The sequence below is a fragment of the Enhydra lutris genome, unplaced genomic scaffold (genome assembly GCF_002288905.1).
Source record: "Enhydra lutris kenyoni isolate GAN:26980312 unplaced genomic scaffold, ASM228890v2 scaffoldscaffold16, whole genome shotgun sequence".
Lineage (NCBI taxonomy): Eukaryota > Metazoa > Chordata > Mammalia > Carnivora > Mustelidae > Enhydra > Enhydra lutris.
In genome coordinates, this window is record NW_019154100.1 from 7,156,435 (window position 1) to 7,278,539 (window position 122,105).

The window sequence follows — 122,105 nt, forward strand, 5'->3', positions numbered from 1 at the left end:
GGTTTATATTTTTGAAAAACTTTTTTGGAAGTCCTTCCCTACCCTTGGGTCATAAAGATACTCTCCTACGTTATCTTCTATTAACTCCAAAGATTATAGACCCTTGTTTGGTAGTTACCCAGTGATGGGACATAGTTTTATTTCCTTCCATAGAGTGAATCCATTCTCCCAATGTCATCTCCTAAGCAAACATCCCTTGCCTATTTATCTGATATTAATTCCCCAAAGAGAAATATCGCTGAGATCTCTATTCTCTTCCATTGATCTACCTGTTTGTTTATTTTTCCTTTCACAAATACCAAACCATTTTTATTGTTAGGCCTACTTCTGCCCTTCATTTTTATTTTTTGAAGTCAACTTAGGTCTTCCATATGCATGAAAAATCTATTGTGAGATATATTATATGTGCCTGAGATCTATGATATATAACAATTATATCATAAATACATATTTATAAATATACATATTTATAAATAAGTACTATAAATATATTTATAATATATTTATATTTTATATATAATATATATGTATATATTTATGATATATATATTTATACAGAGTTATGGAATGATTATTAAAGAAATAATCAATTTATTTATTATTTAAAGAAATAATAAATCAAGAAATGTAATATTGTCAGTACCCCAGAAGATTCACCATGTGTCATTCCCTGACCACAATCCCCACCTTCCCTAGAGGCAGCCACTATCCTAACCTCTGTGATAACTATCACCTCTGTGTTCTAACTTAATCACTTATGTATGCGTCCTCAAACAACATTGTTTAATTTTTCTTCTTTTGGAATTTTCCACAGATAAAAGCATACTACATGTATTCATTTTGTTGCTGTTGTTGTTAGCTCAATATTTGTGTTATTTGTGGAATTCATCCATGTCCTTCCATATGGCTCTAATTGTGGTATACATGGCTAGATAGTATTTCACTGTCTGGATTTACCATGATTTATTTATCCATTTCAACTTTATCAATGCTTGGTTGTCTCTAGTTTTTAGTTTCTGTTAATGTGATGATTTTTTTATTACTAACTAATTTCCAGAATGAGTATGGAATTATGATTTCCAAAATTTCTTTGAGTTCACTTAAGGTACTATGGTAAAGGGCACTAGCTACCTACCCAAACCCCTACTTTCTGGGCAGAAAGCTACCCAGCGAAACTAGATTTTCCAGTCTGGCTTTCAGTTAGCTATAGCTGTATGACTATGCCCTTATTCACAGAAGGTCAGTGGAAGCAGCTGGTGCCAATTCCGGGTTGGGCCTGCAGACACTTGGTGCACCTCCTTATACTCTCTCCCATTTCCATGGGATGGAATCTAGTATGATGACTGACCATGACAGAACAAAAATGCCAGCTGTGAGAAAACTGCTAGGCCCCTGAAGTACCACAAGGATTTGAATTTTCACACTGATCTGTCTCAGGCACACTTATCTGCGATTTTTTTACGTGAAAGAGATTAGAAATGTATTTTTTAAATTATTTTTTAAATTAGCAAGCACTTATATAACCTTAGCATGTAACAAGAACTGGTGAGTTTTACATAGATTACCTCTTTTAATCCTCTTACCAACTCTAGGTGGTAGTTACTATTGTCACCTCAATTTTATCTATCTATTTATTTATTTATTTATTTGAGAGAGAGAGTGAGAGCGAGAGAGAGAGCAGGGGGAGGGGCTCTGGGAGAGGAAGAGAATCTCAAGCAGACTCCATGCCAAGCACAGAGCTCAACACAGGGCTCGATCCCACGACCCCACGATCATGACTGAACTGAAACCAAGAGTCAGATGCCCAACCAAGCAACCTAGGCCACCTAGGCACCCCATTACCTCAGTTTTAAAGATAACAAAACTGAGATTCAGACAAGACCAGAGTTGCACAGTTAGTAAGCAACTGAACTGGGATTCAAATCCAGAGAATTGGATTCCCCGATCTGTGCTCTCACCCACTATGCTGGACTACCTGTTAGCAATGTCTATGTTCTTTAAGCCACAATATTTGGGGTCACTTTGTTACAATAGCTTAGCATGACCTTAGAAATATAGAAATTTGAACCTAAAAATGGGTTTCTAAGAATAATCTTAAATATGTGGTTAGACTAGAGTTGAGGAAACAGATACCACAGGCTGCAAAATTGGAAACCCTTGTAATGTCATCACAAAAATGTATAATAAAACTGTTTCCCGCAGTCATCTGAAAGGCTGGCCACTTAACCAGAGTCACAAGACTGTTAATGCGTGTTGGTTGTTCTTTGATGTTTGTAATAGAGGACAGTAAGGAAACGATGTGCTCAGGTAGAAACTAGTGGACCAAAGCAGAAGACTACTGAGAAGGTCTAGAAATTTGGTTCTGTACCCCAGCAACAGGAGGTAGGATTGCTATGACTCGTGGCTTTTCCCAAATGCCTCCCAATTAGGAAAACTAAAGGATCTAGCACTGTGCAAGTTTATATTGATGGTTTGGCCTCATTTTACCTGTTAGTCAGATAGCCTCGAAGGAGACAGCATTTCAATGAGAGCAATGGATAGACATGGAAACAAGGAAGTAAAGTGGGCTTGAAAGCATTGTTCCAAAAAGAAATCTGAGCGTGTTGTTGTTGGCACATGGCACTGAATGAAAACAGACACAGAAGCCTATCGGGTTTCTCAGATACTTCTATTTCCACAGCAACCAAAAGCCTGCCCTGAAAATGTCCTCAGACTCCAAACCGATACCTCTAGGAAGGGGGCTACTAAAATTTCAGTCTTCAGGATCCAGGATCCAATATCCTGGGGGCCAGGATCCGCTTCAGACACGGCCTTAAAGCGTGAAGCACTAGGAAACATTCCCGAGAGGAAAAATTTGGACTCACAGAGAACATGAGAAAGGACATGACTGCCAAGACAAGGAATCTTCTCAACTCCTCTCTGGTGTAATAATCTCTTTGTTCCAGAGCCGAGTGTGTTCCATTCCTCCTCTCTTTTACTAGGAGTGTTTTAGTTCACACGCAATCATTGTAATTGGATGTGTGTATGGGGCAATAGTTTTATTTTCTAGGCTGCCACATGCAGCCATATATGGACGTGATGCAGAGGTCAGAACATCACCCAGAGGTCCTGTGCTTTGAGCTGGATACAGAAATTGGGTAGAAATTTAGTTTATGTTCCTTGGCAAGGGAGAAGGGTGCAGAAGGATATTTAGTGGCTGAGGGGCGGACTGTGACACAAATTAGTAATTGCTCACTAAAATTCATTCTTTCTTTCTCCTGAAACATATGCCTCTCCAGTCATATACCATCAGTCAATTTTCCTTATAGTGAGTCAGGTGTGGCCATGTGATTGGTTCTTACCATTAGTAAGGGAGAAGAAGTAATGACTACCATTTCTAGTCCTGGGTCTTAAGACACTGGGTATTTCTCCTTGACATCCTCTCTCCTCTTTCTCCTTCCCATTTGATGGACACAGACGTGGCTGTGACCTAGCTTTCACCATGAAGATAACTACAATCCCCTGGACGATGGTGCAGTAACATGTTGCTCAAGGTTGACTCTCTATGCAACTCCCTACTGCTCTGCATCCTGGAGGCTTTATGGGCTCCATTAATAGCTCCCTTGTCTTCCGGCTTCTAGCTGGGAGGGTGAAGGGGAGTTAAGTCAAGATATTTATTTCCTTTGCTTTCTCTCTGCTGAGTTGTCACAGGGTGGCTCCCTCCTTCTACCAATGACCACAGCATCTTTTGCAATGGTCTCTACTTTATCTATTCTCTTCTGATTTTAGTAGCTGCTTCCATAACTTGTTCCTTCAAACCTACAGTTAGAAAGAGTTCTTTGCCTCCCCCGCTTCCACTCCCCATCTCTCCCTCTCCATTGCTAGCACTGAGGTGTTATATTGTACCTTGTTAGTTTCCCTTAATCTTCCTACTCTTGTGTCAAGAGTCCCCTTAAAGAGCTTCCTTCAATAGCCTTGTTTGAGTGTGCCTTCTCTTTCCTGTAAAATCCTGACCAGCAATGTCTCTGAATGGCCCCATCAAGGGAAGTTGTCCCATCAGTCACTCTCCTGAACTGGAAAATGAAAGACAAAGACACATTTTTTAAAAAAGACATTGTATTTTTGCTCTGTATAATAGTTTAGTCTTACCCTAGTTAATAGAGTATTATATTCCTTTTAGAAGTTTGTTCTTTTCATAAAAATTTCAAATTTGTTGGCATAAAGTAGTTCATCAACTCCTCTTTTTATCTCTCTAATGTCTATAGAATCTGCATGTCTTATTTTTCATTTTTGACACTGGATAATTGAGCCATTCTTTTTCTTGATAAGTCTTACCAAATGTGTATTAGTCTTTATTAATCTTTTTAAAGAATGAACTTTTTGGCTTTTGTTGAATCTCTACATTATACATGGTTTCCTGTTTTATTAGTTGACTAATTATTATAACAAAGTACTTCCCAAGCTTGGCATTTTAAAACAGTCAGAAATTTATATGATGATGCACAATTTTCATGAGCAAGGTCAAAACTGTAATGTTTTTATATAACCTAGCCTTGACAGTCACATATCATCATTTCTAGAATATCCTGGGGGCCATCTTGGCTCTGGCTACCATATAGGTTTTTGATCTTATTGTCACTACTTTCCTTCCCGAGCTGAACTACCCCTAATCACCACCTATATCCCCAGGCACATCTCTGACAATAAAGAGAGAGACAAGGGAAGGGATCACAATGAGTCATCAAAATGCAGCATTTATTAGGAGGGGAAATACCCCTGCTTCCCACACCAAGAGAATATCACCTCAAGATTGGGAGCACCTACATGAAGGAGAACCCCAGAGCCTTGTGACTTTCTTAAGCCCTCTTTGTGAAAGGACACACTGGTCTTTCAATAATCAAATCCCCCAAATGTCTGTAGGAGTTTTATCATCCAGCCTTTCCTCAATTGGCCTGGGGAGAAGACAGGGCAGGGCCAATTCTCAGGATCCCACCGACATAGCAATGCCCTTAGTCATCCCGTCTCTGGCTTTCCATGTTGCCTCTAGTCTGATAAACTTTGTACAATCTATTAGGTATAAAGATTAGGAACGGAGAATAAGACTTTATTTTTAATTGACTATATCTTAGTTATTGCTCATAGTTATTTTTTTTTTTTTCTGTGTCTCTCTGATTATTAGGCTTTTGAAACTTAAAATCCAAGAACTAACTAAAACATTCTGCTGGGTCATTCCTCCCCTGAATCAATCGGAACTACAGTCTTACTGTCTAAATCAGAAAGGGCTGCATGGGCTACATAGTAGAATTTTACCCCGATATGACACTTGTCAGCAAAACTTAGATCTAATTGAGCAAAAATCTTTAGGAAATAAAGAAGCCTCCTCAATTCTCCATCCCCAGAAGAGAGGGGGAAAAAAATCAACTAATTACTCCCCAGCAGAAGTCGCAAAAGGAGAAGAGGGTGGGGTGCATGGGCAGACTGACTCCCATTAGCTATTTGCTAAAGGCTGTCCTGGTTTTTGAACAGAAAAAGAACATTTTTATTCATTCTCATCAAACTAAGGTTGAGTTGGTCCTTAAGACAGGACTTTTTTTTTTTTTTTAAGATTCTATTTATTTATTTGACAGGGAGAGATCACAAGTTGGCAGAGAGGCAGGCAGAGAGAGCCGGGGAAGCAGGCTCCCCACTGAGCAGAGAACCCAATGCGGGCCTCGATCCCAGGACCCTGAGATCATGACCTGAGCTGAAGGCAGAAGCTTAACCCACTGAGCCACCCAGGCGCCCCCATATTATTTATTTGTGACTCCTCAGGTTGAAGTCTGTGGGATGTTTGCTTAATAGGGTGTGTATTGAATTAACCAGAGGGCAAGTTTAAAGCAGTTGAAGGTCACAGCTCTAAGGCCCCATTCCATGGTTAAAGAGTAAGCTGATTAGAGTACTTCAGACCCGAATAGCCCTACACAAAAAGGCGTGTTAAAAAGGAACAGATTAATGGAAAGAACCTAGATGTCCATCAACAGATGAATGGATAAAGAAGATGTGGTACATATACACAATGGAATACTATGCAGCCATCAAAAGAAATGAAATCTTGCCATTTGCGACGACGTGGATGGAACTAGAGGGTATCATGCTTAGCGAAATAAGTCAATCGGAGAAAGACAACTATCATATGATCTCCCTGATATGAGGGAGAGGAGATGCAACATGGGGGGTTAAGGGGGTAGGAGAAGAATAAATGAAACAAGATGGGATTGGGAGGGAGACAAACCATAATTGACTCTTAATCTCACTAAACAAACTGAGGGTTAATGGGGGGCGGGGGGTTGGGGGGGTGGGATTATGGACATTGGGGAGGGTATGTGCTATGGTGAGTGCTGTGAAGTGTGTAAACCTGGCAATTCACAGACCTGTACCCCTGGGGATAAAAAGATATTATATGTTTAAAAAAAAATAAAATTTAAAAACTCAAAAAAAAAAAAAAACAAAAAACCTCATCCAAGATGGAAAAAAAAAAAAAAAAGGAACAGATTAGCCCTGTTCCGCCCTAAGGTACCCAGGGAGGCGGGGTCTCTGTCAGAGTTTCCAGAACCCGGTTTCTGGTGTCTATACCAGAAAGGCTACAAGAGGGCTCTGGCAGTTTCCTGGTGCCAGTCTTTGCTTTTATCCATGGCCTAGGTGCCTGACTGGCAGTTTGTACCTAGAACAAACACAAGAAGAGAAGGGGATTTGTCAGTATTTGAGCATCAGCTTTGCTCCAGATCTGGACCACAGGAGGCTGAAAACGTCAGGTGTAGGAGGTAGTTTTGCTTCCCGGTTAGCAAGGGGCCCTGGGTCAGCTGGAATGCTCACTCACCAGAGCATGCACATCTTACTGTAGAAAGAATATTGGGGATACTGGATGAAAAGCATTGACTTTTTGAGAAGTCTGGCTTCTTATTGGACTGTCACTCACTTGACTTAGGACGTGGTGGGCATTATGTAATCGCTAGGCTTCTTTGCATAAGAAAAGCTGGGCACGCTATTATTGGTTTTGTCATTTCTGTACAGTTTCACTTATCATATGAGTGAGGGTTTTTTGTTTTGTTTTGTTTTGTTTTTAGATTTTATTTATTTGAGAGAGAGAGAGCACAAGCTGGGGAAGAGGTAGAGAGAGAGGGGAAGCAGACTCCTGGCTGAGCAGGGAACTCTACGTGGGGCTCGATCCCAGGATCCTGGGATCATGACCCAGGCCAAAGGCAGGCACTAAACTGACTGAGCCACCTAGGTGCCCATAACTTTTTTTTATTTTTACTAAACATGAAGATTGACAACGGAGACAATAAAATCGAGTAAACCTTTACTAAGAGAGTTATTTAAAAGGGAGCCGGGAGGACACCGAGGAGGTGGGGCTTATGCACTTGTTCTGGATCAAATTCTCGGAATTTTCGCTAAGCTCAGCTCAAGTCCCGGGCATCTACTAGGTGTTAAGATGGACATGAATGGACTTTCTGCCTCGCCCTAGCAACCAACCACACACAGCTTAGCGTCACTGTAAGTATACCAACACCAAGCCCTTTTCTTCAAACAACTTAGGTAAATCTCTTCTTTCCTCTTTAAAAACTCTAACCTCTTTGTCTCTCTGCAGCACGCTTTCAATTCGAGTCGAATCTGTGTCTCCCATGTTTGCAATTCCTAAGACCCCAAATAAACACATTTATCTTGCTGCTTGTCATTTTGTGTTTTCTTGGTTGACAAGACTTGGGGATGTCTGGAGTTTAGAGCAAACAGTACAGAGCTTTGTGGAATATCGTGCCTATGAGAAGTTTTCTGTGCTTCACAGAAGCCACGGTGCTTCCCTGAAGCACAGAGCCATTATTGGCGTACTCGGTGCTGATTTTAGGCTTCTCAGATAAAACATTCTGGATGCGAAGTACCTGTCAAGAAAAAGATTATTCGTCAGTATGCTACATGAGCAAACAGCTGCTAGTGACATTTTCCTTCTCCAATACTCCAGGACTAATATATCTCCCAGAAATCGATACACTGAAATTTGTGTACAATTATTTTTTGGGGGGTATTCTGATGAAAGTATTAATGTTCTAATTATGTCTGTGCAGTCAAGTGGACTGGTTATCTGACATTCACCAAATTCACAGCAATTTCGATAGTTCGGGCATCTCCTATAGAAGAAGGAGGTGAGGGGGTGCCTGGATGGCTCAGTGGGTTAAAGCCTCTGCCTTTGGCTCAGGTCATGATCCCAGGGTCTTGGGATCAAGCCCCACGTCGGGCTCTCTGCTCAGCGGGGAGCCTGCTTCCCCCTCTCTCTCTGCCTGCCTCTCTGCCTGCTTGTGATCTCTATCTGTCAAATAAATAAATTTAAAGGAAAAGAAAAAAAAGAAGGAGGTAAGAACCAGTGGGCGCTCTTATCTAATTCTTGAGTGAATAGTGTTCGTCTGGGGGAAGGGTCTTGCCTTTGACTAGGCCTACTGTGTGGGGAGGGAAACACAGGACAGAGAGGATGAAGGGACATTCTGTTAGCAAGCCAACCTAATCTCGTAACCAGTAGGGTGATACTTGTCCCAGCTGGAACCCCACTCGTATCCATGACGTGGCTCAGAAGCATAAAGAATGCACACTTTGGAAGTCAATCTGACACATCCCACCTACTACTGTTATTCATTCTCAAGATCAACACACTTAAGTTTGTTCATCAGTAAACATATAAGAGCTCAGTTTTCTGAATAGCCTGGAGGAAGTTCACTGAAACAGCACATGATAGGAATTAAAGAAAACCAATTAGAAATTCACGAGTCATGAGTATGTATCGACACTTGTTAGGAACAGAGTTGAGTTGAGTTTTGTTTTTTCATCTTAAGGAAGATCCTGTAACTTCATCTCGGGTTTGTTACATGAAAATACTCAAACTTGGAACTCACGTAGATAGAAAAGTGAAGCCTCAACCACAAGGGAAGGGTGTCATTGATTGTGAAGGAAGAAGCCTTATCTACAATAAACATTATGATGAACTTGAAAACAGAGACATGAGAAAGATCCTGAACAATATTCCAGACATGTTCTAGATCATATTTTCATTCTCTTACAGCAGACATTATTGGGCGTTTGTAAAAAGTAATATGGCTCACTTTTGGGGGGCGTGTGTCTGAAGCCCAGGTAGATTGCTAGCCTGGGGTAACAGTTCTTTAGGCTCTAGATTCAGACTGAACTTTTGTTTCTCTTCGTATTTTTGGGTGTTTCTGCTTGCTTGTTTGTCTGTTTTTAAGATGCTGTGATTAATATGTTAATAAATTAGAGAAACAGATTTTTCTTCTTTTTAACTGAGGAAGAGCAATATTGGAAGCAGAAATCAGGGTATGTTACCAGGACCAGTTACCAGGCTGGGATTTAAATCTCAATTTCCCAACTCCCCAAACCTAGATTCAAACATTATATCTTTCTCCAAACCTTACCTTCTCAATAAGCCTACGCTGATTCCTGTATTTAATAATAGGACTGCCCATCCCCCTTTTCACAGAAATCCTGATCCCCTCTACCCTGTTATACTTCTTTTCCCATAGAACTTACCACCTTCAAGTTTGCTATATAATTCACTAACTTCTTACACTTATTGTGTTCATTGTCAATTCCCCCTCCAGAAGAGCGGAAATCTTTGTATATTTTGTTTTCTGACATATTCCAGGCCTTGGAAAAAAGTTTGGCCCACTATAAGCACTCAATAAATTTTTGTGAATTAATCTCTCAGAATTTGTGTGCCAAGAATTTATATCTATATTGAATTTACTAGAGATTTGTTATTCTTAAACTCAAAGCTATAGAAAAATTCTCCTCCTGTTTTTAATGCCATATAAAATTCAATGGTATACGCTATTGTTTTAGAAGATTTTTTTTTCTTTTTCCTTTTTACATAGGTTCCATGCCCATCCTGGGGCCCAACATAGGGTTTGAACTCACAACCCTGAGATAGAGACCCGAGCTGAGATGGAGAGTCAGATGCTTAACCAACTGAGCCACCCAGGCACAGCTATTTTAGAAGAGATTTAAATAACACAAATAGCATCTTTAAACTGAGACATTCTTCAACACTATCATATACATTAGAACCTGCTGGCAAAACTAGTTTTGTTTTGAGACTACAATCATTTAAATCCTTTCTTTTGAGCTTCATAGTAATGTGAAAGCAGATGGTCCCATATAGGACTTTCCCTTTGCCTAACTTCAGGCCCTTCTCAGAGCCTACATCCTGATTGGAAATATGATATGGCAAGCTAGGTCAGTGTGAATAATGAAGCTCCTACTTATCTATTCTTCCCAATAACAAGCACAGCCCTAGCAAGGATGGGACATGTTGTCTAGCACTGGTGTTAAATTGGCATCAGGAGACCTGAAAAGGTTAATGGGCTGTAACTCTCCATCCTGCTAAAGTCTCTGCTTTTTCCATATGCAGAACTTGTTCAGTTCTGGAACACCGCATGTGACCCACTAAATTCTCCCAAGTCACCTCAACAAATTGTTCTTGCAGCTTTGCCTGTGAGCTCAGAGAAATACAGGCACTTACTTCGGACCCTGGAGGATCCTCAGGGTTATAGGCCAGCAGCTTCATGCCGTTAGGATGGCATCCGGCCCAAATATCTCCCGTGTCTGGATCCACCATCAAATTATCCACTAAGGTGCCCAGATGTATCACCTTCCAACAAATAGGAAATACAAAGACGTTGTTTCAACTTTCTTCTCGACCCTTCCTCCCTCCCACCAGCTCCTTCTGGCTCCTGAAATGGGTCTTTTTAAGGGCCTTACTATTGAATTTTAGAAGTTCAAGCACAATCTCACCGATATTCTTCTAAAATGGTCATGTTTCCTGCATTCAAGGAGCACATTCCTAGGTCAGGCGTGGGAACCGATCTAAGAGGCCACATGGTGGGGGGACAAGGCAAGCCAGGAGAGTTTTACCTTCACTGGAGTTAAATCCCAGTTCTCATGTTTTTTCAAGACATGAATGTTCTGAGCAGTTGTATCAGCTGTGTAGATAAACCTTTGAAGAAAATAGCATTTAGATGTAAGCAAGTAGTAATCAGAGATGACATTAACTTTTACTTTGGAGGAGAGGTCTAACAATTCACAAGGGTTCCAAGTGCCCCTGCAATGTCTTTCTAAAGCTCGGTACAAGAAGATAACAGAAACTTATTTTTAGTATTCTTCAAGAACTTGAAGTAAGCATTAAATATGAGATGTGACTATAAAGTAATGACCTTGGTGTTTCTAGGTGACATATAAGCTCAGTCTCATTACTTCGGAGCCACAACGTATTCCTTAAATTGTGTGGAGTTAAGCAGACCTCTTTATTATAAGTCAAAAGAGTCTATACTTCCACAAGAAACTAGTGCTTACAAAGAAGTATCAGATGACCATGAAAGTCAATCATAATCATTTTTTAAAAAGAGGTGGAACTTAGAGGGGCGCCTGGGTGGCTCAGTGGGTTAAAGCCTCTGCCTTCGGCTCGGGTCATGATCCCAGGGTCCTGGGATCGAGCCCCGCATCGGGCTCTCTGCACAGCAGGGAGCCTGTTTCCCTTCCTCTCCCTCTGCCTGCCTCTCTGCCTACTTGTGATCTCTGTCAAATAAATAAATAAAATCTTTAAAAAAAAAAAAAAAAAAAAAAGAGGTGGAACTTAGAGATGTTTTCTACAGGGATCATCTCTATTATCTCAAATGCACATAGTAATATTCATTGGGTACATTTCTTTTTCAAAAAACCTTCCAATCTAAAACACTTTAAAAGAGCTTCTCATAGAATTTCATGCTGCATAAAATCGTATTTAGAAAAGTCTGCTGTTGTATATCAGTAAATATGAAAATCACAATGCCCAATCTAAGTCAGGTCTCCTTTTCTAAAAATAACTTTTGGATAACTCAACTTAGTGTAAGTAGTTAAACACCTTTTAGCCTCATAAAGGCAGAGATATTGGGCATTTATTCTCCTTTTCAGTGTGTTGGGTAACTGTTTCTAGAGTCACATGGTAAATTGGACCAAGGACCTCACATCCTTGAATCCACATCCTTCATTTCATTGTGGGGGGGGTGTGGGGAGGCCAACATGCAAGATGGCAAATGGTGTGTTTATGATCACACACAGAGTGTGAACCCTGGCCACACCTGACCTGTCCACCTATCCAGTGATGACTTAAGCTTAAGGAGGTAACCACCTCCCAAAGGAAGGAATCCACTAAAATGTCAAGAGCAAAGTATTGGAAAATTATAAAAGCTTACTTTTTGTCTAGTGAGACTGTGATCCCATTGGCAAAACTGAATCCTTTGGCTACCACTTTGACCTCTCTTGGACTGTAGAAAACAACATGACTCCAACGAAGATCCAAGATCATCTCCAACAGCACCAAGAAGAAGTTGGTAAAATAGTGGTCTCTTGTAGCATAAAACTGTTCTGGTCCAAGAACCACAATGTCATTCAGGCTACAGTGAAAAAAGAAAGAGAGAGAGAGCAAAACCCATGGTGTATTTAAATATCTAGACTGTTGTCAAAAACACTGAATCTCAAAGACCCTTATGTTCATCAGTTTGAAAAAGTACACATGAAGCAGTATGAATGAAGAAATTCCGCAAAAAGGACATGATTTTTCATTGCACCTGACGGGTTTTCTTTTAGCCGTTTATTATTTTCTCAATCTTCCCTTCCACAGAAGTGAGCAAAAACACATAAATACACACAAAAAAAAACCCTCAACTCCAAATCGTTGACTTGCAAATGTCAATCATGGTTATGTGCGATGGTCACAGTGCAACAATGGTTATTATCGGTGGTCACCAATAGTTCTGGTTCACTCTCTTCTAGGATTAGATTTCTCCATGCCCTGGATGTTTGGCCCAGCCATACGACTTGCTTTTGGCCAGTGAGATGAAGTGATGTGTGTGTCTTCCGAAAGGAAGATGGGCCAGTATGAGATCCACCATGCGTCCCTTACTCTTCGGCAGTAACCAGCAACTTTTCTGATGACTGAAAGTGTGGCCCGTGGTGAGGGCTCTATAGGAGGACAATATAAAATTGAATCCTTGAATCACTTACATTGGACATATAGCATGAGTAAGAAAATAAAACAGAATTTATGGTTTTGAGCCACTAAAAACCTTACAGTTTTTCTTTTCTGTTATTGTAACATAACCCAGTCCATCCCAACTTTTATAATTGGGATTGTGAGTGCTATTCTTTCTTGCTTATAGTCTTCGGTATTATGAAAATTTTTAAATGAAACAAGTCATACTCCTATAAGAGTAAAGAGCAATAAAGTCATTTACATTTTGGAAAAGGAAAAAAGAGACGGTGACTTGAAAAAAATGTAAAAAAGAAAAAAGTAAAAAAAAAGAGAGAAAAAGTGTAAAAAATGTAAAAAAGTGTAAAAAATGAAATACTTTTAGATTGAATTTAGAAAAATTTTGAATGAATCAGGAAATACTTTGAGGTTTTGATTTACAATGACTTTTCCAAGGTCATTAGGCCACTCATCTTTTGGGTCTCAGCTTAAGCATTCATTCTTCCAAAAAGTATTGGCAGACACCACAGGTTAAGTTCGATCCCAGAGCACTTTGTTCTACTGCTTGAAATGCTTGGTTAAGATTGAGTACCAAGGCACCTCTCAAAAGTACTCTTTAGGTCCTCCAAACTTCACCCACTCTGTTCCAGATGGCACTCCTCTAACCAGCTCTGCCTGGTTCTGACAGAACCTTACCTCATTTTTATTACTGGCCTCAGGCTCCTACTTCCAGGCTTCTGTGTTGAGGCCAAAGCACGGGATAATCACCAGACTTGACTTGCACATGCACAATCAGGAATTTTCAGGAGTTAATACTCTTTGGGGGCAAACTTCGGCTCTCAGGAGATGGGACTGGTGAATAAACTCTTCTCCCTTTCTTATGGCAGCCAGATTGTCCAAAAATGAGGCTCACGTTGCCTACAGGAGGACAACCCTATGATTTCAAGCAGCTGCACTCGGCAGTGGCAGGCTTCATTAACACTCAACATAGCCTCTCCTCTGCATGAGATTCCTAGCGCTGCCATGACAGAGTGCCACAAACTGGGGAGTGGAAGACGATAGAAATTTGCTGTCTCGCAGGAGGTGAGACCTCTGAAGTGAAGGTGCTTACAGAGCCATGCTCCTTCTGAGGGTTCGATGGGAGAATCCGTCCTTGCCTCTTCTAGCTGCTAGTCACTCTGGACATTCTTTACCTTGTAGATGCTTCACTCCAATCTCACTCTCCATCTCCACAGGCATTCTCCCTGTCTGTCTTTCTTCTTATTAGGACATAAGTCATATTGGATTAAGGATCCGCCCCCACTTTTAATATAACTTCATTTAACTAAGTAAATCTGCAGTAATCCGATTTCTAAACAAGGTTATATTCTGAGATGTTGCGGTGGAGGGATGGCTGGTTAGAATTTCAGCGTATCTTTTTGAGAGGACGTAGTTCAATCCATCACACCCGCCTCTCCCTGCCTCAGGCTGATCCCTCGCTTCTGGGTCCTGGGATGGTAACTCTCCAATAAAGTAGTTGCCTATTGGGCGCCTGGGTGGCTCAGTGGGTTAAAGCCTCTGCCTTCAGCTCAGGTCATGATCCCAGAGTCCTGGGATCGGTCCTGGGATCGGTCCTGGGATCGAGCCCCGCATCGGGCTCTCTGCTCCGCAGGGAGCCTGCTTCCTCCTCTCTCTCTGCCTGCCTCTCTGCCTACTTGTGATCTCTGTCTGTCAAATAAATAAATTAAAAAAAAAAAATAAAGTGGTTGCCTATTAAGTTTTCCCTTATGCTATGTTTTCACTGAAAGGAATTCGTTCAGTGAGGTCATAGTAACCATCACCAGTTGGGTAAGTCAAGCCAGTGACAGAACCCCCATTTTGCTAAGGATACTGAAACATAGGTTGAGAGATTTGTCCACAGTTTCTCAGTCACCCCGTGGCGGTCCTGGTTCCTGCTGTGCCTCAGAACCCAGTGCAACCCATCATGGGAAGAGTTCAGTGACCCCCACTTCTTTTCTTCTGCCCTCTGCTTTTGTCATCCCTAATTCTACAGGGAGAAATTCATACATGATTTTGAGAAAGACAGCGAAGGAAAGACAGTGAACTTCCTTCCTTTTCTTTTCCTGATCCTCTATCGCAGCAAAGATTAACCTCTACTGTCTTTCAGCATTGAGTCCATTTTATAAAAGACAAGTTCCTCCTTGTTTGTTACAGCCTTAGAACAAGCAAACTACGCACTAAAAGACTAAACTATTTTTCTCAACACAGTAAAAAGGATGTTGATCACTATGACCGAGAGTCCAGCTTTTAATTCAGACCAATTGAGGCTTACACCCTGGTTCTGGCACTTACAAATTATGTAATTTGGGTAACTTAACCCCAAATTTCTTAGGTCCCAGTTTACTCATGCCTATTACTAAAGGCTGTTGGGAGAATTAAATGAACTATTTTGACACAGGGCCTGGCACACAGTCAATGTTTAGTAAATGTGAATTTTTATATGAGCTGATAGCCTTTTTTCAAATCCTGTCCTAAAGCTTTTATCAAACAAAGGAATGGCCCAGGGGCACCTGGGTGGCTCAGTGGGTTAAGCCTCTGCCTTCGGCTCAGGTCATGATCTCAGGGTCCTGGGATCGAGCCCCGCATGGGGCTCTCTGCTCAGCAGGGAGCCTGCTTCCCCCCTCTCTCTCTGCCTGCCTCTCTGCCTACTTGTGATCTCTCTCTCTCTCTCTCTGTCAAATAAATAAATAAAATATTAAAAAAAAAAAAAAAAAGAAAGAAAGACAAAGGAATGGCCCATCTGGAAGCTGGTTGTAATACCCAGCCGGTAGGGCTCTCAGAACACAACCTACTGGGACAACTAGAAAAAGGTGTAGGTGTTTGAAGAGAGCCCAATAGTGAGTATTGCATTGTTGTGGTACAGAGGATGGAATTAGAACTGGGAATCTAATTGAGCACCTTTATAGGATTAAAATGCTTTCAGAGAGTTGGAGAATATAAAGATATTCAATACTGAATACAGCAATTTCTAGTGAGGTGCTGGGCAGTGTCACCATGGGAACCTCTTGAAAGCTTTAGGAAAAAAAATGCTGCAAAACAAAAGTTTAAGCCTGCTGAACCAAAGAAAACAAAGCACACAGCAGAGATGCAAAATAAATAGAAGTGCAAAATACTTTAATTCCATACCTCTTGAGAAGTTCATGTTTTATAGTTTTCAAGTGTACAAGAGAATGTTGTTGTTCCTCAAATTTAAATTTCTCCACCGTGGACTTCATGTGGGGATGATTCACAACATAAAGATACACAGTTTGGTCTAAGGTGGAAAAAAGGCATAATTTACAAGTATTATTATATTCCTAGACTTGGTGTACAACTTGGTCATGTTCCAGCACTTTTCTTATATACCTTGCATTTGATCCCCCAGTACACCTGCTAGGATCCCCATTTTTTTAAAAAGATTTTATTTATTTATTTGAGAAAGAGAGACAGAGACAGAGTGAGAGAGCATGAGAGGGTCAGAGGGAGAAACAGACCCCCCATGGAGCTGGGAGCCTGATGTGGGACTCGATCCCAGGACTCCAGCGTCATGACCTGAGCCAAAGGCAGTTGCTTACCAACTGAGCCACGCAGGCACCCTAGGATCCCCATCTTATTGAGACAATTGAGACTCAGAAGGTGAGTCACTCATCAGCAATTTCACCACCACCAAGTGGCAGAACCAAGCCCAGATGTTTCTCAATGGTCTCCTGATCCTCACCTACATAACCTCTGCAACAGGAAGGTACAGAACTACAATGGTACATGGCCACATGTGGTTTCCCAAGGTGGCCCTTCAACAAAAAAAAGTGGGTGCATGCAAACGAGCAGGTGCTGAGAATTCCTTTCTTTGAGATGCCAACATTGCAACACACGTTCAAGAAAGGTCAGGGCTATGTAAATATCTTAAAAGAAGGAACATGTCCCAGCTAGAGAAGAAAGTTCTGACACAAGTCCACCATCTAAGGCTGCAATAACAATATTTAATGATCCCAATGGACACAGAAGTAAGTATGAAGCCAAGAGAAAGAAGACTAGTCAATTCTGGGTACTGCCAACCTCGAGAATGTTCCCCTCTGTTCATATTAAAATGTGAACTGCTGGGGACAGCATGGAGAGTAGTAATACATTTTCTCAAAATACTGTTTTCTGACTTGACAGAAGCTCTAGCTCAGAAGAGCTCTGGAGTTTGAAAGAGCCTGGCCCCATCCTCCCACTGCAGGGCCTGGTCTGTATTTATGTTCCCTATTCCATTTTTGACAAGTTCCCGATCACATAGACTAAGCACCAGCCCTGAGATGCAGGGGTTATACTCAGAGCCCCTGAAACACACAGGTACCTTAACCCTACTTAAAGAAAGGCACTCCCTCACAGGTGACACTTTTAGTCTGACCCAGCTCAGTTCCAGGGCCTGAGGCTTGGCAAGCAAAGCCTGAGTTGGATTTCAGCCCCCACGTGGCCCTTCAGCCAGACACTGTTGCCAGACACAGCGTGAGCATTATATGTGCGGTGCCGGTTGTACCCCTTCTTTAGGTTTCTACCGGACCCTTCCTTCCATATAACAGATGCTCAGTAAGAAAATTTTTGGTTTTTGTCTTCTCATTCCATTTCGATTTATGGGTAATGTTTTGCCCTTATTAAATGCATAATTAAGGGAAGTGACTAGTAACTAAAATAAGATTGCAACCATAATATATTCAGCTTCTGAAAGTCTGATTAAATGCTTGAGGGTTAATCTGTAAACTGGCTCCATCTCAAAAAACGAAAACAAAACGAAAGAAAAAAACAAGCACCTACTCCCCATGCCTCAATAATAATAATAATAATTCACCCTTAACATTATCCCATGCAGTAAAATAGCTCCAGGTTAATCTGGTCACTCATTATACTTTCTCCAATGAAGGTGTTGGGGGGGGGTCAGACAAAAAAAATGGTGACTCAAATAATTTAAACAGAACTTGGAGCCCTAATTTCACCCAAGTAAGGGATATAGGATTAGAAAGAAGACCACTGGGTTCTACTTCTGGAATTGCCTTTTATTAATGACAGATGTGAAGTCACATGTCGCTGCATTTCTTCAAACTCCATTTCTCCATCTATAAAACTGAGTGTTAATATCTGCCCTGTCCCATGGGGCTCACTAATTTACTCATTCAACACATGTTCATAGAGCACCTACTATGCAACAGACACCGTTCTAGACTATGGGAATCCAGCAATAAACAAGCCACACATGATTTTATGGTGATTATATTCCAGAGAAGAGAACACAGAGGAAATAGTAAATACAAGAATACTGGAGAGAGGAGATGTCTTCTTCATAGAGTGGCACCCACTTAAAGATTCTTTCCTCAGCTCTTGGATCTAAAGATGTGAAGGAGCTCACTACAGGGCAACAGTAGGAGAAGGAAAGAAGGTTGGTAACATTTAATATTAATAAAGAACTTTAATTGTCATTTTGATGAGTGCTAAAAGAAGGACTATACTGAGAAGAAATAAAATAAGGTTCACACCTGGAAACAAGATAGTGGAAAGGCTCCCTGAGAAGGTGACATTTAAGCTGAAGCCTGAATGATGAGGAAGAATAAGTCAGAAGTGGTGGAAAGACATTCCATTCAGCGGGAACTGCAAATGCAAAGGGCCTGAGGCATGGAGCATTTTTTTTTTTAAGATTTTATTTATTTATTTGACAGACAGAGATCACAAGTAGGCAGAGAGGCAGACAGAGAGGGAGGAAGGGAAGCAGGCTCCCTGCCGAGCAGAGAGCCAGATGCGGGGTTCGATCCCAGGACCCTGGGATCATGACCTGAGCTGAAGGCAGAGGCTTTAACCCACTGAGCCACCCAGGCGCCCCGGCATGGAGCATTTTATAGGTCTAAAGGAAATCTAGTGTGGCTGGTCGAGGGGAAGGTGGTATCTGGTGAGGTTGGAGAAAACACCCACATGCCAGAATACACACAGGTAGTTCCTACCCACTCTGGAGAACTGAGATTCTCTGGAGTTATGGAAACAATATGACGAATTTTAAGAAGGGAGGGACATGATGAGATTTGCATAAAAAATAACTCTTGCTTATGAAAATGCATGGAGGTGGTATATAAGAGGGAAGGTCTAGTCAGGGCGCCATTATAGAATCCAGGGAAGACATGCTGGGGGCTTGGGATGGGATGGAGGCATCGAGGACAGAGAGAGGTAGACAGCTTAGAGACATATTTGAAGGGTAAATTGGACAGAACTTTGGAACTAGGTGACTGAATGGGGCAGGAAGAGGAGAAGTATCAAGGTTGGGCCCAGTGTTTTATTTTGAGGAATAAGTAAATTATATGAAAATTTTAAAAGGAACCCACTTATTAAAAATCAACAAGCCGGGGCACCTGGGTGGCTCAGTGGGTTAAAGCCTCTGCCTTTGGCTCAGGTCATGATCTCAGGATCCTGGGATGGAGCCCCGTATTGGGCTCTCTGCTCGGCAGGGAGCCTGCTTCCCTCTCTCTCTCTCTTCCTGTCTCTCTGCCTACTTGTGATCTCTGTCTGTCAAATAAATAAATAAAATCTAAAAAAACAAAAACAAAACCAACAAGTCTATTGGTGCAGACCAAAGGAATTAAACAAAGATCTGTTGGATGAGTAGATTAATAATTATTGATCAGGGGCACCTGGGTGGCTCAGTGGGTTAAGCCTCTGCCATTGGCTCAGGTCATGATCCCAGGGTCCTGGGATCGAGCCCCGCATCGGGCTCTCTGCCCCTCAGGGAGCCTGCCTCCACCTCTCTCTCTCTGCCTGCCTCTCTGCCTACTTGTGATCTCTCTGTCAAATAAATAAATGGAATCTTAAGAAAAAAAAATTATTAATCATTCATTTTTTTATTCAATAAAATAACTTCAACAAATGTATTCTTAACAATACATTGTAACTCTTGTATGTATTTGAAAGAATTAACACACAATTTCTTTAAAAATTCCAAACTGCCACACTTCCATTTGACCTTCCCTTCACATAGCTACTATGAGTAAGGTCTCACTGTTTTTATTTTCCATGTGCCCTATAGACTCGCAAATATCTAAAAATTAAATTAGTCAGGAATGATGAACTGTGAACAAGTAGCAAATCACACCAGAAACTGTTGTGTTAAAGTAAGTACAATGTATTAATATCCTAGATTTTTGCAACAGTTTTTGTGTGATATAATCCATTGTTGTTAAGCTCAAGCTTTTAAAATGTACAATTTAGTGGTTTTTGGTATATTCACAGAGTTATACAACCATAACCACTCTCTAGCTCCAGACCATTTTTATCACCCAAAAAAGAAAGCCCAAACCCATTAGATATCATTCCCCATTTCCCCCAGCCCCTGCAAACAGCTAAGCTACTTCCTGTTTCTATGAATTTGCCAATTCTGCACACTTGATATAAATGTAATCATACACTATGTGGCCTTTAGTGATTGAATTCTTTCACTTAGGATAATGTTTGCAGAGTTAATCCATGTTGTAGTATATGTCAGAACATTATCACTTTTTATTGCCAAATAATATCCCATTGTATATACATTCATCACTTGGTGAGAATTTGGGTTATTTTCGCCTTTGGGGTATTAGGAATAATGCTGCCATGAACGTTTGTGTATAAGTTTTTGTGTGGACCTATGTTTTCAGTTCTCTTGGGGACATACCAAGGGGTGGAGTTCGGGGATCGTATGGTAGCTCTGTGTTCATTTTGAAGAATGGCCAAAATGCTTTCAAAATTGGCCACACCAACAAAGTGTGAGCGTTCCAATTTCCCCATATCCTTGCCAACATTTGTCATTGTCTGCTTTTTTTAATTATTATTATTATAACCATCCTAGTGGGAATGGAGTGCCATCTCATTATGGTTTTGATTTGCATTTCCCTAATGACCAAGGATATTAAATATCTTTTCATGTGTTTATTGGCCATTTGCATATCTGTTTGGAGATGTCTACTAAGATCCTTTGTCCATTTTTTAATTGGGCTGTCTTTTTGTTATTGAGTTGTAAGAATGATTTATATATTCTGGATACAAGCCTCTTATCAGATATATGATTTGCAAATATTTTCTTCCATTCTTTGGGTTATTTCTTCACTTTCTTCATGGTGTCTTTTGAAGCAGAAAGTTTTTAATTTCGATGAAGTCTAGTTTATCTGGTTTTCTTTCATGTAATGTTTTCTAATGTCACACACAATTATTTTCAAAGGACTTTGAGTTTATATGTTAGATTTCTGAGAACCATCTCCAAACTGGTTTTGAAGGCCAAATGGAAAGAGAAGGAGATAAGAGGAAGAAGGAATGACTACCTTCTAGTTTTCCTTCTTTAATGTGGGGTTTACAAATATTTGGTACACATTTTATTATCTTACAAATATACCTTCCTCTGGTAAAGTAGAATTTTCCTTCCTTTCACATACACAATGAGTCATGGAGGTTGAGTGTCTTTTATTTCCCTCACTTACCCCTTATTTTTAAACATTCAGGCTTTACCTTCGTCGATGAAAGTACTGATTCCATGTGGGTTAAATGATGCTTTGTCAAAATCACCACTGATGTTTAGTGCCTGGGCTCTTGGGTTTTGCTCATTCAGATCCATCAAGAAAATTTGTCCTGGCTCATCAGGTGCAAAGCTTGGCATGCCTGGATATTTTAATTCCTGTAAAAAATATAAAATAAGTAGCGCATATATCCACTTCACAATATTTCATATGGGAGCTCAAATCTCAAAGCCTAACAAAAATATTCAAAACTCTGCATTTCTTTTAGATTTCTGGGATTTTTCACGCTGTTAGCTGATGCCATTATCTGATCTGAGGGATTACCAATGACACTTGGGCCATTGGGAATGGGAATGGGAAGGTGGGAAGAACCCATATTCAATTACTCACATAGAGAGAAGGGATGAAGCCAAAAAGTGTAATGCAAGACACGAGGCTGGGTTACTTTGTGTGAGTCCCTCAGCCTGCCTATGCCTCTGGTTCCTCATTTATAAAATGAGAAAAAGTATAGGATTGCTAAGCCCTGAGAGTCTGTCCTTTATAGTCCTGATAGTCAGCAACTAACCCTCCTTAAAGCAGAGAGAAGAGGTACATGCTTTCATTGTATTGCTCCCACCCCTGTATCCGTTGTATTAGATAGTCACAAAGAGTGGAAGCAGCCAAGAATTCACATAGGGAAACGAGTAACATAAAGCTGACTATTTCTTTCTTTCTTTTTTTTTTTTTTAAGATTTTATTTATTTATTTGATGGAGAGAGAGAGATCACAAGTAGGCAGAGAGGCAGGCAGTGTGGGGGACTCCCTGCCGAGCAGAGAGCCCGATGCGGGGCTCAATTCCAGGACCCTGGGATCATGACCTGAGCTGAAGGCAGACACTTAACGACTGAGCCACCCAGGCGCCCCTAAAGTTGACTATTTCTGACCTATGTTGTCCCTATAGTTATGTCTGAAAATTTGGACATGAATCCTTTTCTTCAAATATTGCAAAAAGTTTATGTCAGTAACTTGGACAGTGGCTCTTTCTCCTGGAAGGACCAATTATGTGGTCTTTTAACCAATAATAGGCAATGGGCCTTTGCTGCATCCCAGGTCATTGTGTGGAAACTGGGAGTTGGTTTGTGCTACACCAGTGACAAAACCTCTTCCTCCCTGACACCCTCCGCCATCACTCTGATATATATTAACATCAACAATGTTATATCTTTTCTTGTACCCTCATTTCCATTTATAGTCAATTTAAATGATGTCCTTCTTACTCTATCTTCTGTCTTCCTTTCCCCTCCCTTTTTTATAAACACTCATACACATCTCCGCACACTTACTTACAATAATAGCCCTTCCATTGCCCTTCACCCCACCCCTGGGGGAGTCAATCTTCAGTTGCAAACAACCTCACACATATCTTTGAGGATTTTTTTTTTTTTTTAAAGAACAGTTCTTCTTTCCCTAAATATTACCCCAAACCTGGCTTTCCCCCAGACAACAATGACATTGCAGAAGCCCATCCAAGGACACACTATTTTGGCTTCATTTTTTTCTTAGGTCAGCCTCACCTGGAGGAGAGATTCCTACCAACTCCCCTTTCCCTGGTCTAGCTCGTAGATAGGGCCAGTCTGAAATCAGGTAGAAAACTTCCTCTGCAAAGTTATCATCCCAACTTCAATCAGACCTTCAATACCATTTGTCAATCTTTTGTTCATTCCAATAGTAATCTATTGCACTTCCCCAGGTATCCACCTTGATTTATTTTATTATCTTCCAGAGCACCCACCTTCTTCCTCTTTATTCTCAACGGATGACCTTATCTCCTATTTCTCCAAAGATAAAACCATGCCACTCAACACGAATTTCCTCTGATTCCCTCCTTTCTATCTTGGTAATTCTTCAATTTCATCAATTTTCTTCCTTTCCTCCTCTTCTCTTAAGGATAGAGTTTCCCTCTTCTGTTTTTAAGTTAATTACTTTCCCCACCTGTTTACGTGGTTGCCTGTTCTCGGGGACCGGTCTTTAGAACTTAAAGTCTTTCTCCTGCTTTACTCCCCATTTCTCACCAGTGCCCCCTTCTTTTGCCTGAAGAATTGCTCATTTCTCCTTCCTTGAGACAAATCTTCTAATTTTACTACTCCTTCAAACGCACATTTACTTGCCTTCAGCTCTCACTGTCTGCTTTCTTAGAAACATCACCTGGTCTTGTCGCCTGCCTTGAAAGGTTCCAAATCTTACCAATTTGTAGAAGCACCTCTATCTAGGTCATATCAGTGCTCTCCAGAATATCTCATTTGATAAACCCTCCCCCTTTCCTTATCTGTGTCTCCATGGAATCTGACACTCTGATGTACCCCTTTATTCCTTGTCAAGAAGTCAAAAGCAGACTTTCCAGATAGAAGTCCTTCTTTTCTTTCTGCCCCTTCCTCCTTCTATCCTCATCAATCCCTCTTTTCTTCTTGCTCTGTACTCTTCCCTTGCAGATCTTATTCATAAGGCTTCAGATATTTCTTCTATACCAATTATCTTCAGGTCTGCCCATTTACCTGGAACCTATCTCTGGAGCTCTAGCCTGCATTTCCAACTTCCTCCTCACAGCAGTTCCAAATCAAATTGACAGAACCAAAATCAGCATTCTCTCCCTGAATCCTGCCTCTCATTTGTGTCTATTATTCTCAGTTAAGGGCATCACTGTTCTCCCCAGTGCTCTCAGGCCATGAAATTCAGTCTTTGAGTCTACCCTTCCCTCAGAGTCAGGCTGTCACCAAGCCCAGCAACTTAGGTCATGGTGATAATGGACAAAAAATATCAGAGACATCCAACTCTTCTCTTTCAACCAAGGAAAATTAAGCCCAGAGAAGTGAATTGCCTAAGTCACTCACATCGTTAATTGAACACTCTTTCTGCCACATCATAAAGAAAGGTTTGACAGTGGAGAACACTACTCAGGAAGACAGCTCAAAGAAGACCGCTTTAGCAAGTATTTTGGTAGTCTGGGTGCGAACAAAGGCACAGCCAGCTAGTTCAGAGACTGCGTGTTCTCAAAACAGAAATGATATATTAGGTAAATAAGGGTAAGACATTGCAAACAAACCTGACCTATTTTAAGTGTCATAATGAATGAAACACTTCCAAGTAATGGCTTCATAGGCACCCGGTTTTCTGTGTAAGGCAGTTGGGTAGGAATTTGTAGCAAGTGAGTGCAAGCAATTCTTTGGATATCATTTGCCACTGAAAATGGTGAAAATCCCCTAGAGGGGCAGCATCTCATTTTCCCCCATAGGTGACCTGTGTGCGTGTGTCGGTGCTGAACTTCTCTACTGCCCTCATTCACCAGCACACACATTCAGTAAAAAGTCAAGCACCCTGAGCCTGTCAGATAGCACGTCCAGTGCTGAGCATGGCCACGGACGCTCCACAAAGCTCTGGCCACAAGGAGCTTGAAACCTGGGGAGGCAGCGCTAAGCGAGCACGTCTGATATGATGTGGTAGGGAAGAGCCTAGGCCCAGAGAACGTGAGGGACCACAGCAGAAGCACATCGCCCAGAAGGAGCGCTGGGGGAAGACTTGCCTATGGAACTCAAGTGTGGCCACAGAAAGCCTGACAGAGAATGAGGGGCGGGCTCTGTCATGTGTGAAGAAGGCAGGCAAAGAGAAGCGTGCCAAGTCCCACAGTGAGGAAGCAAATAGCCCGCTAGGCACCTCTCTATAGACTGACTACCAATGTCGCGCAGAATTTCTCACGGAAGCAGCAGCTTGCAAACATGTTCTGTGAGGCAAGGAAGGGAGAGAGGAAAAACCAAGAACAAGGACTTGAATCCACTGCAGTGCAAAGAGATTGAAAATAAGCAAAAAACGTCTTCCTTAGCCTAGGAGTCGTTTTGTTAGTTTGCAAAGAGGGGCTCTATGATTGAAAGCCCCCTGTTATGTTTCTCCGTTAAAATCTCTAGTTTCTGTACGGCGACCATTCAGTACTTTTAGATCCGGCGAAAATAGAAAAGAAGCATACAGCTGAACCTACAAATATTTCCTCCTAAAAGCAGAGAAATCTCCCAGCTACAGAATAGTCATTTTTAAAAGTCTATGTGGCATAATACTGAACATCTAAATTGACAATAGAAAATTTAAGACAACAAAGGAAAAGCTTTTCTAGACAGCTTTTGCTTTAGTTTTGGTTTTGCAGGAAAACTAAGGAAATAAAATCCCTCCCACCCCCCCACCCCAACACATCTCAGCACCAACAGCAATTTAAAATCCAAAGGAAACCTTACTATACTGTGCGTACTTGAGAATTTATAGACACTCAGGCCTTTAAGTGTTATTATATATGTCCCCTTTTAGCCAAAAAGATATAGATTTTCAAATTCATGTTATTTGGTAGTATTCTATTGGTTAAAATGGAATATTTAGGACACGCAATCCCAGGAATCTGAGTTCACACTAAAAATGGAGTCGTTTTGCTTGTTCAGAATCTTGGCCGCATTCCAACCTTCAACTGTTCAATAAATACATGGCAATTTCCATTATCTTCACACCATATATGTTTCAACTTATTGTATTTAATTTATTTATATTTATTTGTCAGTCCTTCACATAGCTTCCTGACCATCCCAAGCCCGTGAAGGTGGTATTGGAAATAAAATGCAGGCCCTTCTCTACTAGTCTTTGAAAGTTGGAAGGAATGGCAGGGAACCCAAGATGGCAAATGAGCAGGCTTTTGAACTGAGTAACAGGGTCAACATATGATTCACAAATATTGCCCGAATCCCAAACACGGGCAGGCATTGAGATAATACCAGTTAGTGAGGACATGACAACCGGAAACTCAGGTCCAGCAAAATAGGGCAATGATGGGGACGGACACCAACAGGACAAACCTGAAGATTCGTCTAGGAATCAAATGGAAAGGAGTCGACATTTACTGAGACCCTACTGAATTTGTAACCCCATAGGGAGCTACCTACATGGGGGGCAAGCAAACCTGGCATTCCTGTGGTAATCCGATTAGCCCTCTGGAATCCTGTTTTGGCTTTTTTAGTTGACTGCTTTAACCACAGTTGGGATGAGGGTGGAGGGGTCCATCAGGCAGCCCTAGTCTGCAACGTTAATATATCTATTTGTCTATTGAGCTGAGTGTCTGAGGGGCGTGGAAAATACTCACACTGGAGATAAAAGCCAGCCCACTAGGAAGTATATCAATGTCTTCAGAGCCATTTTCTGCAAAAGAAAAGTGGAGGATCAGGAAGATGCATGAACGAAGGCTTAAAAAGTAATCCTCCCAGATGAAACTTTAGACTTCTTTTGGAAAATACATTAATTTTTTCAACTATTTACTTGGGAAACTACATTAACTTCCAGGAATCCCATAAGCATGCTACTCTACTGTAAAACCGGGGTCAGATTCCCTAAATATTAAATTCTTTCTTTAGAATTCAATTTTCAGGAGAAAAAAGCAAATAATGATAAAATAAAGTCATAGCCTAGATTTATTCTTCAAATAACAACTTCTAGGGTATGCCCTGGGAGATTCAACTTTATTCCCCATAGAAGACTGCCATGCAGATGGGTTTATAACATTTGGAAAGTCATCTTTGTGAGGGTGTCTTAAAGTCCTCTCAGCCAAACATTTCTCTCTTCCAACTTGTTGAGGTCTAAAAATATACCATTATTCGATCATATTGGGAAATTCTGGTAATTGTTATCCATTATAAAAGCAATAGGTCTTAGGAAAGACTACCAAATATAGGTAAATTTGAATAATTTAGTCAGCTCTCTTTCACACTAAGAGATGGTCCTAAACATTTTTCTCTGGAAAGAAATGGATAAGAAGTAAGTTATGACCACGAACAGGATGCAAAGGGGGCTCACAAGGCTCCTAATAGAGAGACAGACCCACAGAGGATGGGGTCCCAAACAGGCCGGACTGAGGGTAAAGGTAGTGGTTATCTAGTGTGGCAAACTGTATTTTACAAATATGGGAGAACCAACATGGATCATAGCCACATGCCCTTCTTAAAATGTGATGGTCTTGTTCTTCCATCAGGAGGCAGGGTCTCTCCCCTTGAGTCTGGGTGGATTAATGGAAACTGCTTTGACAAACTAAATGAGGTACAAGTAATGCCATATGGCATACAAGGTAAAGCCATAACCACAGTTGCTGCTGGCTCACTCTCAATCTCTTTCTATCTCTTTCTCTCTCTCTCACTCTCTTCTCCCTTCCCTTCCACATTTCCCTTCTCTTCTCTTCTTCTCTCTGTCTCTGTCTCTCTCTCTGTCTCTGTCAGCTTGGGCCTTGGGAACTCTAAACTTAAATGTAGGAAGCCTGGGTACTTTGAAGCTATAGAGGAGTGACTATACAGGGACTACAGAAGGTAGAGAAGACACTGGAGGTGTCACAGATCACTTCATTTCTCAACCGTTGAGTCACCCTAGCTGATGCAAATGGGAACAGCAATGAGCCCACTGAATGAACCACTGAGCCGTGTTAAAATTGCAAATTCATGAGCAAAATAAACATCGTTTACATCAGTCACTCGGATTTAAGGTGGTTTGTTACACAGTTACAGTGACTGGTACATGTGGGGAAAAAGGTTGCTTGGGGTAATGCGTGACTAGTGTGTCAAAAGGCAGTTGAGCAAAGAGAGGGAGGGAGGAAAAGAAAAGTGGGACAAAGCCAAATAAAATGCAAATTTGAATCAACAGAGTAATGAGCAATGGGCACTGAAAGTTAGAGAACAGAGGGAGATTTAATTATATATTCACTTACTGAAACTAATCCCCAACTAGTAGCTTGAAAATTAATCAGAGTGTCCATTTTCTAAACATTCCAGGTAATCAGGATTTATCTATCTATGGTATCTTAAGGGCTTGAAAGACTTAGTGCTCTTTCCATCTGGAGTAAAACAGACATGGGGAGAACCCAGCAAATTGAATAAAGCAATTTAAAAAATCACATTGAATATGGGTTGGTTAATTTTTGAGCCAACTTTTTTTTCTTCTTCTTACTTTTTTTCTCTTGAACACTGCTTTTCAGTTGCTTTTTGCCGTATTTTCCTGCCCAATTTTATTCTGGACATGGTTATTCTCGAGGCCCTGTCTTTGGCTGTTTCTTATACCACAGCATCCCTTCTACCTGTGCAATCTACTCCAGTCCCCTGGCTTCACTTCTACCCATATGCTATTGACTCTCTAATTTCCAAATCAAGCCCAAATCGTTCTGTCAATTTCCAGACTTTTTTATTCACCTGTACAGTGGGCATTCCTACCTAGCTGTTTCATTTCTCATATTTAACATGTCCTGAACTGATCTGGATGTTTCCCCCTTGAATCTGCTCCATTTCTTATATTTTGATTTCAGTGGATGGCACTTCTATCCTCCAAGTACCCACCCCCTGAAGTACCTGAAGTGATCTTCAATGCTTTCTTTTTCCTTACTCCCTGAATCCAACGGATCACTGTCATTCGAGCTCTAGAACTGCCCCTTAGATTTGCACAGTAGCTTCCTAACAGGTCAGTTCTGTTCCCCTGCTACCACTCTCTGCACCTGCTGAGAGTCAGCATTCTAAATTGCAGAGTTGATCTTGTCATTCTCCTGCTTAAAACCCTGCAGACGTGTCCCAGAGTTAGCCATAGAAATCTGAAACTTCTTGGTCTGGATTCCCAATTCTCCACATGCCAGCTCCCGTCTTGGTCTGTTGGCCCCCACCCTCTGCCACATGTGCCACAGTTCTTGCCTTTCTAGTTGCTGAAATGTGTCAGCCTCGTTCACCTGCCTGAGCATGTGCTGCTTCTTCTTCTTGACAATCCACGCCGCTCTCACGCCACTTTCGCCTCCCCTTGCCTGAGTATCACAGGCTCTAGAGAAGAGCTTGGGGGCCACCTCCTCAGCCTTTGCAGCCTCTCCCAGTTCCCTTTAGTTCTCACAGCCATGTTATATACATATAGGGTCACTTGAGACCACCTCTGCCAAGATATTTCATTCACACCTGGGCGGCACCCTTCTGCTGACGTGTTGATTTCCTACCAAACAGTCAGCCTCTTGGGAACAAGGACCAGTTTTCATTCAGCACTCCAGCTTTGCACCCAACGTCATTCCTGCCTTTTCACTACAGAAACTCTCGGTAAAAGCTGGTCGACTGACTAAATAAGATAAACCATGTTAGTTTCTTGATCTCTGTCTTATCTTTGAGTTAAACAAGTGGGTGTTAATTTCTGAGCATAAGGTGTCCTGAGTTGTGTGCTCTTTAGTCTGGTCCTTTTATCTTCTAAACACCGTTTAACACATGCTCTGACAGCATTAAACCACCTCAGTAATTCAGCTACAACAGGAGTGGGTGTGTTCTTGGGGTGTTGGATTTGTCTTTATTTACTGACTTAATCCAGAGCACAGGGATGCAAGTACTTTCTGTTCAGATGTGGAAACGAGTCACCGGCTGATTGCACGGTATTCCCACCCCTCTTTCCCCACCTCCCCTACCTGCGCTGCACCTGGCATGATAACACAGTGCCTCTTGGCAACAGTGGCACCTGTGGGAGTAAGAGCTCCCAGGACACCCTCCCCTGGGTGCTCCCCGTATACTTGTTAGCCTGTGCACAGCTATCATTAAAACCCCACCCAAGGGGTGCCTGGGTGGCTCAGTGGGTTAAAGCCTCTGTCTTCGGCTCAGGTCATGATCCCAGGGTCCTGGGATCGAGCCCCGCATTAGGCTCTCTGCTCAGCGGAGAGCCTGCTTCCCCCCATATCTCTCTCTCTCTCTCTCTCTGCCTACTTGTGATCTCTATCTGTCAAATAAATAAATAAAATCCTTAAAAAAAAAGAAAAAACCGCCCAACCCGAATGTTTATAGGAGCAATGTCCACAATAGCCAAACTATGGAAAGAACCTAGATGTCCATCAACAGATGAATGGATAAAGAAGATGTGGTATATATATATATATATATATATATATATATACACACACACACACACACAATGGAATACCATGCAGCCATCAAAAGAAATGAAATCTTGCCATTTGCAACGACTTGGATGGAACTAGAGGGTATTATGCTTAGTGAAATAAGTCAATCGGAGAAAGACAACTATCATATGATCTCCCTGATATGAGGAAGTGGAGATGCAACATGGGTGGTTTGGGGGGTAGGAAAAGAATAAATGAAACAAGATGGGATTGGGAGGGAAACAAACCACAAGAGACTCTTAATGTCACAAAACAAACTGAGGGTGGCCGGGGGGAGGGGGCTAGGAGGAGGGTGGTGGGGTCATGGACATTGGGGAGGGTATGTGCTATGGTGAGTGCTGTGAAGTATGTAAAGCTGGCGATTCACAGACCTGTACCTCTGGGGCTAATAATACATTATATGTTTATTAAAAAATAAAAAATATATAATTAAAAAAACCCACCCATAAGTCTAAAACCAGTCTCATGAATAGATGTCTACTACTTTTTAAACTGTCAGCCCTCTATGCAGCATAGTTTTGTCTCCTTGACTATTGATCATTTTCTACAGGCACCCTGAGAATATGTCACACTGAAACATTACGATCAATTAATATTATCACGATTTCCCATCTTGGAAAGAAGATTCTGAGAGCCAACTAAGAAAACAAATGTGACCTACAATGGAGTAGAAACAGATCTTGGAGATAGGGGAAGATGCTGGAGAGGAAAAGGGATGGAGGGGAAGATAGGAAGATACCAAAGACAATGGCTGTTTACTTCCTAATCCTGTCAAGGGCAGAGCCCCAAACTATTCGAATTTCATGTGCAGCTTTGAATAGATGCCAAGGGCAGCCAACTAACTTCTTGGTTAAAACAATCCTTGACCCGCAAAGCCTTGGAAAAAGAGAAACTCAATACAAAAAGATCTATGAGATATCATTTCTGGAGGTTAGAATTTTTTCACTTTTCACATTTTCTTCCCAGAAAGAATAATGGGAAGGAAAACAAAAAGAGGAAAGTTTCTTCCATCAATAAAATTAACCACAGAAGCCCAGATCTTTTTTTTTTTTTAAGATTTTATTTATTTATTTGACCGAGATCACAAGTAGGCAGAGGCAGGCAGAGAGAGAGGAGGAAGCAGGCTCCCTGCTGAGCAGAGAGCCCGATGTGGGACTCGATCCCAGGACCCTGGGATCATGACCTGAGCTGAAGGCGAGGCTTTAACCCACTGAGCCACCCAGGTGCCCCCAGAAGCCCAGATATTGAAGAAAACACAAATCAGAATTCTTCTTCAGCTCTGTTAACTGCCTACCAAGCCCTGCCTAAAATCCTTATTGGCTTTCCATTGCTTCATAGAGCTTTTAACTCATCAAATAGTTGGGTCTCGTGAAGTGTTCTCAGCAGTGATTTTTATTTAAATATCCAGCCTGCTTTGTTTTGGCCAGCTCTGCTTATTAATATTTCACCATTTTGCATCTCAGACTTTCGGTTTTCTGCTGCTGTTGTACTTTCCTGACACTTCCATAACAAAACGTGTTGTCAGTAGATAAGAGAGGCAGAGTCACACGACAAAGATTCCAAGGCATAGGAGAGAACCATCCAGGCTCATAATCTGGGCCCGTCACCCTCTTGTTCTGGGCCACTAGGCAAGTCACTTCATTCTGTTGTGTCTCTGTTTCCTAATCAGCAAGGACAGCAAGCAGTACCCACCTTACAGATCGATTATCAGGATGATGTCAATGTTTGTAAAGAACTCAGCAGAAGGTTTATAGACAAAGGCAATGGCATTATTTTTAGAGATGTATCAATATTGCCCTATTAATCATGATCCCAGGGTCCTGGGATAGAGCCCCGCATTGGGCTTTCTGCTCAGCAGGGAGCCTGCTTCCCTCTCTCTCTGCCTACTTGTGATCTCTATCTGATGAATAAATAAAATCTTTTAAAAAAAATATTTCCCTATTAACAAACGTTTAGTTCTCCAGATATAAGACGGAGATACGCCGATAGACACAAGAGGTAATGCTGTTTTCTTTTGCTCTCAGCCCATTCCCAAAAATTTTAGCCATTCTTTTCAAAATATTTAGATAATCAGAACTTTGATCTGTCTTACAACATTAGCCCCAGTTTTAGTTTCTCAACTCTATTGGAATTTTATGATCTGTGAGTCAGACGAGGCTTTAGCAATAATCTAGTCTAATTTCCCTACTACATTATTTGGCAAGCTCCTAGCTTTTGAGAGAGATATGTAGTAAATATGAATATTACTCCACAAAACAGTAAACACATGAGCAAATGTTACATGTCCTTTTTTTTTTTTTTAAATCAAATGAAATCTCACCCTGTACCCATATTCCGCTAAACTGAAGAGAAATTCAATCTCAGTCACTACTGGGTCTTCTGCCAGGGTTGTGTAAATATCGTAGGTGGCAAGTTTTTAAAAAGCAGAATATTTGGGGAAGTCCATCTGGACTTTATTCTATACTAGTCACCACCGAATTACTCACTGCCAAGCCAGTGTGTTCCCTTTAACATCACAGTTCTGCCACTTCCAGGCCCTGGATGGACACACAATCTGTGCTGGGGCTGGGACACACATAACAAAGGATCCGGCATCCCCAAAGACACCTTGCAGCCATTCTTTCTGGGGTCCTGTCCACCCCCAGAATGCTGCCAGGCATGGGGAAAGGATCCCTGTTACTCAAAATACCTACATATCCTTATGCTTTATTCATCGGCACCTTCTGAAAGAGTTCTGGTTTTTGAGAACAAAAGTCAGGAAGCAGCCTGTCCTCAGTTCCTTCTGTTTCTAGCCAGCCCCACAAACCTCCTCCATGTGCTAGGAAGCCATTGGCCAAGGCTACTTTTTCTTTTCTTTTTTCTTTCTTTCTTTCTTTCTTTCTTTCTTTCTTCTTCTTCTTCTTTTTTTTTTTTTTAGAAACCAAGAGAAGAAAACAAAGATAGAAAACCAAAATAAAAAAGACTCTTATTCTATCCCTGTCTCTCTCTCCCTTTCTCTCCATGTATACATATATGTATATGTAGTCAAAATATATCATATATAAAGAAATATATGTACCAAGAAAAAGAAAACACAAACTCATATCACAATAAACCATACTGTCATCCTGTCACATAATGATAAATAACTCATAGTCCTTGACCCTAGGGAGTTTACAGTCTGGTAGTGAGAGAGAGAGAGAACACTGCTAGCCATAAAATAAAGTGTGTGGTAGGTGTCGTAAGTGAATCAGAGTTTCAGAGCACTGGGGAGTTCAGAGGCAGGAGAGAACTTTGCAGCCTGATCTCAGCAAGCAAAGAGGAAGGAATCAGTGCAGGGGATTTCATGAGCAACCACGAGAAAGTAAAAAAGCACATTCTCCAGATAGTGAGCAGAATTCGCCTGGAGCTGTTTGTCTGTTAGCAGTGCCGTGGAGACAGGGGGCTTGGAACCCAGAGAAGCAAATGCAGCAGTAACAGTAATGGGGTGAGCTCAGCCCTGTGTGGGGCCACAGAAGGTGTTGATACCAACAAGTCTCAAAAGACAATGAGGGACGGGGAAACCATAGGGCTCCTACATATGGAACGGAGGCCCTTTGAGAACAGGCTTATCATACATAGGGGAAGTCTAGAAGAGCCAGTTGTGGGTGAGGGGATGAGGGAGGAAAGGACAGAAATGGCAAGCAGTTTAGACTGGAAAAGGAGGCCTGCAGTTTGAGAGGTTAGGGAGGCAGGCACCTATGGAGTTTTGATTTTTTTTTTTTTTTTTTTAAAGAAATCTGAGTAGGCTATGAGGTTCCTCAGGGTAAAGGCTAGGTCATATTTCTTTTGGTACTTGCAGATAAATTTAGAAGGAAACTGATATTTGAAGCCCGGAATACCATGAAGGAGAAGGAAGAAGAGAGAAAAGAAATAAGGTGGGCCCAGAAGGAGACAGAGGGGAGTGAAGTAGCACAGAAGGGGCATTCAGTAAGGGACAAGATGTCCTTCAAATGATGGAGAGACATCAGTAAAAAAAAAAAAAAAAGACTGGGGGGAAAGCCACAGATTTTGCCACTCCGGAGGGCCCCTGGAGACCTAGCATGAGAGAGCTTCAGAAAGTGGGGCAGAAGCCCCTGGCAGGAGGCTCTAAGGAGTAGCAGGCAATTAATTTAGTGGGCAGCCTCAGTTGGGAGAGTAGTGACCAAGAAATGGCACTGTCACATACGTACCAAGTCCCTCAATAAGGTGGCAGCTCCGGGGCTCTACTGACCTCACTTCTCGAGTTGCATTAGTTCTTTGTCTATAGAAGATAAAAACACGGGAGGTCAGAGCACGATATCCAAAATCGATGTCTAAATATTGTCTTTAATCACCTTCTTTTTTTTTTTTTTAAAGATTTTATTTATTTATTTATTTGACAGATAGAGATCACAAGTAGGCAGAGAAGCAGGCAGAGAGAGGAAGGGAAGCAGGCTCCCTGCTGAGCAGAGAGCCTGATGTGGGGCTCGATCCCAGGACCCTGAGATCATGACCTGAGCCAAAGGCAGAGGCTTTAACCCACTGAGCCACCCAGGCGCTCCTTTAATCACCTTCGTGTTCATTAACTGTGTTTCTCATCATGTATGGATGCTATAACATGTAAGTAAGTACCTCCTTTTATTTACATCTATTTACATAATGTGGACTATAGCAGCTGATCTCACCCAGTTGAAAGCCTAAAATGCCATTATGCATGGACAACACTTTTTGGCCTGATAAATGATACTGTAGAATAATATAAGTAACTGGGCAGTATTATTACTTTAAATGTACAGAGTGGTATTATTTAATCTGTGAAGTATTATCTATTAAAAATCTGCACTTTGGCTCCCTTTTACTCCTGATAGCCTTGTCTTTTGACCCCTCCCCACCGAAATGCTTTCCCCAAATTCAAGTGTCTCCTAATAGCTAAACCCTGTAGCTTTTGCTTTAACTTCATTATTTAAAAAAGTTTTTATACTGACTTATTTTGCAAGTGCATAAAAGTCATCAGACTGACCACAATGTAAACAACTGGCCAAATTATTTTTCAATATAGTGTTCCTGTTTTCACAGCGAACCATTCTTCTAAATACCAGGGATAATTTTAAATTTTTATTAGACTGTATTCGGGAAGATTCTACACTTAGACCTATCTTACTGTCACTTCTGTAACAATACACCTTCGATCTACCTTGTAATTATTATTTTTTATGATTCTCTCACTTGTGTGCACTGGGAACAAATGTAACAATAAACACTCTCAAGTTGAATTAGAAAGTATTCACAAAAGCCATCAGGCTTCTCAGAAGATTCTAATGTGAACTTCTGAGATCAGCTTTTGCTTGGAGAAATAAATAAAAGCAACTTAAAGGCAAGTGAAGGCAAACAGAAGCTTTACATCCACTCAGAAATGCATGCTATACCTAACATTTCTTTCTAGCCCAGTATATTGACTTCTCTTGAGATACTTCTGCCCATCACCACTAGATCTTCCACTTCAAAAGGTCCTAATTTTAACCTGCATAACGCCGGTGATCACCACCTGCAAGTTTCAGCTCATATCCCTGCTGTCTGGCTAGCTCTTTTAATCTAGGATGAGCTCTGTTTCTCAGTACTCATCAGTGTTTCACTGGCCTTAGGTAATGTCTGATTGGCTGTAAACATCCAGTTGGCAGCCTGGTCCCCTCCAGGCCCAGCGCTTCCAATGGAGTTCTTTTTTTTTTTTTTTTTTTTTTTCCCCCAAGAGCAGAATGCCAAGGGCAACCTGGAAAAGGGGGATGGGGGTGGGAGGCATGACTTTCAGAAGATAAATGGGGGCATTTCTGCTCTACCATCTGAAGAAAGGCAAACAGCTCCCTTTTCCACATCAGCGTTTCTCAAGGGATAGCTTGCTGGGTGGAACTGAGGAGTGAGGTTCTAAAAAATGCCCTTTCCTACCCTTCAAGAAGGTGGCACGGGGCAGCCCTTGGAACTTAGAAGAGGAGAGAAAGAACCAAGGACGCCCCCATCAAGATGCCAACTCACCTAATCGCCACTAACCTCTCCCCGATTAGGGCGAGGCCGGCCCCAAGCAAGGTCAGCACCAGCAGCTTCCCCATGGTCTCCGGTGCCCGGGTGCACTGTGGCGAAGTGCAGGTGCCTAGCACTCCCGAGGGCGTGGCGGGCAGGCTCCCGGCTCCGCCCCCTGGATGGCGCCCGCCCCCCCCCCCCCCCCCGGGGCCGGGGGCTGCCCCGGGGCCAAAGCTGGGGGCCCGGTCACCCGCCCCGCCCCGCCCCCCCGCCCAGAGTTCAAGGCCATTTCCACGCACCCGGTCGCGGGACTCCTGTTCAAGGCTCCCCGTACGGAGAGAGAGAGCCCGCGGGACCGCAGCTTTGGCAAGAACACACCCATCCGTCGGTGGGAGGATAGAGGAAGTTTGTTGCTAAAAGCTGCGAAATTCAACCTCAGCTCCTCGAATGAACAGAACCGGAAACCCAAGGGTCAGGAGACGGCGGGGAGCTGAGTTCAGAGCCGAAAACTTCGCGTTTCTGGAAGGCAAGACGAAAGAGGAGCCCCAACATTGATCCCGAGACAGTGGGCGGAGCAATACTGAAAGATAACCGCGGCAAAGAGATTTAACTCACCCTTCTCCAAGATTTGGGGCGCGGGGCCTTATTTCCTGGCCTTTCTGCCCTGTCTCAGAATACTGAATATGGTGCGTGCCCAGTTCCGTTTATTACTGGGTGGATTTGCGAGTGTCCGTGGCCGTCCCCATCATTGATGGGATAAAGAACATCAGGGGGAGTGAAGGAAAAGAAGTAGATAGGTAAGAAGAAGATGAGCGAAGTGGGAAGTTAGCCTTTCAAAAGCCTCCTTGATTCTTCTTTCTTCTGGGTCTTCAGTTCCTACCAACAAAGAATGAATTTTCCCCTCTCATCGTGAGGATTAAGTTGGAAGGAAAAGGGCTGGCTGGAGGTTGGGGAGACTTTAGGAGTTAGGACACAGCAACATAGCATCTTCAAGCGTGATGTTTTTATTTACCAAGAGAAAGAAATAATGGTTCTTTTGAGTTCAACTGAGTAAATACTGTTTAGGGAAAAGAATTTACCAGACCTGGAAATAGTAAGACAAGCAAAGGTGGTCTCTGACTTATGGGACGCATGATTACAGCATGAATACATAATTATGGCATGAATAACAATGCCTACCACCTACACAGCACCTACCATGTGCCTTGCATTGTGCTTAGTACTTTGCCTAGGTTAACTCTCTTCTAATTCTCAGAACCACCTCTGAGGCAGTTAACATTATCCCAGTTTTATAGGTGAGAAAAACTGAGGCACAGAGTGGCTGTGTAACTTCCCCTAGGTCACACAGGTGGTGAGTGGCAGGTCAGGGCGTGGGCTCCAGAGCCTCTGCCCTTCACCATGCTGCTTCTGTGAGGGCTGGGCAGGAAGGAAAGCTGTACTCAAGGAGCGCTGTAACATCTAGAGTTGTACTGATAATTATTTTTAAGATGACTAATTCTAAGAATTCAAACAGAGGAAGAATTGAATGCTGTTTTCATAAGGCTTCCAGAAGAGAGAGATGAAGAAAGGAACCTTGCCAAAGGTGAAGGGTCCATACGTGTGGTGCAGGCTTGCATGCAGGGCCTGGGGCTCAAGCTGCCTGGGTTTGGATCCAGCAAGCCTTAGATGCCCAGCTAACTTGTTTATGCTTCAGATTCCTCTTTGGTAGAAGAATATCTGCCTCATAGGTGGCTTAAAGTCAAATGTCATGTTGAGTGCAAAGTGCCTAACACTATACGTTGTGAGGAGTCAATAAGCATTGACCATCAATTAAATCTGAGCCTCCACGTGAGAGTGTTGGCTCGGATCCCGGTCCCATTGATCACTGGGTCTTCCAGTGCCGGGCACGGAACTGTGTACTTAATAGATGCTCTATAAAATTGATTAGATGGATGAGTGCAAGATGTTGGACTTGGCGTAAGGAAAAATTGGGAACAGAGACACTGAGTGCATGATGAAATAGTAATAATAGGTGCACGTATTTTTGCATGTTTTCTCATATTCCTTCTTGCCATCCTCGCTTTATGAATAAGGAAAGTGAGGCCTAGAGATTGAGTAATAACTTGCTTACATAACTAAGAAGTGTCAGGTACCCCATTTGGACTCACTCAGGTCAAGAGACTCTAGAGTACGCGTTCCTTATCAGTGTGTTCCCTGCCTCATAGCATAGCAGGAAAGCAGGGACAAGGGAAGAGGCAGATTCTTGGGCAATGTATTGCAGGTGTTGTGTCATCTATAACCTGGTTTAACATTCTTCACTTTAGGCAGAGATAAGGATGTGTATGCGTGTGTGTGTGCACATGTACGTACATAATTTTAAACCTTAGAGGTGGTTAGTTATCATTTGAAAACCATAATCAGTAATTCAAATCCCCAACCCTGGTAGTTAGCATTAAAAGATTCCCAACTTTGGAGACCACTGTATCAAGCGTCACCATTTAAATCTGCACCTGGAGAGTTCACTCATTAGCTCAAGATACTAGAGATAATTATTCATGGGGAAGCCACTTAGCAAGACATATTATATAAGCAGCTCCTGCTCTGTGTAGAGTAAGAATGAGAACAAGGTTCTCATACCAGTGGAGTGGGTTTTGGCTGTCTTGGTCCACTTGAGTAGCTGTAACAAAAAAGCATGAGCTAAATGGCTTATAAACAACAGACTTTTTTATTTCTCATAGTTCTGAAGTCCAAGATCAAGGTGCCAGCAGATTCACTGTCAGGTAAGAGCCCACTGCCCAGACACACCTTTGCTGTGTCCTAACCTGGCAGAGGGGGCAAGAGAGTTCTAGGGGGCCTTTCTGTAAGGGCGCCAGTTCCATTCATGAAGGCTGTACCCTCATAACCTAATCACCTCTCAAAGCCCCCACTTCCTAATACCATCTCCTTTGGGGTTAGGCTTTCAACATAGGAAGTTTGGGGAGACACAAAGGTTAAGACCATAGTGGCGACTCTAGAACACTCTTGTGTGCTGTGTCCACCTATTGATGAGGAAGATTCTGCTTTTTGATCCGAGGTGAACTGAATCCTCCTTTCAAAACTTTGTCTCAGACCAAGGCTTTTCGTCACATACCTGTTGAAATAGCTTGTTGAAATACGAAGGACAGAGCTAGATCTTCATTGAGTTTCCAGAACAATAGATCCTAGGATGATCTTCACACCTCCTTGGAAATAGACATTTGTGCGTGACAGATTTGGGTTTAAGCCTTGTGTTCACTGGACCCTCTACATAGCAGTGAGTGGGATTGACTGCATGACCAGAAGTAGGATTTAATCAGGCAGAAGGAGTGTTGGTGAGGCCCAGAGAAAGGCAGCCTGGTTTCTGCACAGTCCTGGGGAATTAAAACCAGAATGAAGTAAGTCCGGTAAGGACAGAGCAGGAGTTCCCAAACCACGTGATAAGAATCACTTGGAAGACTTGTTAAAACACAGACTGCTAAACTTTAACCCCAGAGTTTGTGATTTGTTAGATTTGGGGTAGGTCTTGAGAATTTGCCTTGAATTTGTAATGTTGTTGGTACTGGTCCAGGAACCACACTTTGAGGACCACTGGGCTAGAGCATAAAAGACTATGAGGAAGATGGTGAGAATTGAATCCAGAGAGGTTGGTAGGGCCTTGTAGGCCAAGTGAGGAAAGTTGAATTATATCCCAGGGGTCATGGGAAACCACAGGAGTGACATGACCCAGCAAATGCTTTAGAAACATCACTCTGCAGTAAGAATGGATTAAGGAGGAGCTAGGGAGCTTGCCTCTCCTGGAGATGGGCAGAATGGTTGGTGGCCTTGGGGAACTAATTGGAGAAGCAATGGGGATTAATTAGTTCCTAACATCCTTAGAACTGAATAGCTTTGAGAAATATTTGGGAAGGGGGCTGATAGTATCGGCAAATGGTTGGATGTGGGCAGAGGAACAGCATAGAACAGGGACAAATTAAGGAAGGTGCTTAGGTGTGGAGAATCTGGTGGAGAGGGTTACCTATTCATGGGATCTGAGGACCAGAGGGCAAGGAGAAATAGATAGAAAAGTAGGGGGTCCGTTGAAAGCTCTGATTTCCATTAGGATATTTTTGGAAAAATCTTCATGTTTTCTTCAAAGTAGAACAACAAAAGTCACATTTATCATGATCATCGCTTTCAGGCTCTGAACTGAGTCCACACAATAAATTTGTTATTGGCTTATTGTTAAAATAAATTTGTTTATTGTTACATTAGCTCTTTCTGGAGAAAAATCTGAGTAATGTCTCCTGCAGCTCAATACTGTGAGGGATGGGATAGCTGGCTTCCATGATTTTGGAGCTTGAAAACTGTGTACTGCTTTCTGCTCTAATGAGAAACATCATTTTCTTGTGCTTTCAAACCCTATCAAGAATTGCATAACTGATGACTTACAGTTATGAACTGGAAAAATAATTCCATCCTTTACACATGAAGAGCTCCTAGGAACTGATCTAAAAAAAAAAAAAAAAAGAAGCCAACATCTTCAAAGTTAAAAAAATAAAATAAAATAAAGACAAGGAAGTTCACAGAAAAAATAACCACAAATCTCCTTGAATATCTGAAAGTGTGCTTAAACATGGCTGTACTAACGGAAGGAAAGCTAAAACACATTGGGATATCATGTTTGCAAACAAGTGAGAACTGGACAACAAAACCTGTTGGTGATGCTTTGGGGAATTCCTACACATTGCAAAATGTTACAACTCCTGTAGTGAGTTATGACATATCTGTCAAACATTCAAGTGAAATTACCTTGGACCCAGATTGAACCCCTTTTGATTCACTTCCAGGAATTTATCCCATAGATACACCTGCACACATACAAAACAAGGTATGCACACAACTACTCACTGCAGCACTGTTTGTAACAGCGAGTAATTGGACTGGTTAAATAAACTAGGGCATCCTAGGCAGGTATAAAATAGGATTAGTGAAGATCTCTTTGTAATGATACAAAAACATATCCACACATTATCCTTAGGTAAAGGGAATATATGGAACTCTATGTAGTCTGCTACCTTCTGTGACAAAACGGGAGAAAAGAAGCATATATATTCATATCAGCTTGTTTTTATACACAAATATTGGAAAGAGGGGTGCCTGGCTGGCGCAGTTGGTAGAGTGTGCAACTCTTGATCTCGGGTTGTGAGTTTGAGCCCCACGTGGGATGTAGAGATTACTTAACAATAAAATCTTTAAAAAAGTTCAGAAGATATACACAAGAAACTAACAAACTAGTTTCCTATAAATAGGGCAAATGGAACAGGAGGAGACTTATTATAACAGGAAGAGACCTTATTATATCAGTTTGATCTTTGGAACATGTAAGAAGACATGCCTATGAAAACAATGACTCACATGGCGGATGAAAGTGCCTAAATTCACACACACGATGTGGAGATGCTCTTGCTTCACGCGTCAGTGGGGACACTCGTTTCAAAGAACAACAGACTGCATGTAACACTTACGCTGTGGCAAGATGCCAGATGTGATCACATCCCCTCACTAGACCCTGTGTTCTGGAACAGTGTGCGATGGGGCCGTGGGAAACGGAGGCGAGGGAAGGAACATTCCTTGTTGTTCACATTTAGTCATATCGGATGAGCACGGACAACTGCTTACTTGGCACGGAAGACCCATTGCCAACAAGATACCCTCGCCTTTAAGGAGCTTCCGTTTGGGGTGGGAGGGAGATATAGTTTTAGGAGGGAAAGGAAGGAGGGCAGAAAAGAAGGAGATGAGGAAGGGAAAGAAAGACAGAGTAAACGAATTGTCTGCATTCTTTTATGGAGTGGTCAGTCAGCTGTGGCCACAAGAGAAGACAGAGAGACTCTAGAAGAAACAGCGCCAGGACATGCAACATCCAGGTGGCTAGGGAGAAGAGTGGTGCCAGATGAAGTTGGAGAGGGAAGCAGAGCCCAGATCACACAACGCTTTGCAGGCCTTCTCAAACAGATGGGATGAGCACAAAGGTTTCAAGCGGGACATGATGTGATCTGAGTACTTTGCTACCGAGTAGGAAGTGGCTGAGAGAGGGCAAATCCCGGAAGAGAGGAGCCCGCTAGGAGAACACTTCCGGGTCAGAGGTAATGGAGGGCTCAGCCACAGAGCTGCTGGTGGAGTTGGCATAGAATGGATTTGAAACATCACTTGGAGCTAGAATGAGGTAGAGCCTCTGACGGCTAAGGACAAGGACAGGGTCAAGATGAAGGCAAAGTTCAAGCTGGCAATGTTAATTTCGGGGCAATCAGTGCTCAGGTGGTATGTCAACCGCTGGAATGAATGAGAAGAGATGAATGAGGACCAGCACCTGATTCTGGACCCTATGGAACCACTACACTTCTATTCTGAACGAGGTGCGGGAACCAGCAAAGGAGGCTGTTAAAAAAGAAACAACAGACCCTAAATTGAGTCATTTGTGCTAAGCGCACATGACCAGAGACCTCATACCTAACCTAACTGCCTCTCCCAGGAAAGTAATCTCAATCAGTCAGTCTGGAGTTAACTAGTCAGCACGAGCAGGGTCATCCGCCTGGTAGACAACTGCCTTCCCCCAGAGAAAGGTGACCTTGCCTGAAAAATAGTCTCTTTGCTAGGATAACTTTCTGGTTCCACTGCCTTCTGCCTATCAAAGTCTTTCATTTCGTACAGCTCATGGGATCTGCTTTCTGTTTGCTAGATGGGATGCTGCCCACTTCATGATTCATTGAACAACTAAGTACATCTTTAAAATGTACTTAGTTGAATTTTGTTTTTTTAGCAAGACAAAAAAAAATTATTAGATCCTTAAATTCTTACAGAACGAGTATTATCCTGACTTTAGAGATAAAAGTGAAGACAGAAATCTGTGACAAAGAATAAACAGTATCTCTGTGATCTGTCAGCAAACGATTTCCAGAAAAAAAGAGAGACAATGCAGAAAAGTGCAAGTGGGAGACCAGAGCAGAGAAAGTTTTTAACAGAGTGCAGCCTACCAATATCAGCACTAGAAATGATAGGAAAATCACCACTGTGCAACTCCGATATAATAATCATCCAGGCAAGAATCATTAATGGATGCTTCAACCAAACAGAGGAAATGTTTTAGGGACCAGAATATTCACATGGATTTACACATGGCAGGAAAAGATAACTAGGTGATCTGGTGGTCACCACCGGAATCAGTTATTCATATCCAGCATCACAACCAGTGGAACGACCTGTCCGTATATTCCGATACACTGCAAAATGTGAAAAACACATCACTTGTTAAATATTCTTGTCAAGATTGCTTAAATGAATCTAATCGAGCCTTGAGTAATTTTACAGGAAGCTTCACAGGAAATACAAGTGATATTGACTGAATTAAGCTAAAGACTCCAGGGAGAAACAATCAAATAAATTCAGAATGCAGGGCATTCCAGAGGATCTTGCCCGCCCTGGAAACAAGTGTCAGGCAGGAACAAACAAGTGACAGAGCAACGGTTCCAGATTAAAAGGCAGCCTAGAGATGCAAGAAGCAAATGAGAACCTTGACTGGATCCCAGATTGGGGGTGGGGTTGGGAGGGAAAGTAACTATTAAAGGTATCTGGATTATGTACAGATGAGCAACTATTGAAGGAGATTTGAATTTGGATCAGACAGCAGGTGGCATGACAGATACATCACTAATACTCTTAGGTGTGTGTCCGGATTACACAGTGGTTATGGAGGAGAATGACCTCGCGTTGAAAGGATGCGAGCTAAAACGGGCAGAGGTGAGGGTTTATCGTATCTCCAACCGGCTTTAACAGATTTGGAAAGATAAAGCAAATGTGGCAAAAAGGTGATTTGTGAACAAAAGTGAAGGACATACATTAGGTTACCGAACTACTCTTTCGACTTTTCTCCACTTGTCAAAAGTTGTGTGTGGCAGGGGGAAAGTAGGTTTCTCCAAATTATTCCCTGATCACATTTCTCTGTTGAGTTCCTTCTAATCACTCCATCTATCTCTCTATCACCTAGCTAGCTGGCTAGTTATTTTCTCATTTGCTGAATCTCCCACTAGAATACAGGCATTATGTCTAGTTCATGGTTGTATCATAATGCCTAGCCCAAGGCTGGCCACAGAAAAGTCCTTCGGTGTCCTTAAACTTTTTTTTAAGTGAACTGGAAGTTATTCTCTTTGCAATAATAAAAATTAGATGAGGCTCCCCCCTGCCCTTCTCTGCCTTCTGCTTTATGGAATAAAAATCCTGAAAACCAGGATCAGAAAACTAAGAGAGGGGCGCCTGGGTGGCTCAGTGGGTTAAAGCTGCTGCCTTCGGCTCGGGTCATGATCCCAGGATCCTGGGATCGAGCCCCGCGTCGGGCTCTCTGCTCAGCGGGGAGCCTGCTTCCCTTCCTCTCTCTCTGCCTGCCTCTCTGCCTGCTTGTGATCTCTGTCTGTCAAATAAATAAATAAAATCTTTAAAAAAAAAAAAAAGAAAAAAGAAAACTAAGAGAGCTGTTGGGGTTCTCTCGACCCTGCTCCTTACACACTCAGGAATCCATTTGTGAAAAGGCAAGTGAATAATGAAAATTATGAGTAGCCTAAGAGAAGTGGCTACTTCTCTTAGGTGGTATGGTAGTGGGTGCTGTTTTAAGTCTTCATTGTTTTGCCAGGGAGACACTCACCAGCCTGGTTAAGCCTGAATCCAGGACAGGATTCCAAGTGAGCAGATCGAAATTAGTTTAGAAAAAGGATCAGCCTCAGAGTAGTTATCATTAATAATTAATCCATATACAAAATGAGAAAAAAATATTGTATTACAGCTTATATTTAATTTTCCTTATTCCATGTATTAGGAACTCATGTTCTCATTTAGCTGTTGTAAAAGAACTGAGGTTTTGTGAAGAACCAAAAGTGTATTCAGATAAACCTACCGTCACTGAACAGGAAGTCAGGTTAAAAAGCAAGAAAACACTCACACCCCTGTGGGACCTGTATCCACCTAGTGGTGACATATCCCAATTGCAGTTTTAGTCCTTGAGTGACTTGACTTCCTAATAACCAACAATAAAACTCAATATTTGATCAAAATAAGATCATAATATATAAATGCAGTCCTTATGCTTAGAGAAAACAAAATCCCTGACCCAGTGAGGCCAAAAGTATTTTAAAAATTCTTTTTGTATTTCTAAGATAACTAATACCTGAGCTCATTAAAATTATACTTACTTTTGTTCAAATAAAATTTCTAATAAATGCAATAGAAAACAAGTTTACTTTATACCTTCTGTATTCTGCTACTTTTCATGAATGTACATCTTTAGATAGTCACTATTATCATTCAATATCTAATACGCTTCTTGGATTTGGATCTCTGGTGACTAATATTTAATCTTGCTTTATTCGTCTGTGACATATTTTTTCCTATGGACAAGGAAAACAGCAAAAAACAGTAATTATTTTAGCATGAAAGAGCTCCAATAGACATTAGTCAGAGACTATTTTAAAATGTAAATAAAAACACAGGTCAAGTAGACAGTGGCCAAGGTGAAGAACCATTCTTCAGTTTACATTTAAAAATCATTAAAGGATTCATCGGAAGAAGGAACTCAAATTGATACCTAAGAAAACAGAAGAAACTCTACAATACGTAAACTAGTAAATAAGGAGACCTCATTAACTACACGGCAGTGCCTTCATGGGGGTGAACTTTCAGCCTATGGCATCAGAACTAGGTGGGGAGCCCCACTTGGTGTGTGACCTTGAACATCTGTGAAATGTTAACAGTTTGTACTATCAATACCTACTCCCTCAGGATTGTAATTAGGACTCCATGAGATAATGAATGTGCCATTTTTCATGCATTAACTGGCAAATTTAAGGAACTGGCAAATATTGTCCTGATAATGATGCCGAAAATGGAAAAAAAAATAAGTATAAGAAGTGGAATGCCTTGGTAAGTTACAAGGGAGAGAAACACACGCAAGCCTTTCCTCAGGGCTTAAGATGATTTTACAGGACATTTAATGAGTGGAAAGAACTCTCCTATGGGAGGCAGACACCTTTCACCATGATCCCAGCATTGCTAGGACTAACCCTACTGGACAGCTGACTTCACTTCTCCCGATGAAGTTCATGGTTGTGTTCAATGGGGAGGTGGCACGACCCGCCAGGTCCAACCTTTTATCTCCTCTTGGTAGGCAAGGTGGGCTGCAATTAAGGAAGAGAGCTGAGGGGAACACTCCATACTCACTGAGAATTGGAGTTGCTGTATTTAGCTGATGCTTTGTTCCATTTTATTCAAATGAAGAGCGCATTTACATTCAGCATTCAGTGAAAGAAATTAAGGTTCCCCTGCCTGCCTATCCCAAGGAGAACCCCATGAGGAAGGGGCCTGCTTTACCATTCCCCTCCTGAGGGCACGCCTTGAGAATGAAGCGACAGGCCAAATTTGGATTTTTAGTTAGCCTTTAATAGAACTCCAACGCATTAACAGTAAACAAAGATGTAAGTACAAAACATCCACATGTTACCTATCAGTAGTTCTGAACACTCACAGTGGTCACACTGTTGGAGCTGAGGTCACTCACATTTTCAGGAAATGCAGTCTACCCTGTTTCAGTGGAATGCACGCTCTGGCAGTTGGAAGGCAGAGATGAGGTTCCTTGTGTTCAGTGAATCCGCTTTACTGGAGGCAGCTGTCTTCTCTCTCCTTCACGCCACATATTTTAAAAACTGTCCCTTTGCCTTTTATGTTAAAAGTGCTATCAGAACTGAAGGGGCTTTTCCTTACCGAAATAAAATTAACTACACAGGTCCTACATTCCTGGGCCCATTTTGCCGGTTAAATTCCCACACAATTAGCAATTCATAGAAAAGTAAGTGTTAAAAGAAGTTAGCACACTTGCATCCCAGAAGTACAATTCAGAGTTCACAATACAGGGCTCTGTGATATAGAGTGCCTATGAGCAGCTTCCTGTCATACACTGAGGCTACAGAACTTCCCTGGAGAACAGATCCGTTGTTGGCGTAAACTGTAGTCACAGTCGGCTTCTCAGACAGAATATTCTGGATGCGGAGAACCTATTCAGGGGATACAAAAGATTAACACCGAACCACCATACACCCATGTCACTCAATCACCAATATAATCCCTGTCTTCCACAACGACGCAATGATTCAGAGGACATGCTGTTGAAAACAGCAGTTACCAATCTTTTTAATGTTTAAATGAAAGTACTTTTTTAAGCCTTCAAAGAAAGTACTTTCTTCAACCATCTAGCTACTACTGCATGCCAACCCAGGATTTCGGATTATTATAGTAATTGAGCATTAATGGAAATACTTCCACACTATGCTAGCATGAACAGAAGTCATGTCATGTAGGGAGATGACAATAAGCCAGGTATTTAAAAACATTGCCAGTCTACCACACAAGGAGGGCACATGTCTTTATAGAAAATGCCTTTTGACTAGTTTCCACCGTAATTTAATATATCAAAAGATTATCTTTCTAAAAGTATTTGAATGAGTGAAATTCTGCCAATTATTGGCTTAAAGCACTTACAAAATCACTGCATAAGTTTATCGCATTGTTGGTTTAAAATGACTAAACAAACCATCCCTGTGACAGTTTACTGTGTTATTAGTTCAAAAGGACTTGAACAATTAAAGTTGAAAAATGAAGGCTTAAAAAAAAAAAAAAAAGAAAAACCTCTGATGACGGAGGATTGTTCGGGTCATAAATGAAGAGCTTCTGGCCATTAGGATGACAGCCTACCAAGATGTCCCCCGAGGAAGGATCGATAGACAAATTGTCCACCAGTGTATCCAATTTGAGAACCTTCCAAATGAAAAAATGTCAATATCTAAATGACTTGAGAAACTTGATTAAATAATTTAGGACTAAGCATTCTTGCCTCTCAACACATGGGAAAATTACACACAGCTCCCGGCTTCCACCCTTTTAACACCAATATGGTGTAAACTAAATTTAATAAACTGGGTTAGGGCCACTTTTCATCTTCCCTGAAATTAAGAGAGTTAGGGTGATGATCAATGTCTCTAAAAAATGAACTCCTTTTCCTTTAAAAGATGCACAATGATCAGTTAGCTCAAGGAACTCATTTGAAGCAAAATAGGAAATTCTTAATCAATCTAAAATATGTGTTGTCAAGCAGGAAAAAAATAATAATGGTGTGGAACCCAATTTCTACCTTCATTTATTATTGAAAGAGCTGACAATGTGCATAAATCTTCATTTCAGAATTCATCTATTGGTCTTTTCGATTGTGAAAATTCCTATTGGAATTCATTGGGTACCATCAGTACATCATAGAATGGGCTCTAAATCTGATGCAAATATCACTCCCAGCCCTTTGCTGTATGTCATCAGTCAGTCCTCATGAAGGCTGGGGACAGGAGGCTTAGCCTGTTGCAGAGAGGTGATATTTAAAAACGCAGAATAGCAACCCTGGCATCATATTCTGTTCTAAGGGAGGTACTGTGGTGATACAGTGTAACTACAAAATTACCAAGTTTAATACGTTAAGGTCTACTTGATATAAGAAAATAAGTATTTTACCTTCAACTGAGTTAAATTCATATTAGGGTGTCTTTCCAAAACATGAATTTCATGAGCCAGGATATCAGCAACATAGATGTACCTTCACAGAAAGGACACACTGGTTAGAGCTCCATGCCAATATAAAGCTTCATTAATACCATATGGAAGAATAAGTCTTAATAACCTGCCAAGAAGTTAATCAATGATGGGCCCTCAAGGAATGCTTGATAAAGGTCAATTTTTATTTAAAAAGCAAGCTTTCAAAATCAATTCATTGTTGCTACAAACAATCACGGAATTGTTAAATGATTTCTCAAGAGGTTTGTAAGGGGGAAAGTAATATAGAACATTATTTTGAACATAAAGTCTGTGATATTTGCCACCGAAAGGACAACAAAACAAATGTCTGACTTCCAAAAAAAAGTTTACATATCCCACGATATTTTTGATATTTCTATGTATCATGTTCACACAGAAATACAAAGTAGCGAACAGAACACACTTTATTATTTATTAATAATCATTCATTCTTAATAAAATGTTTATTACCATATTGAGAATTTTCAGAGTAAGAGATAAGAATCTATTTAGAACAATCTGCCTACATCTAAGCAGGGTGAATTAATGGACTACTTTACGGTAATTTTACTCATTGAATTGACCGTTCCATGGCAACAGTTCTATTGAGCAATTATCATGTGTGAAGCCATGAGCTCAGTATTGTGACGGACATAAAGAAGAGACAACCTTCTCCTACAGAGTTTCTGGTGCGTTGGGATGATCAGACTGGTTTGTACACATGAAACAAATAATATAGCATGATTGGTTACACGAGAAAGAGTTCAGGCCTAGAGACCGAAGAAATACCTAACTCCTGAGAACACAGAAGGCTTCACAAAGGAAGGGCATCTGCTGCGGCTATGGATGGAGAGACTGCATTTGAGGAAATGAGGACAAAGCACCTTCTAGGCAGAAAAAAGCTTGTGAGCAAAGGCACAGGGGCAAGAATTGAGAGAGGCATATTTGCAAAATAATGAGTTCTTTGTCTAAAGCAGGGAAAGTATGAAAAGGGTCAAAAAGGGAGGTTGAAGCTCCCCTATTAAAGCAAGTCCAACCCTTTAGCTTTCCCTGATTTGATAAGCAATTGGGTCCCACTGAATTTGCAGAATAACAAAGTGGCATAATAACAAACGGCCAGTTCCATTCAACAAGTCCTGAGCATTTGCTTTTGCACCAGGCAGGGCTCAGCAGGAGGAGTCCAAGAAGAAGCTGGCCGGGCCCCCTCTTTCAGAGAGCCTTAAGGGCTCATGGAATACAGAAAGACAGAACTGGCAACAAGGCAAAAAATGTCAGCAGACTGAAAACAAGTTGGCTACTACCGGCTACTACTCTAGCCAGAGAGGGTAAGAACCTAAAGCGGGCAGGCGTCAGTGGGAAAGGAAAGGGGGGAGAGGATGGCTTGCTCCTGGGGTGGCCAGAGAGGGCAAAAGAGGAGTTAGAGCTGAATCCTCTCTCATTATTCTTGTTTGCAGCTCAGGTGCTGGAAAGTTTGAGTCTCATAATTGAAAGATGAGAGTTGGGGGAGAAAAACAGATTTGGCAGGAGAGTTACAGACAATTTAAATGATTCTACATTCGTCTTCTATAATCAACAAGAAAGAAGAAATTGTGTCATGAAAAAAGACATTGAGTTGTCAAGGAATGCCAAATTTATTTCACGTTATGTTTGCAGGAGTTTAAATTGTTCAATGTGCTAAGGTAGTACAAAGGGAAGTTAATAAAATTTAATTTCCTTTCTATATGCTATGGTTGGACGTAGAGAAACAGTGGGATAATTTGGGAGGGGGGTCACTGGGCAATATCTATTAAAGTTACCATTTAAAGGGGTCACTCTTCAAGTAAGTAGTTCTACTTTGAGGGATCTGTTCTATAGAAACAGTTGTACAAACGTGCAGACAGGGCTCAGAGCATCACTGTCAACCCGCGCCCAGGCGGCATTCACACCCAGGTCTGTCTTATCATCCCAAAACCTGAAGATGGATTACACTGCAATGCTCCCTTCAGGAGCTATTCCTTAAAAATATCTGGAGAAGCTTCAGTGGTAAATGAAAAATACATTTTATATATAAAAAAAAATATATGTATATATATATATATATGAAAACCAACCTATGCATCCATTAACAGAGAATTGTTTAAATTACTTTAAGATCATCCCTATCATAGAATAATATGCAGCCAATGAAACAAAGATATCTTTATTTAAAAGGAAACACCTACCTCACCCTTTAATAGGTATATGTAAATAACCCAGTTCATAACAATTCACATTTACAAAATTAAATTCTACAATGATATTTAGATATTATATGTAAATATATATATGTGCTTAGTATATATTAAATATTACATATAAACATTATATATATTTAATACAAATATATCAATGTATATATTTTACATATGTGTGTGTGTGTATATATATATATATATGTATATATATATACATATATATATATATGTATATATATATACATATATATATATATATCATAGACAAAAACATATCAAGGAAGCTTTTTACATTGGAAAAAACCAGCAAAGTGAGGAATCTGACCCAGCACCACTACTAAGGAGAAGAGAAGATACTCTTATGAGGAGTCATACTTTTTATCGGGTGAAATATTGATCCCATTTGCTGCATCAAATCCTTCTGCTACCACTTTAACTTCATTTGGACTGTAGTAAACAACATTTGCCCAGTGTAAGTTCAAGTATGTTTCCAAATACTTTAAGAAAGGATCAGAGAAATAGTGGTCATTGGTGGCATAGAAATGTGCTGGTCCCACAGCTATGATATCGTTCACACTGAAAGAGAAAAAATAATCCATGAGAGAAAAGAAGCAGCCAGCGTCTCCATATTAAAGATTAAGTCTCGGGGCGCCTGGGTGGCTCAGTGGGTTGAGGCCTCTGCCTTCAGCTCAGGTCATGATCTCAGGGTCCTGGGATTGAGCCCCGCATCTGGTTCTCTGCTCCGCAGGGAGCCTGCCTCCACCTCTCTCTCTGCCTGCCTCTCTGCCTACTTGTGATCTCTGTCAAATAAATAAATAAAATCTTTAAAAAAAAAAAAAAGATTAAGTCTCTGGAAGGACGGCATATACAACCTGTGCTTTACATTTTTGGTACGAGGTTTCCCAGGAAAAGCTCAGCTGAAAGTCACATGGCTATGGTCATAGGTAATCTACTATAATATCGTTTTTCAGAGAACAATTTTGCAAGATAACAGGTAATCTGAAGACAGGTCATTTAGCAATTATGGCAGGTCTATTATAAAAGAAAAAAAGAACTTCGTGCCAACAGGCTATGTTTTTTGACAGCCAGAAATGTCGGGTTTAACAAAACATGAAAGGGTACGACTATCTAGAGTACAGAGCTGGCTAGAGCCGCACTGGCTGCTGAGCCGGTCGGGCCGTTAATAACATTTACCTAGCCTTCATTTACTCAGTTGCCAGATTTTCCTGAGTTCCTCTGCTTGGTTATTAGTCAAACTAAGGTTGCCTGTTCAATTTCTACCTGACTCACAAAGACGACCTGCCGAGAATGAACAGGCCCTCCACAGACACGTGCAGAGAGATGGATGATGAAATTGCCATAGTGCAATGATTCAGATGAGAGATTTATATGCTGAAAACAATTACATTTTTAAAACCAGTTAGGCAAGGGCGTTATTAAATTTAAATTCCAATTACCCTATGCAACACTTTCTGAAAGAGCTGCTTTCTTCTTTGTTCAGTGAAAAACAGAGCTACAGGGAAGGTGGGTCCCCTCTTTCTGAAAGGGACCATGATGCAGAGGCTGCCTGGACAGTATTTATGCTCCTATTTATTATGAAGTGCATTTTTTGGGAAGAAAAATTGGAAGTTACATGCGGAAGCCCTAGATAGGGATGGAGAAATTAAAAATATTCATCAAAGTTCAAACTTAAAAGAAGCAATAGGCTAATGCAAGTGGAGCCAGGGAGATGCACATGAGTCTCCTTTAGCCACATTATCAACTGGCGGTATGTTCTGGAAGGAAGAGTGACCAGCTTCCAGTCTGAATCCCTCCAGCTCTGTGTGGCCATCAGCCCCCAGCTACCAGGACCCTGGTGGAAGCACTCTGTAGTAGTCCCACACAAAGCACACCGGCATCATTTAAAGGAGGCTACTCTTCCTTGGCAGGACAAAGTATTATGGTTCGGGTGATGAGTCATCTGAGATGGAAGGTGACAGCAGGAAAAACAGGGACGCTTGTCTCCTGTTCCCTAGATGGACCTGAGGAGCAACGCCCCTGTAATCCAGTGTTTTATCATTTCTCAGGGGAGTCCTCAGAGAACACTGGTTATTATGAATGACATTGACTTTCCTTGCTCTACAAGGAAACCACACACACACACGCGTGCGTTTTTACATATGTGTCTACATACACATATCTCAGCTCTTATCGAAGCTGAGAGGACCATCATGGGGAATACATGGAAATGCCAGAGACAGACTGGAGAATGAACAAAAGGGCTGAGTACCTTGGAAGAAGTTCATGTTTGATTGTTTTTAGATGCAAAAGGGAATTTTCTTCTTCTTCAAATTTAAAAATTTCCACTGTATTCTTGAATTCTGGGTGGTTTACAACGAAGAGATAAACTGTGTCGTCTAAAGAATTGAAAGAACAGAGTTAATTTACAAGACAGAACTACAGGACCTCTGAGCAGACACTGACATTTAAATCCACAGGCGGGGAAAGGTTGAACGTATGAGCTGTTAGGCGACCTAACAGCTCATTCTTCTTCCCCGTCTTTCCCATCACTGTCTGGCTGGCATCATTTCTGATCATCGGTCCCCTGACCTTTAAGAAAGAGTGTTTTCCACTCCATATACAGAATTAATGAATAATCTGTTTATAGTTTAATTCAGAACCACAGCTCTTTTTTAATGCAATAATCATAGGTATATGAAAAAAGGTTATGAAATCTAAACATTCTCCCAGGTATTACCTGTTAGAAATTCCAAATGTGGCCTAAGTTGCTGCTAGCTGGAGTGGCAAGTGATCAACTTATTTGTATGAAGAATACAGTAATAATTCATGAGTTAATTGTTCTTCTGTTACTATAGATATGATCCAAATCTATTTTCCACAGTCATTTGCAAACCATGAGAAGCTTCTCCATGTGAGGAGCTCATCAGCCCTTACCGTTGTCTATGAAGGTGCTGATACCATGTGGATTGAACGAAGCCAAATTGAACCCACGGCTGATTCTTAATTCCAGGGCCCTCGGGTTTTCTTTTTTTAGATCCATCATTAGTATCCCTCCAGGCTTATCTGGGGAAAAGCTATGGAGTCCTGGACATTTCAAACCCTTTTCAAAACAGAGGAAAGAGTTAAATATAGAGGCTTCCAGGTGTTTATGGGCTAAAATGGGCTGTATAAATAAATGATAAATAGACTTTGGTTAAAGGCAGCGGCATTACAGCTACAAACAGCAAGAAAGCAGAGAGGAGAGGATGGAAAAAAAAATAGGAATTGGGGGCTGGAGAGCTTCAAGATGAACGGGAACGGATTCTTCTGAGTCGAAGCACAAGCCTAGGGGCTTGTGGGGCCTCTTAAGGGGCTAACCAGAAGGTTGGTGGATGGGGAGATACCAAGCAGAGTTGGGGGGTGGGAAGAAGTGAAAGTTTACACGTGGGCTGTTGACCCTCAAGCTCTTGGCCTGCCCTTCGCTCATACAGAGCTCAAAATCTTGGTGAACAGTATTAAGTCAAGACTCCCCTCCTTGCCTCATTCCCAAGATCCAATCCACCAGCAAATCCTGTTGACTTGACCTTGAAAAATATATCCCTTCATAAGGATGTGAATCTTTCTCACCGCTTTGGCCATGACTGCCCTGACCCAAACCACCCCCCCAATGACGGCAACGGCTCACAACTAACTGTCCTTTTTATTTTTTCTGGCCTTTCCCTATGGAAGACTGGTCTCCCACCAGCGTCCAAATTAAGTCAGATGATGTCACGCCTCTGGATCAAAACTCCATCTCGCTCAGATTATGAAGTGAAAGTTCTTCGGGTTCCCTGTATGGTCTGCCCTGCTCACCCTCCTGCACCTTCCCCACCCCAAACACTCCAGATCTCGGCCCTCATCTCCTACTGGCCACATGGCTTCCTAAAGCTCTTCAAACATACCAGGCACATTCTCACCTCAGCACCTTTATACACACTGTTCCCTCTGCCTAGGAATGCTCCCCACCCCACCCCACCCCGCCCCAAGATCTAGGGGTCCCAGATGCTTTGTATCTGTGTCAAATGGCACTTATCGTCATTTGGCACAGATGCATACGTAGACATACAGAAATGGAAGCCTGACCACACCCTCAGCACAGCTCTCCCGAGTCTCCACTGCCCCACCTTTCTTACTTCTCATTAAAGTGCTGCAAGCATCTGACACAGATCCATCCTCATCCCACTGGAACAAGAGTCAGGACTTTGTCTCCTTCGCTCACTGCTAGGTCCCAGGGCCTGGAGCTGTGCCTGGCATATAGTTTGTCATTTCCCCACTGACTGCAAATATCACCTCTATGTACATGTACATGTATGAGATCCCTCTGCATTCTGATCTGTCTGGGGACTCTGGCCTATCCTTGTACCAATACACCACTCTTTAATTACCATAGCTTTATTTCTAATTACAGCCACTCTATTTATGGTGAGTCCCCATATCCCACACCTCATCGTTTTATTGTCACAAACTAGTCTTAGATATTTTTCTTCATTGATTTTTCTGTACCAATTTTGAGAATTAAGTTGCTGCTCTGAATGGAACATTATTACTTTTATTTTTATGACTCTTACAGCTCCTACTTGGTTCTTCCTTGTGCACGGGAAAGCTAGTGAGTTTTACATGTTCGTTTTGAATCCAACCACTTCACTGAACTCTCCCCGTGGATGAAACAGTCTACTGGTTGAATGTCTTGGATTGTCTAAAAAGCAGGTAACGATGATGTCTGAAAACTATGGCAGTTTTGACTTTTCTCCCCACCTCGTATTTCTCTTTCTTGTTTTACTGGGTTATTAAGAACTCTAGTAGAGGGGCCCTTGGGTGGCTCAGTGGGTTAAAGCCTCTGCCTTTGGCTCAGGTCATGATCCCAGGGTCCTGCGATCGAGCCCTGCATCGGGCCCTCTGCTTGGCAGGGAGCCTGTTTCCTCCTCTCTCTCTGCCTGCCTCTCTGCCTACTTGTGACCTCTGTCTGTCAAATAAATAAATAAATAAATAAATAAATAAATAAATAAAAATCTTAAAAAAAAAAAACCAACTCTAGTAGATTACTGATGGTCGTAATATTTGGGGGCATTTTCTTCCTTTTCTAAACATTTATGGGAAGGTGGCTAATGTTTTACCACTAAGAAGGACATCGGCTGTAGGTTTCAGAGAAATTACCTTCCATTTCTAGTTTTCTTGGAGCTTTCAACCAGGAATGAAAGGTTGCATTTTATTTCATGTTTTCTCAGGACTCACCGAAATAATCTAGGTCTTTTCTCTTTGAGGTCTTTTAAGTCAAATTTTATGCAAATCTAAAAGAGTATGTCAAAATTAAGTCTCACTTTATGCACAAAGTTGAGCATAATAGAAATTATCTCCAATTTTAAAAAACCTATCAAAATGATAAAACTTCAAGGCTGGCAGGCTCAGGAAGCAGAATAAACTAGAATTACATTATCCCTTCATGGCAGGGTCACTTCACAGGCTGATAATCTCTATTTTATATCACTGTCCCATCATGAAGCATGACTTCAAGAAAGAAAGCTCTACCAGAGATGGTGGATCACTATTCATGGTTATTTTAATGCTCCCTACCATTTAACCATGTTTTTTCTCTTTGCAAAAGTTTGATTCATTTTTACTTTCCGTAAAATACACATACCAAAATTTACCACCTTCACCATTTTAAGCATACCTTTCAGTGGTGTTAAGTACACTCCTATTGCTGTTTAAATCTTTCTTATATTCTATTTTCTGTCATCCAATTCTTCACGAAGAGGGATGCAGGTTTTGGGCTGACCCTCATACCCATAACCACAGAAGAAGATGTGTCAGATGGGCTACCATGTTTGGAAGAGGAAGAGACAGGGGCTGTGAGATACCCACTACTCGTTTAGAAAGAAGTGAATTCTGGGAAACAGGAGAGACAGTGCTGAGTAATTTAAAAATTAGCAGTACAGTGGGATTGTTTCCAAATTTCAAAAAAAATAAAAGACAGTCAGATAACCAAGGAAGGACAAACAAGCTGAGGAAATTGTATACACACGGCTACAAGATCATTGTGACTGTCATTAGCCCCTCAGTGGAAATGACTATAGATTTACGTGCGTGAGAACCTCAGTTCTCCCAATTCAGGTTTATTCCTATGGGGGCTGAGATCTTGAAACATGTGATTTCTGGATTACAAAAATCTCTGAAAATACCTCTTTTGAGAAAAAAAAAAAAGCAGGTGATTTCTAGTTTCCTCAGGATTTTTGCATCTCTAGTTACAAACGATTCTGACAAGGGGTCCTAGTGTTTTCTCCTAAGCCTATAACACGTGTAAGCATGTGCTTCCTAACAAACCTATAATACTAGAAATATCATTTTACTCATTCTGTGTAGGTAAGTACATAACCTTGTCTTTTGAGACTGTATTTTTAAAACTTAACATAAATTTTAGTGTTCTTGCCAAAGCCCACAATATTTCTTTTTTTCCTCCTCAGTGGTAACAACCAGCTGCTCAATGTTCCACCTAAAAACCATCAGGAACCTGACCAGTATCCTAACCCTCATTCTCCAAGCCGAGTTCTCTGACCCTTCCCAGAGGTCCGACAACTGTTTATTTGTGCCGTGACTCTTCAAAAGCAACCCTATGCTTGTCAGAGCTGAATCTCAGAGCCTGAAAATAATGGATGCTGAGCGGGAACAGAATCATCACAGGCCGCCTTCCTCAAGGAAAACCGAAGCCGTGATGACGCCAAGGACACTCATGGGGGCCCTCGCCACGGAAGAAAGGTGGTCAGAACTTCCTCATCGCCCACTCACACAGTTTTCCAGTTAGATGGCAACTGGTGTAGGCCAGCACGCGGGCCAATTGATTTTACAGTCTTCCCAATGTCTGCCCAGGGAAGCGGTTATTTTTCAGCTTCTAAGAATTAAGGCAAAAGCGAAAGGTATCAATAAACTCAGTTGATGACCTTGACAAGAAGCGATTCAGGGGGAGAAAGAAAGAAAGAGAAAGGCTTGGTCTGGGAAAGTTGGTATATTGTTTGAAAATAAACAACAGCAGCAAGAATATGAGCTTAAAATTGAGTAGCTAATGGAAGGAGAGATAGATGCTTTACGTAAAAGAGTATAATGTAGTACGGAATAGCCACAACAATGCCCAAAGTATGCTTTTTAATAAGAAACTTTCGAAACACAGATTGCGTTGGAATATTTTAGTACAATGCGGTGGGGAATAAAGAGCAATTAATCAATTAGCAAAGACATTTTCATCTCTACATTTAGATAAGCTTGAGGACATTTTCCAAAATTCTGCTCAAACTGTCTTTTTTTTTTTTTTTTCTTCCAGAACATATTTTTGAAAGTGAGGAATTTTAAGAACAAGTTACTTGCTCTGCAGGCCCTCATCAAACACTCCTGTCCCTCCTCCACCGGGACTGGTGAACGAAGGAGCTACTCACCACGCTAAGGAAAGCCAGACCATTGGGAAGTATGTCAATATCATCTGCGCCAGCTTCTGTAAGTTCAAGAGATAGATAAATGTCACGTTCAAATTCTATTATTTGTTAGGTCTAACTGGGACTTAGTTTACTTTGTCGGTGCCTGCATTTTTAGGAATGGTTCTAATTTTTTCCAAGGAACCTACCTACCACTCTCTTTAATATACGTCAGTCCAAATCCCTTCCTGCAGTGAACCTCTGACTTTAAATGTTAGATATTTTATGTTTACTCAAATCAAAGTCAAGCAATCACTACATTTCCAGCTATAATACAGGAAAAGTTGACATCTGTACACTCTTCTGATAAACATCCAGATGTCTCTACAAAAGTAATTGACATCAGGGGAATATTAACTTTCAGAGAGAAGGGCTCATAGTCATTTAACCATGCAAATATCCTTGTCCCTTTCTCTGCTCATTCAATCTGAAGCAAACACAGACATTTCTCTCATTAACAGAGATAAAACACCTGGGATTATATATGCCCTCTTTAAAAAACAATGTCTGCTTGTTCTCATAAGCAAAGAAAGCCTTCCATTTAATCTTTAAATTTAGGCTTTAAACTACAGAAAACAACCAGCAAAAGAAAATTAATGAAAAATACCATGCACCTAAGCCAGCTGAATCTTCTAACGCTTGTCTCTGAGCAGGCTACAATTACTATTGATTGTTTATTGATTGTCTGCAGTCCACTCCACACAGCACAGCAAATAATTAGACACAAGACCTTCCCAGTGGTCTCACTGTGTAAATTCCGCAGACAGATAATAGACCCAAACACAAGAAAAGAGGAATAAAAATGGCTTAGATTAAGCCAAATCATGACACATTCTTTGAGTCCACAAAATCCAATCTTCCCCTTTAAGGCCTCTCCAAAGACTTTCTCCAAGATTATTTCTAGGTTGTCAAAAACAAACAGCATCTACGCAGCCGTTTTGGTTTTGATTCATGAGTTTGCCTTTGGCCGGTTGCCTCCAGTGTCACTGGCTCTATCATAGTGGAGAAAAGCAGAAGAAAATACAAATGCCAAGAACTTCGCTTTGCAAAGACAACTGCAATCATGAACACCTGCAAAGTCTGCTCCTTGGCAAGAAGATATATACATATATATGCTTACACATGGCATAATGGAGGAATTCTTCACCTGGGCCTGTGGATTCCTAAGGAGCCACAAATGGGTTCTATAGTCTGTGAACTTGTTAAAATTCTATGCAATGCAAAATGTCATCTGTATGCTCAGCTGGGAAATTGTCTATGAAAAGGATCCTTGGCTTTCAGCAGTTTTAAAAAAAGGTCAGTAATACCTCAAAAAAAGTTAAGAATCCCTAGTCTCTAGACCCATGGTGGTTCTCAACTGGTGATACGCAGGGATGGGGGGAATTCAACCCCACATGTGTATATATGCAGCCACAAACATACAAACACACACACACTCACAGGCACAGGTCAGTCTGAAGTTTTACTTTTTGGATCCACTGAATAGGAAGTCAATTAAGTAAAACTGGTTGCTTCTGAAAAATTGCTTAAAACAATTTAATTTCAATGTGTACATGCTAATACATAAAGTACAAGAAAAGGTATATAGAAACAAATTAAGATTTTATTTATTTATCTGACAGACAGAGATCACAAGTAGGCAGACAGGCAGGCAGAAAGAGAGAGGGAGAAACAGGCTCCCTGCTGAGCAGAGAGCCCAATGCGGGGCTCGATCCCAGGACCCTGAGATCATGACCTGAGCCGAAGGCAGAGGCTTTAACCCACTGAACCACCCAGGAACCCCAGATATATAGAAACAAATTAACCAGGTTTCTTTGGGTGGTAGGATTATGAATGATTTTCATTTTCTTCTTTATACTTTTCTTTGTTTAAAATTTTCTACAAACAACGGTACCATTTTAGTAATCAAGAGAAGGTTTTTTAAAAGATATTTGCATTTCAACCACGCTGTAACTTCTTTCTGTTTAACCCCATTGCCTAATTCCAAGGGAAAAAAAGTCTTATCTGCAGTTTTCTTTAGAGTATTTTCCAGATCTACCCCCCACCGCATCTTCATTTCTGTATCCATCACTACAAAAGAATGTTACCATTTCTTTTTTTTTTTTTTAAGATTTTTTTATTTATTCATTTGACAGATAGAGATCACAAGTAGGTAGAGAGACAGGCAGAGAGAGAGGAGGAAGCAGGCTCCCCGCTGAGCAGAGAGCCCGATGCGGGGCTCGATCCCAGGACCCTGGGATCATGACCTGAGCCGAAGGCAGAGACTTTAACCTACTGAGCCACCCAGGCGCCCCAATGTTACCATTTCTTATCACTGCTGCGGTGTGATTACTGCAAGAGTAGTCAATGCTGGAGAAATTTTTTCTCCTCTAATTTAATAATAGGAGTAGTACCAGCAGTAATAGTAATAGCTATTAAGGTATAGAGTTTACTGAGGGCCACACTCCTTGTAAACACTTTACATACATTATTTCACATAATTTCCTATACTCTAAGAAGCACTATTATCTGTTACTTCAGAGTTAAGAATATAGGGCCTTTGAACGGTTAGGCAAATTGCTCAAGGTCTGGGACTTTGAGTCCTTTTGTCCTTCTTGAGTCCCAAGAAGCTGGGACTCAAATCCTTTTGTTCTGACTTCAAAGCATACAGAAAAAAGACAACCTAGCATAGAATGAATTCTCTCTGTCAGAACCATCACTGCTTCCTCTCTGAAGACACTTGACTTTGTAAATTTGACTGTGGTCAGTTCCATAGGTTGGCTTCCCCTGTAAAAGTTTTGCTTCCATGCCTCCTCCCAAGATCTTCACCAATCCATACTCTGCACTTTTCTGTACAAGCTCGTTCAAAACCCTCTTGGTGAGAAAGTCTTCTAGCTTAACACATCTGATTTTTTATTTTTTCTTATTCCTTTGGTAATGATCTGTGTCTGAGATGGCTAACTGCTCCCCACTATCCATACTCCCCTTTCTCCTTTCCAGCCACAGGTGCCTGGCAACACACCACAGACATATTCTGCACTTTCTCCCAAGAATTGTGGCCATTTGCCTCGGTTCAGGTTAATGGCATGTGAGAGCACAGTATGCATGTAATTTCTGGGTAAAATAACTAAAAATAATAGCCACATCAATGTTCTTTCTACCTTTCCTGCTGGGAACTGGCCGTAACTGGAGTTCTAGTCCTTGACCAAGAAGCAGTGTGTTGAAGACAATGGTGTTGCTCCATCAGCCTTTGTACCAGATCCGCCACACCAAGCGTAGTCATCTTATCACCCTAGGCCATTTGCTTATCTTTAGACAGCCAAGTAAAGGAAGATAAATTTCTCTCTCCTCTAGGTGTAACTTTACAACAGCAAATCAGCCCTTGCCATTCCCAATAGAGTATCTGAGATATAATGTACCTTTTACTGTCCACTCTTTGCATACTGGGGAGGTATGTGTGTTAATTACTCTGGGAGGAGATATTATATTAGAAAGATAATTTGCAAAAGGTACTAAACCTTTCTGAGCTTTGAGTCCTTCTGTCATAAAAAAAAAAAAAAGAAAGAAAGAAAAAAAGAAATAAGAAATCTAAATCTCACAGTAGTGTGTATTTTGTTTTCCTTTCATAGGTAGAGTGTAAAGTAACAAACTGATCACAAGGGCTGCAAACTTCAATGCCTCTTTTTTTTTTTTTTTAATCTCCCCAGCAGCAGTTTTTGTAAAGGTCTTGATTGCCAAGTGTATAAAACCACTAATTAACTCAAAGAGACAATCCATTGAAAATTTTATTTTAGTCCAGTACTCTGAATGCCTGCATTAAGCTTTTAAGCCTCAAATAGACTTAACTAGCTCCTGTCATTATAATTTTTATTATTTAGATGTCGATATTAGGCCAGATTCTGGGTAAGAGCTTGGTTTCTATCTGTAAGAGACGAGGGGAAGGAATACAGAAAATGGGACAGTGAGCCTACTCTGTGCCCCTACAGAAGGCACACATCCTGTATGCTGTGTGGCAGATGATTATCACTTATTAAAACAGAAAGACATGAGATGATATGTATAAAGCACCAGAATGGCTAAGAGTTCATTTCTAGTCATGGTGAATACAGCACTGGAGAGAGAGAGAGAGAGAGAGAGAGAGAGACAGAGAGAAAGTGTGTGTGTGTGTGTGTGTGTGTGTGTGTGTGTGTGTGTGTGTTGGTATGTGCCTATGGGTTCTGATGGGGATGGAAGGATAGGGGAAAGTGGTCTTACCTCTTACACGGACTGTGGGCCTCAAGTGCATGGCTACTACTGTTTCCTAAGAGAAGATTACCCTTGTTGCCTACCATAATAAGTCGCTTTGGCCTGTATGGGAATGTACACGCCCCACACACTATTTTTCCTCATAATCAAAAGACCACTGAATAGGCGACTGTTATTAAACACATATAACCCCATGCTATTATTAGCCAGTAGGCATCACTAACATAGCATTCAACAAATGTTCATACAGTGCATGCTAACCACAGAGCAAAAACAAAAAGAAAGAAAGAAAGAAAAAAGCACAATTCTAATTAGCTCTAAAAATGTATCCCAAATGGGCTTCTAATCACTCATCGTCTTCGCTCTGTTGCCTTTTGAAGTGCCTCAGAGGCATTAAACACTTCACGAGAAGGGCCATAGGTGACATATTTCCTCATTCTTTCCAATTCCAGACAGTAGCTCACACACATCACAACATAAAGGTCACAAACACAGACAGACGCCTGTTCAGAATACAAATGTCTTTGGGCTTGTTTTTCTCCGAGGAGCCCTCCATCCCAGTGAGTTGTAACAGCAATCCACTTGGTGGTTCATCCTGTAATGTGTCTGGCTGTGCCCTATTGTCTACTCTGAGACTCGAATTCACAGAAGGTGGGCTCCACAGGGCCAAGAACTGTTTAATAATTTGACAATTATTAACTCAGTAGCCACAGTAACCTTCGAGAGCATGGACTCAACCTCCCAACCTTGTACAACATCCCTCACAGATGCCATCGGGCTCTTGCTTAGCGGCCAGTTCTGAGGGGCTCCTCGTGACGGCAGTCAGAAGGCAGGGAATAGCAACTGAGTTTCCTGGGACTCCCAACAAGCTTATTTCTAGGACCGGCTGCCTTATCTGGCACAGATCTAGCCAGTCTGCTATTTGATCCTGAGTTTGTATCTCCCTGCTAAGTGCAACAGTAACAAAGAGGAGAAGCTCCAGACGAAAGAAGTCAAGGAGTCTAGACCTAGGGAGATGGGACTGGGAAAAAGTACCAAAGTAGCGATGGTAACTAGGAGACAGGGCATATAAGAAACAGATGTGTGAGGGAGAGGCAAATAACAGAACCAGAAGGTTCTACCTGAAGTAGAGAAGGCTGCCCTGAAAACTGATAGGTTCCATGAAAATGAAGCCTTCTTGTGTGTGATCCAGCAAAGGATCACTACTCTGTTTTTGCTCAAAGAGCATTCTGAGCTCTGTCTGCAGTGAATGTGCTTGTAACTATGATGTACTGAGTTTATTACCGTTGCCAACTCCAGGGCAATTCAGCAATGACAAAATTTTAAACATTAAAAAAAAAAATATATATATATATATATATATATAAAATATTTATAATATATAGTTATATTTATAAAAAGAAAAAATCTATATATAATACACATACATACATATATTTTGAGAGAGAGAAAGGGTGAGAGTGTGAGCATGCGTGCACGTCCACGTGTGCACACACACACACACTCACACACACACACACAGGGCAGAGGGGAGAAAATCTTCACACATCCAGAGTGGAGCCTGACGCAGGGCTTGATCGCACAAGCCTGAGATCACGACCTGAGCTAAAACCGAGAGTTGGATACTTAACTGACTGAGCCAGCCAGGCAACCCCAACTGTCAAAACTTTAACACACCCACTAACTGAACAACAGTCTCACTGTTAAAAGAATTTATCCTACCGATATACAAGACCTCTATGTACAATGATATTCACTGATTGGTTTGTAGTTGCAAAAAAACTAAAGCCATCCAAATGTGCATTAAGATGGAAATAATTAAATCCACCATGGTACCTGCAAACATGAAAAAGAATGAGGCAGACCTACATGTGTTGACGGGGGAAGCTGTCCACATTGCATTTGGAATAAAGCGGGTTGTAGAATGTCATCTCATACTAAGACTCCACTTGTGAATAATACATACATATGCGTGTATTCGTTTACATTTGAGCTGGAAATGTCAGGAAAGAGAAGAAAAACTTTCTCTCTGGAGTTGCTTCTGTGGGGAATGGAGATTTTCTTGAGAGGTTTTTACTTTCCGTTTTGTGACTCCTCTTCCTTCTGACACCTTCACCAGCCAGCTGCTAGGCTGACAGCACACAGGGGCCACACACAGGGAAGAGCACAGACTTTACAAAACTAGTTCAGAAAAGTCATGCAACAGGCAAGAAATGAAACCATAAACATAGGATTACACAAATAATTAACAAATTGCAGTGAGCATGAGAGAGAGAAGTAATACAGGTGCAGGAGATCCAAAAAAGATTGACTGAAGAGGTTTTTGTTGATTTAATGTGATTTTTCCTCTGATCAACACTAGTGGCATGCCAAAATACTGTTAATGAGTTTTTTTGTGTTGGTGGCCAAACAATATAAGGTGTATAACAAGCGTTTTCTCCTACTTACCAATTCCTTTAATGAGGTGGCAGTTTGGAAGGTCTACGGATTCTACTTCTCTGGAGGCTTTAAGTCGATTCCTGTTTAAAAAAAAGAAAAAATCTATCTGTTTATGTATTCCCTGCTTTGTTGCAGACAGGGTTTAAAGAGGCTTATAGCAATACATAAAACACAGCATAAATCTAAAGCAGATAAAAGAGAAGATAGAAAAACAAGGGTAAGAACATAAAATAGCACCAGAAATGAAGTTAAAATAAAAATGCATATCACAAAGTTCTAGATGTGAATGTGGGTCATAAAAGAAAGCCAGTAACTCAACAAATAAACTTGTAAAGCAAGTTCCCAAGCAAATGGGAACACGGCAGCAGGTCACACTTCTCCCAGCTCTGGTGTGGTGGGAAGAGCTCCAGATGGAGACCCGGAAGCTGAGGGCCCAGCAGAGCTGAACAGCGCTCAGACCCTCTGCGAAATGACATGGGGCCTGATGGGAGCCAGGAGAAGAGGCGGTTTTGCAGAGCCAGGTGCACAGAAGCTGTTATGAAACAACGTGGAGGCAGTCTCATCCCCATCCCAATATTTACTGTGTGAGGACATTGGAGAACACCAAGTAAGTGTAACAAAAGTACGCTGTGCTGTTGTTTCATAGAAAGTAAAGATGAAGAAATCATGAGGAAATGGTGAACTGTAAGGAAATGCCTTCTCCAGCATCCTGCCCGGGGAGAGGGCCACAAAGCAGTTTGGCCAAACACATCTGGGACTTCTTCTTCTGAAGCCCCAGGCTGTAGGCTTTCTCTTCACTTCCCTTGCTGTCTCTCACCTTCTCATTCTGTTTTCTACGGTCATAAGTCATAATAGGGTTTTCAGAGTCATTTACATTTTTTCCAAAGTGGGTCACACACACCACACATTTAAGAGAGAAAAATGACCATTTGCCACTTGTCCCTCTCCTATTTGAGTCCTTGACAGTGTCTGACTTCTAGACAGTGAATTTGGGGAAGGTTACTGGTCTCAGCAACATGGAAGAAGGCCAAGGCCTACCTAACCCAGAAATTACCAACAGGTGGTAGCAACTATATAATGTGGCAACTCATATCATATATCAAGCTTCTAATTAAAATGTTAATCAGTATGTTATTTTGAGGGGTGCCTGGGTGGCTCAGCCAGTTAAGCACCTGCCTTTGGCTCAGGTCATGAGCCCAGGGTCCTGGGATCGAGTCCCATGTTGGGCTCCCAGCTCAGTGGGGAGTCTGTTTCTCCCTCTCCCTCTAACCCTCAGCCCTGCTTGTGCTCTCTCTCTTGCTCTATTTCAAGTAAATAAAGAAAGAAATCAGTATGTTATTTCAAATCGTATAATTCAAATAGTGTGAAAATTTTTTGAAACAATATAGTGATAAGGCAATAAAATAAAATTAAAGTGAATAAAATAAATATATGAAATATAGAGATGTAGTAAAAATTTATAATAATACAAAATTTACAGTAAAGCAATAAAAAAGACAATGAATCTCATATTTACCAATCCCAGGTGATTTAAAGGAAGGAAATATGTACATTTGGCCTAGTGTGGTAGCAGTAACACTAGTGATGATGAGGTTACTACGGCTGATGACCATGGGGGGCAAAAGGAAATGAGTAATAAAAACAGCTAAAACTCACTGAGTCTACCACTGTTCTATGTGATTTACCTGAACGACTTCATTTAATTGTTAAAACAACCTTAAGAAGTAGGTACCATTGTCCCTGGTTTAGGGATGAGGGAAGTGACTCAGAGATGAAGGAATTTTGCTGAAGTTTGGCACCTGCTGGGAAGAACCTTCCAGAGGCAGTACTCTAACCAGCTATGGTATTTTTCTCAAAATGGGTGACGGGATCATGTTTCTGTCTTAGCAGCAAGCCTGCCTGACCATTAGCAAGTGAATCTCTGTAGGCCTCAATCTTCTTCATGCAAAAAGTAAGAATGAGGTTAGATGACCTCTCAGGTTCAGTGGACATTGCATGATTCCAGAAACAGATGGAACTATGTCAGTGGGTCCCAGCTGCAGTTTCATCAAGTTTCTGTATCATGGATTGGTTTGGGTGACAGTTTTATGCAACTTCATATTGTGCTCATTTAGCTATACAAAAATAAGGGTCATGAGGATTGTCATCTACCTTTTTCAAAGATAAATTATATGGATAAAATAAAATTCAGTTGTGTTTGAACACTCTAATATGGGTTATTTTTTAGAATCAACAATTGACGACAATTGGCAACAATTTTAGATCAACAATTGGCAATTACACATTGCCAATAGGGCAATCTTCCATCAGCTAGTTTAGCTGTACAATATCATCTCTAAATATGCAGACTGCCTACTATTAAAACTCGAGTTATAGGGCGCCTGGGTGGCTCAGTTGGTTAAGCGACTGCCTTCAGCTCAGGTCATGATCCCAGAGTCTCAGGATCAAGTCCTGCATCGCACTCCCAGCTCCATGGGGAGTCTGCCTCTCTCTGACCTTCTCCCCCCTTCATGTTCTCTCTCACACTCTCTCTCAAATAAATAAATAAATAAATCTTAAAAAAAAAAAAACTCGAGTTATACAAGGACTGTGCATAACTTCTGGTTAATCAAATAATTTTTTCTTATCTCTCTCTTATAATAAGAGAAAGACAGGATTTTGTTTCCAACTTCTGTGGCCCATCAAGACTTTCAAATTCCTTCAGTGGAAAACTGCTAGGCTTTTTACCTGGTAGAAGCACTGGTTCCCTGCTCTTTAGTGAACTTCTGTTTTCCAGGGTGGCAGGCCCTGTTCTCTGACAAACCTAAAGCCACCGTCACCCCCTTCCTTCTCCCTCCTTTCCACTGCAGAGACAGAAAGGCCAAACATTTGCTTTCCCAGAGTCCTTTGTATTTAGGGGTATTCATATGACACAGGCTTTGGAGAAAGACATTTTTGTTCCTGATAGAAAAGGCAGACACAAGAAGAGAGCTAACTGGCATCCCCCCTTTCTCCCTTCTTCATAATCTGACCATACATACGATGCTTAGGACTATAACAACCATTCGGTATTCTTAACATGACAAGAATGAGGACATAATGCCAAAAAGTGAAGGACTGAAGGACAAAAATACAAGAATCTAATTTTTATATGATTATGCGCTCAAGGGACAAGTTATAGAATGACTCACCTACAAAGTTTTTATCACGTGAGAAAAATAAGCCTTTATTTGCATATGTTACAATTAATTTGATGTATGTTACTTGCAACCGAAAGCACTCCTAACTGTTAAGAGATTGAAGAAGTTTGGGGGAATATACAAAGAGAAAGCTATACAAACCTCTTTGGACTAGCAGATCAATAAGCCTAAAAGCATTCGTGTCAAATTAGAAATAAACAAACAAATGGTACAGACACAGATAATTCTGGTATAGCCTCTTTGCTGCCTAGCACCTTATGTCCTAGCACACTTACGAATGTATGAGGTCAGAGATAGCAGACATGGCCAGTCAATCACAGCACTCCTTCCCCTTAACCCACAGCCAGCCTCATAAACAATGTCCCAGGCAACCACTACTGATCTAGGTTTCTTTTGTTTTCCTCACTTTCCTCTTCTTTTTCATTCAAATTGGGTTATTTTCCTTTGAGTTACAACTATATCATAGGTATAACACAGCAAAGAAAATACACTGTCTTCCTTCAACTGAGTCAAAAATCATTTGCCCAATGACACCCACTGTAAACATGTACATCGAGACTCTTAGTCTGGAGTCCAGTGACCTTTAAGGAGTCCATGGGTAAAATTCAGGGATCCATGAATAGGGATGGGGAAAAAAATACATCTTTATTTAAACCTAACTGAAACTAAATATTTCCTTTGATGATGAGTACAGGCAAGAAACCACAGAACTTTCTACTAGCAGTACCTGTGTCTCTCTGTCAATAAAAGAAATCACAGACATTGTAGATATCTCAAAATAATGTTTAGTTGTAATACCTCAGTTATTCAGTTGTAGACATCAAAATAATGTTTATACTCACTGCTACTTCAAAATATCTGTTGCTACATATTCAACTACCTTTATATCAATTTAAGGCTTTAATTAAGAAGCCTATGTTAGGGGTGCTTAGGTGGCTCATTTGTTAAGTGTCCACCTTTAGCTGAGGTTATGATCCCAGGGTCCTGGGATTGAACCCTGTGTTAGGGAGAGAGAGAGAGAGAGAGAAGCCCATGTTATTACATCATATATTAGATTTTAAAAACAGGTTGGTAATAGTATTTAAGTATTCAAATTAGTATTAACTTACATAGTATTTAATTTTGTTTTGGAATCCTATGTGTTTCATTTTATGCATTTAAAAACATGATGCTGACCAAGGGTCTACCAATTGATGAATGGCTAAAGAAGATGTGGTATGTACATATACAATGGAACAGTATTCAGCCATAAAAAAGAATGAGATCTTGCCATTTGCAGTGACATGGATGGAGCTAGAGGGTATCATGCTAAGTGAAATAAGTCAGAGAAAGACAAATACCATATGATTTCACTTATATGTGGAATGTAAGATAGAAAAAACCAAATGAGCATAGGGTTAAAAAAAGAGAGACAAATGAAGAAACAGACTGTTAACTATAGAGAACAAACTGATGGTTACCAGAGGGGAGGTGGGTGGGGGGATTCATGAGATAGGTGATGGGGATTAAGGAGGGCACTTGTGATAAGCACATGGTAATGTATGGAATTGCTGATTTACTATATTGTACATCTGAAACTAATATAACACTGTGTGTTAAATGGAATTAAAATAAAAACTAAAAAAAAAAAAAAATGAGAGAGGCACTACACACACACACACACACACAAAATAAATAAAAACATAATGCTGAGTCAAGACTTTACTAGACTGCCAAATGGATCGAGGCACAAAAGTCTAAGAACTCCTGCCTGAACACTGTAATTACAGGTAATCTTCCTCAGGCACCTACTATGGAGTTGGTGTTGCTTTAGCACTTTACAAGAATGAACTCCTCTGGGGTGCCTGGGTGGCTCAGTGGGTTAAGCCACTGCCTTCAGCTCGGGTCATGATCTCAGGGTCCAAAGAATGAACTCCTTTATTTTTCATAGCCCCACTATGGAGCGGGTAGTATTAATATCCCCATCCTACAGATTAGGACCCTGAGGCACAGAAGGTGAAGTAAAAAGCCAAGAAGCCAGGTAAATAGTGGAGCTAAGAAATGAATTCAGGCTATCTGGCCACAGAGCTTGAACCCTTAACCAACAGTCATTACCATGAAATCAATTTCTATTTCCTTTTTTTTTTTCCTATTTCTTTTCTAAGTTGCTTTTTTTTTTTTTTTTTTTAAGTTTTTTTTTTTTTTTTTTAGGGGGGTGGGGGTAGGGGGGGGGGGGGGGGGGGGTGGGGGCACAGGAAGAGGGAGAAGCAGACTCCCCGCTGAGCAGGGAGCCCAACACAGGGCTTGATCCCAGAACCCCAGGATCATGACCTGAGCCAAAGGCAGATGTTTAACCCAATGAGCCATCCAGGTGCCCCTCAATTTCTATTTTTCACTCAGGAGAGAGCATTACCCACCCGGAGTGGGATGAGATGGTGCAATTAGTTATTAGGTTGCCTTATCTCCAGCAAATAGAAACACAGTGTTACTACCTGGCGTTACTTTGTTCCATATTTCATGGCCTTTGAATTTACCAACTCCTGAAAGGGCTTTATCTTTTAAGTACAGGCTTAAATACAAACAAACAGGGGCTTTATCTTTTAAGTACAGACTGGTAACACCCCTTGGAATTCACCCCTTGGGCCCCTGTAATGCCTGTAGTACTTATTAACCAAGAATTTGTAATTAGGCATCTTAGGCTGGAAGTAATTTGCTCCAAAGGCAGAAAAGCTAGGAGGCAGTGGGGGAGCTGGGGCAAACTGTATTTGGAATCAGAAGACCTGGCTTGGAGTACAGGTTCAGCATTAATTACCTGCTGAACGAATTAGCTGACCCCCTCCAGCCTCAATTTTAACATGTCTAATGCAGAAAGGCATACATGAAGACTGAATGAAGGCATAAGGGTAAAAGGGCTTTTTTTTTCCAAATGTCAGTAAATGTATTTTTTCGTGTAGAGGCCCCTGTATATTAGATTTAGGGTGGCTCAGTCGGTTAAACATCTGACTCTTGATTGTGGCTCAGATCATGGTTTCAGGGTCATGGGATCGAGCCCCGTGTCGGGCTCCACACTCAGCAGGAGTCGGCTTGAGATTCTCTCTCTTCCTCTGCTCCTCTTCTCTCACCTCTTGAAATAAATAGACAAAGTCTTTTTTAAAAATGGACATTTTGGCTTGATATAAAGAACTTCTGACACTTTTGACACAGTAGTCACACAATAAATGATAAGAAGAGTAGTTTAAAAATAAAGCCTGACCTTGCAGAAGTGGTCGAAAGCAGACTGGATAGCTTTCTGGTACAGCTGTCGTAAAATCTATCCGGCAAAAAGCAGAATGTTCCGATGCTTGTTTTAAGGATTCCTGCTAATTGCATAGGCCTCTGGTGTACTCAAGTCTCATGACTCATCCAAGGTTGTGGACTTTGCAACAGGTAGCCACTGGCCTGGGGATATTTGTGTACTTCTCGTCCCCCCTTTATTGCTCAACTAGGGAGGAGTAGAAAAGTTGGTATAATATGCCACCCTCCCCTGGGAAATTTACCCAGTTACAGTTCAGAAGGAAAGAGACAGCTTTGATTCCACTTATCCATCTGGGACATACTTACACTAAAAAAGTATTCATTATTTATCTGAAATTCAAGTTGAAATTTAAGTGGGCGCCCTGGGGGAGAGAAATAACTTGAGTGCCAAAGTGCCATCTCTAAAAATAGGATAATGAAATAGCAGGCACCAGATGACAGCAAAAAATGAACAAAAAACAAAACAAGACAAAACGAAAAAATAAGTCTATGTTTTGAAGAGCCTTTCCTTATGGGGAGGTAAGAACATGCTGCTTTTCAAGACAGACTCTAAGGGTCTAAAAGGAGAGATGCTACACATTTGAGCACTCCACGTGCCATAAACAGCATGTACTTGATATTCCACAAGCACAGGGTGGCCAGATAATACAAGAGGTCCAAATTTGAATTCCAAGTGAAGAATGATATTTTAGTATAATTATGCCCCAATATTGCAACGGGATATGCTAATACTACAAAATGATTCGCTGGTCATCTGAAATTCAAATTTAACTGGGCATCCTGCATTTTTATTTGCTAAATCTAGCCACCTGTCAAGTATTAACTTTCTTCCACCAGCTGCTGATTTGGGAGTTCAACTATCCAATGAAGTTACCAACTTAGAAAGTCACTGCTTAGTAAAATTTACGGCAGTCAAATTTTTATAAAGAAAAGATGCATTGGGGGTGCCTGGGTGGCTCAGTGGGTTAAGCCTCTGCCTTCAGCTCAGGTCATGATCTCAGGGTCTGTAATCAAGTCCCACATCAGGGCTCTCTGCTCAGTGGGGAGCCTGCTTCCTCCTCTCTCTGTCTGCCTCTCTGCCTACTTGAGATCTCTCTCTCTCTGTCAAATAAATAAACAAAATCTTAAAAAAACAAAAAACAAAACACCTGTTTAAGAAAAGATGCATTAAGTTGTAAATTACCTATAAGGTACATTCTGTGCACATAAGCTTTATTTACTTTTTCTTAGGTTTGCAACTATAACATCATTTAAAGGGACTTAAATTTAAAATGTTAAGATTAGTAAGAAGAAAAAACTATTATTTGTGGGAACTCTGGTGGTTTGAACTTTAGGACAGTTTAACGAGCTTGTGAATTTAGTGCTACTGCCTTTGAAACGGAGAGCCGGACAGATCGTACAAAATCATCCAACTCAAGAATGTTCTGCAGAGCAGGTTGGGTATTTACATAACATGAAAATTAGGGTCAACATGTCCATTTCCTCCCTCCACCACGCAACGTTCCTCCTGCCTGCATCCCTTTATCAGCAGATGAGCTCCAGATACAGGACAATAGAGACAGAAACCCTGGTATCACCTTAGTCTCCCCACCCTGATCAATGAGGCTCCAGAGTCTGGGCCCCTGTCCTGTTATTCTCTCCAAACTACAGTAATACCTTAACTAGGTTCCCCATGTCACCCACTCTCTGTTCTACTACTTCTCAACCATAACTGCATACTAGAATTATAAGGAGAATTTTTTAAAAATAAAAACCACTCATGCCTGGGCCCCACGCAGAGTAGCTGAATCAGTCTCTGGGAGTGCAGCCCAGACATCAGCCCGCCAGCAGATTCTACTGTCCAGCCAGGATCCAGAGCTACTGCTCTCCTCCAATCCAACCTTCAAGCTTCATCTCTACAGCAGCACAATTAATCATACTTTACAGCACAGCAAGATTGTTTTATATGGTTTTAAACAGATTCCTGTTTAAACACACACACCTAACATCAACAGTTCTCCTTTGCCTCTCAAAGCAGGCCCCAACTTTTGAACCTGGAGTTAACCATCTCAAAACCTATCCTTCCCCCAACCCCTACTATTCTCATCCCCGAAATTTATGCTCCCCTCAAGTTGGCCTACTGCTAGTCTCTGAACTTCCCCACCCTTTCCCCTCTGTTCACCCTGCACTTTTCAACCTGGATGGCCCTGTAGGTGCTTCACTCATCTGTCAAGCCAACAGTCAAATAGTCTCTCTCTCCTGAACTCCCCCTTCAGGAGCTGTAAGCTTACCCCCTTAAGCCTGCAGGGGTTTGTTTGGTACCTGGTCTGGACATCCTAATGGCTATATTTGCTTCATTTCTCTCCTCCCCCTGTAAGAAAGTGAACTTCTTAAAGGTTAAGGACTGCGCCTCACTCCATTACAGGAGCCTAGGATGGCACACCGGACACGGTAGGGAATCCGTATTTCTGGAATCCTTTTGCATGAAGCTTCTAAAATTGGAGTTGGTAATTTAGAAACTATGATGTCGACCCATCCGCGGTTTTCATTATAATTAAACTGGGAGATGGACCAGGCTTGTGCTGTTGGACATGCCGCCTTCAGGGTTCCTGAGTGAAGATAAATAAGGAAGTGATGTAAGAAGAGTAGGAGAGTATCTCAAGTTGTCTTCGATCTACAGCGCCAAGATTATAAAGCTGAACAATTTCGCAAACTATGCAGGCAAGGGACGGTACGCAACTTTATTAAGACTGAAAGACTGCGGCTGGCTCGGGCACCAAAGAGAAGCGGCACCAAAGACGTGAAATAAAACTTTGTAATTAAGGGTTCAGTGCATGAGTAATAGTTTTGCTCTCAGTTAAAGCAAAAAGTTAAAGCGCTGGACTTGCCTGTGAGTAACTACAAAGCCCTCGCTGGGCAGACCGGGTGGCAAGGAACTCGGTAAGCAGCAAAGGCTTCCCGACTTCCCAGAAAGCCTCCAGACTGAGCCCAAACTGCGTCGGGTTTTGCTGGAAGCTGGCTGCGGAACCGAGAACAATCAGTTCTCCCGCCGCAGCCCGAGAGTCCCTGCACGGCCTGCGCCCGCGCCGCCGCCCGCGGCCACCCGGGCCCCGGGCCCTCGCTCGGGGAGGGCGGCCCCCAGCCAGGCCGCGCGCCGACCGCCGGGGGCCAGCGGGCCCACCTACCTGAGCGCCAGGAGCCTCTCGCCCAGGAGCGCCAGCGCGATCCCCAGCAGGCTCAGACCCACCAGCCGCCCCATCGCGCGGGAGCCGGCGCCGCCTCGCTCGCGCCGGTCGGGGAGCTCGGTGGGCGGCGCCCGCCTGCCCGCTCCGGCCGCGCTCCGCCCCGGCTCCGCCCTCGGCCCAGCCCTTGGCCTTTGTCACCGCTGACCTCCCGGGACGCTTTCCCAGGAACGCTTTCCCGGGACGCCCCAGTTTATGTTGAGGGCGTGAAACGTGGCCTCCTCCACCTGGTTTCGCAAACGCAGACACCCCCCACCCCCCCCAAACCTCGAGCCCCCGCGCACCTTTCTCACCCTCGTCGTTCCTTACTCCATAGACCGGCAAGAAACTTCTAGATAAAGTTTGAAAGATCCTTTCTCATTCCAGGAAAAGATTCAGGATTCTTTCTTGCAAATCATTTATGTTAGAATCAACTACTTTCTATAACACGGTGTAGACGGAAGGAAAGAGACGTTCTGCCCCAGTCGTGCTTCGTCCGTGCGAGAGACCTTAAGACGTGGACGCAGTTTTGGATCTAGCTCGGTTTACGGGAACAAGAATGAATATATATATTGGATTTCCCTTTTTACTTTAACAGCCATAACATGAGGGAAGGAAAGGGGTGGGGGGAGAAGGGGAGGAAGGAAGGGCGGGGAGGGAGGGAGGAAGGAAGGACAAGAAAGAGTAAAAGGGAAACTTACCCATTGAGATTGAGACAGTTCAAACAAGTGAGTACACCTGGAATAAGCTTCCACTGGTTTCCAGGGTTTGCCGTCCTACAGCATGTAGGCAGAAGCCATGACAATTGCTAATTTTCAGCAAACATCAGTTTCATAAACAATCAGTAAATAAAAGCAGATTCTGATTTCTCATCTGCTGCCTCCGCCACCCCAAAATAAAGATCCCTCTGTTTCTGTGTGTATGTCTGATACAGTCTTAAGGGGTATTAGGTTATGCTGAACGGTAGGTAGATAAATAGTTGTTTTTTGAAAGAACAAGAGGCTTAACCTTTCTTCGTGTCATGGGTCCCTCTGGCAGGGACAAATCTCAATTAAGGACAAAGCCTAGTCCAAATCTGGTGCGGGGCCACCCAGGGAACAACAGCCCAGAGTTTAGAGCAGAGGTGTTTGTGGTGAATAATGGGGGCTTTAAGGGCAGCAAAATCAACGTCTGCTCAGTCTCAGAGAATCTTGGAGAAACTTTAATGTTAACACAGCCAGTGAATTCCCTTAAACTCCATCTCGAAATTCCCTCATCACTCTCTGTGAAGGGTACTGCAGCTCCGTACTCTTTTCCTTTCTGCTTGTTGCTGTTGGAACAGTTCCTGCAGAAGTGGCCCCCATTCTTACCCCATCCCCACCACCATGCTAGGGCAACCACTCGCCATTGCACCCAGGCAGATGGGGAAGGGAGACGTTTTCTGATTTGGAAATCAGAAGTCTATTTTCTCCATTGTAGGAGGATGGAGAAGACCAGTTATTAAGGCTATAGTATATACCTGTTACTAAATTTTATGGTATAGTTTAGCAATCTTTTGAGATAACTGGGATTTCTGGACTACACCAAGAACATAACCCCAGGTTTATGATATTTTGTGGGAAAATGGTTTCTAACTCTCAACTATCCAAGTCACCCAACACAAAACAAAACCTGTTCTGGAACTTGTTTGTATGCTTGCAACTCTTTACACTTGGTATGAAACAGATTTTCTCAAATAATGACATGTAACTAGTTTATAATTAGAAATTTAATGGTTCTTCAGGAAAATTTCAGAAATAATAATACCTTTTATCAATGCTTCTCAAACTATGTGTAGTGAAGGACAGGTTTTTCTTTGCCTTTGTGAAGTACAATGAAAATAATTACTAGAAATGAAGTAAAAAATCAGACATACAGAATACAAGCCCAAATCTTTTATTATTTGATTCAACAGACATAAAATTACTTTGTCAAATTTCTATAACAGTTTCTAAAGGCTTGCTTTCAAATTTTCATATTTATCTCACCATGGACCAGAAACAAAGAGTTCACAGATTGAAAATGGTCTTTGGAGTACACTCCAAAAGTGGACTGCATCTCATGATTTCACTTTTAACTCTTTAAAGTTTTTTGCCTTTATTATCATGTGTAATGTCCCTGGTAATTTGCAAAACAGGTGGCTCATGATTATTGTCATTTTATGTGCTATATGATCCCTCCGTATGCCTTTTATTTTTCTTCCTCTCCTTTCCTCTCTTTTAAGAGGGGGGGCAGATCTTTTAACACAAAAATACATTGAGGAGATGTTATAAAGGATAATTATTGGGGGCGCCTGGGTGGCTCAGGGGGTTAAAGCCTCCGCCTTCAGCTTGGGTCATGATCCCAGGGCCCTGGGATCGAACCCCGCATCAGGCTGTCTGCTCCCCAGGAAGCCTGTTTCTCCCTCTCTCTCTCTCTGCCTGCCTCTCTGCCTACTTGTGATCTCTGTCTGTCAAATAAATAAATAAAATCCTTTTAAAAAAAAAAAAGATAATTATTGTCTGTAAGAGAAAGAATTTTTCTATAGAAGGCTCCACTCAATGGCTTCTCAGAGAATAAAGGAGATACCCCCCCAACCCAAGTCATTTTTTGGAGAATCCAATATGTTAAAAAAATGAAAAAAATGCAATAACAGAGAAATGGTTGTACATACATATTTTAATATTTACAGTTAACAAATTATCATTCTTTAGTGATTAGTTGGACAATATGAACTTAGTTTGTTGTTGTTGTTTTGGAAAGGTCAAAAACACCCTGATACAAAATACAGTGTAATTCATGGTCCAGTAATGGAACTCAAGTTTAAAATGAATGAGTTTATTCAATTGGGTCAAGGTATCATTGAGACATATGGACAGACAAATTCGAAGATAATATTGAAAGCCAAAAATATAGCCCACCTATCCCCACTATCCCCAAGCCTATTTCTACAGAGAGCTGTAGGATTTACTGCCTTTCTTCCAGGAATAGTAGGACTCTGGAGGGAGAAGACAGAGGGGTAGAAAATATTGGGAGAGAAGAAAGTTCAGGAGCCCAGAGACAAAAACTCCCAATCTCCTTCAGAAGCTAACTCTGTATGGCCTGAACACTATGGAAAAAGTAAAGACACAATTCCTTCATTCTAGGAAATGCATGCATGTTTCTTGTCTAACTAACAGCAATAATGTTTCCAGTTATCAATGAATGAAGTGTGCAGCCAACCTCTTTCAGAACACCAAACACAACTATTATCTACTGAACATTTCTTATTCCACACACTTTATACACACTGCCTCACTGAATTCCCATAAGAACCATCTGAATCAGGTACTATTAGTACAGAGGTTATTAGGTTACAGAGTTTAAGTATCTTGCCCAAAGTTGTACATCTGGGAAATGGTGAAGCCAGAATCCAATATTAGAAAATTCATATCAATACCCCATTTCTACCCTTGGTATATCTTTTATTAATTGTCAAATAAAAAGAATTTCTATACCTCTGCTATTCATGGTAAGAAGAGAGATGAAGGAGCTGGTGGTGAGAGCTAGTGGAAAATGATCTCATGTCAACCAGCATCAGAGTGAGTCTTTAAAACTTGGTTTTTTATACTTCTCCTCTATCTGCTTGCATTACTTCACTTAACTTTGAGTATGTTCCACATCTCCAAGCCATGCGTGGGAATTCAAGCTAAAAGAGGTGCTCATTCCTGCCCTGGTGGTGGTCACAGTCTAGCAAGAGTGAGAGGCACCTGGACAAACATATGCAGTGTTGTGTGTCCAGGATTAAGAACTTTGATCTTTATCTTGTCCGTGACATAAAGCCATGAAGCCTTTAAGAAAGGTCGCTCTGATGGCTGTGGGAAGAGGAGGTGACAGGTACTTCCCAAGTCTGCTTGGAAGGAGAGACAGATGTGAACAAGATAGTGGGGAGGATGGAGAGGGAACAGGTTTAAGGACAGTCAGAGGCTAGATGCATAGAAACTGGGGACTGGTGAGCTGAGGGAAAGGGAGTGTTGAAGATGACTTGGGTTGTTCGGAAGGGCAAATAGGAGTACACCAACTGGGATGGGAGAGGACCCTTCGGGGTGGTGAGGACAGGACGGTTTGAAGAACACGTCTGAGATGCCCAAAGCCCTGGAGACACTCACAGACAAGTGCTCAGGGATGAGGCCTTGACTGGACATGGTGACTTGGGAGTCCTTAGCAGCCAGAGCAGCAGGCTGAGATCACCCAGGGGCGGAGGTTGTAGCCCACCGTGAAATAGTATGTGTTAAAGTCCTAAAAGCTTTATGAGTGTCCAAGTGACTAGCAAGTGGGTTACAAAGTGAGGAGTGGGATGGAAAATTGGGAACAGAATTGAACTTTAGGGAATTACCTTAAACTAGGGAACACAGATGCTGGCACATATGTGGCTGTTTGCCTGCTCTCCTGAATCTGGGCATGGTCTTGAAGTTGTTCATGCCATGGTGCTCCGGGTGGTCACTCCCTATCCATGAAAAATGAGACCTATTTGTTATCCCTTTATAGGGCCTGGGACACACATGGAAGATGAAGGTAGAGGGGGATTGGAAAGAAATTTTCAGAGTTATTCCTGCTTGGCATAAGACCGCCCCTCTCCTGACTTCTCTACATCCACTGGCAGGAGTTACAAAAGAGCTTGTTACAAGAGTTGTTAGTGGGAGTTACAATAACGTGCTTCTGGTAAGACTTTATCCTTCAACACTCACTGCCTTAGCTTCAGTATCTATGTAATCTCACTAGGTCCTTTATCCCTCTGTTCTATGGTCACCCTGTGAAACCCGGTCTCCCTAGTCAATCTTTGTCCTTCAGATTCTCTTCCCATTTGGCTGACTACTTTCTCCCATGTCTCTATTCCCCCCAAACTTCCAAATCCCTTTTATTGTGTGCTCTGGAACTCATAGTCTTAACAAAATCCCCTGTGTCCTCACTGTCTTCTCTAAATAATCTCTTCCACTTTCTGCATTATCTTCGGACCCCCAACTGGGACACTGTCACACTGGTCCTAGAAGGTTCTAGCTCCTGGCTCACAATCACTCCCTTTTATACTACCTGTATTCAATTCTTGGTGATCTTAACATCCACATCTGTAACTTTTCCAGACCCAACTTTTCAGTTCTATGACCTCCTTTCCTTCCCTGGCCTTATCTCTACCCTAATCTGCCACCCACTCCTATGGCTATATTTTAAGACTTCACCATTACCAATAATGACAATACCTCCAAAACTTCAACTTTAAGATCTCATTTTTACCACTACCACCTCCTACCTTTTTAGTTCATTCTCTCACTCCACTTCTGAAAAATTTTTGACCTTGTTTTGGTGTTTTACTTATTCTTAAAAGTTATTGCCTCTCACTCATATGTACTCCATTTAATTTCACTTCTCACAGTGCTGATTCTTTATAAAGTGGCTTTTCACTGAAATTGCATGTATAAATTTAGAGTCGTAGTTCTAAGTTTTGAGGGTGACTGTATACATTTAATAAGAACTAGCGCAGAACAATTGGGCTAATTTCTTCAAGGGCATAAGTTTTCTGGAAAAAAAAAAAAGGCATTATTTCTTCCTTTGAGGCCCCTTTCCTTCCATTTCTTCTTTGTTCTGGTGAACAGCTTTGACTCAACCGGGCTGACCAAAGCAGTGCCAGAGATAGAACTGGGCCTGCTGCAGAAAACAAAACAAAAAAATGAGTGTCACAGCAGATTTCAGTTTTAGGTGGGAAACTCAAAGCCCATTCAAGGAAACATCTGAGGAACAGAGTAAAGATTAGCTATCCGACTATCCAGTTCTGGGGCTAGTCCTTGACATTGTCCAGGACCTCATGAACCTGATTGCAGCTTGGAAGGACGAGACAGCGTGTTAACACGTGGAAGTGGAAGGCAACCAGTGCTGGGGTCAGTGAAGGGACAGTGATGGGCAGTGGGAGAGGCCAAGCACTACCTCAATGGGGCAATGTGATATAGGCCAGGCAAACGCTCACTCGGTTCATGGCCCCATTTCCAGGAACCCCATCTTCTCTGTGAATGAACTATGTGTGTACAGCACAGATAAGCAGGAGGAATTTAGATTTTATTTGGTAGGTATTATTTTAGGAGCGTAGACATGAAATTCTTAAGGAATTACTTTAGAGACCTATTTCATTTTCTGCCTTTCATTTATTATCCCTGCAAGCAGTGTTGTATTATTATTATTATTAGCATTATTTCTTTTTAAGCCTGTACATTTTCCTTTCATTATTTGATATTTCACAGAAGCTGTGGAGTTTGAATTTGCCTTAGGGGGAAGATGAGCTCAGGGGCAGGTTGATTTCTCATTTCAGACATAGATAGTGGATATCATCATATATGTTGACTTAACATTACCCGACTTAAAAACATAATGGATGTTTACATGAAGTATGACTAATTACAGAGATGGAGGGAAGAGATAGGATACTAAAGTCCTCTGTATTGTTGATAAACTAATGTTTCATTTCTTTCTTTTTTTTTTTTTTTTAGGTTTCAATTTTGTTTTTTTCCCATTTTTGGCTAGAACAGTCAGAGAAAGTGATGTCTTTTTTTTTTTTTAAATAAACATATAATGTATTTTTATCCCCAGGGGTACAGGTCTGTGAATCGCCAGGTTTACACACTTCACAGCATTCACCATAGCACATACCCCCTCAATGTCCATAACCTCACCCTCCTCTCCCGACCCCCTTCCCCCCAACAACTCTCAGTTTGCTTTGTGAGATTAAGAGTCACTTACGGTTTGTCTCCCTCCCAATCCCATCTTGTTTCATTTATTCTTTTCTTACCCCCCAACCCCCCCACGTTGCATCTCCACTTCCTCATATCAGGGAGATCATATGACAGTTATCTTTCTCCAATTGACTTATTTCGCTAAGCATAATACCTTCTAGTTCCATCCACGTCGTCGCAAATGGCAAGATTTCATTTCTTTTGATGGCTGCATAGTATTCCATTATATATATATATATATATACCACTTCTTCTTTATCCATTCATCTGTGGATGGACATCTAGGTTCTTTCCATAGTTTGGCTATTGTGGACATTGCTGCCATAAACATTCGGGTGCACGTGCCCCTTCGGATCACTACGTTTGTATCTTTAGGGTAAATACCTAGTAGTGCCATTGCTGGGTCATAGGGCAGCTCTTTTTTCAACTTTTTTGAGGAACCTCCATGCTGTTTTCCAGAGTGGTTGCACCAGCTTGCATTCCCACCAACAGTGTAGGAGGGTTCCCCTTTCTCCACATCCTCGCCAGCATCTGTCATTTCCTGACTTGTTAATTTTAGCCATTCTGACGGGTGTGAGGTGATATCTCATTGTGGTTTTGATTTGTATTTCCCTGATGCCGAGTGATGTGGAGCACTTTTTCATGTGTCTGTTGGCCATCTGGATGTCTTCTTTGCAGAAATGTCTGTTCATGTCCTCTGCCCATTTCTTTTTTTTTTTTTTAAGACTTTATTTATTTATTTGACAGATAGAGATCACAGTAGCAGAGAGGCAGGCAGAGAGAGAGAGGAGGAAGCAGGCTCCCTGCCAAGCAGAGAGCCCGATGCGGGGCTCGATTCCAGAACCCTGAGATCATGACCTAGAGCTGAAGGCAGAGGCTTAACCCACTGAGCCACCCAGGTGCCCCCTCTGCCCATTTCTTGATTGGATTAGTGGTTCTTTGGGTGTTGAGTTTGCTAAGCTCTTTATAGATTTTGGACACTAGCCCTTTATCGGATATGTCATTTGCAAATATCTTCTCCCATTCTGTCAGCTGTCATTTGGTTTTGTTAACTGTTTCCTTTGCTGTGCAAAAGCTTTTGATCTTGATGAAGTCCCAATAGTTCATTTTTGCCCTTGCTTCCCTTGCCTTTGGCGATGTTCCCAGGAAGAAGTTGCTGCAGCTGAGGTCGAAGAGGTTGCTGCCTGTGTTCTCCTCAAGGATTTTGATGGATTCCTTTCTCACATTGAGGTCCTTCATCCATTTTGAGTCTATTTTCATGTGTGGTGTAAGGAAATGGTCCAATTTCATTTTTCTGCATGTGGCTGTCCATTTTCCCAACACCATTTATTGAAGAGGCTGTCTTTTTTCCATTGGACATTCTTTCCTGCTTTGTCGAAGATTAGTTGACCATAGAGTTGAGGGTCTATTTCTGGGCTCTCTATTCTGTTCCATTGATCTATGTGTCTGTTTTTGTGCCAGTACCATACTGTCTTGATGATGACAGCTTTGTAATAGAGCTTGAAGTCTGGAACTGTGATGCCACCAACTTTGGCTTTCTTTTTCAATATTCCTTTGGCTATTCAAGGTCTTTTCTGGTTCCATATAAATTTTAGGATTATTTGTTCCATTTCTTTGAAAAAAATGGATGGGATTTTAATAGGGATTGCATTAAACGTGTAGATTGCTTTAGGTAACATAGACATTTTCACAATATTTGTTCTTCCAATCCAGGAGCATGGAACATTTTTCCATTTCTTTGTGTCTTCCTCAATTTCTTTCATGAGTACTTTATAGTTTTCTGTGTATAGATTCTTTGCCTCTTTGGTTGGGTTTATTCCTAGGTATCTTATGGTTTTGGGTGCAATTGTAAATGGGATGGACTCCTTAATTTCTCTTTCTTCTGTCTTGTTGTTGGTGTAGAGAAATGCAACTGATTTCTGTGCATTGATTTTATATCCTGACACTCTACTGAATTCCTGTACAAGTTCTAGCAGTTTTGGAGTGTAGTCTTTTGGGTTTTCCACATATAGTATCATATCATCTGCAAAGAGTAATAGTTTGACTTCTTCTTTGCCGATTTGGATGCCTTTAATTTCTTTTTGTTGTCTGAATGTTTCATTTCTAATAAACTTTTTTATATCCCTTGACACTAGTGTACACACACACACACACACACATGTAAATCTTAAAAGAAAGTCTTGTGACTCTTTTATGTGAGAAGAAATCAAAGTTACTTGAGAGTTCTAAGAATGGAAAATGAAGCCAATTCTACCACTGTGAGGCACTGTTGACAGGCCTGTAAGCCACAAGCAGTTGCAGGAGTATGTCCAGGCAGGCCAGTGGAATAATGGAAAATTCCTAGTGGAGGAAACTGGACAGAATTGGACAGTGAGCAACACACAGGATGAAGACCTAAAAGGGGACTGTAGTGTGTGAGGGCCAGAGGCATCTGCTCAGACCTGGCTGGTGATTGTCTCTGAGCGCTGACTGCTGACCTCCATCAAGCCCAAGGACAGCTATGGAGCTACCTGGGATTCGTAGTTGTCGCAGGGGCACCACAGGGGACACAGAAAAACTCACCCAGGTGATCTCCTAAATCTCTAGTATGCCACCTCCTGCCACCAAAGAGGGAAATTGCAAGAAAAAGTCCTTTTTTCTCGCTCCGCCCAGTTTTCCTGCTTGCATGCATTTTGCGTTTTGTTGGATTTAGGTTGGTGTGGCCGCAGACTGGGAAACACAAAATGTTATCGAGGAAAACTGGGGCTGGGCAAGTTGATAGATAAAATCAGAGATAGATGGATTGGCAGATAGATGGTTAAAGTAATGAATCTGAGTCCGCTGGAGTGCAGAGAACCATTCTTTGAGCTTTTTGTTTCTCCACGTCCGCTGTCAATGATCATGTAATCCACATGATAGAGTCCTGGATGGTCGCCAGACCACCAAACTTTGGGATTATCTTTCCCTTTAATACATTTTTTACGCTCTCTCCAGCCCCAGCTCACATAGTCTGCACACTAAATCTCTACAAAGATTCCTCAGCATGAAGTTCAGGGGCTTAGAGCACTCTTCTTTCTTGTTTACTTAGAATTCCATCTCTGCTCTGTCTTGTACCTTGTGGTTCTTCTCTTCCCTCCCTCCTGTGGTATGCAGGTGCTTTTCATTTCCTTTAATTATCGCCGAAGAACGACTAAGACAATTAATGCATATGGTGCTGAAGATTTGGGTAGGTAGGTGATGGAGTAAAGTAGCCTCACAGCAGAGCCAAATCAACCGTATGAAAGCTACTATTACTTTACCTTAGTCTACCTATCCCTGTTCTAGCTCTCAATCATCTTCATCACTGCACTTTTCTCTCTGGTCCTTATTTCTCCTTGAGCCCGGCTGTCCTGCCATTTTGCTGGCCCATCAAGCCATTTCTCCAGCATGTCTTTCTTCCTCTTGGGTTTCCAAGGGCAAAGACAACATTCTTTGTGTTTTCTTATTGTCCCAGGAAAGCAGTGAAGGATGTTTCTCTGTAAATAATTCCAACTGGCCTTTCACTGATTAATTGTACCTAACATTCTGACTATGTAGGAACAGAAATGATCTTTATTGCCGTCATCCCTAGAGACTGCCCTTTGGCAGAGGGGAGAGCCAATACTTACCTGGGATAGGGAGGCATGGTTCTGGACCCAGGAGCTGGGTGTCTCACCTGTATATGTGTATATATATATATATATATATACACATACACATATATATATACAGTGTATATTATACACTACGCTATACATACATACTATACTATACATATATATATATATATATATATATATATATATATATATACTATACAGCATCTCACCTGTATAGCCTGGGACTTGCTCTTCTAAGAACAAACATGTAGGAGCAAAGGAAGTCTGGCAGATCTTTTGGCTCCTGGCTCTAGGTTCCAGATCAGGGTGGGGCCATCTCCTGTGCTAGGCAAATTTTTACATAAAATTTTACTGAGGAGTTTTGTAATCCTATCAGATATTACTAAAGCCTCAGCCAGGCAAAACAATATGCACCCCTGATCTTTTTCTTAAGAAAAATAAATAAATAAATAAACGTTAAAACCCCATAATTTTAAAAACTAATAAAATTTCTAAGCACAAGATTTTAACTGGTAACAGGAAATTTAAGTAAACATCCCATTTTCCAAAAACCTCTGTATCTGAGCTCTTTATTTTGCTTTTTTGCTCTTCAAGACAGGATCATAGGTGATAATTTTAAAAGGACTTCAATCCAAGGATGCTCGGCTTCAATATTAGGACCTTTCATTTTTGCCCTAGGATGAAATCTTTATGCCACGGATTTCAGTCGTCCCTTTGTTCTGCCTTCTCTTCCAGACCTTGCCTAAAGCCTATCATTTCATACCCAACCTGGCTGCAGGTTCTTTTGCTAGCAAACAGACAAAAGTCTTAGCCCCTCAAGAGGAATTCTGCCTCTAGCTCTCCGAAATAAGTGTTTTCTCTGGGCTATGCTTGGAAAATAAGGTCCTGTATGTCAATAATTCCGCACCCCAGTTTCCCCTTTTGAGTAAGCTTTTCTATTTCTTTCATTGATATTCCGTAAACCATTATAGGATGTTTTATCCTTGCCGTGATAATATTGACAAATACCCCTAAATTCTCAGCATTAGTGCCAAAATTACACTCTGAGTCTTCTTTGTATTGTTTAGTTTTACCCATTATATAAAGCTCCTCAAGCAGGAAGGTGGTTGGAAATATCACTGCTGGGAGAGTGGCTTTATGTTGCTATAAAAGGAACAAGGATAACTTTGTCTTACACAGATTTATTCTGAAAGAACGTGGAGAGTCATAAGTTTATTGACTCTGATTATTGAACCCAAAATGGGTACACATGACCTGACAAAAAATTTTTTCTTTATTTTTACTTACACAAGCAATACATGAATGCTTTTGCATTGCAAAATATTCAGCAGTTACTGATTAAATCTCCCTGACCTTTTTTTCTGAGGGAAAACACTATTCTTAGTTTCATATGTACTCTTTTCTTTGTGTATTATTTGTACTTATAGAAATATATGGTACTATTGTATGAATATGTGTTTCCTAAACAATATTGCCAACTAATTTTTTTTTTTGGTGCCTTGAAAATGGCATTTTTGGCTACAGAAACCACTCTTCAGAGGGTTTTTTGGTTTTAAAATGTAATAGTTTTTTAAAGTTACAGATTATGAAACCCATTTATTATATTTAACATAGTGCTTACAATATCTGTTCATAGCAAATTTTAACAATCACTTGTAAGAGGTCCTTGTTAATATTAAAACCAATTTATAAAATTATTTAAATTTTTAATTTCAACCTGTACTCATGAAACTAGTATATTTTATTTCCCTTTAAAGTTCTACATTGTTTAATCTAACCAACAAAAATTTTCCAGGGGCTTAAATAGCTCATATATCAAAACAATTATAAATAAGCAATTTTTAAGTTCTCTTAATGTTTCATTAATGAATATGAAGTACAAATATTAAATTATCTCATTTTCCTTTTTATTTGTATTCTTAAGAATCTTTGTGAGGCTAAATATCTTTTTGGGTATTCATTTGTCATTTGCAATACTTCTAGAATTTGGCTTTCTTATACATTCGTGGGTCTGTTTCTGGAATCTATTCTTATAAAAAGAATAGATTTTTAGTGTGCCAATAACACATTTTAATCACTATAAATCTATAATATGATTACATATTAGACTGAACAAATTTTATTTCTCCAGCCCCGTTTTTTTTTTTAAAACAAAAATATCTTGGTTGTTCTTAAAATTTTATACTTCGATATAAACTTTGTAATTAACATGTAAAAATTTATGAAAAATCCTATTGATCTCAGGCATCAGACATACTGAATTTATAGATTAATTTTTGGAGAATTGATGTCAAAATGGTGAATCATCCCATCCATGAACTTGATATTTACCCACTTGTTTAGGTCTTCTTTTTGTTTTTCTGTAAAAATATATGATTTTTTTTTCATGAAGATTGTATACATTTATAAATGGAATTATTCCTAGGGATTTTATAGGATTGTGTGTGTGTGTGTGTGTGTGTGTGTGTGTGTGTGTTATCATGAATTGTTATACTAGTTTCCTAGGACTGTCATAAAAAATTACCACAAACTTGGTGGCTTAAGACAACAAGAATCTATTCTCTCAATGTTCTGGAGTCTTGAAGTTTGAAATTAAGGTGTGGATGGGACCACACTTCTTCCAAAGGCTTGAGGAGAGGATTCTTCCTGACTTCTTCAGCTCCCCTGGTCCCTGGCATTCCTTGGCTTGTGGCAACCCAATTCCGATCTCTGCCTCAGTCTTCATGTAGCCTTCTTCCTTGTGTCTCCAAAACCTCCCTCTCCATTCTCTTATAAAGACACCAGTCATCAGTCATCAGTTGTAGGACCTATCCTAAGTTCACGATGATTTCATCTGGAGAGCCTTAACTAATTATATCTGCAAAAATCAATTTCTAAATAAAGTCATATTCTGAGGTTCTGGATAGACATGAATTTTAGGAGGACATGATTCAACCCACTACAAATGGGAATTCAATTTTTTCTAACATATTTTTTGATTAGTTTCTAAGTGGATATAGAGAGGATATTAATTTTTGCATGTAGATCATATTTCTATCCTTGCTGAAAATCCAAGAAAATGTCTTGCCAGTTTCTAGGATACACTTTAATTTTCTGAACAATCAGTATCAGTGACTGCAAAAAAGACCAATTTTAAATCTTCCTTTCCATCATTTATGATGAAGTTCTAGAACATAGGTGAGGTTCGGTGGGGTGAGGTCCGGAGCTGATGACCAAGAAAGAATTCTTGAGACATCTTTGGTCCAAAATGGTGGGTTTATTAAAGCACGGGGACAGGACCCGTGGGCAGGAAGAGCTGCTGCCCCGCTATCCTGAGGAGTGGCTGATTCTATATATACAAAGGAGTTGGGTAGGTGAGGACAAAGGGGATGATGTTAGTCTCTAAGGAATTTTGGAAGCAAGGTCTCCAGGATCTTGTGGCGCTAGCTATTGTTGGGAGAAAGGTTATTTATTACTAGTAGTAAAAATCTTCTTGTGAGACCCTTTAGATGTCTATCAGTGGGCCATATGCTTGGGAATGATTCTCGACACTATCTTGGAGATCCAGAGATAAAGTTTCACATTTCTCCTATCAAGTGTCCTTGTTAGTGAGATTTGGGTTTAGAAGAAATTTAACTTTATTTACATTTCCTTCTACCTCAGCCTCCTTCAGTTTTGTTTATGGAGGGGAGGGTGACATTAGGGCTTGAGGAACTGAGTTATTTGTCTCTGGATATTGGGCTATTGAAAAGATAGCTTCTTTGTTGTAAATCTCTAGGACATTGGTAAACCAAGGGAGACTCCCACCTTGCAGGATTGTGATCTCTGCAAGTTGACTATTTGTTTCTCTTTTAAGGCAGTCAGGGGTGCCTGAGGAATGTCACACATATTACGGAGGGGAGCAGGTGGAAAGGGGGTGCAAGATGCCAGCTTTTGCTTTGTCCTAAGCCAGCCTTCTGCTCCCTCATCAATTTATACGTTGTTTTTCTATCTTTTTCATTGCCTAAGACTTCTAATAAAATGTTGAATTCTTTTCAATATATTCAAGTTTTCTTTTATGTTTTTCAATAAAGTTTCAAAGGTTCTCCACAAAGGTCTTATACAAATTTTAAATCAACTTTATTTCAAGTACTTTATGATTTTGTTGCTTATGTGAAGGGTCTTTTAAAAAAACTATCTTTTCTACTTTATTTTTACTGATATATGGAAATATTTTAAAAATTAATCTTGTATTTTATGCCTAACTAAACTTCCTTTGTAATTCTAAAAGTTTGTTAGTTTATTGCTCTGGATTTTCTAGTAGAAAATAATGTTCTTTGCAAAGAAAGAGTTTTGTTTCACCTTTTCTAGTATTTATAAATGGGAAAGCCTCCAAGATACATTGAATAATATTAAAAAGGGAGAAAATGACTTTAACTAAAGTGTTTCTAAAGTTCTATCATTAAATATGGCTTAGGTTTTGGTAGGTACTTTTTTTCAAGTTAAGGAAGCTGAGAAATCACCATTCCATCCTTATAACAAGTAAAAAGCTGAACAAACTGAAAAATAAACAACTCTGTTTAGATCTATCACAGAAATGAGATCACTACGTGAACCGTTACCTCCCAAGTTGGAGAGACAAACAGGGGGCTACAGAGATTTACAACTCACTGGAACAGAAATTGGTGCTGTGGTAGGAAAACCTGAACTATAATTAGTAGATTGATGTAGGCTCCATCTGGACCAGTTCGAGTGTTAAAAACTTCAGGAGGATCCAGTCCGGGGTGGGGGAGGGGACATCCACACACTTTTTTGTTATTTCCCTTGGTAGGAGCTCAACCAGCTTCTTACTGTAACTATGAAAGAAATGTCCCTGATGCTTCTGGCAGAAGAGGAGACAAGTAACCATTGTAAACTATGCCATTGTACTCTTTTCTTCTTAACAAAGCCTGCCCTCAGGAGAAATGATTTTACCAGAGTTTAACTTGCTGGGGTTTTATCAGAGCTTCACTGACTAGAGGGAGGGAAATATCCAACGCCAGCCCCCTAGAGCCACGGTGTCTCACCTAAGAGGGGAAGAAGCTAGGAAGCACTGAAGTTCATTCATAGTCAAGGACTCTGGCTTACTAAACAATGGAAACCTAATTATGGGGCTATAGAATATTTCCTCTCCTCCCATACCTTACCACAACATTACTAAAGGCCTTCTCACAACAGTGTCTTTTGTCCAGTATGTTATATCTGGCTATCGGGCCAAAATTTACAAGACATACTAAAAAGCAAAAACAAACAAACAAACAAAAAAACTAAAAACCAAAAACCAAAAACCAAAAAACACATTTTTTAAAATATTTTAATTTTTTTAGATTTTTTAATTTATTCATTTGAAAGAGAAAGAGAGAGAGCATGAGCAGGGGTGAGGAGGGTCAGAGGGAGAGGGAGAAGCAGACTTCCTGTTGAGCAAGGAGCCCAGTTCGGGGCTTGATCCCAGGACCCCAGGATCATGACCTGGGCTGAAGGCGCAAATGACTGAGTCACCCAGGTGCCCCAAAAAACACATGTTAAAGAGACTAAACAAGCACCAGACATTGTAAAGATGTTGGAACGATCTGACCAGAAATTTAAAGCAACTATGATTAATATGTTAAGGGATCAAATGGGAAAAGTAGACAACATGCAAGAACAGACGGATAAGGTAAGCAGAAAGATGGCAATCCAAGAAAGAATCAAAAAGAAATACTATAGATCAAAAACACTATAACAGAAATGAGGAATACTTTTGGTGGCCTCATTAGCAGACTGGACATAGTGAGGAAAAGATCTCCGAGCTTGAGGATATGACCGTAGAAACTTCCAAAACGGGAAAGCAAAAGGAAAAAAAGACTGGAAAAATCCAAGAACTGTGGGACAACTATAAATGGCATAGAGATGTAAAGTAGAAATACAGGAAGAAGAGAGAAAGGAATAGAAACAGTATTTGAAGCAATAATTATTACTGGGGTGGGGGAGAGAATCTGCATTGTGTGACTGGAGGTCTTGGTTCTTGGATGCCCCACGAAAGATTTATGTGGGGATCTGGAATCAAGTAAAGACAGCCAAAAGGAGTGTGACAAGCACAAGGCAGCTGATGAAGGACAATAAACTCTCAAGCTGGGAGAGCAGGCGGACCCAGAGGTGGCAATTCTTTTCATGTTTGCATAGGTTATGGGTCATAGCTAAGGGTGGGCTCCAACTGACGTTGTCTCCAGTCATCTGAGGGACTCCCCCTACTGGTTGTGAGAGGCACTTTTTGGCCCTACAATAGTCTTGGCCAGAACTGTCATGGCCATCTTCCCCTATGGGTTTAGGGTGATATGTGGGGGCGCGGGGGGGGGGGGGTGGTCCCAAAGCACAACATAAATATATTATAATGGAGCTCTAGGTTACCCTGGGGCAGAGGTTGAAGAGGACAGCTCTGGCTCTTGGTCTGTGAGCCCCAGGGTGTTGGAAGCCACAAGTCCAGGATGTTAAAAACCGCAAAGTCTGTGGTATTGTGATAGGCCATCATTTTTCATAGAGCTAGAATAAACAATCCTAAAATTTGTATGAAATCACAAAAGATCTCCAATAGCCAAAGCAATCTTTCTTTCTTTCTTTTTTTTTTAAAGATTTTATTTATTTATTTGACAGAGATCACAAATAGGCAGAGAGGCAGGCAGAGAGAGAGGAAGGGAAGCAGGGCTCGATCCCAGGACCCTGGGATCATGACCTGAGCTGAAGGCAGAGGCTTAACCCACTGAGCCACCCAGGCACCCTGATATCAAAGACTTTTAATGAAATTATTCAAGTATATATTTACACTTGTATTGTTTTGAATATCATCTTTCCTTCATTTTTCCTATAAAGACTTTCTAATAGTATCTTCTAACATTGTATTAGATAAAATTTGAATCTTCTGTATAGGTTTTTTGCGTCTCTATCTTCCTTGTCTTATTTTGCATCTTTTAATTGTATGTTTGTCCTGTATTCTGGGGAAGAAAAAATATTTGGGTTTTTCCTCCAACTTACTAATTTGCTCCTTTTTTGTGTCCCATCTGCTATTCTACTCCTCCATTGAATGATTCATTTCAAAGGCGAAGCCTTTAATTTACATGACTACTAGTTGATTCTTTTTAAAGATTTGCTGTTTAAAATACTGTCTTGTATCTTTTGGTACAGAGTATTAATTAAGCTTTGCATAAAATCACTAGTTCTCATAATGACCTGGAATGTCCTAGATGATCAGGCTCCTGTGGATCTCTGAACTCTCCCCACCTTGCCCATTCTGCTGAAGACGTTTTGATCTCCCTGCTGTTGTCAACGTATCAATCCTGCAAGTACCTATACCTGTTGCTCCTCCCTGTTCGGCCCCTGACCCCTGCGTCTTCCCAGGATGTGATAAGTGTTGCTCGCACACATTCAGATCTGTGCTCAGAGATCTTCATCAGGGACATAGTCTCGGACCCCTTGAGCCAAAGCTTGACATAATGCGCTCACAGACACATTCACTTTCTCTCTCCCCCACCCTTTAACTCTGCTCTTGCTCTTTGATATTTTATTCAGTTTGTTTTTTCTCCATCAGCAAATGGGAATGTCCCTGATGGTAGTGACCTTGCCTGGTAGTGTTTACCATAGTATTTCTGGTAGTTAAAATAGTGCCCAGTACATATTGGTGAGACCAAGATATATTTAAATGAGCGAATGATGGTGTTTTTCAAATCCCGGGCTGCTTGCTCTGTTAATTCTTTCTGTGCGTGTGCATTCTTCCATGCTTCGTGTCTCTCTTTTGTGACACTGGCTTCTCTCAACGCACAGATGATCTGATGTGTGTCTTATGTTGGTGACACCCTCCCTATTAGGCCATCTTGGATGACGCCCTATTAGGCCATCTTAGAAGAGCTCTATGAATTTACTCCAGGCTGTACAAGGAGGAGGTTCTTGAAGCGATCCTGGCAGTGGACTGGCAGACCACCCCCAGTCCCCTTGGGAGGAGGGAAGGGTTGTGGCAGAATGGACTACTGATTCAGTCTACCGATGATAGCTAGTTCTGAGATGGGCACTCATTCCTCCTGATTGTGACCATTACTCTAAGACCCTAGCCCTGCCTTTTCGATAGAGGCCCCCCCTACATGCACTGTTGTGACCTGAAGTCTGGTGCCACTCTTGCTTGTTTCTCGACACACAGAGAACCAGGGAGTGCTTGACCCATTTGGCTGCTCCCACTGGAGCCACCCCATTGTCTTGCTATCACTGCCCCCGGGGCTCCCTCCTCCCCCAGATTTCTTTCATCCATTGCATGGAGAAGCAACCTTTTCTTTTCTTTCTTTCTTTCTTTTTTTTTTTTTTTTTAAGATTTTATTTATTTACTTGAGAGAGAGAGAATGAGAGAGAGAGAGAGAGCATGAGAGAGGAGAGGTCAGCGGGAGAAGCAGACTTCCTGCTCAGCAGGGATCCTGATGTGGGACTTGATCCTGGAACTCCAGGATCATGACCTGAGCTGAAGATAGTTGCTTAACCAAATGAGCCACCCAGGCACCTGCAACCTTTTCTTAAAATTATTTTGAAACCATTTCAACCTCACAGGCTGTTGCAAAACAGCCCAAAGAATTCCTGTATTCCCTGCACTCAGTATGATGTCTGTAGTATAATGCCAGAGCCCAGCAACTCATGTTGCTACAATAATGTGAACTCAAGGACGGACCTCATTCAGATTTCACCAGTTTTTGCAGGCACTCCTTTAAGAAAAAAAAAAAAAAGAAAACTTTTATTGAGGTATGATTCACGTGCCATATGCCATACAATTCATATATGGCAAATTTTGCCCATTTAAAGTTTTCAATTCAGTGATTTTTACCATAGTCACAGAGTTGTGCAACCATCAACAGAATCTAATTTTAGGACTTTTTCATTACCTCCAAAAAGGGAAACCATATCCATTAGCAGTCACTCTTGATTCTCCTCCCTCTGGTCCTAGGCAATCACTAATTTACCTTCTGTCTGTGTAGATTTGCCTAATGTTTTCATCCATGTTATAGCACGTATCAGTACTTCATTCCTTTTCATTGTCAAATAATATCCCATTGTATTTATATACCACATTTTGTTTATCTATTCATCAGTTGATGGCCATTTGGGTTGTTTCCACTTTTTGGCTATTACGAACGCTGTTGCTTAATGCTGGGTGTTTGGGGAGGGAGTTAGTTCTATGAAATTTCATCACATGGATTCAATAATTATCATCACAATCAGAATACAGAACTGTTTCATCATCACAAATAAAGTCCCTCGTGTTATCTCTTAATGATCACACGCTTTCTGCAGCCCTAATCCCTGGCTATCACTGATCTGTTTTCCATCACTAGAGTCTGACACTTGGAGAATGTTATGCAAATGGAGTCATACGGTATTTAACCCCTTGAGACTGACTGTTTTTCTCCACTCAGAATAATGCTCTTGCCTGTAACAAGTTGTATTTTGTTTCTATTTATTGCTGAGAATTATTCCATAGTATGGACGTACAACGGCTTAATTATTCACCCATTGAAAGACATATGGATTATTTCCAGCTTGGGGCTATTACAAATAAACCTTCAATGAATACTACCATATAGATTTTTGTGTGAACACACGTTTTCATTTCTTTAAGATAAAGGCCCAGGAGTGCAATGTCTGGATCATGTGATAATTACATGTTTAGTTTTTTTGAGAAACTTTTGAACTGTTTCGTAGAGTAGCTGTACCATTTTACATTCCTATTAGCAATTCATGAGAGATCCAGTTCCCTCCGGATCCTCTCCAGTGGCTGCTATTGCCAGTAATTTTTATTTTAGCGATTCCAGTAGGTGGGTACCTGGTCATGGTTTTAATTTGCATTTCCATAATGACTATTTGCATTTGTCTTTGATTGCTGCCATAGCAAATCATCACGACTTTGGCATCTTAAAGCAACAAAAGGTTTATTGTTTTAAAGTTCCTTATGTCAGAGGTCTGGCTTAAAATCAATGGTGTAGGGCTTCATTCCTTTCTAGAAGGTCTAGGGGAGAATCTCTTCCCTTTTAGAGGCCACCAGCATTCCTTGTCTTATGGCTCTCCTTTCATCTTCAAAGCCAGCAACATGTGGTATTTCTCTGATCCTTTTTCTGTCGTTGCCTTTTTGGGACTGCAACCAGGAGAGGTTCTCACTGTCTTTTTTTTTTTTTTTTTAAAGATTTTATTTATTTATTTGACAGAGAAAGATCACAAGTAGGCCGAGAGGCAGGCAGAGAGAGAGGGGGAAGCAGGCTCCCTGCTGAGCAGAGAGCCCGATGGGGGGCTCGATCCCAGGACTCTGGGATCATGACCTGAGCCGAAAGCAGAGGCTTTAACCCACTGAGCCACCCAGGCGCCCCGAATTTCTCACTGTCTTATGCTCAAAGGATTAGACTGAGATAACCTACCTGGGTAACCCAGAATAATCTCCTCATCTCAAGGTCTTTAACCTTAATTGCATCGGCAAGGTCCTTTTGGACAAGCAAGATAATATATTGACAGGTTCCAGGGATTAGGAGCTAGTAAGAAGCCCATATATTTTCCTCTAAGCACTGCTCTAGCCACACAGGACAGATATTTTTAAGTGAAATTTTTCTTGAAAAAATTGTAGGTTCACATGCAGCGGTAAGAAACCATACAGAGAGATCCCCATACATGTTGCCCAGTTACCCTCAATGATATTTTTGAAAAATTATAGTAGAATATCACAACTTGGATATTGACATTGAGAAAATCCATTGATTTTATTCATTTTCTCAGTTTTACTTGTACTCATTTGGGTGGGTCTGTAAGGACTACACAATTTTATCACCTCTATGTGTTCCTGCATCCCCCACCCCGGTCAAGTTGAAGTCCAACACCACTGCCAACAGGGTCCCTCATGTTGTCCATTTATAGCAATACCTCTCTTCTGCCACCCTTCCTTTCTCTAACCCACTGGTTTGCCTTCTTTTTCTAAAATCATCCTTGCAAAATAAATAAATAAATAAACAAATAAATAAATAATAAAATCATCCTTGCAAAATTGGTATCAAAGTGGCATCATACCGTATGTAATCTTAAAGGCTTTACTTTTTTTGACCAACAGAATTTTCTGAAGTCATCCAAGTTGTTGCAGAGTTCATTCTTAAGTAATTCTTAGTAGTTTTCCACGGTCAGTGAATACCACAGTTTGTTAAACCATTCACCCGTTGAAGAAAGCTGGAATGATTCCAGTTTTTGGTTGTAACAAATAAAGCTTCTGTGAACATTCATTTGTCAGTTTTTGTGTGAACATGAGTTTTCATTTTTCCCAGATAAATGCCCAGGAGTGCAATTGCTGGGTAGTATAATAGTTGCATGTTTAGTTTTTTAAAAAACTGCCAGACTGTTTCCCAGAGTAGTTACACCTTTTGACATTCCAATCAGAAATGTGTGAAAGATTTAGTTTCTTCAGATTTTCACCAGAATTTGGTGTTGTCACTTTTTTTTTTTTTTCAGCCTTCCTGGTAAGGGATGCAGTGGTATCTCATTATAGTTTTCCGTAATATCGTGTTTTCATTTTAACTCAGTTGATTTTTCAAAAAATCTCAAGACTACTTATTTGACACAGGGATAATATAAAAGTAGATTGTCTGATTTTTAAGTGCTTAGTGATTTTTCTCTTCTCTTTCTTTTATTGAATTCTAGTTTGATTCCATTATGGTCAGATAGCTACTTTACATGAGACCAATTCTTTCATATTTGTTAAGGTTTATTTTATGATCTAAGAAACAGTCTCTGGTGAATGCCCCATGAACAGTTAAAAAGAATGCGGAGTCTGCTGTTTGGGAGTGAACTGTTCTCATGAACATCATTTGGATTTCACTGGTTAATAATATTTTTCAATTCTTTAAAATCTTTGCTGAGGGGCACCTGGGTGGCTCAGTCAGTTAAGCGGCTGCCTTTGGCTCAGGTCATGATCCCAGGGTCCTGGGATCAAGCCCCGCATTAGGATCCCTGCTCAGCGGGAAGCCTGCTTCTCCCTCTCCCACTTCCCTGCTTGTGTTCCCTCTCTCTCTGTCAGATAAATAAATAAAATCTTTTTAAAAAAATAAAAAAATAAAAAAATAAAATCCTTGCTGATATTTTTTCTACTGTTTTTACAAATTTCTAATAAAAGGGTATTAAAGTTCCCAACTACAATTGTGGATTTCACTATTTCTCTGTTCATTTCCATTTTGGCTTTGTGTACTTCGTAGCTCTCTGATTTGCTGAATACACATTTACAATTGTTATGTGTCTTCGGTGAACTGACCCTTGTAGCATTGCCTAACGTCCTGTTCTGTCTCTGATAATTTTTTGTTCCGAAGTCTATCTCATCAGATATTAACATAACCACTTCAACTTTCTTTTGATGAGTGTTTGGCATGCTATCCCTTTTCTCGCTTTTTACCTTTAAGCTGCATCATATATACCGTATATTCTAGCATGACATTTGAGGCATACTTGGTAGAGATCATGTAGTCAGTCATGTTGTTTTTTAAATTCTCCCTGCCAATCTTTGTCTTTTAATTGATGTGTTTAGGTCTTTTAGATTACAGGCAATTATCGACATTTAAGAATTTATGTCTGCTCTTTTATTATTTGTTTTGTTTTTTCCCTGTTTTTTGTTTTTGCTTTTGCTTTTTAATTCCTTGGTTCCCCTTTGTCTTTTTCTGGGTGACTTGAATACTTTTTTAGTATTCCATTTTGATGATCTTTGGTGTTATTTATTGAGTCTGTCTCTTCATATAATTGTTCTATGGATTATGATGTTCTATGGATTATAGTAACTATAGCTTATTCTAGTCTTACTGGTAGGAGTAGTTGGCCATTTCAAGTGGGATGTGGATACATAGCCACCATTTAGATTACTCTACCTCCCCCTTTGTAATACAGTTGTCCTACAATATTACTTCTATGTACATTGAGAACTGTATCAGGCATTGTTATAATTTTTACTTTTAATTGTTAAACACAATTTTTTAAAAAAATTGCAAGGAGAAACTATTCCATGGGACTTACCTTTATGATGTTTTTTCCTCATTTCTGATGTTCTTAGTTTTCGTCTGGAGTCATTTTGTTTCTGTATGAAGTGTTTCCTTCAACTATTCTTTTATTTTGCCGGTGACAAATTCTCTTAGCCTTTGTTTTCAACATTGAATGTGCTGATTTTTCTTATTTCTGAAGCATATATTTACTGGCTATAGAACTTTGGGTTGACAATTCTTTTCTTTCAGCACTTGCAAAATTTTGTACCACTTTCTCTAACCTCCATGATTTGTAATTAGTGATCAGCTAGTATTTGATTTATTATTCCTTTTTAGGTAATTTTTTTTTTTTCTAACAACTTTTAAAAGTTTTTCTCTTGTCTTCAGTTTTCATAATTTTAATTGTGATATATTTAGGTATGGATTTTGGGGGGGGTGTTATTTTGTTTCTGGTTCACTCAACTTTTTGAATCTGTAGGTTTATACCGTTCATCAAACTGGGAAAGTTTTTAGCCATTATTTCTTTAAATATTTTTTCAGCCCCGTATTCTTTTTCTTTTCCTCCTGGGACTTTGATGGCATGAATGTTACATTTCTTGTTATTATCCCATAGGTCCCTAGGGTTCAATTTATTTAAAAGAATTTCTTTCTTTCTTTCTTTCTTTCTTTTCTTCCTCTTCTTTGTTTGAGTAATTTCTGTTGACTTATCTTAAAGTTCACTAATTCTTTCCTTGGGATTTCCATTCTGTTCTCGAGCCTATCCACTGAGTTGTTTTACTTAGATTGTTGTATTTTCAGTTCTAGAACTCCCATTTAGATTTTTTTAAATCTTCTAACTCTTCGATATTTTCTAATTTTTATTTGTTCCAAAAGTTTCCACAATTGGTTGTTTAGACATTTTTTGACAGCTTCTTGAAAATCCTGTTCAGACAATTCTAACATCTGTGTCATGTAAGTGTTGCCAACTGTTACTTGTCTTTTCTCATTTAAGTCTATGTTTTCTTGGTTCTTCACATTACAAAATTCTGTACTGTATCTTGGACATTTTGACAGTTATGTTATAAGACTCTGCTTCCTCCTAGATCTTCTTTAGCAACATGTTTATGTTCAGAATGCATATTTGAAGCTCCTTTTGTGTGCTGTACTTCAAATGTCAGGGAGTTCGTCAAGTCTCTGCCAAGGTATTCTGCTCTGCTTTGCCCATGTTCCTCAGACAACAGCACTGCATGCCAGTCTCTCAGTGCTATCTGAGTAGGTGAAGGGGTACCACCTCTCTATTGCATGGCAGAGTTCAGGAGAAAAGCTTTTATCTTCTGACTCATGTGGGGAAGTACCTTCCCAGTAACTGAAGTGAGGTTATAAGTCAGAGTTCTACACACAGGCTCTCTGGGCAAGGAGTACCATCTTGTTAGTAGAAAGAGAGTCAAAGTCAGAATTATGCCTCAAGATTCTGCAGGGAAGAGCACTACCTGTTACTAACAAAGGTTATGTGGAAGTCAGAGTTCTGCCCACAGGTTCTTTGGGGAGAGGCACCTTCCCCCATCACAGAGAGAAGGGCAAAAAACATAGCTCTTCCCACTGGGTCTGGACTGTAGTGTCCATTGTGGTGGGAGAGGCATGTAGTGTTTTTCCTGGTGTTTACTTTAGGAACAGGGAGGTATGGTTAAAGTGTTTCTGTCTTTTTGGACCACCCTTTTCCTGATCTTCTGGCTAGAGAAAGCAGACCTTTTTATTTTCTGTCTTTGACTCTTATTGTTTCTAGATTATGGACTTGTCTAGCTTTCAGGCTGTAGTATTTATGAGGCAAGAAAAAAATTCAAGGAACTCACCGTCAGGTTGTTCCTTAAGTCCCAAGGTCCGTAGCCATTCCACCTTATTTTCTGTGTCTTACATTCCCAAGGTCCGTAACCATTCCACCTTATTTTCTGTGTCTTACATTCATTTTCTAAGATTTTGTTTTACTGTGATTAGTGGAAAGAACAAAATAAAATGTGTTTCCTCCATTTTGTCTGGAACCACCAGGCTCCAGAGCAGCACTCTTTTTAGTAGCTTGTGTGTTAGCTTATTTACATTTTAGTAGTCTTTATCCTCATATTTAATTCTATATGTTCTATTAAAATTTTCTAGGATTCCTTCCTGGGATTCCTCCAAGGTTATTCATTCATGTTTTCCTCTGTGGCAGTAGATATTTAACTCACACATCTTTTCTGTTATTTCTAGATATTCACTATGGAAGATAGAGGTTTCCACATGGGATCAGCCTGCCATCTAGAACCAGAGTATAAAGAACATTGATTTCTGTGAATTTATGGTTTTTTGTCATTTAACAAATCATGCTTCTTGAGGATAACAAAATTCTATGCAAAGAAATAGAAACCAGAAAAAAACATATGCATCAATTAATAAAGTGTTTGAATATTTTAAATTGGGATTCTGCTGGGTTTACATATATAAATAAAAATTGCTTACATATATAAATGAATACCCACCAGGCTACTGCAATGAGGTGCTTCTGAGAAATCAGACAGCTGTTGATTGGGAATCATTGCTACAGTGGATTCCATCGTAACTATTGAGATAAAAGGCAAATAAAAAGGGGAAAGAGACAGAATTTAGGTGGGAATCCCAAGGGAAACCCACAGAAAAGTGAAAGGAGGGTCTCACCGTGACTTCTAAAAAGATTTGTAAGAGGTTTAAGAAGAAGATTAGAAGATTAGTGAGGTCTATAAAACTACTTATAGGGAAAAAAAAAGCACCATTTGGAAAGCAACCATAGACTGATATAAGTTGGGTTTAACTTTATCACCCATTATAACAATTACTGTTACTTACTATTTTGTCACTGAAATTAACATGGGCAGTTTGAGAAACAGAAGTAAATGATGACAATTGTGGGCATGTGGGTTTTAATTAAAGTGGAAAGATGTCCTATTGCATTAGAAAGCTGAAACAAATGATTTTATCCGATGAGTGTGCATTTAAGACAGTTAAAAATTTTGCAACTTAGTAAAAAGAAATAATTGACAGGCTTTTAACATATTAGTAAGAATGTTTTATTTACTTACTTCTTCATAGCAGTTCAATTCTTCACCGTGCAGTTGAGAACAAGAATTTAGAGGTTGTCTGTTAAGTCTTTTTGAGTAAATTGAAAGCGAACACAAAGCCTATACCAGCAAATGAAGTTTAATTGCCTTAAAAATTCTGGATTATATTATTTGAACATAAATGCATTTATACAATTTTTAAGTAATTACAATAACATTACAAATGAATAATAAGGCCTTACTAGAGATTCTGTTAGACTTAGATTAATAAATGAATTACAATTATAATTAGCAGCTTGTGAGCAAATGGTGCTTGAATACAACAATGCAAATAGTGCTTGAAAACAATGCCTTAAATATCTCCCATATTTTGTAATTATTAATTAGCAAACTACTCTTTTACAGATTGGATCAAGGAAAGCTTCAATGCAGCTAATGAAATTATCATAAATTTGAAATTAGTCTGGCCTGAATGATATTCTGTTCTAAAGCTTGATTTACATTTTAAAATTTAAATGCTTTTCATTTTCTTTCTCTGAAACCTTTCCTCAAGTCTGACTATTTTGTTAATAGTCAACCTTTCTCTCCATGAGACACATCAATAGTAAATTGAATGAAATCAGGATTCTTTTCAAGTCTTTGAGAATTCATTTAAATGACTGGTACGGGAGTGCTGTGCACCAGCTTTGAAGACATTTTATGTTAGCAGTCCTGACTTACACTGATCTCCATTTATACAAACTGGGGAAAGGCAAGAAGTTTTATGTTTTGTCAATGATATGTTATTTTTCTCAATATTAAATCTAAATTAAATCTCAAAGGACATCTAACAAAATCTTTAGTGCACTTGATAGTTGGATGCATGTTGTCTTTAGGAATACTGTTATCTTCCATGTTTTCTCTTAGCATAGAAAATTAAATGACACCCCAGGAGAATCAGGAAAAAGATTAATACTTTATAGGTCAATTCAATCTCAATAAAGCAGGGGGAGAACGTTAATACAAGGTGAGAAAATATTTGAAAATACAGAACTTTATTCTTTGCTATTCCATTTCCAATATGATTTCATGCCTAATATTCCAACACACAGAACCATTATTATTAGAGCCATATTTTATTCTGGGCATACCCAGGTCACAGCAAGGTATAATTGTCGAGGGCAAGCATCTTTTACAATGAATACAATGCCAGTGGTTCCCCTGGAGGCTCCGGTCTGAGTGCTCCTGTCCTAGATACTGAGATGTCAAATATCAACATGACATCAACTCCAGTCTGGTTAGGGAAAACAGATACACGAAAATACAACTTTTATGGACTCTAAAACACAGCAATGAAATATGTTCAAAATACTCTGGGTAGTGCCAAAGAAGAATTTACAAGCTTAAAGGAGCCACAGAAGACCTCTCAGACCCACAGCCTGTTTATAAACAAACAAATATCAACCGAGGGCAAGTCTTTACAATTAGAATAGTGCGGCTTAATTATAATAACGAGCTGCCGTTTATTGAACTCTTACCACATACTAGGCTCTAGGCCAAGTAATTAATGTGCCCAGCTTTTTGTATAATTTACACAACAATCTCCTAAGATAGGTATTTTTATCATCCCCAATTTTCTGATAAGGAATCTTGAGTCCTGAGAGGCAAAACAGGCAGTGAGGGCCACACGGTCTTTTGAGGAGGTGTGCTGGGGTTCTGGGACTATCTGGGGATGGGAGGCAGTGGGGACCTCTTTTCACATGTCATAGTATGAACAGTGACTGATCTCTGGATGGGGATTTGCACTGGGTCTATTATGACTTGGTTCAGGGTTGTGTCTTATTAAAGTTTCGTTGTTTCTTATTTGTTTGTTTGTTTCTTTTTTTGTTTTTGTTTTTTTAGGAGACTAAGTAAGAATTAGGAGAAATAAAATCTAGTCCTGAGGGTGGCATCTTCGTGCAATGACTTTAGCGGCAACACCGTAACTTAACTGCTACCCAGTGTTTGTGGATTCAGATCCTGCCTCTCATCGATACAGCTGTGCGACCTTCAGAAATTTATTTAACCTTTCAACCCTTACTTCTCTTCATGAAAAATACATGAGTTATTCTTTGTTAAGACTCAATAGTAAGTGCTTAATAAATGTTAAAATTCTTACTATGGAACTCAGAGGGTGAGGTAGGATGGGATGGGAGATGAGGGTCATAAATCCTTGGAAATACTGTTTAAAATGGTTTGTGGGAACACCCAATTATAAAGAGGATGGGAACTTACATCTACACACAAGGGTGCAAAAATATCACATTATTTATTAAACTTCAAATCAAATTAAACTTGACCTCAAGCCTCCATTCTGCCTCAGATGGCAGGAAAGCCAAGCTCGGTCATCACTGATCGTTGGCCAGCCCCATCCTTGGGCAGTACACAAAGGCTCCTGACCTTTTCAGGAGGCCTCCCATGAGTGGACTGGCAGGTTGTGCTCTGTACAACCTCAGGGACACCATTCACATCTCAAGAGGCTTGACCACATTCTTGGAACAAGAAGGAGGGGGAAAATAGAGCATGAAACAACCCACCAATTAACATTTCAATAAATTATCCAGCCACATGCATTTTTTTTTTGAAGGGAGAGTCCATACCTTTCATTAGATTCTCAAAGCAAAGAGGGAGTGTGATTTGATCCAGCAAAAGAGATGGGTGTCAAACCCCTGTGCTCCACAAAGCAGGAAAACATCACATTTGCATTGATTATAGACCCTTTTCATAGTGCTGACACATCTATGAGCTTTGAGTGGCCTCATTATTTTTTTATTAAATTGGGTCAGGGTGGGGGCCCCCATTCAACCTAAATGCAGATGGGGTCATTGTGACTGAACAGCAAATACACAATAGGTAATAAATTCTGGGAAATGAAATCTGTCATCGGACCACTCTTTCACACAACAACAACAAAAAAACAAAAACAAGATGGGGTATAACATTGGGACTTGAGGCAAAAAAGTCTCAGAGATAAAGAGGCAGAATTGCATTCACTGAGTTACAAAGCACTTTGTGGGGGGGGGGCTCTTCTTTGGACAGAACAGGAGAGGGCCAGTATTGATGCAGAAAAAGTATATAAAACTCCTGAAAAGAAAAACCATGTATGTAATAGAGGGAGTGTGCAGAATCCACAATGGTTTTGCAAACAAATGTAGACACCTGAATGGTAGCATCATTATCAGCCCCTCTTCAAACATGGGGAGAGAGCAAGCGCTTTCAGGGCAGTAGTAGGAAAAACACTCCAGCTGATGAAGAAAGCCTGTAGTAAGTTATATCCGTCATGTTAAGTGCTCATTACAATAATTCTTTTTATCGGTATTTAATTTTTATAAAACTCAGTTGATCAGACCTCAATCCATGATTACTCCTTTGAGGAGGACTAAACTCAAGTGGGTACTAATTACCAGGAAGCGAATGTCCAAGTCCCAATTTTAGGATTGTTTTTGCCCTGCCTCGCATTCAGTTTCTATATCCCTTTGCCTTTGGATGAATCCGGACATCCCTATTTCATGATAGTTCAGTTTAGTCTTTTGTCGCTTTGATTCCAGAGCTCTATAATAGTTAAAAAAAAAAAAAAAGCAATGCTCTGAGAGTTTTTGAGATATACAATCGTTCCTTCTATTTCTTTATCGTCGCACGAAATACTCCATCCATGGAGGTAGCTGTAGATTTTTCACTGGTGTGTGGGCAGCATGGTGCAGTGCAGGGTGCATGAAATTTAAGTTGGACAGATTAGAGTCATATGACCTCTCTCTTCACCTGTTGAGTGGGAATACAGTACCTTCATCACAGTGCCATACGTAACATAAACAAAATGTCTGGCTCAGTGTCAGGCTCTGGTTGATACTGAACAGTGGTTTTCTTCCTTCAGAAGAAAAGTTCTAAATGACTATTATACAGACTATTTTATTTCATGAGTTCCGGAACAATGAAATGTTTGAGCTGGAAAGGCCCTCGGTACGAACTCATTTCACAGGTGAGGAAACTGAAGGCTTAGGAAGTGAAAAAATTTGTTCAAGGTGAAATGTCTAGTTTTCTCATTAAATAAGTATCTGTTGAGTGAAGAAATAACATTACATCATCCCCAGAACCCAGTTTCCTATTGGTCAAGTAATTATCTATCTCTTAGAAGCACGGTGTATGACATGTGACGAGGTGAACTGTAAAATGTGAAAAAGAATGAGAAAATGTGTATGAATTCCTCTTCTTCATTAGATGTTTCATTGGGAAATATGTATTAATTACACTTCATGCTTAACCAGTTTAACTTGTTTATTTAGTTAGAAAAGGCATTGATTTATTGTTCTAAGCCCTTACCTGCCTATAGCTTCATACTTATTCTATATCACATATGAAAGAAGAGGACTAAATCGTATGTGGCATATGATGAGAAACAGGAAGGCACTCATTTGCTGGTCCTGTGTCCATTTCTAACAAAAATCGAATTGTTGGAAACAAATTCTCAACAGGATACAATATGGTTCATTTGGCTTACTTCTGATGTTCAGAATCTGGTTAAGTTTTAGGGTTCACTCTGTCCGTCTTATCAGATTTAAATACAAAAAAATACTAAAATGGTGGATTTCCATATAAAAGAAGAAGGCATTATGAGGTATGAATTCTAAAATCGTGGCTTCCTAGAAACTGCACTGTGGTAGTCCTGCCTTCCTGGGGTTATTCAGCAGCACGTTAGTTTATATAATTACCACCCCAGCCTCCCTTATGGAGCCCACGGAGCCCACGAGGCACCCAGGTCGGTCACCATGGCAACAGATTCTGAATCAGTAGCCCCATCCTAATACTGTACACAGAGCCTCTTCTTGGAAAAAGTTTTTTTTTTTTTTTTAATTTGAACACATTTCCCCCAAATTACAGGTATACAATTTCTGAGTATTTGTTCTAGTTTTCTTATAAGTGTAATCTGACCACTCAATGCCTGGGCACATACCATTGCTTGAATAGCAAAAGAAATATAATGCAAACATTTAAATACAGATTGGTTTTTCATTCTGGGCACCATTTGGAAAAGATGAAGAAGAAAATCACATTTCATAATAATAATAATAATAAAACACCTGAAGAAATAGCTATAGGAGGAAATCAACTCTCTTTGATCTTTGTGCTGTAAGAAGAGCTCTTTTACGATTTTTAAAAGACTCAAAATGCACAGATCTAAAGCAAAGAAAACACAATTTCCCATTAAAAGTTTTTAAAAAATGAACAAACACGTGTTGCAAAGGCCACATTGATCAAGCTTGTGCAATAACATTCTCTTTATCTATAAAGCAGAGAGAACACACATTTGCTCAAGATGGGCTGTCTTCCCCTGGTCGTCCCCGCCACAACCCCGCACCGCCGGGAGGCCCCCCCCCCCCCGCCCCCGTAAACCCTTGCCTCTTCCACGTGGTGGCGCCTTTCTCATTTCCTGTTTGTGTTTGGACACGCCTTGCAGCTGGGGTGGCTGAATGTCGGAAGGCAGGCTGATAATGCTCGCAGTTACATAATAGCATTTCTCAAAGCACTGCCCATCCGTGAACTCATTTGAAACTGGAGCCAGAGTTTTCTTTTTTCTCCCCATTATGAAAGATATTTCCATGTGTTATTTTTTTTTTTAAGATTTTATTTATTTATTTGACAGAGATCATAGTAGGTAGAGAGCCTGGCAGAGAGAGAGGGGGAAGCAGGCTCCCTGCTGAGCAGAGAGACCCATGTGAGGCTCAATTCCAGGACCCTGGGATCGTGACCTGAGCGGAAGGCAGAGGCTTAACCCACTGAGACACCCAGGTGCCCCTCCATGTGTTATTTAAAATTCCTTTCTAATCTCTCACTGAACAGGGGAGGGAAATGCACAGGGTAACTCACGGTATTGTATCCTGTTTACAAAGTAAGCTCAACTCCTCGTTTTTGTCTAGACCTCAAAGTCCACTCCTATGTTCTGTCACATTTCCATTTCCAAATTTCCTTGGTACCAGAGTGATTTCGTTCTTGAGGACCTCTTTGAAACGTCTCCCTTTTTGTCCTTACCCCTCTGGCTCCCTTCTTCCTGTTGTTGTTTTCTGCAGTATATACACTGCCTGACCCCGGCAGCCAAGACTTAGGAAAAACAGATATTATTAACCCCAGGTTCTATTCCTATCTCTTTCCTGTGGGCTCCATCATCTGCGAAACAATGTGGATTCCAGTTCCTGCCTTCCTAACTAAGGAAAGGAGAGGAAGGTCAGGAGTGGTTGTGTCAATGACCTTTGACAGGGCTGATCAGCTCCTCCTCCCCGTTTTCGGGTTCCGGTATATTTTAAAAATGAAGAATGCCAAAGTTGTGTTGTACTGTACTTAAATATATATTTTTTAACATTTTCAGTGTATCTAACCTCATCTGGAAATAAAAACAACCGCCTAAATGTCTGTCCCTTCATGAATCTGGAGTCCAGGCCCCATGCCCTCTTGTTCCATAGGTAAAGATCCCAACCTGCACTTCTGGGGTGCAGAGGACAGTGGGGGTAGCACGGAGGACTCTGTTGCAGTGGGGGCAAAGGTGGCAGGTTAATGACAGCTCAAACCTCTGGAGCATCTACTGTATGCCAAGGACAAATCTCATTTTATGCGTGCTAACCTACTAGGCTTTCTCCGGGAGGTACAGCTGTTACCCACATCTTAATACTTAAAGGAACTAAGGGACAGGCAGATTAGGTAACTTGCCCAGGTATGTACAACTAGTCTGTGGTCTTAAGCACTGGGTCATTTGATCTCTTACTAGATGCCCAGCAGAGAACACAAGGACCAGAGGGAGAGTGTGAGTGCCCTCAAACCCACAGCAAAGGGAAGGGTGGGGTGGGGGCTTGCACTACCAGTCGTAAAGGTAGGTGGAGGCACAGCAACACTGGCCATTTTGATTCTCCCATGCCATCTGGTGGTTGTGCCCAGGGCTGAGGGAACTGGGCAAATAAGGTTGCCATCCGTGCTCCTATTGTCTCCTCATAGGCCACAGGATGTCCAAATCACAATGGAAAGTGTCATTTTTTGCAAACCCACAGAGTCAGATCCAGCTTCGTGGGCACGTGACTTGGGCGGTCCGGTCGCTGGGGACCCGGAGGTCTGAATGGCCCGGCACTTGGATTAATGCTCTATTGTCAGCATCTTGAAAGTCTTACTTCTCGAACAAAAGGCCCTGCATTTGTGTTTTGCCCTGGGCCCTGCAAATTACGTAGCCAGTCTTAGCTGGAAATCCTGAACAATCCGGAGAAGTTTGCAGCTCCAATCTACCAGGGGAGAGAAGATTCTATTTCCCTGTGATTCCCCTGCAACCGCAGCACTAGGAATCTGCAGTTGCTGTTAGCGGATTTGCATTTTCCTGCAATGTAATACTTTTCCTCACTGGGGAAAGCCGTCAGCTCTCACTAATAGGGGCTTTAATGATGCTCTGCGAAGGTTCACGTGCATAGCCTGGAGCAAAAAGGCTCAGGACAGGCTCCAGATTCAACAGCGGGGGTTAACTACATGGGAGCCTCTTTGCGGAATGATAAAACACTGTTAACCTCAGCTAGCTTCCTGGCTGGCCCGGAGGAACGCCCCTGCAGAGGAACCTAGATCGGTGTACAAAATTCCAGCTCGGGTCCTCTTGGAAATTTGCACTGACCATCCTACAACGTTTGCGTCATTTCAGCATGCTACAGTTAAGTCGAGATTTGCGAAAACTTGTGGAGGAAAAAAATCAAACCGCCTCCGCCCCAGGAAGCCTATCTGATAAGTCCTCTATCTGGTCTCTCAATGCTCGAGCAGTCTGACACCAGAAGAAATGATTGCTCACCAATGGCGAGTTTCCATGGAACCGGTGGCTCCGGGGCCTTTTCTTGAAGCGAAGGGTAATGAGCTGATTTTCTCCACTGGGGCAGTGACGATAGATACCCGGGAGCAGAAACTGTAAGGGAGAAACAGCCCAGTTCTCCAAGACAACAAAGAAGGGAATTTGGTGCCTCTCTTGTGCAGAGGAGCCCAGACCCTCACATTCAAGGAGATCTGTGGGGCTACGCTGAATGCATAATGACGGCCAACATCTTCTAGCATTTACTGTGCCCGAGACACCCTTGGAAGGGCTTTGCATATGTCAACCCAGTTAATCCTCACAACAAGCCAATGAGATAGGTATTATTATCATCTCTCTTTTAAAGGTGAAGGACCCGAGGCACAGAGAGGGAAGCAGTTAAGTCAGGAGAGCAGCTGCGTGGCCAGCCAGGGGCTCCAGGTTCACCCGGGACAATGACAGGCAGCGCGGAGTTCCCGGTGGGGCCCGGCTGTGTGTGCAGCTGCTGAGTCCGCGTCCTGTTTGTCCTCACAATAAACCCCCATTAACGAGGGAAGCACAATTGGTCTCTCTTGCTCTTGCAACCTGAAAGAGCCTATAGAATACGGATTCCATTGTGAATGCTTTTGTAATTTGGAGATTTTTTTTTTTTTTTAATAAACGGAATAATCAGCCCCTTAATGTATCCATAGGGAATTCAGGAAAGGGATGAAGAAGCGGCTCCTGTTTTTGAGGCATTTGCAATCATTGTTGGAGAGACAGAGCCAACAGATGGAGAACAATAGTGAGAGACTCTAGGGCTCGAGTACGCGAAAGCTGGGCTGTGGTCTTTCCCCATGAATGGTGTGGGAAATCAGAGAGAGGAAGGGTATTTACTCACTGGCTATGGAGTTCATGGGGGTAGGGGATGGAAAGGAGAAAGTGGGTGGCTTTGGGCACAGTGGTTAATCTGGAGAATTTATCTTCCTCAACTGTCAAATAAAGCCGTAAATTATCTCAAAGACTCCTTCCAGCTTTAACATTCAATGAATCCTGACCTTTTCTGTAAAGCTGTATATTTATGTTCTGTAAAGCGTCGAGACACACCCGTGATTGCTAGGACCCAGACTGACGATCACGTGGTCAGGTTGATACACTTTCCTGACCTTCCGTGAGCTCCCAAGAGCCTCAGTGTCCTGAACTTTAGCCTTAGCTTTCCCTGGCTGTTTACTTTAACGGTTGCCCCAGCCTTTTTTTTTTTTTTTTTTAAGATTTATTTTATTTATTTATTTGACAGACAGAGATCACAAGTAGGCAGAGAGGCAGGAAGAGAGAGAGGGGAGGAAGCAGGCTCCCTGCTGAGCAGAGAGCCCGATGTGGGACTCGATCCCAGGACCCTGAGATCATGACCTGAGCCGAAAGCAGAGAGGCTTAACCCACTGAGCCACCCAGGCGCCCCGCCCCAGCCATTTTTATACACTTTTTTCCTTGGCTATTTGCATTTTTCTTTCTTTCTTTTTGGTCAAAATATAAAAGTAGGATAGTACTTAATCATAACTTGCATGTTTTAATATTTTAAAGAAATAAAATTTACCAAATGGGATAATCAGTCATTTTGCTTATTATCATTCAAATGTTTTTCTTGTGTCTTCATTGTTTTTGTATTTTTTTCCCGAAATTCTAAGTTATTTTAGTTCCCAGTGATTGGTTATGATTGCTTAATATACAGTGGCGAATTGATGAAGTCTGTGATAGAAATTAAACACATTTAAAAAATTTGTTTCTATATCATTATGCATATCATGTTTTCAAGAGTAGAAAGAGTAGATTTGGTTTTTTATCCCAAACAAGAATGCGGTTAAGAGAAAAACTGATCTGATGATCCTGATCATTGAGATATACAAACAATAATCAAGGAAGAGGGTTTTAAGAAGTATTTTTTGCAGTGGCTTTCTATAACCTGGCAGTATCGGCAGGCTTCAGTGATCTCCACTGCAGGTTGAATTTAACATCGACTGTTGTATTTGCACTCAAGTTCTTCTAGATTTATAGACCCAAGTTATCTTTCCAATGTTATCTTCTCCTGTTTATATTCTTATTTTAGCAAAACTGGATTGCCATTCTCTTCCCCCACACCCTCACTCTCTGTGAGAGGGACAGTTGGCAGAAGGTAAGACAGGAAGGGCCTTTGGTGAGTGGAACTCTAGGGGAGAGGATGTTCCTGGATGGTGCCATGGCATAATCAAATGTATCAAGTCACCCAAGCTTCTTGGTTTCTATCAAAATCTGATGTCAGATACCATTTCCTTTCTGAAATCTTTCTTGATCCTTCAACTGGAAGGTGTGATCTCTCCCTGTGAAATGCTCCAGCCCCTCCCCCTCCTGTGTTTGTTATTTCTTTCACAGTATACCCTATTCTGCCTTCTGTGTAGCCGGTATTGTCTGATTTCTTTGCTTGGACCATCGGTTCTTGAGACTGGGGGCTGCTCCCTACTCATCTTTCTGCCACACCTAACACCTAACACAGTGTCAGACACGATAATAACTGCGTCAATCGTCGTTGCATTGTGGAATGCAGTAAAGGGTTGCCAGCCAAGCCCAGAGAGTCATCGGATAGCTTTTGGCCAAGGCTATTAGCTGTTATGAGTTAGGTGAACATGGCATGCTTGTCCCAAAATATTCCCTTGCAGGTAACTGACATTCGTTCTCTTTAAAATTGACGGAAAGCTTACAACCCATGTTTAAAATACAAAATCCGCCTAGGAGGGATCAAGAAATAGAAGGAAGATCTCGAGGACAAGCCTAGCTCTTTTACCCCCTGGAGCTATAAGGGGCAGCATACAGACACTAGAAAGGACCTGGGCTGGGAAACAGGAACAAATCTTTGATTTCACAGTCTTGCCCGGGGCCTTGACTGACAGTAGCTGCTGCTTTAACTTCCATCTGTGGCTTCACGCCTTTTTAGAAGAGACTCAGGATATCTCACTCCGGTCTTACAGGGAATATTTTCAGCCTAAGAGGAAAACTGTGAGCATGAGAAGCAAGTTCATCGTGCTTTCCCACACCCAAAGACAGACTCATAAAACAATAACACTCTGGACAGAATCTGAAGACACACGGTACAAAACGTATTACGTTTATTATTTTAAGTGCTCTTAATACCACTGCGGTGGTGAAAACATACAAGAAACGGGCAGCAAACCCCCCCACCCCTGCCTCCAAACAACGTTTAATTTATGTTTATGTATTTGTCAGCCACTCATGTCTTGAAATTCATCTACAACATCATAAACCCATAGCAAATTCCGAACTAAGAAATTCATTGTTAGGACAATATGATAAGGGAAGATATGGTTTAAGTGGATAAAACCCCCCAAATTTTAATCTATATTTGCGTTAATCGAGATCACGTTTTATCTGCATTGGCTCGGATTTCTTTCCCCTCAGGGATCCTGCAGCTGTTCTTCCTGCTTCATTTGCCGAGGAACACTGCCATCATGCGGCCTGACGTGGTAAAGACAGCTGATAGAAGACGGCCCCATGGTTTTAATTTTGATGCTCTCTCCAGAGAAATGTGTGTGGCTTTAAATTGTGCTTTGTTGTTTGAAGCTGGACTTGTTGATTGACTTCTCGAGTAGCGTCCTTAAGTTATCTGCCAAAGGATGAACTCTTTGTCAGTTTTTGAATCCCCAGTATATAGTGACCACATTAAAAATAGCACGTCTATGGATGGAACTAGAGGGTATCATGCTTAGCGAAATAAGTCAATCAGAGAAAGACGACTATCATATGATCTCCCTGATATGAGGAAGTGGAGATGCAACATGGGGGGTTAAGGGGGTAGGAGAAGAATAAATGAAACAAGATGGGATTGGGAGGGAGACAAACCATAAGTGACTCTTAATCTCACAAAACAAACTGAGGGTTGCTGGGGGGAGGGGGGTTAGGAGAAGGGGGTTGGGGTTATGGACATTGGGGAGGGTATGTGCTATGGTGAATGCTGTGAAGTGTGTAAACCTGGCGATTCACAGACCTGTACCCCTGGGGATAAAAATATATTATATGTTTATAAAAAAAAAATCTCCTTCCCAAGCCTGGAAAAAAAAATAGCACGTCTACAAAATAATGAATGCTCATGCTTATTTTACAAATTTGTAAAGTTTTCATAAGTGTATCACTTTAAAGACAGTAGAATACTTTTATTACGTAAACTAATGTGGCTGCCTCTTTTTTCTGCACACTGATAAGTCCCTTTAGGGAGAAAAGATGTAGGGAAATGTAGGCAGGCAGCATCATTCAGTTCAGAAATGAAAAGTATGAAGCTTGACCCTAGGTTGGAGCCTTCAGTTTGCCACAAATTAATTATTTAATCTTGAGCAAATCCCATAAACTGTCTGGCCTCAGGACTTTCTTAAATGGAGTTAAGTTTGATACACTTCAGTCAAAACTGCTTTCCAGTTGATAATGCTGTGATTCTCACCTGACAAGTAAACAGGTTCTTTCAAAGGCAAGAATGTTGTTTTCCTTTCCCTGTGATTTTCCTGTAAATATGCTCTTCCTTCCTCCCCACCCCCACCCCTAGCCCTAAGTGAAGCTTTGTCTGCATGACTCAGCAAGCAAAATTCTCTCTGCAAGAACCCAGAGATTATGTGTTGGGCTCAGCACCGTTCCAGCCGAAACGGCTTTCATGCCCTTTGTGGGCAGTCACAGTTTAGGTTATCTCCACAGATAGAAAATAAAGTTGATGAATCTTTGAAACTGTAAACAGCTTACAGGCTTCTGAGAGTCGTAGGTCAAAAAAAAAAAAAAAAAAAAAAAAGCAAGCAAGCAAGAAAATTCCAGAATCTTAGAAAAGACAATTCAGAACAGTCTGATGTCTTTAACACCTGAAAGGGAAGGACAATTTTCTTCCGTAACTACACCTTCTGCTTTATAAATTTGTCAAAAGTCAGAAGAGGATGCAGATAGTGCTTGGAGCACAATCGTGAGGTTAATGTTCTGATGAGACCAAATGATGGTAAATTATTCCCTGGAGCTGATTTTGTGACGTGTGTAACAGGGTGAGGGATGGAAATACAAGCTGGCTTTGATGTTGAAACTGACGGAAGGGCACGGAGATGCAGGGCAGTTGCTAGGAGACCTGGAGCACAGAGCTAATGCCCCCGCTGTGTGCGCGGGATGTTTCATCTCAAGAAACCTTGTCTTTCACAGTCAACGATGACATTCGATGTATAGTCTGTCAAAATTCAGGTGGACCAGTGCCTGGTTATTACTTGTGTCAATCCAGCCATTTTATCATCCGCCACCCAGAAAGGGAGCAAATGAAAGAGAACAATGTAAGGTCGTGCCGCTGACCAAGAGGCTCCAGGAGAGCTCAGCGATTCTCTACAAATTCAGTGTAAATACTCCTACATGAAAGACACCCGGTGTGTTCACTGATAGCAGTTTCCAGGAGTGTGAAGTCGTGGTGGAAAAATCTCCCCAGCATCCCAAAGTGAGGGACGCCAGGCCACAAGCAGAGTTCTAAGTGAAGATGTACTGGAGTAGGACGTTGGCCTCTGTTGTTTACAAAGCAGTCCTTTCAGCCATTTGTGGGATTTTTAAAAACCAGATTTTGGGGCGCCTGGGTGGCTCAATGGGTTAAAGCCTCTGCCTTTGGCTTGGGTCATGATCCCAGGGTCTGGGGATGGAGCCCCGCATTGGGCTCTCTGCTCAGCAGGGAGCCTGCTTCCCCCTCTTTCTCTGCCTGCCTCTCTGCCTACTTGTGATCTCTGTCTGTCAAATAAATAAATTAAATCTTTTAAAAAAATTAAAAAAACAGATTTTATGCAAAATGCGCACTTCCAGTCTGTAATTACCAGGGAGAGCATAGACACGCAGGACTTCAGAACTGGAGGGGTGTTGGGAGTTCTTCCAGCGCCCCCCACTGGTGGAAGATGGAAACTGAGCCTGTCTGTGGGCAAATGTGATGGGCAGCCGGTTCAGAAAATCATGGCCCAAACTTCTGCCCTTGTAAAACGTTGCCAAGCTTTGCCAATACCCAGGAGGCACTCTATTCGATGAGAGGAAAGACTACAGGCTGAGAAGTGGGTCTGGTAGGTCTTATTTTACTTAGAGGAAACTGAGTCACTGAGAGGTATTTTGAATTATTCGAACACACAGCTAATTATCATTAGAGCTGAGAACGATCCAGGTTTCCCAACCCAGTGCTCTTTTCCAGTAACACCATATAGTCTTCTGCAGGAGGGTTGGAATGTTCTGTTATTCTAGTGATATGAAAGGCCGCAATAGTAGTCCTTTAATGCTTCTAGAATGTTTTACAATATGCAAAGCATGTACATGATTTCACTTGATTCTTACAACCTTGGGAATTATTCTCATGGGATAGTACGCTTAACACACAGAATTGATCTGCGCTATTATAAAAGTATAGTTCTAATTCTACTAGTTTTTTTTTTTTTTTTTTTTAGGTGTCTGTTGTAATCCTATTGCCATACTCTAGGATTGAGAACGACATAGTGGCCTTGGAAGATAGAGAATTGGAACCCTAATGTGGTTTGGAATTTTTCTTTCATGTTTGCTCCACTTCATTATTGAATACTCACAGATAAAATAAAATGTGAGCTGTACAGCTTACCTATGGAAAACACGAAATTATCATCAGTTATAAGCCTCTTTCCAAGAGGGATCAGTCCAGGGATACAGCAAATATGAAGACGTTGTTCTAGGCTAAACTTTGAGAGAACAGAATTGCACTCGGGTTCAGGAAGTAGAAAAAAAATGAAACGAATGTATCACCATATGTTTATGCATACACGTTTATGCTTTATTGAGTTTTAAGAATACCTAGCAGGGGTGGGAGCATCTAAGTAAAGATGGCCTCTGAGGGCCGCCATCTTTTCCCTGTCTCAGGGTCTTCACCTCTCCTGCTCCCGGGCCCTAGTAAGCTCTTCCCCTAGAGACCAGCATGACTTGGTCTCACATTTCCTTCATGTTTTTGCTCACGAGGGAGGATTTCTATGATCTGAAATTCTCAGTGCTTTCCAGGGCCATAACACTTCTCTAGGACCAGCCTGGGAGTACATGATATTTTTTTTTTTTTTAAAGATTTTATTTATTTATTTGACAGAGAGATCACAAGCAGGCAGAGAGGCAGGCAGAGAGAGAGGAGGAAGCAGGCTCCCCTAGAGAGCAGAGAGGCCGATGCGGGGCTCGATCCCAGGACTCTGAGATCATGACCCGAGCCGAAGGCAGCGGCTTAACCCACTGAGCCACCCAGGCGCCCCAGTACATGATATTTTTACTTATTTATTGGCCCAGAGGAGCACAGCTTTTTCTAATCTGTACAAGAGTGACTTGTGGGTGGGCTCTGACCCTAGACCTTCCCAAGTTTATTTTTCTTGGTGGTCTGTATTACCACCTGATAAACTATCTACTTTACTGTCTGTTTTTTAAATTATCTCATCTCCTACAGCTGCTATACCATGAGGACATTCATGCAGCACCATGGGGTACATGGACAGGAACCAAATTGTCAACACCAATGTGTTAGCCAAATGACCAAGCCATTTAAAAAGGGGATCTTCGGGGCGCCTGGGTGGCTCAGTGGATTAAAGCCTCTGCCTTCGGCTCAGGTCATGATCCCAGGGTCCTGGGATCGAGCCCCGCATCGGGCTCTCTGCTCAGCAGGGAGCCTGCTTCCCCTCCTCTCTCTCTGCCTGCCTCTTTGTCTACTTGTGAGCTCTCTCTCTGTCAAATAAATAAATAAAAAAAAATCTTTAAAAAAAATAAAAAGGGGATCTTTTAACTCCTCGCCTTTGAATCTTTCAGCTAAAGCCTCAAATACCATGTAGGGGAGACAAGGATTTCCCACTGTGTCCTGTCTGCATTCTTGACTCACCGAAACCATGAGAGATGCTATTATTAGTGCTTTAAGCCAGTACATTTTGGGGTTATTTGTTATGTAGCAAGAGATTACCAAAGAATGCCTGGCCCACAATATGTTCCCAATAAATATTCATTGATTTAAAGGATAAACAGAAGCAGATTTTTTTTTTCCTGGTGTACTCAGTGATCATAATACAATGTCTGTTATTAAACAAAACTGTATAAGAAGTTTCAGCTCTAGAGCCTCACTGGTTTTGGAGTCTCAGGATATAGGCTCGAGTCTTGGATCTGTGACTTACTTGCCATTTGACCTTGAATAATTCACTTATAGCCTTTGGTTCTTGGTTTTTCCACATTGGTAAACTAGAAATAATGATTACAGGTATAATTAAGCTACTAACATGTGCCACAGACTTGGAAGAGTTGACTGTTGACTGTACAGAGCCCTGGCTCGGGGCTTTCTTGAAACTCATGCTGCAACTGGAGTTGTCCATGATGTGAATGAATAAACCATCTTTACCTTAAGTCAGTTGCCGGTGTCACCTACACCCAAAGCTCTTTATACAAAGCATTCACATGAACAGAAACGAAACAATAGCAAACAAAACAAGATGACATGTGATGAGTAAGATGATCATGGTAGACTCAAGGGTAACCAACAAAGAAGAAAGGGATGTCAGATCACCGTATCAACCATTTCTGTGAGCTGGTGGCAAGGACATCCTCATTCATCAGCAGGGGAAAGTCGGGGAGGCCCAATGGGGATCTGTTTTCATAGAAATTTTGGTTTCTGTTGGTATCTATTAGAAGCCTTGACTTTGAATTTCTTCTCTGTGACTGCATTTGACAGGTAATGGCTGGCTTAGTAGCATCAAATTCATGTTTAAATGCCATAAAGGACCAAGGAGCAATTTTGTTCCAGAGAAGTTTCATCAAGTGGCCAGACTGTGTTGTACACAGGCATCAAGAAAACAAGCAGCCAGGTTTCCATGGTCGCTCCCTCCCTCGCAGATCCCCAGAGAGTATGAGAGGGTCTTATGGATCACTTGCCACAATATCATCGCCTTGTCAGAAAGCTCTTCATTTTGTTCCAAGGGCAGAGGACACTGCCCTGGCCGTGTCGTGAAACACTAATAAAAAACTCATCTTACGGGTTGAAGAGTTTTCATTTTTAAGAGTTGAGGAGACAGGGATTTCTGACAGGCCTGGATGGACAGCATGAAACATGACCATTGTGAAATGTGGCCTCCTGAGGGTTAGTGAGATGGTGGCTTGAAGCATGGTCTGGATAATAAAGGCAGGTCTCAAGTCTGTTTCATTAGCATTGGTCACCTTGCTTCCTATAAGTTTGATGGGCAATTTAATTAAACTGCTTTGTGTTTTGTAAGTGCAAGTGATTATCTCTTGATTTTATCCTCTACTGCTCAAGTAAATTGGTCAATGATTGATTTTTTTTTTAGCATCATAATACAGGTAACTTTCTCAGTCGTATACATTTCATCATGGAAATTTGCTTTGTTTTCTCAAATTATCCCACCAAGTTTAGATGTATTTATTTTTATGGCCAAGAGATGGGACTGAAATAGCTTCTGTGGGAAAAAATAAAATTCTTTTTTTAGGTTAAAATTGTAAATTTGTTTCCAAATATTAAATCAATGCTTTTTATTTATTTTAAAATCCTGTTTCTTATAGCTTTTGAGGCCAAGTCTTGAGGTCTATTAACCCAAGGAAAGAAAGTATGGAACAGTCTAGGACAAATTGGCCATTAATCAAATTTAAGTCCCAATGCACACTTTTAGAAAGACAATAGTTGTAAAAAATCAGGCATTAAGAAAATAAGGATTTTTCTAGATCACTTTATCTCCTTCTTTCTTATACCAAGGACAGTGCCCAAAGAATTCAGGATCATGGAGTTTCCTCCACAACACAAAGGTGACAACTTTTCCACCTATGATGGGAAGTCAAGCTTGCTAAGGGGGAAAAGGAAACGTTAAAGAGGAAGCAAAATCCAAGACCGGACATTTCTAGCCAGCAAGTCTGGACATCTTGAGGGGAAGAAGTACAGGTTAATAGAGAGATTGGATGCCATGTTCTCATCCCTGTTCACACATTTTATGTGTTCTTCCAGGGCTGAACTTTGGCAGAGCAGTGGCAGGGGAGAAGACCTAGAAACAACCAGATATGCCTGAGGGTCTAAAGACACGGAGGTTAGGGTGAGCATCAGGAAGAATGTAGACTCCTTGGAGAACTCCAACCCTCAGCTTAGGTCTATGTCCATTCTGGTCCTAAAAAGATGACAAGAAGGAGCCTGCCTATACAAAGCTGCTAGTTCCTCATGAAGTGTGAGGGGTGGCAGTGTGCCCAAAGGGAGGCCTTGGAGTTTCCTGTGTATATCTTGCATTAACGTAGCCAAAAGACTGCAATCTTTGAAGACATCAAATTTGGAGACAAATGACTGGGATCACATGCTCTGATGGTGGGAGCCAGAGATATGAATATAGTAAGGAACAATTTAGGGGAGTCACTCTGCCATGGAGATCAAGGAGGATTTCCAGGATGATGAGTCCATCTGAGGACTCCCCCTCCCCCCAAGAGATCACATAAGCTGCTCTCCTACCTCTGACTGATATTCATCTGTGATACACTAGTCTGACCATACTGATTATTTATGGTCAAAGTCTCTTCTAACTGATACTGGTTGTTAGATATTAGTAGTTTGAATGTTGTTTCTATCCATATCTCATAGTCCCAGAAACCAGCTTAGAGGGAAAGTCAGAACTCTCAAAGATAGAGAATTTTATCCACTGTAATGGAGCATTTACCCAAAGTGACTGCTAAAAATTTGGATTGGACTAAACATATTAAGTTGGACTAAAATGAAGTTTTGCCACCAAGATAAAGAATCCATAAAGGGAGAATCCGATCAATTATTTGAATATAAACAAACTACATTGTTTGTCTAGGACATTTAGTGAATTTGCAGCTTTGTGAGGAATGTGGTGTCCAGGAGGTGGAAAGATCTGGGGAATTCCATTTTACTTAAATCCACTAGCAATGCTAAGTCCTATAGGATGGAGATTTTTGTTTATTTTGCTCACTGCTGTATCTCCTGTGCTCAGAATGTGTCTAGCACATGGTAAGTGCTCGATAAATGTCTGTTGAAGAAATTACAACTGTAACATGAGGCAGACTTGCAAAATGTCTCCTAGGAATCACAAAACAATTTCAACAAAAGCAGAGTGTCCCCCAGTGTTCCCATCACACTCCCTAGTTTTTAGCTCCCTCTAGGCATATTATGTTCCATTTTAGGCACCCAAATTTAAGAATGGGCACACATCAATAAACTAGAGAGTATCCAGAGGAGGGCAGGCAGGACAAAAGAATTTTGAAAACCAGCGCATATAGGGAACAGTTGAGATTAGTCAAGGAGAAAAATGATTGATGAGAGATAGGATGCTATTTTCAAATGTTAGAAATTCATTAAGGATTAAGAATGGAATACATGGGGGCGCCTGGGTGGCTCAGTGGGTTAAGCCTCTGCCTTCGGCTCAGGTCATGATCTCAGGGTCCTGGGATCGAGCCCCACATCGGGCTCTCTGCTCAGCAGGAGCCTGCTTCCCCCTCTTCCATTCCCCCTGTCTGTACTCCCTCTCTCGCTGTGTCTCTTAAAAAAAAAAAAAAAAAAGAATGGAATACATGTATGATTGTATGTTCATAATTAGATTCAATGAAAAAATTATGGATAAGCAATTTTGGTGCAGTATAACAAAGGAAATACTGACTCTAATTTTCCAGTAATGGAATGGATTACTTTGTGAACCAGGATGTGAGAATTATGTATTATCTTGTATTTTCTTTTCAATATTCACTGGTATTTGCCTCCCTGTCCCTTCAACTCATTGTATATTCTTGAAAGCAGAAACATGTAAACTTTGGAAGGTAGGGTTAGGTTTAAAACTTCATTACTGTGAAGAATTATGGGGCATATCAACTGATTGTCCATTATCTCAGGCCCTAAGGTCACAAGGTGGCAAACTCAAATCAGACAATGTATCTTTGAATGTGGAGTCCAGATCTCACTCTGATTTCCTGATGTCCATTGCAAAGTGAAATTGCAAATTTTGTAAATGAGATAAGATTTCATGAAGTTGATGAAAATATAAGAGAACTGCCCAAATCACAAAACTAGTCACTCATGAGGATTCGGCAGCGTTATTTCTCTTAATAATAGAATAAGCAGAGTTTGAAGACATAAGGATTTAACAAGTGTTTCAGTGGGAATTGCAGCCACTGGGTTTGAAAGTCATTGGAATATCAAACGATGAAGGCAGGCCCTTGGCAAAACTGATGAAGCTCTTGAACACTTTCATAAATATCTTTTTTATATTAGTTTGACAAAAGTCACTCTAACGTTAAAGGATATTGCTTCATGTTATTATGAAGTTGGATCAGAATGATGATCTTACCATGAAAATAGTAAACAATTTGTTTTGTGGTCTTATGAATTACACATAGCTTCTGTCAACTTAAATGTTGTTAAATATTAGGTGAAAAAGTGTTCCTCATAATTTTTGTCTTTATTATTTAAGATGAATTTAAAATGAGCCCCTCCCCCCCACTTTGTGAAATTTGGTCTTTGTTTTACATAGATTCCATTTTGGTGAACTTCTCTAGCAAAAAGTATCCTCTAGTAATGCAAAACTCCTGGATCTCTTTGTTTCTTCTAGTAGGAATGCTTTGTTTTTTCTTTTAGTTTTGTCAAAAAGGGACAAAGTTTATCAATAATATCAATAAGTGCTTTATTTCTACTTAGGTTGCCCATGGGGATACCAAAGAAACAGTGGCATCTTATTTGCCACCGAGCACCACTCAAAGGACCTTGTAAATAATCAATAAATAATTCT

The 122,105-nt window shown here is 41.0% G+C and overlaps 2 protein-coding genes across 4 annotated transcripts; both read right to left on the bottom strand.

The window, feature by feature from the left end:
* Positions 1 to 7,234: 7,234 nt before the first annotated feature.
* On the bottom strand, positions 7,235 to 37,027 carry LOC111147301 (paraoxonase 3). Of its 2 annotated transcripts, XM_022503271.1 has the most exons (10): positions 36,929 to 37,027; positions 35,307 to 35,311; positions 34,675 to 34,745; positions 26,684 to 26,739; positions 21,530 to 21,695; positions 16,184 to 16,310; positions 12,243 to 12,443; positions 10,927 to 11,008; positions 10,535 to 10,663; positions 7,235 to 7,895 (listed from the first exon to the last, which is right to left on the bottom strand). In XM_022503271.1, the coding sequence occupies exons 1-10, from the start codon at positions 37,025 to 37,027 to the stop codon at positions 7,737 to 7,739; spliced, it is 1,095 nt and encodes a 364-aa protein (XP_022358979.1). In that variant the 3' UTR covers positions 7,235 to 7,736. The 2 variants fall into 2 exon arrangements, with proteins under 2 accessions (XP_022358979.1, XP_022358978.1); XM_022503270.1 differs by lacking the exons at positions 35,307 to 35,311; positions 36,929 to 37,027 and adding an exon at positions 36,491 to 36,593.
* A 9,888-nt stretch (positions 37,028 to 46,915) lies between these two features.
* LOC111147270 (paraoxonase 2) lies at positions 46,916 to 75,221 on the bottom strand. Of its 2 annotated transcripts, none has more exons than XM_022503210.1 (9): positions 75,073 to 75,221; positions 65,466 to 65,536; positions 58,758 to 58,813; positions 54,250 to 54,415; positions 53,585 to 53,711; positions 51,691 to 51,891; positions 49,043 to 49,124; positions 48,173 to 48,301; positions 46,916 to 47,541 (listed from the first exon to the last, which is right to left on the bottom strand). In XM_022503210.1, the coding sequence occupies exons 1-9, from the start codon at positions 75,144 to 75,146 to the stop codon at positions 47,383 to 47,385; spliced, it is 1,065 nt and encodes a 354-aa protein (XP_022358918.1). In that variant the 5' UTR covers positions 75,147 to 75,221; the 3' UTR covers positions 46,916 to 47,382. The 2 variants fall into 2 exon arrangements, with proteins under 2 accessions (XP_022358918.1, XP_022358919.1); XM_022503211.1 differs by having other exon boundaries at positions 53,585 to 53,675; positions 75,073 to 75,170.
* Positions 75,222 to 122,105: the final 46,884 nt, after the last annotated feature.

Coding starts and splice junctions, on each gene's coding strand:
- LOC111147301 (XM_022503271.1), bottom strand. CDS start 37,027: ATGTTGGGGCTCCTCTTTCGTCTTGCCTTCCAGAAACGCGAAGTTTTC. Junction 16,311..21,529: donor CAGTACTTTCATCGACGAAG/GTAAAGCCTGAA, acceptor TTTCCACCTTAG/ACCAAACTGTGTATCTTTAT. Junction 7,896..10,534: donor AGGATCCTCCAGGGTCCGAA/GTAAGTGCCTGT, acceptor TTTTCTTGACAG/GTACTTCGCATCCAGAATGT.
- LOC111147270 (XM_022503210.1), bottom strand. CDS start 75,146: ATGGGGCGGCTGGTGGGTCTGAGCCTGCTGGGGATCGCGCTGGCGCTC. Junction 65,537..75,072: donor GAGAGGCTCCTGGCGCTCAG/GTAGGTGGGCCC, acceptor TTTTTTAAACAG/GAATCGACTTAAAGCCTCCA. Junction 49,125..51,690: donor AATATTTCACCCGATAAAAA/GTATGACTCCTC, acceptor CTTTCTGTGAAG/GTACATCTATGTTGCTGATA.